Source organism: Podarcis melisellensis, assembly GCF_964234715.1.
Source record: "Podarcis melisellensis genome assembly, chromosome: 3".
NCBI lineage: Eukaryota > Metazoa > Chordata > Lepidosauria > Squamata > Lacertidae > Podarcis > Podarcis melisellensis.
The window spans coordinates 39431699-39573999 of record NC_138530.1 but is presented as its reverse complement, the minus strand read 5'-3'; the positions used below and the strand labels follow the sequence as shown (position 1 = coordinate 39573999).

The following is a 142301-nucleotide window of genomic DNA, read 5'->3' as shown; positions in this document are numbered from 1 at the left end:
CCAGGGAACCACCTCAACCAGAATCAGCCAAAACCTAGGCAGAATCCTTCTACCTACTCTTAGAATAGTCATTTAAGCGTTGCCCAAAAAGAGGAAATACATCCTGAAAAAGAGGACGAAGGAGGACACCGATTTGCATACCAGTTGCAAATGCTGCTTTCTACAACAGTGGGGAAGATGGTGGTCAGGTGACCTGTGTGTCTTGCTCTGTCAGCTAACCAGGTGTTAACTGTTGCTGAACAGTTTTGAGGTCTCTGCTCTGCCCTCATAGGATTCTGTATTGTTCAGTCCAGAGCATTTGCATCTGGCAGGCCTTCAAGGAGAGAATGCCTTCAAATACAGAACGGCCCTTTGCTTACTTTTAGCAACCTTTAGAGGTTGGGAACCTGAGGCCTTTGGGGGCTGAATGCAGGCTTCTCTGCACATCTCTTGGGACTCTGCCCAGGCCATGCCCATAGGTCATACCTCTCACTGTGCCTTCCTCACATGCTTTTGCATAGCTAGAATGTATCCTTGAACTGTGATGATACCCAGATGGAGTGATGTGTGTCTGGTCATCCCCACCATTGGTATGCAGCTGCGCTAGAAGGTGACCTAAAATGGAATGTGGCCCCCAGGCTGCAAAGAGTTCCCCACTCCACCCTGGCTGTCATGGAGGCTTCCTAAGCTTGGTCAGACAAGCTTAGGCATTATGCCACTCCCTTCCTCTTTGGGTGTGGGTGTTTTTCCTTGTGTCTCTAGCCCAGAGACTGTAGTGCCTTAAATTCTGTGGGTTTTTCTGTACCTGTGTCTTGAGCTGGGGATGGAGAAGAAATTCTCTGTGAGGGTTTTGGTTGGTTGGTTGGTTGGTTGGTTGGTTGTAAGTTGCTTTGGGGTGTCCTGGGCAAGATAAAGCGACTAACAAATTTAAATAGATAGATAGATAGATAGATAGATAGATAGATAGATAGATAGATGATAGATAGATAGATAGATAGATAGATAGATAGATAGATAGATAGATAGATAGATAGAGATAGATAGATAAGGAACTGGAAACAGGATTACACAGGATCTCTTATTTCATAAGTTCCTCAGTGGAGAAACAGGCATTGTTTCTCACTTTCATTGGGAAAGTGTGGAGCGGAATGTCCCGCTTCGAAACACACACCAGAAAAGGCAGCACAAGTTTAATGTGCCATGTTGTGAAGTCCTTACCCTCCTAAAGGTGGGGAACACACAGCAAAGTCCTTCTGAAGTTTGGCTACCACCCAACCAATGATGCAAGAATGCTTTAGTACCAGATGGAAAAACAAAACACACAGGTCAAACTACAGTAGAATGTTTAACTTTCCATCCTAACTGGTCCTGCCCTCTGATGAGGGTTATCAGTTTTATTTTATTTTTTCTAATGGGTGATTTAATATCCTAATTGTGGAACTTGGCCCACGTTCCACTCAAATGTTTTAGCAAAGTCTGATGTCAAGAAAAGAATTGTGTTTTGGTGGTGTTGTTGTTTTTTAATGCGGGGTGGCAGGGAGGGGGGAATAATGATCTTCAGAGAGTCTGACCTCTTGGCACAACAGAGAGATTTATCAGAGGGGGCATGTGACTAGTTAAGACACACAACCCCAGCTTGAAGGAAACAGCTGCTCATTTATGCTTTAACACTTGGCAGCTGGACAAAGAAGGGAGATGTTTGTGTTGAATACCTCCGCAGAACGAAGTACAGTAAGTACGGTAATTTTCCTTGTTGTCGTTAGGCTGGGCGTGTGTTTGCATTTTTATAAAGCCAGGACTGCTTCCTACTTTCTCTTCAAGCGTCTTGCAAAATCCCCGTGCAGCTGAGATGCAGCTTGTCACCACTTCACTGATCCAGTTCCAAAAACAGCAGTCTTTTCCAGGACCCATTATTAGCAAGACTCTCCTTTGTGTTATAAAATGGGGACCTGCCTTGCTGTGTTTTGCTTTAAGGAGGAAAAGGTAAAGTTGAATAAAGTAGTTGACGGTTTGGCTTGCCAGGTTCAGGAGAGGACAGCGGTGGTGTTGCAGTGATGGAGAAGCTGCTCCTGGGAAAGTTCTCCCTTCTGCAAAACAATTACAGGTGTAAAAACCTGTCTTAGTTCGGAAGGGTGTGTGTCCCCTATTAATGGTCTGATGATTTTGTTTCCCTGTCACGTTACGAAGTGGGTCACAATGTAATGTCGTCTTTGTATTTCACTTTAGCTGTCCCGCTGCTGTTTACAAAGGAATTCATTCAAAGCAGCACAGTTTCGGGAGCTGTGGTGTGAGGGGGGTGGGGAGGCAGTTGGAAGGGCACTGACTTTTGGTTAATAAAAATGAAATGAGCAGAAATGCCCTATTTCATCAACTGTGCTTGAGAGCACTTCAGGAAACATTTGCATAACTAGTATACAGAGAAGGGAAAACTGGCTTGCAACAGGCACCAGGCTTACTGCCATTTAATATTTGCTCATATTTTGGGTGGGTGCGTGGTGCTACCATCATGCTCCTAGCGGGGGGCTGGCAGATAGCATGGGAGGGCGATTGCCTGTGTGCCCTGCTTGAGAACTTCCTGGAAATGACCCATTGGTCACGTTCCTTTAATTAGTCTTATCTAAAGACTGTTCCCAAAGTACTAGCATCATAACAGTGTAAAAACCAGTGACTTTTCCATTCAGTTTGTTCCAAAATTACATTGAAGTGTTAAATGATTGGCAGAAAATTATAGACCTTTCGGTTCATTAATATAGTGTCACGGTCATGGGAAGTGAAACCAGACAGTGATGAAAATGGGCCCTAAGTGTATCTTCTTAGAGTCTGGTTCTGAATAGGGCAGATCTCCCTTCTACGATTTTAATGTGTGTGTTTTTTACAGCTGTTCCAAATTTTGGAATGTTTATGTCGTATTAATTTAGCGTGAAGTGCCTTTGGAGGGTATATACTAGGCGTAGGGAACCTGTGGCCCTCCAGATGTTTATTGAGCTCCAGATCCCATCAGCCCAAACCTGCACAGCCAATGGTCAGGGATGATGGGACTTCAACACATCTGGAGGGCTGCAAGTTCCCCCACCCTGGTATGCGCCCTAAAAGACAGAATAGAAATCTGTGTAGCGGTGTTAGTAGTAATACATAATAATCCCTTTCCTAGAACATTTTCACACTATGTCTTTTTCCCAGAAGTAACAAAAAATGGTAACAGACCTTTTGCACAATCCAGGCAAAGTTGCCCCAGATTATTGCCAAGTGACGGTTTGGCTCAAAAAGCATTGTTGCCCATGACAAAGGACAAAGTGGTGTTTTTTTCCTTTCCTGCCCTGTATAACATACAGAATCTTTGCCTTCTGGTGGTTCCCTCACTGTAAGAAGCGAAGTTACAGGGAACCAGGCAGAGGGCCTTCTTGGTAGTGGTGCCCGTCCTGTAGAATGCCCTCCCATCAAATGTCAAAGAAATAAACAACTATCTGAATTTTAGAAGACATCTGAAGCTTAGGGAAGCTTTTAATATTTGATGAATTATTGTATTTCCATATTTTGCTGGAAGCTGCCCAGAGTGGCTGGGGAAACCCAGCCAGATGGGCGGGGTATAAATTATTATAATTAATTAATTAATTAATTAATTAATTAATTAATTAATCAATCTCAGACTGTAAGCTGAATTGTACCTCAGCGCTGGTAGTGGAGCAGTCTTCTCTATCACACTTGAGGAAAATAGGCTAGCTAAGAAAGGATAGGGTAGGGTGGGTGGCACAATGGCAGCTCTGCCCTCTAGCACCTCGCCAGCACCTGATACAAAAGGCAGCTGCCCTACTCTGTCTGACAGTAGGGCTGGCCCTGGAGAGCTCCCATTTCTGTCAGTAGTGTTGATTACATTATGAGGAGCTATTGCCTGGTGCTCTGTTCCCTCCACATGTCTGCATCACTTCGAAAACATTTTTAAAAGTTTTTTTTAAATAAAAATAAAAAAGTTGCTGCTTAAACTTGGGCTACGTTTTCCTTATTTTTAGCAGCTGAGCATTTCTCACCATTCCATTGCAGCTGGAGTACTTATGTACCCTCCTAACAATCTGAAGAACATCAAAAATCTATTGCATACGAGCTGCAAACAAATGATTTTCACTAATTTATTGTAGTTGAGTATTCTGGATTGAGACCTTGATGTGTGTGTTTGCGTGAACTATTCCTTTTGCTCCATTTTAATGAAAATCTCCTCTCCTCCACACAGCTTCCAGTAGCCCAGATAGGAAAAATATATTTGCATACTTTGGGAAAATATATCATAGCAAACAACAGCTTTGGGGGGCAGTTTTCATTGGGGAAAGCGTCAACGAGGAAAGGGTCAATTCCCCTACCCTGTGCCACAGTCCCAATCCAGATCAACCCATCCCACCAACAGCTGCTCTTTGTAAACTTTTGTGAGTGGAGATGTAGTCATATATCTCTTTTGTAATGTCTAGTTTGGCCCTCAGATCCTTTGAGCTGATGATGCTCAGGATTCAACCTGGGACCATCTACAACCAAAGCATGCCCTCTGCCACTCTTCTGAGAATGGACATTCCTTAGTGGTAGAACATCTCCTTCATATGTAGAAGGTCCCAGGTTCAATCCCAAGCATTGCTGGATAGGATTGGGAGAGACCCTTGCCTTGAAACCCTGGAGAGCTGCTGCCAGTCAGTGTAACTGATACTCAGCTAGATGGGCCATTGTAGGGTTGCCATATGTCCTCTTTTTGCAGGACAAGTCCTCTTTTCCATGGGCATGTAAAATGAAAGTCGTCATAGGAGATCCATAGTTAAAAGCTGGCAAATGCGTCCTCTTTTTTGCTCTTCAAAATATGGCAACCCTAGCACCAATAAAGATGACATTGTATACTGTATATACAGTGGTACCTCAGGTTACAGATGCTTCAGGTTACAGATGCTTCAGGTTACAGACTCCACTAACCCAGAAATAGTACCTTCGGTTAAGAACTTTGCTTCAGGATGAGAACAGAAATCGTGCGGCAGTGGGAGGCCCCATTAGCTAAAGTGGTGTCTCAGGTTAAGAACAGTTTCAGGTTAAGAACGGACCTCCGGAATGAATTAAGTTCTTAACCCGAGGTACCACTGTATAAGGCAGCTTGCTACATTGAGCTGTCCTTCATCTTTAACTGTTGTGAAACAGAGGACCTGATTTTGTACAACATTTCTGACCCTAGCTTCCAAAGCAACACTTAGCAAAGAATAAATGAAGGGAAAGGAGCCGGGCTTGGTTGATTTTGCCCCAAACAGAGGCTTACATTTACATGTTCAGGGGGAGTGCTCTAACCACTAGCATCTCCTTCCCCAGTTACTAAGAGGTTAGATCTAAGATTTCAGTCCTTAGCAAGGGCATATTAAAACGTGTTATCTCCCCATCAATACTTATTTTTCTGTGGTTTTTGGCCTTTGCCTCTATTCGATGCTGCCTCTACAGTGTATGAGGTCCTCTGTGATTTGTACATGTTTTTGTTTTGTTTTTTTACCGAGTAAGTGGAATTCCATGAGAGAGGGAGAATGGACAACCCGTCAGCAGCAGCAGGCCAGGAATGTGTGAAGTGGCAGCTCCCACTTAGGAGTTGCTAGAAACAACACATGGATTTTCCATTCAGCTGGAGGCTGATAATGTCTTTGCTGCAATTGGGGAGATGAATGGGCAGTAGAAAGAAAACACTCCTGAGCACCAGGAACAAAACACTATAGACAGACATCAAGACATAAAGCAAAATAACAAAGTCCTGCTAGGTTGCTGGAAAAGGTGCCGTGCAAAGTAGGCCTTCCGGGCCCAAGAACTAAGCCAGTCCCAAAGCCAGGAACAATCTTACAGGTGGAAATTCCTGGCTGTCCTTTTGGTACTCACAGCCTGTACTTTTATGTGTGTCAGACAGAACGAACTGAAGGCTGCCAAATTTTCTCCTGCCTGGGGTCCCACAACTTTTAACAGCTGCTTAACGAGCAAAAATATAGCAGGCAAAGCTTCTCCTGTCTGTTATGCTATCAGAAGTTTTGCTTACTAAATTTCTGGTTCTCCCATCACACTGCTGTTAAAGTCACAGTCCTGCCAGGGTGGGGGAAGCTGGCAATCCTACCTGAATGGTATAGCTCAGGTGTGGGGAACCTCTGTCCCATGGACCTGTAGCCCTCAGGGTTCTCCTCAGGCCATGGCCACTCTCCCCAAGCCCCAGACGGGCATCTGCATGGACTCTTGGGGGAGGGCAAACTAAAACACTGAAAGGAGGAGCAGTCTAGTTTCTTGCAAATGAAATAGTGCCTGCACGTTTTGCCTGATATGTCAGGTTCTACAAATGCTAGCAACTGAAAGAAAGAAAGAAAGAAAGAAAGAAAGAAAGAAAGAAAGAAAGAAAGAAAGAGCTTTTTTAAAATACTGAGATTAAGATTCGTTGGGGAAGGGCATCACTTCCCCTGGCCCTCCCCGCAGCCACTGTGTTCTCCATCCCCACTCTGCAAGTACTTTTGCCCAACTGGAATATGTTCACGAACTGTGATAAAGCCTCTTGCTTACTTAGATGGAGAGGGAGATTTGAAGCCATAATGGAGGCTACTTTCAAAAGGTACAAGTCATATCTGTTGCCACACTGACTTTTCGTTCTGTCCTTGCCTGTGATTGGCATCTGGAAAGTTGCCTATGAGAGAATACAGCCCTCAGTCTGAAAAGGGTTCCTCGCTCCTGGTGTAGATATTTAAACAAGAAGAGCTGGTTCTGCTGAGAAGTTGCATTTCACTTCTTGTATGGGCATATTATTATTATTATTATTTATCTATCTATCATCTATCTATCTATCTATCTATCTATCATCTATCTATCTATCTATTAATCACCATCATCTTTAAAAAGATGAGCTGAACCGTAAACATTCGGCCCACATATGAAACTGCAGTCTGGTTGTCTCTCCTCCCCACCTTATTTCTTTTTCCAGTTTTCTGGTGAAGTGGTACAGATAATGCAACTGACAGACATCTAATGGAGCCTCTGTTGCCGCTGCCGCTGCTGCCCTTCTCTGATGTGGTGGAAGTGTATTCGTTCTTTTAACAGTTAAAGGACGATGGGGTCCAATACACTCGGGAAAGCCGCAACATTGGATGAACTTTTAAGCACCTGCATTAAAATGTTCGGTATGAGTCTTCCTTTCCTCCCAAGTCCATCATAAGCTTTTGTGAACTCACTTTGTCAGATCTGACAAAATGGCCTTGAGTCCATGAAAGCTGATGCCATAAAAAAGTGCTTAGTCTTTTCAGGTGCCAGAAGAAAATGTACTTCATCCTATTAGAGATTTTGGTCTCTTGAGTAGGTGGGTTCCCCCCCCCCCTAAAATAATGCTGCAAGTGTGCTATTGCCACATGCATAATCATAATAATCTGGATGTGGTTTTTTTGGGGGGGGCAGGGAAGAAAAAAGATGGGAAATCCTGAGATGAACTCTGAAGTTGCTGAGCCTATGCAAAGTCAACCCATTGCCAAACAAGAGAAGCGGGAAAGAAATTAACAAGATGCTGCTTGGGGCTGGATGTGAATGTTTTGAATGCTGCAAAGTCAGCTGAGTTAGTTAGTTAGTTAGTTAGTTAGTTAGTTTGTCTAAAGAAAAAGGTTAGGATAAGAAAATGTTGGTTTGGACAATGGATTGGAAGAGAGACGTTATAAAATATTTAGCAAGACTAATCGAGGGTTTGTAGAACTGTTATTATCTTGATCCTTTTCACACATTTCATTCTTCCTGCATAAAGGAAACTTCTGTGTATTGTTTGTAGTGTTTTCTTTGTTGCATGTTTGCTGAGAGGGATAGTGGCATGATCAACTGCTGTGGTAAAAAGGATACTCTCACCTCAGTTGAAATGTTGCAGAACATGCTGTTTCTTACACAAATATTACCACTGTGTAGGGAAAATGTAATGTGTGAAGCAACCTTCAAGACATGAAGGCACAAATTGCTCCCGAGGTTAAAATCGTGTCACCTTGGAAAAACAGCTGGTGTACACACATCCTTATACTGATATCACGGGTGAGTTATTCTTTCTTTATAAATGTGCTCATCTCACTGCTAATGATAGTAAGCTATTATTTTTTTACCTTTGCTAATATCACCTTAGAAAGTGTGTGTGTATGAGAGAGATGTCCAGTTGACTTTTTAATGTGCCTACTTTTACATGGTACCGTTAATTAATGCACATTATCCACCTTGGAATAATATATCTGTTTTTGCAGATCACAGAGGGGAACTGAGCAACAGTCACCTGCCACGAACCTTCCTTTTAATGCACCGATGGTATCTACCATCCACAGAACTGGCAGGAAAACTTCTCTCCCTATATCCTTTCAGATACTCTATTTATTGAATAGTAGTTACTTGTATGATTTCAGTGTAGATAGCTTTTTAGCAATGAACTTGAATAATCTTGGATTTTCTCCTTTGACTTCAAAGTGGTCATCACTGGAAGGAATGGTGTATACACCATTGTGTACATTCTATACATTATAGAATGGCTATTTTGGAAAGAGTTGCTGTATTGCTGGAGACTAATGGCCACTGTTAGCAGTGGGTCAAATTAATTGGCCTTCTGTATTCTAGACATTTTCTTGGTGACTTTTTCATTATTCTGTTTGGTTTATCTTATTTAAAATACTCCTGTCCACACTTCCATCACAATATGGCACCAAGACAGGGTATAATAAAAATATAATATACTTGCAAAACCAAGTACTGTGTTGAACATAGTGTTTATCATTTTATCAACTGCTTAATTGAACAAGAAAATGGAACCTTAGAAAACCACTGAAACCAAAAGACATGGCTTTTTCTTTAACTAAGCTACATATAGAGATGCTAGTTGGGAAAACTGCAGTGAAATTCGCTTAAAAATCTGCTACTTTATGAGGTAAATGCAATTTTCCTCCGCTTGGAAGTTTGTATGTTTTCTGAATAATTTAAAAAACACTTTGTGTCCTCTTTTGAAAACCTGCTTTTGCTCCCACGCCTTTGTGGTGGTTAATTTCAGTAGATACATTTTATTAGAACTTTGCATATTATTAAAATCAGTAGAATTTAGAGGAGAACAACTCAGAATTCTGATGATTTTAATATGGATGTGCTCCCCCCCCCCCCATTTGTTTACACCACCCCAAGATTTCTGTGCTAGGTGGTATAGAAATGTTTTGAGAGACTACAAATGTTTGCATGGCAGGGAAAGCTTTAATGGTTGGGGATCATCCCATCATTACACCAGTGTGTGATGGATGAACCCACACCCAAAGGACTACTGACGCCAGTGCAATTCAAGGCCCAAAGTTCTCTCCAACCGAGCTATCAATTCATTTGATTTAAGGGAGGCTCATTTCCCAAAAGGTGAAGTAAGTTAGGCTTTTAGCACAAAGTTGCTCCATGGCTTGATATCTAAATAACTCTGCTGTCATGATTTCAGATACTGGATTTTGGAATTTCCTGCAGAATTCAATCTGGACCTTGGTTTGGTTCGTCTGACTGAGGAGTTTCAAGAACTAGCCAGCCACCTAGGTTACGAAGAGCACATCCATCTTATTGATATCTCTAGCATGTAAGGATTACCATCTGTGAGGACTGATTATTCAGCCAGGACTTCCTAGTAAGATTGAATATTGATATTGACAGCTGTGGCAAAACAGCAAAAAGGGTAAAGGAGGTGGGAGAGAACAATAATTAGGTAACTTGTCATCCCAGTACTGATCATTGTAACATTTTTAAAAATTCTTCTCCTTGTTCTTTGTGGTGTTATTTTTTTATTAGAAAAAAACCCACTAGTTAAAATAAATATAAAATTTGGAATGTGTCTCTCTGATGTGTAATGAAGTAGAACTCTGTGTTTGCTACCTCAGGTGACTGCTATTAGCAATGATAACTAAATTGACTCACCAGGTTCAGAAGTAATATATGTCTGAATGCCATTTGCTGGGGACAAACAAGAAAGAAAGAGAGCTGTTGCCTTCATGCCCTGGATTTGTGCACCACCTGGAGGAAGGACCAGGCCAGCCAGCAGCAGCTGTTGAGGTGGCATAGGAGAGACACCATTGCTCTCCTGTCTTCCCAACACAATGAGCCACTGGCGCTTACCAAGAGGGAAGAGGGAGTTGTGGGGAACTTGGCCCACTGCAGCAAATTGTAAAGGAGCCAGTCTGACACTTGCTGCCATTGATGGCACGGGACAAAGCTCCTCACCCCTTCACTCTCTCACTATGCATTCACCCATGTCTGCTGTGTTGGAAGGACAGGAGAGCAATGGTGCCCCCCATACACACACTGCCTCACTGGCTGCTACTGACTTCGACTACCATTAGAAACTGAGGTGCTGCATGTAATGGGCCCTTGTTCTGATCCAACAGAGCTATTCTTACAGACTCATCTTCAGAAAGTTTCAAAACAGCTCTCTGTTTAGGTAAGATATAGCTAAATTGGTTTTCATTTCCTTTTTTTTGTGGAACATCTAAATTGAAGGAGATATCACTGTTTGACTTCACACAAACAAAATGCAGGGGTCCTTGGCAGCGCCATCACTTGGTTCTAGTTCCATGTTTGTATTATTTTGGTGTCAGATCCTGAAAGTGGCTTCATCGTTCTCTCTTGCAGTCCCTCTTATGACTGGATGAGGAGAGTCACACAAAGGAAAAAACCTTCCAAGAAGGGAAAAGCTTGCCTGCTGTTTGATCACCTGGAACCCATTGAGCTTGCCGAGCACCTCACTTTTCTGGAGCATAAATCTTTCAGAAGGATCTCTGTAAGAAACCTACAATTTCTTACGGCACTTGGGCTTTACGGCTCCTATTGCCCATTTCTGTGAATCTGGAAATACATTACATCAAATCTCAAGCCATGTAACACCATGCATTTAAAGTGCATTACTTCCCCCAACGAATTCTGGCAACTGTAGCTGTAGAGCCACAATTCCCAGCACCTTACATTCCCTGGGATTCTTTGGGTGAAGTCAAGATCTTTAAATGTGCTTTAAATGAATGGTGTGTATGCAGCCTCAGTGCTGGCTGATCCGTGTCTACTCATTGCTTGTTGGCTGTAGCATTCTGGGGTCATCAGTGCAGTACCCGTAGGCAGCGTGGTGTAGTGGTTAAGAGCAGTAGTCTTGTAATCTGGGGAACTGGGTTCGCGTCTCCGCTCCTCCACATGCAGCTGCTGAGTGACCTTGGGCCAGTCACACTTCTTTGAAGTCTCTCAGCCCCACTCACCTCACAGAGTGTTTGTTGTGGGGGAGGAAGGGAAAGGAGAATGTTAGCCGCTTTGAGACTCCTGAAGGGGAGTGAAAGGCGGGATATCAAATCCAAACTCTTCTTCTTCTTCTTCTTCCTTCCACCCACAAAACCTGTTACACCTTCCCTGCCCCCATGCTTACTTCTCCCTTCATCATGATGTGGAAAGAGTGGTTGTCTTACCATTACCTTCACCTTGAAAAGCACCTAAAGGTGAAACAGGAAGTAAGAACAGCAGTGGTTTTTTCTACTTCTTCTTTCAGCTTGATGCACTTTTCAAGGTTTAGTTTGGCACCTGATGCACTGAACAGAAACGGGAATGACTGAAAGTGTAAGATGGAAAAGAGAGTGATGTAGGAGACATGGGGAGGAAAAACAAAATGATTGTGGAACAGCTGCCAGAAATGGGGGTGCTACAGGAGTTGGGGGATATTGTGTCTATGAGAGAGGAGGTGTGCATATGCAAACACACAAACTGGATCCAGTAAAGTAGATCCTGTTGAAATTGCTTATTTTTTAATGAGTTTCCCCCTCCAAATCACCTACAAATCACAGGTCACATGTGTCCCATTAACTGAGCCATGAAAATAATGGATCGGATGCTTTCCAGCACTACTGTGATAAAAAAAAATGGATCCAAAACACAGATCCTTAAAGATCCGCATCGTTTTGACAAGGGAACTGCTTAGAACCACCATCAAATCATCAGGCACTTTTGTGTCCACAGACGTTTTCTGTATTTCATTGGTGGTTTTGTTGGCATCCTTTGTAAACAAATGGGGAAGTTCCATGAGGATCTAATGTCTTGGATCAAGGTGATTGTGCTGCTTGCTGCTGGCAAGCTGCAGATCTGTGGGTGGGATTCAGCTAATGAGTCCCATAAGTGTAAGCCCTGCGCAAGGACTTCTGCTTATGCTCAGGTTTCATTTTTGAAAAGAAATATTGCAAAGATACCACAAGGCTCCACTGTGTTTCCTCATCCAAACAGAAATTAAAGCTAGTAGTGCTCCCTGTCCTTCAAGGATGTGCAGTGTTCATCAAACAATGATTAAATTATGCGCACTGAGGAGTTCTTTTTTTAAAGGTCAGATTTCCTAAGTTACAGGTCTTATCAGGGAATGTTGGTCTACTGCAGTATATGTTCTTTTTGTGGTTTAGAAAAGCCATATAACAATGAATTTGTCTAGTTTACAGATTATCAGAGCTATGTGATCCATGGTTGCCTGGAGAACAACCCAACTTTGGAAAGATCAATTGCTTTATTTAATGGCATCTCCAAGTGGGTCCAGTTGATGGTCCTTAGCAAACCAACCCCTCAGCAAAGGGCAGAAGTAATCACAAAATTCATCAATGTTGCACAGGTAATAATGACCTTGGAATGAAATACTGTGGTATGGAGGTCCAAAATAAGAAGGTATGTAGGAAGCCCAGATACTAGTGTTCATAGTAAGGATTATGTTTACATTCTGTTTATCCCAGTGTTACTCCAGGTATCTTGATATTGTTCCTAATATAAGTGGCTAGTTGGGAAGGGGTGGGGAAGGCAACAAACAGTGCTGGTGGCAAAGGACATCCTTTTCTTGTACCTCTGTAAATTATTGAGTGTAAAAGGGATTTGCTGTTGTAAATTCTTGCTGTAGATTTGTTGTATATCAAAGATATTGTTCGCCTGCATTAAAATTTTCCAGTGCAAAACCTTCCACTCTAGCCAATCAAATGTTTTCTCTGCATAGAGAAAATAAGTGCTGCCTATATTTGATTATTATCAACTTGTTAAGCCTTTCTGCTATGATAGCTGTCCAGTTTTGGATGCTTTGAACCTTAGAGTAAGAGATCTGTACCTAAATGGGCTATAATTACCATTTCAGCTTCTGCTCATGCCTTTTGTAACAACTTAATTGTAGCTATGGCATTATTATGCATATTAATTGTTGAACGATGCATTCTTCAAGTTTCTTATAAAATACAGTGGTGAATCCTACTGTCATGGGTGATTTATTGTTCATAAGGTTTATATTAGTTTTGTTTGCTTCTTGATAGGAACTTCTAAAATATTTGATTCAAGATTAGAGGATTTTGGTAATATTATTCCAGCTAAGAATTCATCACATTTTTTACACATTTAGGTGGGTTTGGGGATGTCCCAGTAAAGTTCATTTATTAATATCTCTACTAGGATAGTTTGAAGAGAGAAAAAGGAAATTCAGTTTGGCAAACAATTTTTTGCCTTTCATTTTTAACATAATTAGGCACCATGCCAACAGTCAAGAGCTATTATTCTAGGCCTTGCATATTGGAACAAATAACTATAAGGTAAAAGGTAAAAGGGTAAAGGGCTCCTGGATGGTTAAGTCCAGTCAAAGGTGACTATGGGGTTGTGGTGCTCATCTTGCTTTCCGGCCAAGGGAGCTGGCATTTGTCCACAGACAGCTTTCTGGGTCATGTGGCCAGTAGGACCAAACCACTATTGGTGCACGGAGGACTGTGACAAGTGCCAGAGCGCACGGAAATGCCGTTTACCTTCCCGCTGCAACAGTACCTATTTTTTTACTTGCACTGGCGTGCTTCCGAACTGCTAGGTTGGCAGGACTTTTGCTTGTTATTATCAATTGGAATATCTAGTAAGTGTGTGTATGATTGCAGATAGAGCCATACATTTGGCTTGTTAGAATAATGAAACAGGTAACATTTCATCAACAAGTAAGCACTGTGTCTAATTTCTCTACAGAAACTTCTTCATCTTCAAAATTTCAATACCCTGATGGCTGTTGTGGGAGGACTAAGCCATAGCTCTATTTCACGTCTCAAAGAAACTCATTCTCACCTTTCCTCAGAAGTTTCAAAGGTATGAGAGCACCTCTCTTGTAATGGACTCAACGTCTGTGTAAATATTATATAGAGGAACATGAGCAAACTCAAATGTAATCTGTCAAAAAGATGTCCTTTCTTACTGGAATAAGGGAGACTGAGAGCAAGTGAAGGTGCCTCATACTGAGTCAGGCCTTTGGCCCATCTAGCCCAGTCTCTTCATTAGCAGCATCTCACCAACATCTTGGGCAGGATTCTTTCCAACCCCACTATCTATTTTTTAACTGGAGGTTCTGGTGATTGACTTCCTGCACGCAAACTATGTCAACTCCTTCTGAGCTATGATCTTTCCTCAAAAATGTGCTGGAAGAAATTGTGTGAGTTGCTTCTGTTATTGGATCAAGCCCCTCACCACCATCCCCCCCCCGAAAAGGTTTCCAGTCCTCCCAGTATGATTTCCCTAAGCTCTGCCTCTTTAAGCTAAATCAAAGCAATGTTAAGGATGCTTTTGCGGAGTTTTGCTTCTTCTATACCTTGTTTGCAGGACTGGAACGAAATGACCGAGCTAGTCTCTTCCAATGGGAACTACTGCAACTACCGCAAAGCTTTTGCTGATTGTGTTGGCTTCAAAATCCCAATCTTAGGAGTCCACCTGAAGGACCTGATAGCCGTTCATGTCGTCTTTCCAGACTGGATCAATGAGAACAAAGTCAACATAGTAAAAATGCAGCAGCTTTCAGTCACCTTGAGTGAGCTGGTTTCCCTGCAGACTGCTTCTCACCATCTTGAGCCAAACATGGATTTAATTAACCTGCTAACAGTAAGTTCTGTTAAATTTGAATTTGAAAACATTCCTTTTCTTTCCATCACTGTCTCCTTTGAGGGCAAGGAGGAGATGTAAAAGGCAGGGGTGAATTTGGTAGACTTACTAATAGAACAGATTGCACATTTTCTGGGGGGAAATCCAAATAAATTAGAGAGATAAAAATGATAAAGACGTGAAAATATTAAGATACCAGCTAGGTGGGAATTAACCAGCAAGGAGCCTTACTTCATTTCTTCAAATACTTCATTTTACGTTGTAGATTATTCATTTCACAACTTTGATGAACAATTTGCACAAATCATTTATCCTTGTTGTATGATAAAATAAATTCACACCCTCTGCTGAATGTGCATTGATATTGGCCTGGTTTGTACAACATGGTAAACCAAACTATGGCTTTCAGTTCATGGTTAGTAAGGAGAGAACTGGACCACAAGCCTGGGTTTGGACAATGCACTAAGCCAAAGCTTAATGGCCCCTCAGTATTTTATTCAAGTTGGCATCCCTGTATATGCCCCTCCACACACATGCACACAAGTAGTAGCATTGCTGCATAGCCTGCTTATTAAAATTCTTTCAGCCTTTTTTAAAGTCTTAATTTGTGTGTCACAGAGGTAGGGAAGGGCAGGGAATGAATATTGAAAGCTGCATAACAGAACAATAAACAAATTTGGGTGTACTCTCTCTGTTTTCCTTCACTTACAATTATTTTTGCGGGCACACATTTTCCCTTCTGAACCACAATGTTAGCTGAAGCTCCTTTAATACAACTCATGGTTTGGCACATCTCCATGCCAAGGCTGATTTGCAGGGCAGCGAAGCAGCCTCCATGGCCAGGAGAGGGTCTGATCCTCCCTGGGATCTTGTGGGAGCTCACATGGCCCTTTAAAGGGTCTGGCTATCATGTTCTTTCTCCATCTTGTCCTGTGACTCAGCGTTCACATTCTCAGCATTCTTTCTGCAGCAATGGCTGACCAGAAAGATTCATAAGCCTGAAGATACAATTGTGATATCCACCCCATGCAGTTAGTTCTCATAGTTGGGTAGCCAGAGAGATCCAGCTTTAATAGGGAGGGTGTCCATGTGGCTGTTGTAGCTGGAAGCCAAGAGAGCACTTTGCATATTAAAAAATATTTTATGTTCAGCATCTGAATGTCAGTTGCCAGCAAAGGAACAGATTATCATCTTTGTAACATTTCCACCTCTGCTCTCACACTGTAAGGTAAAAGGTAAAGGGACCCCTGACTGTTAGGTCCAGTCATGGCTGACTCTGGGGTTGTGGTGCTCATCTCACTTTATTGGCTGAGGGAGCCGGTGTACAGCTTCTGGGTCATGTGGCCAGCATGACTAAGCCACTTCTGGCGAACAAGAGCAGTGCACGGAAACGCCGTTTACCTTCCCGCTGGAGCGGTACCTATTTATCTACTTGCACTTTGATATTCTTTCATACTGCTAGGTTGGCAGGACTCTCACACTGTAGTACAGTATAAATAACAGTTCAGAAGTAGCCTTCTACAGCTTGCCCAAATGGGGTCAATTCAGATTATGAGGAGCGCTGTATTTTACACTCTTGTTTCCACTGGAATCCTTGATCAAGTTTTATATCTGGATATTTGGTATTCTTCCATTCTCTCTATTCTTTGCTCAGATAAATACATTGAAACTTTCCCCACTCTGATAGATACGGCTGCAGCAAAATAACAAGAAGACTGAAGGGGAAAGTGGGCTGCAGGAAGATTGCATGCAGTTCACGTCACTGCAGCAGTCTGAACATTGGCAGCAGCTGTTGGTGTTGTCGTGCGCTTTGCTGAATTTTATATAATTCAATCTGTATAAGGAGCTGAAGTGCAAAATGGGCTTCTTTCAGCTTTGCTAAAGCATTAGTGAGAACGAACCTCCTGTCTCCTATAGGAAAATACAGAGAAGCTTCCCTGGAGGATTCTTGCCCTGATAATTTGTTGCAGTTATTGTTTACATTTTCAGGACTGCAATAATAATAATAATAATAATAATAATAATAATAATAATAATAATAAATTAATAATAATAATTAATAATAATTAATAATAAAAATAAAAATAATATTTTAAGCCACTCAAGGCCATTCTTTTAAAGAATCATTACAAAACTGCTGCCTTCTTTCCTATAATCAAAACTAATCAGTTTTAGCATTGAGGCGGCATTGCAGAATTAATGTCCACTGCAGCTGGTACAACATGCAGGCCTCCATCCCTGTGTCTAGTGGGGCTGTGGGTTCGGATCAACACGAGCTACTTCAAAACTTAGTGTTTAAAGACATAGACTGGGATTCAAAGAAACACTTCAGGGAATAAGGGTTGTGCAGTGGGGTCTTTATTCAACCACCTTTGAAATGGAAGCGCCCTGAAATGGATGTGACTTGGGACTTTTGGATTAGCATATTTCCCTTTTCTACCTTCGTGACCCATATTTCGAGGCCCATTAGCATACCAGGAAGCTAGCCTGGCTATTCCAGGAATTCAAATCCTTGCTTAGATTCTGCCGTATCCAGAGATTAGAAGGGTCTTGGCTTGCTGCCTACTCCCCACCCCAAATTCAGAACAGTATTATTTAGAATAAGTGACTTTAAGACTGTTGTCCTTGGGCCCTAAATCAGAAACAAAGGATGTAAATGTGTTTTCTTTCTCACATTCATCTCTTGTTCTCCTTGCACTTTCTACCCTTCCCCTTCGCTTGTTCCATTGCAGCTGTCAAACGTCTGATTGAAGGCAGTTTGAGGCAGGGCTCCATGTTGTTTTGCTTAGGTGGTGCACTATACAACCAATAAATGAATTAACAGTTATAATTAGTGTGGAAAGTGGAGGTACACTGAAGCACAGAACAATAGTTTGTATGCTGTGGTCTGTACCAACTCTGAAACTATGCAAATATCTGGAAAGCCCCAGGTGCTTTTACAGTCTGTGAAAACTGTGGTGAATACGTTCTTTTTAATCAGACTGAAACTAACTCAGAGAAGTCACTTTTAAATATAAAATCTGTACAAAGGACAAAGCAGGGCATGTTGGAGCTGCTGCTGCTCTGTATGAGAGTGAGGCACATAGATTCCTATCAACTAGAAAAGGGACACACTTCTCCACAGAATGACTCTAGGTGGAAATATGAGACCCGCAAAATCATGTAGTACTCAGGCCATACTGTTCCTCAGGGTCAAGGGGCTCGTGTGTTCAGCTTCCCTATTGCAAAATGCAGTGACCTGTCCCTTCTTCCTGTCAATTTTATGATTAGTGGTACCTTTTTGTGTGGAAGCCTTGCTAGAACAGTGCTCAGAGAGGCTGCTCTGGAAGCTGGAAAGCCAGCCTCCCTCTCCTTTTCCAACAGGGGCAGCTTTGAAGATTGGCTCAATTATTTATTTTTACCTAATGTGAAGAAAAACCAAGGTGAGCAAAAGAGGGGGAAATGCAATTTATGCAGCACAGCAATAGCCCTAAAAGTCACATGATCAGCTTTAGGACTGATCCAAGATACTCAGCTGAAGACAGAAAAGATAAGTGGTGCTTTATTTCCTTGCTGGTTGGGGCTGAAGAGACCTTGTAGCTCAAAACATCTAGAGGACACCAGACTGGTGAAGGCGGATAATTATTTTTATAGATACCTCCCCCTTTTCAACATCTAGGACTCGTTCGCAGCTTACAATGATGAAAATATAAATGAAAACCTCAAAAATTTAATACCTCAGGGGTTTAAACAAAGAACGTAGAACTTTTTAAAACATCAGAAAAGCATTCATGATGCAAAGTTCTCCTGAAATAAAACAATGTTAACCAGGCATCTGGAACTCAGGAAAAAGGGTTTGACAGAGTTGGGATCACAGAACTGAAAGCATAACTTCAAGTTCTCATTGATATAAGTCACGCATCTGTTCCTTGGTGGACCACTAATAGTGTTCCCCCAGATGATCTCAGTGATTGACTTGGTGTGTACAGAGTAAGACAGTCTTTGGGGTGTCTTGACCTGTTATTCAGGGCTTTGTACAAGAACCTTGAACCTGACCTAGTAGCAGGTGGGTGTCATGTGTTGCTGTTAGTCTTTCCCCATCGCTAGTCTAGCTGCAGCATTCTGCATTAGCTGGAGCTTCTGGATCAGACCCAAAGGCAGTGCCATGTTGTGATCCAGCCTACGCAGCTCTCGTGTTCTTATTGCACAATGCATTTTGGGGAATGGCCCTGTGGTCAGTGAAAGGGAGACCCAAATCTTCTGACTTTTAACAGTTGCGTGGAAAGGGGAATTTCTGCAGGTGCAGCCCTTTGCACCCCTTGTCAATCTGTCCCACCAAAATTCCTTCTGCTGCACAACTGTCAAAGATAGCAGATCACCACCCTCTTTTCAATATGATCGTCGTGATTTTATGCTTTGAATATTACCTGATGCTGAAGCAGATGTGTGGGTCAATTTCTGTTCTGTGCCGTGATTTATGTTTATGAACAGTGCTTTTTTCTGGGGGAACGCAGGGGTACGCATACCCCTAAACATTTTCTGAATCTAAGTTTGGCCTCATTGAATTTCAATATGAGTGGGAAAATGAGAGTACCCCTTTAAAAAAATTGAGAAAATAAGCACTGTTTATGAGTATTGAGATTTGTTTGCAAATGTAAGGTTTTGCGCTGGGGCAAAAAGCAAGCAGGAAGAAAAGTAGCCCGACTTGGACTATGTTCAGGAGGTAGCAACCTTGGTGTTATCTCCACCAAAAACTGTGGCATTCAGTGCAGTTTCTGTACAAAACAGCCTCTGTTTCTTCTCATGTTTGCAGTTGCAGACAAACACTATCTGGAACTGCACAGAGGCCTTGCAGCAGAAAGATCACGGGTGGGGAAAGGATCAAGCACCCCAGACCCAGGGGCATAAGAAGGGGGGTGCGGGGGTTGCAGTCCACCCCAAGTGTCACCCTGAGGGGGGTGACAAAATGGCGGGCGGCACTCACTGCGGGTCCTGCAGCACACCTGAGCCATACATCTCGGGTGTCTGCAGGCTCCGCGCTGTCTGCCTGCTGCCTCTCCCCCAGCTGTAGGGCAGCCGAGGGCGCGCGTGCGCAGATGGGTCATTAGCCCCACCCCTGTGGGTGATTCGCCCCGGCCCTTGGCACCCCACCCCGAGTGCTGAAGTGGTTTCCTACACCACTACCCAGACTCTCCCTCCACAACTGTGTCTGTTGAAAAATTGTGATCTTCTGAAGCCGTTGGAGTTATGTTTCTCTTATTTTGTTACACTTCTTTAGTTCCGCCCCAGTAATTAAAATAATGCTTTATTATTATTATTTTGGTTTGACTCTTAGCTTTCCCTGGATCTCTACCACACAGAAGATGATATTTATAAGCTCTCACTGGTGCTCGAGCCAAGGACTTCAAAATCAGTATGTAACACTTTATGGTTTAGGAGTGTTATAACTTTGTAATATACTTGGGGGTTTTTTAGTAGTATTTACTTTCTTATTTATTTAAGAAATGCTTCTCTGTCAGGAAGATCCAGCACTACTCCCCTCCCCCCCTTATTAATATTCACAGCAGGATGGGAGGGAATGCAAGATGGTCCAAATCCTTAGCTTATTTTTGTATGAGAAATTGGGGAAGGGGAAATGTTGGAAGTAAAATTGCATTGCTGCATACGCAATTGAAAAACGAAATGTGCTTCCTGTTTCAGAAGTTTTTCCATTTTTGATTGTCGATACTTTTTGTTTTTTTATTGCATATTCAACTGTGCCCAGCACTCTAGAGTAGAATGTCACTGATTATTCATTGATTACCAGGCACCCGGGACAGTGACGGCATTGTTGACGGTCACTGCCTTTCATTGTTGCCGTTTCATTCTTCCATTGTAGTAATATGCAAAGGAATTGGAGAGAGAAGGAAACAGAGTCACTGTTAAAAAACAAACAGACACAGGGCGGGATTCAACCAAGCGGTTTCTGTAGTGCAGCAGAGGCTTTCCCGCCTCTCCTCCCCCCTGCCCCCATTGCCAGTTGGAGGGGGGACCCAGGAGAGCACTTGGGGTGGGGGAGTGGAGATCATTCTGTCAGGCAAGCAGAAACGCTTGTGCCGATGGAACAATCATATTAGTGTGATGTTGTATCTTCACTGCAGCCATTCCTTCTGGTGCAATGTTATTTTCACTTGTGATCTATTTCTTAGACTAGAGCTTTAGTATTGCACTACTATAAAGGGTAATGACATAGCCTATATCTCATGTGAAAGTTGAAACGCAACTTTGGACTCACTCTGCAGCAAGCTGTGCATCCTTTAAGAAGTCACCCTTAACTTCATTCACAGTGAGTCCTAAAAATGCTTTTTTATTTTGTTTTTTAGCAGCCTACCTCTCCAACAACCCCTAACAAGACAGTGGTGCCACTTGAATGGGCGTCTGGAGTCATACCGAAACCTGACCCAAACCTTATTAACAAACACATCCAAAAACTAGTTGATGTAAGTATTTGAGAGAGTGCTCAGAATGACGTATGTATAGTATGTTCATGGTATGTATGTATAGTATGTATAGTATGTATAGTATGTATGTATGTATGTATGTATGTATGTATGCTCAAGGTATACATGGGTGTCAGTCAGGTGCAGGAAACCTTTGGCCCTCTAGATGTTGTTGAACTATAACTCCTGTCATCTTAGGCCAGGATTACCAGGGCTGATGAGAGTTGTAGTTGAGCAGCACTTAGAGGGCCAAAGGTTCCCCACTCCTGGCGTCAGTGAAGGATTAGGGATGCAGTTCCTCAACATGCATAGGATTGTATAGCATAGTATGTGAATGTGTTGGTGCATCCCTATGATATAGACATATCAGTTTTTGATATGAATCAGTTGTTAGAAGCTGGTTTTTGCTTTAAGATATTGGGCAAATAGTACCTGCCCTTCAGTATTGTTCTTCATTTAATGGTTGCTATCATTATACTTGGCTTTGATTTTAAGGGAAATTGTGTTGTCATAATCTATTGCTCTTTACTTTCCACTGTATAATTTTCTTGCATTTTTCAGTCTGTTTTTAGGAACTATGACCACGACCATGATGGCTACATCTCTCAAGAAGACTTTGAAAGCATTGCAGCTAATTTCCCTTTCCTAGATTCGTTCTGTGTATTGGACAAAGATCAGTAAGTGGTCTTGCTCCTGTTATGGTTTTGCAGTGCAACCTTCTGCAAGTTTACTCAGAGGTAGCTCCCTACTGTGTTCAGTGGAGATTGCTAACAAATAAGTGAGCATAGAATTGAAGCCTTAATTTAGAAGTGGCAAGAAATTACTTTAATTTGTTTTAATTTATACCCAGCCATATCCAGAATGACCAGGTGGGTGTTGGCGTTTCCTTCTCTCACTCATAATCTAAACAGCCCATGGAACGAGTGATTAATATTCCCATTTTACATGTGAGAGTGACCACACAGTGTAAGCTGTTTAGTTCAGGGTCCAAACTCAGGTTCTGATGCACATAGGTGAATCAGAAGTGTTTAAGGGATTGTGGCCACATAGGTAGAACTTATTATAAATAGAAAGGAAAAAGGATGAGCAATACTCGCAGAATGCCTGTTATTAAACCTGAGCTGTGTCCTACCCTACCATTCCAAGTGGAACAGATTTCCATTCATACAAGTGGACTTTCCCTTCCTTTTTCACCGCTGGCAAGAATTTAGGAACCCTGTGGAGTAGACTGAGGGACCGCAGGAGGGGAGAGAAAGTCCCGTTGTGCTCGTAAAAGTCTATTTGCGCAGCATTGTATATAACCCACTGATTATTTCATGAAACTCTGCATCATACATAAGCTACATGGAACTGATCACTCATTGGTCAGTCGCTATGAGGATTGCAGGTGAAAAGTGCTGTTGTTCAGTATCGTTTTCTAAAACAAGAGAGGCTATGCCCATGGAGAAAGGACAGGGTGCTCTGTTTTATCTGTTGCAGGGGCTGCCAATGAGGTCCCCTCCAGACATCGTTGGACTCCAACTCCCATAAGCCCTGGCTAACCTGGCCAGTAGTCAGGGATAATGGGAGTTGGAGTCGACCCGATCTGTGGTTTAGAACTAACAGATCTCTCCACCTCCCCTCCCGCCCCCCTTTCTTTTTCTTTTGAAACAGGGACGGCCGTATCAGCAAAGGAGAAATGATGGCGTATTTTCTGAGGGCCAAATCACAGCTGCAGTGTAAAATGGGACCAGGTTTTATACATAACTTTCAGGAGATGACCTATCTTAAGCCAACGTTCTGTGAGCATTGTGCTGGATTTGTAAGTATGGATTAGTGCAGTTCTAATGTACTTGTGGGCTAAGACGTATTTGTTTCTTCATTTTTTATATAACACTTTTTATCCTGCTCTGTTTCAACGGCTTGAATAAATGTAAAAAACACCAACCATATGAGAATGGTATCAAAAGCGATGGAAAGGGGTTAAATATACCAGTTTGGGGGAGGGGGGGTCGTGACTCGGCAGAGTCAAAGGGAATGTATGGTGTTGTTACAATTTGTTGGAAAAGAATATGTAAGGAAAACAATAAAAAATTACTTGGGGAAAAAGAGAGAATGGTATCAAAAGCAAGGATGTCTGTAACTGAAGGCACTGGAGTCTGAAATTGAGCCCTACAGTGCAGTCCTAGGAACATAGGAACATGAGCCTATCTAGCTCAGGGCAGGAATATTTCCTGGTCCTCCCTGGAGATAGCAGGGATTGAAATTGGGGCACTTTGCAGGCATTTGTGCACTCTGACCTACAGTACAGCGCTTCATCTGTCTGTCTCATACATGCCTACTCAGAAATAAGTCCCACTGAGCTCATGGGACTTGGTCCCCAGGCAAATGTGGATAGTAGAAGTGGGGAATCAAATACAGTCATTGTATGAAATGGGTCAAATTTGTCAGGTGGGCAGAACCACCCACCTGCTACTTACCTGACCTTACAGTGACATCAGGTGATAAGGTGCTTTCAAGTCCCCTGGTGCTTTGAGGTACCAATCAGCTGACTGGGTCTATTTGCAGTTGGCTCCTGCATCATAGCAGGGCTTGAACTGAGCACCCATCAGGTAATAGGGCACTCAGTTCAAGCTCCACTTTTCTGCAGGGGTCAACTGCAAATGGCACAGCGGATCCCAGTGAGCTTGAATCAAATGCCTGTCTGCTGGTAGGCACTCAGTTCAAGCCCTGCTTTTCTGCAGGGGGCGGCTGTACTATGGAGTTCCTATGAGAAACTCAGTAGTGCAGCTGATTCCTGCTGGCTTGCTGTCTCTGTCAATCAGCCGATTGGTTGTGACAGGAAGTCTCCATTGTCAGTGCCCTTTAAGGCTCCCAGTTATGCATTGGCAGTAGCAACTCTACCTGCCCCTCACCTGATGTCACATAAGATGCCAGGTGCAGGGCAGGTGGGTATGGTTTGAAGAAACTGGCCTCATGGGACAAATTGGGATGCTTGTGAGGCCTAATTTGGACTGTGGGCTGGAAATTCCTCAATTTTAGTGCACAAAATTGCAACTTAACTGCTGTTTTTTAAAAAAATCTAAATGTTTTTAATCCCAATACAGTGGTACCTCCAGTTGCGGACGGGATCTTTTTCAGAGGTCCAGTTGGATCCTGAGGTTTCCGCAACCTGAGGACCGCTTCTGCGCATGCACAGGTGGCAAAACCCGGTAAAATACTTCCGGGTTTGCCGCCCGTGCATCCCGAAGTTTACGCAACCAGAGGGTTACATAAACGGAGGTTCGACTGTATGCCAAAATAGAATGAATTAAAAATGTAGAAATAAACTGTGTCTATATGTTAACAGCTTAAAATGTAGCTAGGTTATTCTTTTTCTCAATTCAAATCGAAAATGGTTTGGTGGGGAAACCACACCAAAATGCAGTATTTTATAAGATATGAATTGTAGCAACTGTTGTGTGTACAGCACTTTCCAGACTACAGTGAGAGCTTGCAGGATTGTGTATCCAGCCCAGAGTCCTTATGGTAATATGTTGAGTCAGTTCTCCTGTGCTGCCTCACTTGTTGGTCCTGGAAGTGGCGAGGGCCAGTGTGCTGCCTTGAGCCTCACAGATGAATGGAGAGCTCTTTCTAACAGGAAGGGTGTTGAGAGCAGCAATTTCCTGTTTGCACTTTTGTAGCCTTTTGTTCCTGCCTTCATAATGAGGTTGTTTTCTTTCTGGCTTTCTTTTTTATACCTTTTTATACCTTTTGTCTTTTAATTGCAGCTGTGGGGTATAATCAAGCAAGGATACAAATGCAAAGGTACTGTAAATAATGTGTGGCTGCCAATTGCAAGTCATAGTCCCTCCAGTTTGTAACATAATGAATCTCTTAATTGCTGGCAAATGAGCAATGCCACATACAGTGGTACCTCGGGTTACATACACTTCAAGTTACATATGCTTCAAGTTACAGACTCCGCTAACCCAGAAATAGTGTTTCAGGTTAAGAACTTTGCTTCAGGATGAGAACAGAAATTGTGGTCTGGCGGCGTGGCGGCAGCGGGAGGCCACATTAGCTAATGTGGTGCTTCAGGTTAAGAACAGTTTCAGGTTAAGAATAAACCTCTGGAACGAATTAAGTACTTAACCCGAGGTACCACTGTACAATGCACTTTCGACCTCAGATGGATCAAGAACAGTGGTTCTCAACCTGTGGGTCCCCCTTTGTTGTTGAACTACAACTCCCATCATCCCTGAGCTCTGGCCTTGCTAGCTAGAGGTGATGGGAGTTGTAGTTCAACAACATCTGGGGACCCACAGGTTGAGAAAGGCTGAGAGAGTTAGGCTGAGAGAGTTAGGTGCAGTGCAGTCCTATGCATATTTACAGAGTCCCAATGTGGTCAGTGGTGCTTACTCCAAGGTAAGTAGACATCAGGGCCGTCTTAAGCATATCCGGCGCCGTGGTGCAAAGATCCCTCAGGCTCCTGCTCCCCCCCCCCCGTTTACCAGGGTTGTGGACCTTTTCCCAAGCCTCTGCGGGGATCCCTCCCCTCCCGTGGAGGCTTGGGAAGGAAGCTGTACAGCTGTCAGCCATATGGTTAACGGGGCACAGCTGGCGGGTGTGCAGGGAAAGGGGAGGCCGTCGGCAAAGCCGTGCAGCTCCCCCACTCGCTGGGGCGCCCCTGAGAGGCCAGCGCCCTGGCGCAACGTGCCTGTAAGCCCAATAGGAAAGACGGCTCTGGTAGGCATAGCACTGCAGCCTTAATCACTCGCAGGCTGAAAAACTATTTTCGTTCTTCAGCTCTTCAATTCATTTTAACCCTCGGCTATGGGGCAACTGAGAAAGAGGGAAGCATGTTTGGGGAGTTGTGAAGTTTGCAAATGTACAAAATAAGCCTTCAAAAACAACAAGCCTTTGGGGAGAAAAACCTACCTGAAACAGCCCAGTGGGGACAGGGCATGTGCTGTAGCCACAAGCTGATAAATATCAGTTGGAAGAAAGAAGGTTGGAATAGTGTATACCTGTGAAGGGCATGTACGGCTGGCCCACACCATAAAACGTGCACTGCAACATTTTGTTGCAGCTCTTGTTTGTTTGTAATTAATGGCATGTTCCAGCTGAAATTAAGCTGCAGTGCTTAGACCTTGTACCCTGCTTAACATCTCCCGTCATGGTGTGTGCATTGAAAAGCCACTAATTCTAGCACATTGGAAGGACGCTTGGTTACTAATGCTCTGGGTTGGCCTTTTGTGACCTTATTAAGTAATCACTAACTCCAAGACTGGAACTGCATGTTACAAAAAGCCTGACAAATAGGTTTTCTTAGGAAACACCACTTTTGGAGTGGAGAAACAGTGAAGGAAGGGGGGGGGGAGTTTCTCTTCCGCCTGCAACCTTCCAGTTTCAAATTAGAAGCATATCAGCTGCTTTCCCCCCTCTGAAGTTCCAGACTCTTTGGAAAGGGTTCCCCAACAACTTTCCCCTTCATTTTATGTCTGTCATGTTTGTACCTGTCAGTGCTGATCATAGTTAATAATGATAAAGAGCATTCTCATTGCTTCACAGAAATAATAATTTGTATGCAGCCCTAGATTCTATTCTAGTGTGACATTTCATGCTTGGCTTCCACTCACATCATGCCACTTACGTGGAAATTCCTCAGACAGACTTTGGAAGCTTTTACAGAGTTGAATTTTTTTTGTCGTTGTTTGCATCTCTTTGGAAACTGTAGTTTGCCAGATCCAATTTTTCTTTTCTCTGGCAATTTATTCCAGATTGCGGTGCTAACTGTCATAAGCAATGCAGAGATCTGCTAGTTCTAGCCTGCAGGAAGTTTGCCAGAGGGATGTCACTGGGTAGCAGTCACGGGTCTTTGCCTAATAGTCCATCATTGCCAGCAGGTAAGAGAGGACAACAATGGGTTGTTGAACAGGTTTCCTTTGTTGCGCAACAATGCATCACATGAGTTTCCAAGGATGCAGTAGCCATTGCTTTGATAAAGCAAGGAGCTTCTTTTATTCCCAAGGATATCCTCAATAACCTCTCTCCCACAATAAATAGCCCTGAAGTGAAATAGATGGAGTATCCTCTCCAGTGAGATGCATGTGGCCCAGTTTGCACAGCTGATCCCAAAACCTCACTTCCATGTGTTTGCATGTTAGGCTCCATACCAGGGTAGTGATCGTTGCCTGTGAAACCACACAGCTTGCTCAAATCACATGATCAGCACTGCCCTAATCATTTAAGTGAAATTGTGAATATTTGAAACACCGTTGAGACAGCCTGCAGACACCCCGTTCTGCCTATTTGGGGACGTTTTCAGGTCAGGTCACTTCTGAGTTTGGTACGATTCGCTTGTGTGCGGACATGCACATATCAAACACGCCTAAAATGGTCTCAGCCTGTACTTCTTTAGGCAGCACAAAGCTAATCTGTGGAACTCCCTCCCACAAGAAGCAGCAGTGGCCACCAACTGGATGGCTTTAAAAGAGGATTAGACAAATTCATGGAGGAGTGGGCCATCAATGGCTACTAGACATGATGACTGTTCTCTGCCTCCACAGTTGGAGGCAGCAGGGCTTCTGAAAATCAGTTGCTAGAAGCCACAGGAAGAGAGAGTGCTCCTTACCATCAGAAAGTGCTTCTGAATGTTTAGTTGGAATCTCCGTTCTTGTAATTTGAATGCATTGGCTTGAGTCCTATGCTCTGGAGCAGGAGAAAACAAGCTTGCTGCATCTTCCATGTCACGGCCCTTTCGATATTTTAAGATGGCTAGCATATCTCCTTTCAGTCTCCTCTTTATCAGGCTAAACATACCTAGCTCCCTCAACTGTTCCTCATAAGGCCTCCTTTCCAGACCTTTGATAATATTGGTTGCCATCTTCTGCACATGTTTAATATCCTTCTTAAAGGACTGCCCTTGATCAGGACCCTATACTTCTGTTGATGCAGCCTAGAATAGCATGAGGGGTTTTTTTGCTGCTGCATCACACTGTTGACTCATGTTAACCTTGTGGTCTACATGGAATCATTCGCCATTCTGGCTGGGACTGGTGGAGAACAGCTGGAAGGTCATGGGTTCCCCACCCCTGGTAGAAAAAGGTGATTGGTTTGAAGGAGACAATGTTATTAGTAAAATTAATCTCTACTTCTTTCTTCCCCTTTGTAGTGCAAGGTGAAGTATTTAACTTTCCTAGTGTAACTCCACAAAATCAGGATCTAGATAGCAGAGCAATCACACTTGTCACAGGCAATTCTCGAAAGATTTCGGTCCATCTACAGCGGGTAACCACCAGCCAAGCAACCCAGACAGAGCCGCTGTGGCATGAGTCTGGTTGGGGAGATTCAGGACCACACACCTTCCCCAAAATGAAGTCCAAACTCCATGGGAAATTGGGAAAGAATAAAGGCTTTGCAAAGTGGGAGAATGAAAAATCGAACATTGAAGCCAATATGGACACTGCAGTAAGAACTACAGCACATGTGTTGGACCAGAACGGAACAGAAACGCTCCTAGAAAGACAGGAAATGGAGGTGGGTTATAGGATGTCATTAAACGTTTACTGTAAGGGCTTCTGTGTTTTCTCTGAAGTGCTACAATTCAAATTGTGCCTAAGAATTTTCTTAGATGGGGCAGGACAAATGCTCACCATTCAAGACCATGAGCATTAACTTAATTTATCTGTGGATTTTTTTGCCACTGTGGCAGTTGTGCATCCTGTTATATGTAAATACACATATGGTTCATGTTCTGACCAAAATATTTAAATAGAATAAATCAAATTAAAGCATGGCAATTGGAATACTAGCTTGAGAGTTAATTTGTATAACCTAATGTCACATGTATCTGAAGAAGTGTGCATGCACACGAAAGCTCATACCAAGAACTAACTTAGTTGGTCTTTAAGGTGCTACTGGAAGGAAATTTTTTTGTTTTGACTATGGCAGACCAACACGGCTACCTATCTGTAACAGGAACTAATGTCACATGGTGCAGCTTTTGCTGGTTCAGACTGCCTGCTCACTTTATATGTAAAAAAACCTTTCTGCTCATAGCATTGTATGAGCCTAGATTATTTTGCTCCCCAGAGTTGGGGATGGATTTTTGTTACTGATTTTTAACGTCTGGTAGCATGATTAATTTGTAATCCAGCATATGCCACCTTGGGCACAGCTCATTGGGAGGAAATGTCATACAAACTAAATCCATTAATCACCTGCAGAAACGTAGGGTTAAAATATTGACCTCTTTGCACCACATATAGATATGGAATTGACTACCATAAGATGAAGTGAGGCCCATCACCATGGATGGCTTTAAACAGGGTTTAGACAAATTCATGTGTGAAATGACTATTATGTGCTGTGTCTGATATTGGAGGCCATCTGCTTCTGAATGCTAGATGGGGGTTTCAAGTGGGAGGTGCTGTTGCACATCCCATAGGTGTCTGGTTGGACACTGTGAGAATAGGATGCTGGACTAGATGGGCCTTTGGCCTGATCCATCTCTTCTTACATTAAGCAGTATGGTCCAGCTACGTAACCCTGCTGGTTATATAACTTGGTCCTTAGAATATCTAGAATAGCTAACCAGAATACCTCGGGTTGAAGTTGCTTCAGGTTGAGCGTAACTGGTTGAGAAGTAACGGGACGTGTTACTTCCGGGTTTCACCGCTCACACATGCGCAGACACTCAAAATGACATCACACGCATGCACAGAAGTGGCAAATCGTGACCCGTGCACACGCAAGCGGGGTTGTGTTTGCTTCAGGATGCGAACGGGGCTCCGGAACAGATCCCGTTCACATCCAGAGGTACCATTGTATTAAGATCTAATATATATTATGTCATTTTTTGTTTGTTACAGGCTAGTTGAGTGGCTGCTGCTGCTGCAAAGCTGGAAGATAGTTCAAGGAAGCACAATGTGATATTCCATAAATTGCCAGATTTGGTTGAACATCATTCCATTGTCAAATTCAGCAGTTTGGTTTTTTCCAAAATCACCTGTGAAAGAAATTTAATGAGAGCGTTACCGTATTTATTTTTGTTCACATAGGTTAAGTAGTTTGATCAGTCTTGCACAGACAGAAAACAAAGGAGTGTTATAGCTCCAGCGTGTCATTATTTGTTTCTATTTCTCGGGCAGCTGTGGTTCCAGACTATTTCACCAGCAAGGACACCTTGGCATCTGCAGCAATCACAGTTGTGGAAACCTGCCTGGCACGTGTTAATATTTTGGTATATGTTAATGTCACACGCTCCGATATGGACAATGTGCTTTCCCCAGTTCTTTTGTTTGAGACTGCATTCTTTGTCTGGCACTGACAGCTACGTCATAAATGGGTGGCACTTGAAGACTTGCACAGCCTTGAGATTCTCTCATCACAAAGAATACCTCTGCACAGTCATTTCATTTTCAGCTTTCGCCAGAATGTTTTGTTTTTTGTCCCCACCCCAACGAAGTTTGGAAGAGGTTTACATTTTTCTCCATTAAATTTGTAACAAGCTACTGCTGTGTGTGCTACAAAGTCTCCCAGCAATAGTTCACTGGAAGATGTCACCTTCAACATATACCAGATGTGGAAAGGCTTATGGAATACAGTACAGGTGCTATGATGAGTCATTGAAGGAACTGGAGAGAGACAGAGAAAAGACTTTTCAAGTGCTATGCCTTATGCTGAAGGATCAGGTAGTACACGTTTTAGTTTAATGGTTACTGGTGTTTTGTTTTTACTCTTTTCAGCACACTAGAAGTTACCTAAATAAAACACTTGATTTCCTAAAATGCAGTACAGAATGTTTAATGCAACTCAAGAATATACCGAAGCAGTGTGTCCTTCTGCAGAGATCGTTTATGAAACCAAATTACACGGGTAAGCTTTTGCGCGCCTGAGCTAAGCTTTCCTGGCTAGAAAATGAGAAAAATCCCTGTCCCCATAACAGTGTGTCAGAATGTTTTATTCTACAATTTACCGACCATCTATCTTGCACCCAGATACTTGGGTTAGAGGTCTCTTCTGTGTTACTACACTACTAAAAGCCAGAGAAAGCATATAAAAATGAATTCTGTAGTATTTATATTTATGCTATGCTAGAGAATAGGCATCCCCTCTAGTTAATTTACCTAAATGGTTAAACAGTTCCTGACTGATCTTTGGAACTCTCCAGGAATGCACCAGCAACAATAATGTTTGATAAATGATGCATACAGGACCTCGTTCTGAGGGTTTCCCTGAACTATTGAGACTACAAAAATAACTGGCAGTATTACACAAATTCTGCCAGAACCAAAACCCCTGAAAACCTGAAGAAGCACTGCCAATCAGCATGGAGAATGCTGAACTAGATGGGTCAATGCTGTGATTCAGTACAAGGCAGCTTCCTGTGTGTAACTTAGATGTATCCTGGAACCATACGATGACAGCCACTCACATACTGTAAATCTCTTTCCATCTGCTGGTCAGCCTCTTTCTCTTGTACAATCATTTCCTAGCTCAAAAAGACTCATGGTATCCTATAGCCAGCACCATGCAAACAGGGCTAGCCACAGATTTTTTTTAATAGCCGTATCACCAGGAAGGAGAATGGCCAGCATAATTGGCCTTGCCCACATAGTTCCAGTCTGCGACTGTTGACAACAAAGCAAGTTGTTGAAAAGGAGCCAGAGGTAACTTGAGAAAGGCCCCATTTGATTCTGGTATCTGCACATCCATCCCAATTCCATAGCCACTTCAGACGGTCTCTAACACAATTTTGTGACAGATCGAATCTAAGGAGCAAGCAGCATTTTATTCAAGCACAATTATGTTCACTAGTGTTAACTCATTGTTCAATTAACATGGTAGATTAAACGGCACTACTGCACGTTTCACCCGTGCAAGCAGAATGCCTTCATGTTCAATAACAACGTTCTTTTGCATTTTCTTGGGTATGTGTAACTTATTCAAAGATCTCTGAAAACTAGTCTCACAGCCTATCCTAAGCACTGCTGGTTCCCAGCAAACCGTAACAAGGCATTCAGAGATACCAAGCTACTTGAAAATCTCACCCTAGTTCCTTGCACTGAATCAGCAATATTTATACTCAAACTCAGCCCTTTTATTACTTTCAGTATCTTTTGTGGTATGGCATAGAAAGATTGCATTAAAAACCCAATGCTTTCTGAGACCAAAACCCATCTGCAGAGATGCAGTAATTTAACGTCATGTGGAGACAAGGATGCATCATTTTCTAGGACATGGAACACAGAAGCCGCTTCAGTCTATCAGTAGGAATCGAGAACAACCTTTCTTTGTTGCTGCTTTTTTTTTTTTACTTGTGGATCAGGAGCAACACCTAGTGGTCATAAAAACCTTGACAACTTGATTGACCATTGTGATGCCAGTATGTTATACTGTGACATTTTTTGGTACAGTGGGCTCCAGAATTCTGTGCCCACAATCTTATTCTGTGTTAAGTCTGTTGATTTCCAAGCTATACATACCTAATGCTAATGGGTTACGGTTTGCAAGTAATCTATACCTTAGACATAAATAAGAATTAATGTACTTCTAATAAGCTATGCAAAGCAATTAAATGCAATTGACCTTCTAATCAAAGTACTGTATAAAATACACATCCCGAGTTAAATTGCATGCATTTACTTGCTTTCCGTATCTTAGTATGTTTACAAAATTCAGGTCTATGGTGAATTTAGGGTGTCCTCCTTGGTTAAAGACTTTGGTGGCAAAAGGCAAAGGAGAATACCATATAAGGAAACTGAAACTGAGTCCCAAGGTCAGGGAAGAGGAGCAAGTACAAAGCTATAACCTGATTTGTAGGCATGCAATAGAATGATAGTCCACTATACTTTTTTTAAAGCAGTTTAAAAACACTTGCCAACACTTGATCAAGACGTTTTCTACATTCATGAGAATTAGCAACTTGGCTATGAATATGTTCTATGCAGGGAAACATAACGTTTATACTCCTTGACCTATAATAGCATCTAGGATCAAAAATTGCTTGTGAACAATACACCTGAAGGGGCAGAACCACCGCCTTCCATTTCCCTGCCACTACTAGCTGTTCTACTTGCTACGACCAAGAAACAGGCAGACAGGTGAGAAGCCCCATTCCTATTTGCAAGGTGCTTTTTGACCTCTGATGGAAGCCATTAAATGTCCCCCATTCTTAAAATCTAGGAGGCAAAATATATAGGTGAGACAGCCTGTTTCACCTGTCTAGTGTTTAACTATTCCTGCCACCCCCCCTTGTACACGCAAGAGGGAAATGTGCACTTGGGAGAGAAGTACATGTGGTCTGTGCGTGTGGGTCAGATGCACGGATGTGTGGCCTCTGTGAGAGAGAAGTAGGTGAGGAAGGAAAGGCAGTATGAATATTGTGTTATCTCTCCAAGAGGGAGAAATGTGGTGTACACCTGAGTGGCAGATGCATGTGTTTGTGGTTTGTGTGTGTGCAGTGTGCATGGCCACGTTGTGTATTTTTGGGGGAACTGGGGAATGCTTCCTGTTCTTATCAGCCAACAACCATGTAATAACTGTGGTGTGACGTCGACACTCAGGACAAAAGCTTACTTCCCATGGTAAGCCTGAGACTCTGGCAGCAGCACTGTCTACTGTCTCCAAACTTGGTCTATGCCCAGTGGCAGCATTTTGTGGCTAGCTTCCACAGCATTTTCTCTAAAGTCAAGCTGTGCCTGCTAGCTCAAAAATATTGGTAACCCATGCACCAACTGAAAGTTAAAGAGAAACAAACCAATAGGAGAACAGATACTTTTATTGCTCACCTTTTATACAATAGCACACCTTCAGCCATTTTTCTTTCACAGCTTGACAATGTTTCTGTACACACACGCACACTCACACTCATACACAAAAAAACCCCAGGCAAGGCGCACTGATGTAACTTTTAGTAAGGAAAACTGTAACAATCCCACCTGAAGGGCATTTTGTCTTCAGTTAGATGCCAAAAATTGAAACCATCCTATAATTGCTGATCAGTGGTATTAACTCGTGCACAAAACAAGTTTCAGCTTGCCATTACTGCTAGCTAATTTCAAGTAAAAATTAGGCTGGTCAGGGGATCAACTGTTTTCTGGTGTGTGAAATGAATCTGAATTATGCTGAAGCACAAGGCTACATATACTATCTGTTCACAACTTAGCTCGGTTTGTTATATGACCTTTGCGTGGCATGACAGTGGTTGGGTCTCTGATGGGGACATGAGTGTGGTTTTGATCAATGAGAGATAAGGCTATTGAACAAGTCATCAGCAGTAGAGCTCATATAATAGACATGGACCCCGTGAAGTAGGCTGCAATTCTGTGCAGTTACAAATGCAGAAATCCAACCCACTTCAAAGGGCCTTGCACACAACTAACTACACACACCTGCAGCTTTACAATACAGGTTTGAAGTCAGCTTGTTGTCTACAGAAAATCAGGGTGAAGAGCAATATTCAAAGTGGCTTGAAGAGCGGAAGATTCTTAAAGGAAGAATGAGCTTATGTAAAAACCGACAGACATACTAGTTTGCATATTAAAGGTGTGACAGACATGTACTCAATTTTCCTTTAGTGAACAGAACCAGGGCTGCTGTCTTAAAGTTCTGAGCTTCCTGGAGTTGAAATGCTGCATTTTAGGCAGCATCAGACTTATGCGCACCTTTCGCAGGTGCTCAAAAGCAAAGATCGTTTTCCAGAAGCAGCCTGACATGGCCTGGTACTAATTCAGAAAGAAAACCATAGAAAATCTATTACATGAGCTCTGCCCAAATGTAAGCTTTTGCAGCCTCAGCTTGTGAAGTGTCTTCCTTGTCCAAATCCAGACTGATTGTACTGATATCCCCCATGTTGGAAGTGCTGCTCAAATTGCCCCCCTTGATTAAAGTTCTGTGCACCTCTTGCTCCCCCCCAGCCACCTCCTTGCCCGCCACGGCCGCCACGACCACGGCCCCGACCTCCTCCGCGGCCTCCACCTCGATCATTGGAGTGCCCATCTTGATATCTGTTGTCTTGCTGGTAGCTGCCGCCACCACCTTGATATCCGCTTCCTGAATATGAAGATTGATAACCACCATAGCCACCTCCTTGATAGCCGCCACCACCGTGATAACCCCCAGTTTGAAAGCTTGCGTCTCTGTAGTTACTATCCCTATAGTTGACATCTTGATAGCCACTTCCTCCTCCATCAGTCCAGCCTCCTTGGGGTTTGCCTCCTCTGCCTCCCCCTCTGGCTCCATAGTCATAGCCACCACGTCCTCGCCCTCCTCGCTCGTGACCCCCGTGTTCATGGCCTCCACGGCCTCCGTAGGATGAGTCGTACCCTCCGCGGCTGCCACGGTCGTAGCCTCCTTGGTCATATCCTCCGCGGCCTCCTCGGTCATGGCCCCCTTGCTCATAGCCTCCACGACCTCCGTAGGACGACTCATAGCCACCTCTGCCACCCCTGCCTCCACCACTTTGCTGCTGAGGACCATCTTGCCTTTTTTGCCACGGTGGCATTTCGGGAGGAGGAGGTTCAATTTCATTGGGTCTGCCACCTCTGTCAGGCACTCGGCCCATTAATACCTAAAAGCAAAAGAAGGCAATGTGTTGGAAGAATTAACACAAGGGAAGAACTGCACTACTTACAGTGTTAAAAACTCTTATATCTAAGCTAATCGCCAAATGGCACCTTAAACCTAGGTTATGGGTGCCACAATGGAATGTTTAGGTGCTTTTTTGCAATTGATATTATTCACTTCATTTCTATACCATTTTATATTTTAAAGAACAAATCTAAAAGTGGTTTACATGAAATAAATAAAACAAATTCAAACTTGAAAGAAAATATTTCAGATCCTTCTCTAAGGACTTGAATAAGTGACATTTTGCTTTTCCCAGTCGCCAACCTGGCATCCAGAGATCTCCATGTGATTGCAACTGGACCCACTCCAGTCACAAAGCATGCCTGGTACCTGAATACACTATTTAATATATAAAATATAACACTATTTAATAATCTGAAAACACTGTACTTTAAAAAAAAAAAGAGTTGAAACGGAAGTACTGAAGAAGCGGGGTGGGAAGGATCTTTCAGCAGATCAAGATATAATCCTTTATTATAGCAGTGCTTAGGGCTGGAGATGGTCCACATTTGGTATGCAGAAAAAATGGGCTTCCTTGCCCATTATGTTTCATTTTTAAATTTTCTGTTAGATATTTTCTCTTACTGACATAAGACATCTTCCAGATAGATTTTACATTTGGGACTCAGCAATATATTGCTCTTTTGTTTTAAATAAATCTAAGGAAGCGTTGACTGTATTTTTTTCATTTCTGAAAATAATTAGTCTTGAAGAGGTAGTGGTGGTCCTTGTATAGTGGGGGCTTTGTTTGGGATACCTAAATGACTACACAGTGACAGCAAGAGATATAGGGGAGTGGCAGTGCATTAGAAAACAGGCACAGCATCAACACTTCACATGGGTATTTTGGGGCTAGCATGCACTGTCACCACCTAAAAAAAACAACTTTAAAAAGTGTTCTGCTGGGTGCACTGCTCTGGCAAGCGCTGGCAATGGACACTAGATAATCGCTATTTCCCCAGAGGGGCCAGGGTGTGTGTGGGAGAGAAAGTGGGGAGAGCAGCCAGTGTAGCGCAGGGGACCTCCTCAAGCCCTAATTATGGAATAGGGCAAGAGTATGACTCTCAAATATAATTGAGAAAATTCATGGCTGACATAGAATTTGCATCCATATCCATCCAGTCCCACATGGCTTCCACTAGGTTTTGCTAAATTTGTTGAAAGTCAAAATATGCTTCCACAGATAAGCACAGCTACAATAGAGGATTTTCTTGCTACATGACTACCTTGTAATACTGCAAACCAGTATGACACTTACTGTACCTTGTGCAACACCGATTTATTACTAGCATGTACCTAGTCTATTGCCAATAACCTTTAGCAAAATAATATCTAAAAGTAGTCTTAAGTAAACAAGGAACTCATTCTGAAATATAGGGCTGTTTTTAACTCAAAAAGGCTGATCCTCTCTGCCAGAGCTCTTCAACCTTAGGTCCCTGGTGTTGTTGGACTACAACTCCCACCATCCCCGCCACCTTAAACAATGGTCAGGGAGGACGGGAGGTGCAGTCCAACAAAATTGGGGCCCCATGGTTGAAGAACCCTGCTCTGTGCTATATCAACATGTGACACAGAACAGTTAACAACTCCTGTGCAATGTAGCAATGTAGCAGTTGGCATTGAAACCAGCCCCCCCCCATGCCATTTTGTACACCTGGTAAAAGGAACCGTGGGAAGGGAGTGGCAAAACAGAGTGTGTATTGTATGTGCTGAAAGCATACAAAAATTTCCCCATCAAGTTATTTAATATCCACAGCACAGTAGGAACTAAATTATATCAATGTGACAAAGGTACCTTATTAATAGCACATGCAGTCTTTTCTCTGATGGACCCGCTGCTCGTCCTCATAATCTTTGACAAGTCTTGCCGAGCTGCCAAGAGGTGAGCGACAGATATAGCGCATTTGGTAGTAAGGGTGGCACGCTTCGGCTGGTAGACTTTAGCCAATTTCTCTGTTTGGCTCTGTGATCCAAAAAAAGAAGAGAGTCAACAGATGTAAACAAACATTCAGCTAAAAATTAATTATTTACCAATTTAAACAACAACAGCTCCAAGGACAGATCAAGGCCCACATGGCAGGCAACTAACAATTCCTGAAAAATGCTGTATGAGCTGATGGGAAAGTGCCTAATGGGACAATATACCAGCTTATATAAATAAAGTGTAAATCCAGCTTCGAAGTTCTCTCAAATGTTATTTTGTTCTTCCTCTACCTATTTTGCCAACCATTTTCCAAGTCTGTATCTCATGCTGCATTTCTGAAACTTGTTCAGACTGCATTTTAAAACTGCAGTTTCCCCCATTTACAGCTCTCCTGAGAAAAAATGGTTCAAAATAAATATTTATGAGGCACCGTAATATAGTGATTTGGGTACATTTTGTGAAGCAAATGATTAGCAATGCTATGGGGTAACTGTTCAATTATAAGCGGAAAAGTGCAAAGTGGTAATAATCCTTTCCCGATGACATTCTTATACTGGCAACGCATGTGAAAAGCAGATACGCAGTGAGCTACACTAAAGTTTTCACTTGCCCCTAGCGCAAGTACACAGCTGATGATTAAATTTACTCCTAAGGGTCAACAAAAGAGCTACCAAATGAAATATAAGCTTTAAACAAAAGTGCTTAGTACATTCAGAGACAAGTCAATTAAATTATGGTATACTTCTACCATCAGAGAGCCATCAGAGAGTTTTTTTGGCAGACAGCAAAAAAGAAAAGAAAAGCTCTTTGCAAGGCCAAAGCAAGTTGCATAATGCAAACTGTACCTTTGCTCGATCTGACCAGCCAAACGACTGGACAGTCACATCCAGACGTTTCACTAACAATTTCCTCCGGACTTCATATTCATTGGCTATGGCTTGATTAATAGCTTCAATTTTTTCCTGAAATAAAAATGCATATCACATATTACACTGCTTCTCAGCCAGGGCATTCCTAGTGTGCAATGTACTAGCGTACTAAGCCAAGAAACAGCATCTCAGGCCCATGTGCTCCCCATCATGTGCTAATCTGGGGGTTTCAATCCCAGTCTCTTAACACCATAGTTCCCTGGTTCCACTGTAATGGGGACTTGCAGATTAATGTTAGTTTACTAGCTACAATTTTAAAGCACGGTCTGATTCCTGGCAAGTAAACCAACATCAAATGACTGCTCCCCATTTTGGATGTAACAGAAAACCATACTTTAAAGAGGTCAGGACCGAATGGTCCTTCATCTTGACAACAATCAAGAACACGACAGTTCCATAAAGACTCAAAAGTTTTAAATCCAAATTGATAAAACTAACACTGATTCCTAGAAGAACTATAATATCAGTGTTCCTATTAGTGCTGTGACTGTAATGGAAGGCCAAGGTTTACATTTTCTTATCTATAAAATAAACACAACTATACATATTAAGAACAAATGCCAGGAAGAGAAGCATCAGATTAAATGTTCCAAGTAATTAGCTGCAGAATAAGAAAAAGGACCTCTGCAGCTCCTGCTTAAAAATGCTAAGACTAATTTTAGGATGGGCTATAGTTCCTGCCAAACAATGGCTCAGCATCACTGAAGACTTGGAGAGTAAAACCTTCCCCATATCAGGATGTCTAAAGACCCAGATCCTCTGTAACGTTCTACCATATTTTTCGCCCCATAGGACACACCTAGTTCTTTTTTTGGGGGGGGGGGGATAAAGAAAAAAAAATATTTTCCCCCCCCAGGCACGGGGCTGGCGCGGGGGAAGCCTGAGCTTCCCCTGACCCCAGCCCCATGAACAGCCTGCTATCCACAAGCCTAGGGAGCCCGGCGGGAAGTCGCGCCGGTCTCCCCAGGCTTGTGGAGAGCTGTGCGTAGCCCGGGCGTGCTCTTCAGCGCGCCCCAGGCTTCAAAATGCAGGCAGCTCTGCGCAACCCTCGGGAGACCGGCGCGACTTCCCGCCGGGCTCCCTAGGGCTGCGCAGCCCTCCGTGAAGCCCAGGACTGCAGGCAGCTCCGAGCAGCTCTCGGGAGCCCGGCACGAAGTCGCGCCGGTCTCCTGAGGGTTGCGTAGAGCTTCCTGAAGCCTGGAGAGCGAGAGGGGTCGGTGCGCACCGACCCCTCTCACTCTCCAGGCTTCAGCGAAAGCCTGCATTCGCCCCATAGGACGCACACGCATTTCCTCTTCATTTTTGGAGGGGGAAAAGTGCGTCCTATAGGGTGAAAAATACGGTATTTATAGGTGTATAAATATCACGCACTGCTGAACTGTCCCTGCCCCAAGTTGCATCGCTGCTTTAATTATGGTTTAAGGTCATCCTTAAATATGGGGTTCCTCATCCTGCATTCCTGAGGGATGTCAAGATATAACAATCAATTGTGAATTTGGATGTGTTGAACTTGGGACAATCAAGAATCTATTTTCTCAAATGCATTTTGCTTCACTCTAAGTAAAACTGAGAACTTGATCAGAATTGGCTAGGCCTTGAGAAAAATCACACAGTTTTGCTTAATGTACATGAAAGAAAATATATAAAACAAAAAGAGTCAAGGATAGAACAAAAAGTGTTTTACAGACATATGACTTACCCAATGAACTGGACCCAGTGGTTTTGACAGTAAAGGTTTTCCTACATGATTTGCAGGAACCTTTGCTAATGTTTCTTTTAACTGTAATAAAAAATATACTATGTTAGAATAGCACAGTATCATATAGTGAATGCTTGCTCTCTTCCCCACCAAACATATGGATTTGAAAGGGAATTTGAATGCTTCATACATAATAGAAGCTACACAAAAGAATACATTCCTAAAATTTTCAGATAATTGTGTTGGTTTAAAATAAGAATCTTCTGCAATTCTTTAATAACATCGTTATGACATCAGTAAAGTAAACCACCTCTTATTAATGTGGGAAGGAAAGACAACTTTAAAAAAATTCTCAGTTCAAGAATGAAAGCCTTTTAACCATATGTCTCGGTAAAAATAAGTTGCAGTGAGTTCTTCTGCTCAGGGTTCAAGGTGCTGCATTCCATTCCCACCAGTGAACATTCTTTGCCCACTGAGCATGCTTAATTCTCACTGGCCGGTTGTTTGTTTTGCAGTGGGGATGTTCTTGTGCCCAACCCTAGCTACATTAAAATTTCTGATCACTCGATTAATATCTATGGGAAGGCCTCACTTCCACATCCCTGGAGACAATTTAAAATAGCTTCTCAGTGTGAATTAGGAAGTGACCTATTCACATCATGAGATAGTGCTTTATAAACTTTCATTTCTAGCCATCCTATTCCGACAGTTTTCCCCCGCCCTCTCTTAGTCTCTCAATATTCCATGCCACTTAGAGGATTTGTTCCCCTGGCCACCCCCCCAAAAAAACTGAATTTCCCCTCTAAAGAAAGTGAGTATCTGCAAACCTTAGCCTAACCCTAAATCTGCTGATACCGTTTTGTGTGCATGGATGGTACATTTTTGGCCACAAGCACAGGAAAACTTGCATTGCTATTAGAAATAATGATACTGAAGGACAGGCTTCCATCCAGTGGGTAGTGCCATAACACACACACACAATCTTTTCACTCTCAAAGGTGAGTTATAAATGCTGGAGGTTGTCCTTAAGAATGAGCCTACCCTGTATACTAAGATAATCTTTGGAAGCCCTTCTCCAAGAGTCCCCACTAAATGCAGCAAGGTGGGGGAGATGGAAGAAAAGGCCCCTCTCAGTGGTGGTGCTACATTAGTGGAAAGCTCTCTCCAAGGTGGCTTGCCTGGTGCCTATTCCAATGTCTTTTCAGCCCCTTTCCTTTCCTGGTCTTTTCACTCCCTAATTTTACCCATTGTACGTTTTATACTACTTTATCTGCAGTATTTAAAATTCATTGCTTTAAACTATGCATTTTCCTTTGTATCTTATTGTTTTATTTGTAAGCAGCCCTGAAATATGTTTACTGAAGAGCAGCATATAAATTTATTCAGTAAACATAACAACAAAAGCCTAATGAATAAGAGAGCTTGGATCCCAGGGCTTGCTTACGGTGCTCTATATACACATTCAAGCTTTCCCACCTATCTATTCTTGCCATAGTCCAACATGCTCCCAGAAGTCACTTGCTTTCTTCAGAATGCCATTCCACTGCAGTAGGATTACAGCTGTAAATCATGGATTCAAGTCTATGTACCTCAAAACCCTCAGTTCTTACCTTTTTTTCTATTCCACTGAAGAACTGGAACATAGTTATGTTGGCAGGAGGCTTGGACATGCCCAAAGCAATACATATGCCTTTCAGCTCCTGAAAGACTTCACTACCACCTCCCTCCTGGGCTTTTTTGGGAGGAGCATTCACACAGAGCATTCTGGCAGCTTCCAGTTCTGAGATGAGGTATGCTGAAGGAAGAAAAGCTACAATTTAGCACCTTTTAACAAATATCTGCCTTGGTTAGCTGTGAACATAAAGGAAACTATTATGGATTCCATAACATATTTATATTAACCGAATGAGAGGTGAGGTTTAGATAAGACAAGGATCTAAAAAACAGACTACCAAGTGGCAGGTCTGCTAAGGGTAACAGTGCTCAAGCAAGCATGGCATGCCTTTGCAGAATGTGATTTATTAATTTAGATATTTAGACATTGCTTTTAAAGCAAACCTCACAAAGTAGTTTACATAAGAATATGGTAGAGCATGAGACTTTTAATCTCAGGGTTATGGGTTCAAGCTCAATGCTGGGCAAAAGATTCCTGCATTGCAGGGGGTTGGACTAGATGACTCTTGTGGTCCTTTCCAATTTTATGATTCTATTAACATAAATATCAATTAAAACTCTGTACTAAGACAGCACAGACAAAGCACAAATAGGGGTGGGGGGAAGCTAGATCTCTCCCAAGAGCAGGATGGTTCTTAAGTAGCTAGGGTGAGCTAGCTACTTTACTACATCACTTCTGAATGAGATGTCTTTTCACTTTGAAATGCTGATAAAGTTTGTTCATAACAAGCAAAGAGAAAAAATGCTTGGTGGTTGTTGTTTTTACTTGGACAGTTTCCAATACAATACAGACGAATGAATCCAAAGCTTCAACAGATCAGACTATATTCTTTTTCTAAATATCGTAGTATCATAAGTTCTCAAGAATCATCAGCAAAAGGACAAATGTCCTAGTTATCTCCACAGTGGCACAAAAAGGAACAAAAAGATTTTGATATTTTCAACTTACTGAGCAGCAGCAGGCAGTTCTTCTGATTGAGAAGGCGCTTGGTGACGTCTCCTGATATTAGCGTTGTATATGGGCAGTTCATTTCACCCAGTAACCCACTCATTTCAAGCTGGAACTCATCTGCTTCGGTGGGACCTTAAGACACAGAACATTTTCATTTAAGAGGTTCAACTATTAACTCTTTGCCACGAGTTAGGACAAAGTTACATTATGAACAGACTGCTTCCATACATGTTATCAACATTCACGGTTGAAGATTAAAATAGCCTATTTTCTTTTTTTAAAAAACCCAAAAATATGATTAACATTTCAAACAAAAGAACTCAGGTGATACAGAATGGCAAAAATAGTGTATTCAAATGAACACTTTAAAAAAGCTCACTTGTACGAAATATAGCGGAAGACAATTAGTAAAATTGATTCCATGGGTATGTAGGCAAAAACAGAATGTGGCATTGGGCACAGTATTCAGCTTCCTGAGAAGTTCAACTTGCATATGAAAAAGCTTTTACATCAGTTTTGGAAGCATCTATACCAGCACATGTTTTCAGAGCTAATATGAAAGAAACAAATAAATCAATGGCGTCAGACTCATGATTACTCACTGTTAGTCGCTTGCACATTTTCTTCTAGTTTGCAAAATAGCCTTAACTCTGACACCAGCCAAGCACAGAGTTTAGTATATTCAGGGGAACTGGCCCCCCCAGAAGCTGCCTGGGTCAGAGCACCGTCTTCTAACAATGGGCCTTTGTAACTGACAAACAAACAAAAATAAGAACATGTTATTAAAAGCCACTGTACAATTTCTGAGGTATGCAATCCATGCATATTTGGTGATAACACCACTAACACTTCAATATATTTATCTGGAACACCAATGATTTCAAAGGTACTTCCTTCAAGTTAGCATGCTTTGAATTGAAGTCTATATCCTCATCAGAATCTTTAATTTTTTTTGCTCACAATCTTCCCTTGTTATAATTATCTCTCTCATTCTTTCTTCTCCCTAATGTTTGATGCCCTTGCCTCTTTCTCCCTTTGGTCCTTCCTCTGCTGATCCTTGCCCTTGCAAAGTTTAGATTATAAGCTCCTTGGAGCAAGGAACTGTCCTCTTTTTGTCAGCTGCTGGATTGCATTTAGACTGGAGATGTAAGATACATCTAAACAACAATAAAAGTATAGTAGTGAAGGTAAGGGGGAAATATACATTCATTTTTGGCTACACTAGCATGCTACTTCTCCCCACCGCCACGTCCCTGAACAACAGAATCAAGGAGAGAATTCAAAGAACTGGTGCAGATGTTTTGGGACAACTGCCCAGCCAGCCATAACAATGCCAAAGAGATAAGCCCCTGTTCTGCTTTAAAAGCAGCTTTTCTCTTTCAAACTGGGAACCACTGTACTCACAGTACTACCCCATGCATGCACTTTCAGCACTTCTTTGGATCCCAATCCAGTTCTTTACTGAATAATGCAAACAAATTTGTTTTTGAGAACACATATGATAAAATTCCTTACCGTTCATAGTGTATTATCTATTACTACTATTTACAGAAAACTCAGAAGATTTGCAACAGTGGTGGGGGGAGTCAACATTGTAGAAATTTCTTTGTGGAGGCTGTTAAAATGATGCTGGACTGCCAGATAGATTTTTTTTTAAGCCTGCTGAATGGATGTGGCCCTGCCTTCATGCACAGCACAGGGCAGAAACACCAAATACTCTGTGATCTTGTAATGCCTTGAAAGGTGGTGGAGGCAGATGGTTGATTTGTATTTTCAACCATTTTTAGTGCTATTAGACAACACTGTGAGATTCACAAAGCAGTTCATAATTCAGTTGAACATAAGTTAGTTTCATTTGCAGATAATATACTTTTGTTCATTTCAGAACCTCAGACTAGTATACCTATCTTGATGCAAATGATAAGACGCTTTTGGTAAAATATCAAGTTATTCTGTTAATTGGTCCAAATCAAAACCCTCCTCCAAAATAAAGCTCATAGTGTATTCCAATCCAGTTCATCTACACAGCTGCTTTATTTCAGAACTGAATCATATGGTTCGAGACTGTTTACTAGGCCAAAGAGAACGGATCTTTCAATGAGCAGAATGTTATCTCGTTAAGAAACCGCTATAGATATTGTCTTTTACTAACACTGAGCACTAACGTCCCCTCCCCACCTCCAAGCAACTCCCCCCCCCCCACAACACTTCAAGAATTTAGTGATGATTACAAAACTAAAGTGATTGCCCCACAAAACACGGAGCAAGGCGGTGAGGACACATAACAACCCCCCCAAAAAAACTTTTTTTTAAAAAAACCCCGAAGTTAAAGTTATTTACACATATTTGCTCTCATACATACCCGAGGTCTTCCAGAGACTCTAGGATGTCATTCTCCATGAGCTCAAACTCCATTTCCGGGGCTTCAGAATGAGCACAAAAGAAAAAGGGGGCTGGAAAAACCTAGAACCTGCAATTAACAAACCCAGACTCGGTTAGCAACGCCTGAGAGAATGCAGCGGTCACCATCATGACTGGCGCAAAGTGGCTAGAATGCCCTGCTCGCCTCACGCTTCGCCTGTAGAGGGGGAGATCGAGCTCGCCCCACACAGACCTGCCCCCCACACCAGGAACAGCCCCACTGAATGCCCGACCACCGACCCCCCCTTCCCAGGCGACACTGTCCTAGCGGTGGGCAGGCGTTCAGGGGCTCCTGCTTCCGTTAAGAACTGGCTCTGGCCTGCCTGGCCCCCACCTCCCCGCCCTACTGAGGGGCGCCGTTACATCCCGCCCAGCAGCGCCCCAAACCCCCTACCCCGCAACCTACCTTTCGCGCAGCTGCTCCGCCGCCGACTGCTGGGTTGGCATGTCAGGAGGTGGGGGAAGGGCGAGGAGAGGGGGAAGGCCCCCTTTGCCTGACCTTTCACCTCACGGGGGGGCGCCGCCAATCTCGCCTGATTGAAAAAAATGCTCCGCTCTACGCCTTGAAAACCCTCCTATTCCCTCACACTCTGCCTCTAACGGTTCATATTGGTCTAAGAAAGCCTCTCTTTTTATCCCTTAACGCAGGAAGTTATATTTCAGAGCGTCAATAAATATTTTCTTCAGGCACAACTGTAGGACAGCCCTAAGAGGACTTTCTCGCTTTCCCTTTCCTATCTCTAAAGGAACCACGTTGGGGGAGAAAAAAACCCCTGGGCCTGAAAGGAGGAGGAGTTGGACGGTGTGGGGGAAGGGACAAACTACTTCAAGAGGCGGGCGTTTCCGCTTTGTGAAACTACACGAACCAGCATGCAATGGTTCACCTTTCGCTACTCTCCTAGCCGTTGAGCGTTTATGGAAGCTGCGCTGAAGGAGCAAATACTGGCGCCCTCGTGAGAAATGGAATCTTTTCTAGTTATTGAGGATTGCTGAAGCATGATGAAAATAGTATAGAGTGGCGGCCAACAATAGCTATTGCAAATTACCACTTTCAGCCCCGAAAACTGGTAATTTTGCAGTAGCTATTACCACTTTTGCAAACTGAGGAATAAAAGTATGACACAGGGTCTTCTGAGGAGCACAAAAAGTAGATGAACAGGTTAAACTGTTCCAGGACTGTACCACTTCAGATTGCAGGTGTGATAATCAGGAAAGAGAGGAAGACCTTGCCCACTGACCTCCTAGCGCAGTGCTGCTGACATTGCAATGTGTCCACTCAGAAATAAGCCACGCTGCCTTCTAGCAGTCTTATTCCCAGGTAAGCAAGCAGAGGATTCCAGCCTGCCTAAGCCTTCCATTTATAGCCAGCCAGTCTGTAGGATGGTGAAAGAAGAGACGCAAGGCCCGTTTCCATCCACTGTATTTTATTTTCCTTTTGCTAGTCACACATCTTATGAAAACAGGATCGCAATAGAGATCAAGGTTAAGGAGAACAGATAGCCATTTCTTTAACATGCAAACAGGGAACCTGTGACTTTTCAGATGTTGGACTCCCATCAGCCCCAGCCAGCTAAGGCAAAGGTCAGGGATGATGGGAGTCCAACAACCAGTCTTTGCTCCATGTTAGATTCTATGTGTGAATCCCACCCCCAAATTAATTCAACCTACCTCAAAGGGTTGTGAGGATAGGTGAAGAACCATGTACACCACCATGAACTCCTTGGAGCAAAGTCAGGCTATAACTGTAAAATATATCTGCCTTGCATAATCCAGTAGCAATTTTAGTGCTTTATTTCTTTGCACTATTACTCCCTGCCCCCACCATTGATGACCACTTTCTCTCATTCTGCCAGCTTCGCCCATCTTCCTCCTGTCATGGTTTATATAAAGTGAGAACTGTCAAATGAGAATTGTTTTATGTGAGTTTGCTAAATAACATAGGTGGTGTATGAATACTTCATTTTGTTTATGGCAAGAAAACTGTCTCTGCAAGGAAAAATGGGGTTTGCCCAGCAGTGCTTCTTAGCCGATCAAAGGGTTGATCCCAGGTAAGAAAGCAGCTACAGCAGAAATGAGACAACTCAAAGCTCTCAATGCTACTGTTCTTTAGGGTGTTCTTTAGGAAAGGGCAAATGCTATCTAGTTGAGCCCTGAGAGACTAGCTGAAAAGGTGCTTCATGGTGTATGTTTGAAAAGGAACCAGTAAGTTCACAAATGTTCTAAGATAAACTGTAAAATGCCACTTTGAGCTCAAACAAAATGTGCCACAAACATGCTTTAGACACAGCTTGGGTGAAAAGATATAGTGGGCAAAGAGGAATTTGTAGCCCCGAAGAACTGGCCTGCTCCAAAGGCTTTACGCAAAATACAAAACTGAGGGGTGGGGGTGGGCAGGGCAGCAAGTATTCTGGACAATACAGTAAATCTACCACATGGGTAGGATGAGGCTGGACTCACACCAGAGAGACCTAAACAACCAAGTGATCTAGATATGATTTGGCATTGAACCATTAGACCTCAGGTTTATATGGCTGCAGTTGGCCATCCCAAACTGCAGAATGATGCCACTTGCAGAGGTACTGCCTTGTCACATTTTCAGATTTAGATTGTGGAAGATAACTTTATCAAAGATCTGTTAAATCAGCTAGCAGAATCCGAACCTCTCTTCTTTGGCATGATGTCATTTTGGAGCAATCAAAGTGCTGGTGAGAGGCTGTTGGAAGGTAACTTTCCCAGCTCTCCAAGAAGCTTCTCTGAGTGAAACTCCTGAATAGGAAACAGAATCACCAAAAAAATAGGCATCCTTCTCACAGGAGGTGCTTCTGTCTGCTTTTTAGACATCCACAACTTTGCATCAACCATTCTTCACCCATTCAGGAGTGTTTCCCAACCCTCAGAATGTTTTTGAGGAACTTGGAAAACTGCTGAGAGCAAGAGAAGTTGGGGAAGTAATAATCTAAGAAAAAGGAGATTCATAAGATATACTGCCCCACTACCCTGGCTGGATCACACCAAAGGCCTATCCAGCATTCTGTTTTGTAGCCAGCCTATGGGAAGCTCACAAGCAAGGAATGAGCACAACAGCATGCACCCTTCTCTCCTACTCATGCTTCCCGGCGATTCATTTTCAGAAGCATCAGACTAGATACAGTGGCAGTCAATTCCATTGTTAAACTGAATGCTGTTTGAAGTACAGTGGTACCTCAGGTTAAGTACTTAATTCGTTCTGGAGGTCCGTTCTTAACCTGAAGCACCACTTTAGCTAATGGGGCCTCCTGCGGCTGCCACGCCGCCGGAGCACGATTTCTGTTTTCATCCGTAAGCAAAGTTCTTAACCCAAGGTACTATTTCTGGGTTAGCGGAGTCTGTAACCTGAAGTGTATGTAACCCGAGGTACCACTGTACTTCCTTTTGTCTGTCCTGAATCTCTCACCATTCAACTTTAATGGTTGATCCCAGAGTCTAGTATTATGGGAGACCTATCCACCTTTTCTACAGCACCATGCATGGCATGCTTTGGCAACCCCATGCTTCCCTGAATCCAAGCATCATTTTTAAAACAATTGCTAGACAGGCTTCATGAAATAGTGACTGGAAGCACTGTATCAATCAGGTCCTGGTTTAACATTTGGAATTGTAATCAGTTTTCACATTGAGATAAGGACACTTGGTGCTTTGCACTGAAATAAAGTTACTTATGTAGTTCAGGGCTGAGGGTGGGGGGGAATTGCTCTCCAGAAGTTGTTGAACTACCACTCCCATAATCTCTTACAAACTTTGGCCATGTTGGCCAGGGCTGATATAAGTTGCAGTCCAACATTTGGGGCTGCAGGTACCCCGCACTGATGTAGGTACTAAAAAAAGTTACTGAAATAATGTCATGGTGCAAAAAGAAAACCCAGAGACCAGAGTAATTTTACAATAAGCATTTTAATGTATTTGTTTAAAATACAGTGATTTGACACACATTTCAGTGATGATACCAGAAATTTTATAGTAACAGGTAACTACGGATAATTACCTTCATTTTTGTTATCTACCTCTTTTTCTTTTACATTATGAAGCTCACCTGAAATATTCCACTCCAGTATACCTTCAGGATAGGAAGAACTGGGCAGGAAAACTCCCCCCAGCCAAAAAAAAGGAACACAGTTCATGCAAATAAATACCAACCTTGTTATTGTTAGATCTGTTCAAATATTCTCAGGAAGTATCAGAATTGCTCAAATAAACTAGAAATAAAGGGTGGTCATCAAGAGTGAACACTTTACATATTTATCAAATCATTGCTTTTTGCCCTGTCATTACCCTTGTTTTATTTTGTCTATGCTAGAGGCTTCTGCTGTGCAACCCTCCCCAAGGCTTCTCTAGAATGGAATGCCAGGGTCTCTTGCAAAAGTACTGGCTGGTCACAACATAAAAATTACTCTGCTCCCGAGGCCTGAAATGCATACAGGATTGCCCTGTTGCCATACTTTTAAAAACAGCATCTTGGAAGTTACTTAAAATACTTTTCCCCCACCCCCCCCCCCATTCTAATATTGCCAGGTATTTTGGCAACCAGTCTTATTTCTGTTCCACTAGCCTATGTTCAGCTGCTGACTTTTCAACTAAATGTTAAAAAAGATTCAGAGGACTTCCTCCCAGTGTTAAAGCTAAAAACTTGAGAATTAGCATTGTGCTTTGCTGGTTCTGATGGTGTTGGATTTTTTGTGTGCTGGAGTGGAGGGAAAAGATAACTTTAATGCATGGAAACTGCCAGTAGCTTCTCCGGGTATATTATTTTTTAAAAGCTGGAGTGAGGGTGGAGATGCAAAATCCCTATCCATAGAAGAATGCAAGCCCCGCCCCTAACTTTTAAAAATTGTAAATGTCAGACACCAGAAGGAGGAAGAATGTGTTGTTCTTTAAGTGCTCTCAAGAGACACTAATCAGGGGGTAGTCAATGCAGTGCCCTCCAAATGTTGTTTACAGCTACCATCACTCCTAAGTACAGGCCATGCTGGCTGAGAGCTACAGTTCAAAACACCTGGAAAGCACTACATTGGACCTCCATGCAGTAACCAACAGGCTCCCCTGCAATTAGGGCAGTGAGGGAGGGGAAGGCACACTAATTCAGCAGCTAACGGGCAAGATCCCAGGAATGATTCAACAAGTTGCGAAACATCATCAGGATCTGACGCAAATCACTATGACTGCATATGCACCATACATTTAAAGCACACACCTGAAGAATCGTAAGAACAGTAGTTTGAGAAGAGTGCTGGGAATTGTAGCTCCATGAGGTGCAAACTACAGTTCCAAGGGTGGGTGGGTGTGCTTGAAATGGTTTGTGTACACAAGTCTAAATCACTCTAATGTGATAAACAACCCCATGTCTAGGAAAAATTAGAATGATATCCAACGTTAGTCATACTCAAGACTCACTGGAAAAAATGAATTAACATAGCTTGTTTGCTCTTTAACTACCTGTACTTTTTAATCTAAGGACTCAGCTATACAGCTGCAAATAAAACACATTGTGTTTTAAGTGCAATATACAATGTTACACTAGATAGCGATAGTGAGCCTTATACTAAATTCAATGTATTTTTAAAAAATAAAAAAGCATTTTCAGAACGATTTTTATTTGTGTAGATTCCACCTAAGTGCCCTGAAATGTATCCATACAAATATTTATTTGCCCCCAAGTATTTAAAATTTAATTCTCACATCTAAGCAAATGCTTGGTGTTAGTAAAGTGGCCGATGACCACTTAAATCAAATGTAGCAACACACTAATGCACATGTATTATGCAATCACATTCCATGAGAATCATCTTATTCAGATGAGAATAAAAAATGTGCCAGAGAACAATACCCACAATATTCAAGAGGCTACTTATATCCCTCAATGCAACTATGCCATTGTCTCCCCAACTAACAGGAAGAATCCCAGATCCGTAACAAAAAAGACAACACTGTAGATGCATGTGTATGTTAATAACCTGAAACAATTTATTCTAAATCCCTAGAACTTAATTCAGCTTGCATAAATTTAAACATTAACCTTCACTGAAGTTGCAGAAAACTACCTCAATGATCTTTGTTTACTAAGGTAGCTGGTGACCACAGATATATTTTCTAGTGCTTACAAGAAAATTAAATTGTATTTGACAAGAGAAGTTAACATGTGTCACTACACCTGTACACAACCAGCTGCCTGTATACCACACAATTTCTACCCTTTTCTAGGACCAGAAAAAGTTTGCCCTGAAACTTCCAGCATTTGGCTTCATTGGATGGTCAAAATTATAGAATGGAGTTTTTCTTCCTACCATACATGATTTTCTACATCCTTATCATCACTTCAAGTGTACTCACCTCTTTTCTAAAATAAAGAGCCCTGGATGTTGTTAACCTTTCCTTATGCAGTTGTTCCAGTCCCTTGATCCAATTTGGTTGCCTTTTTCTGAACCTTTTCCAACTTGAGGTGACCAAAACTGCACACAATATTTCAAGTGTGGTCTCACCCAGATATGTATAACATTATATTGGCAGTTTTAAAGATCCCGAACGTGGACATCACTTTTGCCATTTGGTTCACGCTTATCCTCTATGTGTCTCATTCCTGGCCAGTCACTGAAAATTCAGGTCCCATTAGCATATATATAGTACTTAAAAGTATGATCTCTCTGCACCTTACTTTGAATTGCATTTGCCATCTTATTGCCCATTCACCCAGATTTGGAACTGCCTGCAATTCTTTTTAGCCACATTGAACAATTTGCTATCAGCAGCAAACTTGGCTACCTCCCTGATCAACCCAAACTCTAGATAATTATTGAATACATTAAGAAGTACAGGTCCCATACTGATCCTTTGGAGTCCCCCATTGGGAGAACTGTCCATTTATTCTTACTCTGTGCTTCTTGCTACTTAACCAATTCCTGATCCATAAGAGGACCTCTCATTTCATGTCTGTTACGCTTACTCAGGAGTCTTTGGTCTATCAAAAGCTTTTTAGAAGTTTAAGTACACAGTATCAACCGGGTCACCTCAACCAATATGCTTGTTGACACACTCAGAGAACTCTAGAATGTTGAGACAGGACTTACCCTTGCAGAAGTCATGCTGGTTTTGTTTCAACAACTCTTGTACTTTTATATACCTCACAATTCTATCTTTAATAATGCTTTCCACCAATTTTTCTGGAACAGATGTTAAGTTAACTAGCCTGTTATTTCCCACATTCCTCCCACCCACCCCCCAAAAAAAGTTACCCGTTACATTTTTAAACTATAATTCTATCAGTAAAATGAAGGCATTTAGAACTTTTAAAAAAGGTTCTTCCCTTTTCCTTTTGGAGAATTCTTATACATGAAGTAGGAGTTTCAATCCAAGTTTGTGAGGGGAAAAGCATAGTCATGGTAGGTAATATGGATAAGAAAATAACAAAGAGATTGTGGTGTAATGCAGGGATGGCCAATGTGGTACACCTTCCAGATACTGTTGGACTAAAACTCCCATCAGCCCCAGAAAGCATGGCTTTTGGCCAGGGATTATGGGAACTGTAACCCAACATCTGGAAGACATTGGAAAACACCAGTGTGGAAGAGATACCTCCTCAGCTCTGAAGCTCATTGGGTAGCTTTAATCTAGTCACCATTTCTTAGCTCAATATACCTCATAGAACTGTTGATTATTATAAAATGGACAGAAGAGAGAGCCTGTAACTCCTTGAAGGAAGGATAAAATTGGAAGAAATATCAGATGAAACCAGTGTTTATTGGATTTCACTTGGAATAAGTTATGAGAGGCAGAAAATGTTTACTAAACTTACTTCTTTGATCAAAACCACGAATCCACAGATGTGTGGAGCTGCAACAGCAGTGTGACCTCTACTGCACCTGTTGATATTCCAAGCAAAGTAAGAAGCATGTCTTTGCTGCCCCACCACCTGAAATCCTGTTCATATATACTATCAAGCAGAGTACAGAACTGTAGCAGCAGAGTTGGCTTCCGAGCTGTCAGTAACCTATGGATACAGACAAGCAAAGCAACCACAATCCCACCTCTTCCTTTATGCTACCTTGCTTCTGATATTGGTAATGGTGGTTGCTAGCAGCAATTCCTACTTTTGTACCTCTGTAATGTTCTGGGTCAGCACAGAAGTGCGAGTGCAACAGTGTAGGCTGAACAACTGATAGTACAAGTTAATTGTATTTCCACCATAAATATTTATTTACTTAATTCAACTACATTTTAAATTAGCATAAACCCTTTTTCTGTTTTTTAACAGTTCATTCATATCCCACTTTACAAACACTAACTTTACTTGTGGACATCTTTTAAAACATAATGGGGGGGGGGGGGACCAGAAGTTTTCAAAGCATTTTTACCATACTGTTTTCTTTTAAAATTGAAAGAACGTTAAGTTACACACCATGTTTAACCTGCTGAATATTTAAGCAAAGTTTTCTCATAATGCTGCATAATTCATGGCTTGATTTAATTTCCAGTGTGGTGAAAATGGGAAATTAACTGAAGAACCAGTTGTCTGAATGTTCACAAAAAAAAAAACCACAACTTGTAGAACCACTTATTTAAAGAACAAAGGGGAAAATTGCAATATCTTTGATATACTGGGTTTATTTTAGATTTACAGATAAACCTTTTATATAGATCCATGCAAACGTTTACTTCATATCTTGACAAGCTGAATAAGTGAAAAACCTTCACAAAACAGTATTTTGCGGCTCAGGGGTTCATTCAGGCATGTAATGTCTGGGTATGTGAAGTGAATCCAATCCTGAGAGCAAAGTTGAGATCTTCTATTTCTTCTGAGCTGGGCAGCTGCTAAACAATTCAACACAAACAGTTACTGCATTACAATACAATGAAATGAAATGTGATTTCAAATCATGTAAGTGACCTCAATATGCAGAGTCCAGTTGTTGGGCCACAGCCTTACCAAATAGTTTCCGTCTCCAAAAGTGAGTTGGTAGATTTTTCTTCTTTGCTCAGCGAGATGATATCCACACACACAGTAACATGGCATTACAGTCTGGATTACAGATGCAATTCAACAACGTAATTACAAGTCAAAAATGCAGAACAATCTTTATGCATTTTACATTTTGTGCAACAAAACATGCATAACATTTCAAATAAACTTTCTGCTCAAATGTTTCAGCAAGAGCCTTCTTTTTTCTTCAAGTTCAGAACAGGTGTTCTTGCGCTTGTCACTGTTGCACTTGGAATGTTACTTACAAAAGCTGTGTAAATCAGAAACCAATAAAATAGTCAAAGAAAAATGCAAAAAAACCACAAAACCCATATATGCCCCAACAGCAATAAACCCTCCAAAGGTCCACATACACACTGGCTGCATTCCCACAAAATGCCAAACTATTGTTTAAGCATTACAAGGAAAATCTGCAGCAAGCCGTGAGCTCACTTGCTACCACCTTTTTCCTCCAGTACAGTCATGACATTTGGAAACTTTCACTTCCATTTTAGACCAACTGTTGCTTAGCTTGTCTTGCTGTCCATATCCAGAGAAAATGGAGCTAGTCCTATGGTTGGTGGAAACAAGCCAACTTCATATCATAGTTTATGAAGCTTAAGATTAACCACAGTTTGTGTTTCAGACATAATGTGAAACTGTGATTAATGCAACGTTCAATTTCCTCACAGTCACACCAGGAGAGGTAAAATGAAGTGTGCAAGCTAAAGGTTCACTGTTACGCATTCTGATAATGCTAAACCATGGTTCTGTATTATATGTGAAGGTTAGTTATAGATGAGTAATTGCATTTTAACTGCAAGAAATAGAAATGAAATGTTCTAAGTTCAACAAAATTGTTTATACAATCCAATATGTACAATGGTGTATATTTTTCAGGGCAAATGAAGTTCAGGCTTTAGCAAATATCTACTTCAAAAATATCTAACATATCAAACTCAAACAGAATATTTACAAAATCTACACAACAGCTACTCAAACATCAGTATTATCTGAACTTACCAGGTACTCTGCAGAGCTTTCAGTTACTTCTGAAGTCAACTTACTGTTAATCTCATATCTACTATCATTATTTTCCACTTCATCTGTCTTGTTTAACTCCCTTGCAGATGCCTGCATCTCATTCTTGACAATGTACAATTCGTTGTCACCTGAGCCCCCCACTTCTACAGATGTTTTCTGTAGATCTAGAAGGAAGGATTCCTTGCACTCAGTTGCTTGGCATTGTACGTTTTTTTCATCGCTACTCAATGGTGGCATATCAGAAGTGCTGTCTCTGCTAACATCTGATTGCAATACCATGGAAACTGGAGACATGTCCTGCATTTCGATGAGTGACATGCTTGGTCCAGCAGTGCTACCATTTGATGCAGGAGACACTATGTCTGGGACAATTACATCAGAAACCAAGGAGCAAAATTTATCCTCTTCCTCACCAGATGCTAACTCAACAAAAGCAATCATTTCTGGTTCAATTGTAGGTTGCTCAATGCCCAATTCTCTAGTTTTGTTGGACCCTAAAGAAATGGATGAAATGGTTTCTAACTTTGGACTCCCTACAATATCCTCATTCAGAATTTCAGATGGTAGGATGCCCAGATGTTCACGTTCTACCTCAATATCTCCCAGACTAAAATTAATGGTTTCTATTTCCAGGCTTGGTTTCAATCTAGGAGAATCATTAGGCTTTATTTCTCCAGACTTTGGAGAAGGGGTTGTAGAATGATCAAAGTTAAGTTCTGAATAAGTGCTATTCAAGTCCAAGTCACCAGCTGCTGAGGTATCCAAGATCCCAGTGTTCATGTCTGTAAATGTAAAGGCTACCTCTCCAAGATGCTCAACACTGATTTCTGTTGGAAGAGCACCTAGTGGTTCTTGAACCATCTCTGGCTGAACACTGGAAAAGTGAGTGCTATATGTTTCTACAGAACCTCTCTCTGCATTGTCATTTAAACTGAGATCAGAGTCAGAAGGCCCACACCCATTATTTTTTATAAACATTAATTCTGCACTGGAATGAAGTTCATCATTTGCAGAAGACATACTGCCCAAAGTTTCAGCTTCCTTAGCTTGGGAATCCTTGGTTTCACAGCTTAATGGATGCTGACTAATTTCTTCATGTTTCCCTAGTGTACTGCTTATCATTGTTACGTTAACAAGGCACTCATTTGACATCTCTTCTGATACTGGAACACCAACTACATTACAATTTTCATCATCGTTTGGTTGAGAACTAGTCAACAATTTTTGTTCATTATTTGTACAGGAATTATTAAATTCATCTGTATTTAAAGGCTTCAACCCAGGATCTATGTTCTGGACCTCTGAAGTCTGTGGCCTTTCATCATTGATTGCTGATTCAAGCCTATCAAGGCCCACATTGCCCCATTTTAGATCCAATAATGGTTCTTTATTGGAACTCTGATCTATCATTGCTATTTGAGGATTTTTCTTATTCACTTTTGAAGATGAGGTTGGCTCCCATGCCAGTGGACTCTGAACACGCACCTCTGAAACCCACATAGAAATTGTTGATTCAGAGCTGTCATCAAGTTGCTTATCTTCTGTTATAGTATGGCCTTCTCCCTTAGGGGTATCAATTTGTGTTTCAAATAACCGAGACTCCTGCTCCTGACTAACAACAAACTGATGTCCTGCAAATTCTGAATGTTCTCCTCCTACATCTCTCTCACCTAAACTTGTCAAATATGCTTTCATCTCCAAACTTTTACTGATCTTGTTTAATTTGGATTTATCATTTTTCTGCTGGTTTTGTGACTCGTCGCTGATGTCTGTGCCACTTGCCACACCAACATCTTCAGCAGTAAAGTCAGTCTCATTTTCTGCCATTTGCATTATTAACTCTTTCTTACCAGGAAATTTAAACTCTGCCATCTCATGCCCCAGAGGTTTATTGCTAACATCTTTTAGAAGAGCCTCTTGGTCTTCTGACAATTGCAGTGCTAATTCTTTATCATCAGGAGATTTATGCTCTGCTGCCCTGCACTCCAATGAATTCTGGCAAAATTCTTCCAAAGAAGTATTGCTTTCTGGCAACTGCATGGCTAATCCTGCTGTCTTAAATTCAGATCGTTTCTTGCTAACATCGTGCTCTTTTAAAAGAGCAACATGGTCTTCTGACATATGTAAGTCTAATTTCTTATCATCTGGAAATTTAAAGTCTGTTGTCTCAAAGTCTGCAGGTTTGTTGCAAAAATCATCCAAAGGAAAAACACTGCTTTCTGACAACTGCACTGTTAGTTCTTTATCGTCAGGAGATTTAACGCCTGTTGTCTTAAGGCCTGTGGGCTTGTTGGTAACATCATCCAAAGGAGGAACACTGCTCTCTGGCAACCGCATAGCAAATTCTGCTGTCTCCAGTTCCGATGACTTCTTATTATCATGTTCCTGTGACAACTGCATTGCTGATTCTTTATCATCAAGAGATTTAAACACTGCTTCCTCACACACAGATGGATTCTTACAAAGTTCTTCCAAAGGAGAAGCATTGCTTTCTGGCAACTGCATGGCTAATTCTGCAGTCTCCAGCTCTGATGGCTTCTTGCTAACATCTTCTAAGAGATCAACATGGTTTTCTGACAATTTCATTTCCAATTCTTTATCATCATCAGATTTAAAATCTGTTGTCACAAGATCAGCGGGTTTGTTGCTAAAGTCATCCAAAGAAGGAACACTGCTTTCTGGCAACTGCAGCACAAATTCTGCTGTCCCCAGCTCCGATGGCTTCTTAGTACCAGGTTCCAGGGACAACTGCATTGTTAATTCATCATCATCAGGAGATTTAACCTCTGCTGCCTCACATACTGAGGAATTCTTGTAGAGTTCTTCCAAAGGAGAAGCATTGCTTTCTGGCAACTGCATAGCTAACTCTATTGTTTCAAGTTCAGATGGTTTCTTGCTAACATCTTCTAAAAGAGCAACACGATCTACTGACAACTGCACTGCTAATTCTTTATCATCATCAGATTTAAAATCTGTTGTCTCAGGGGCATTTACTGAAAAATCATTGGATTCATATTTTAATACTGACTGTGCATCTGAAAGAGAGATTTTCTTTGATTCCCTCTCAACACCAGTTTTAAAGTTTTCTTCATAGGCTGCCAAAAGTTTCTCAACTTCAGCATCATCTGTTTCTGGGGTCTTGTCATTTAAAGGGATTTTGTTAACATCTGAGGTACTGTGTATGTTTTGTAGAGTTTCTTGTGTGACAGGCTTGCTGTTTGGTTTGGGATCTGCCAGCTGGTCTGTTTTCTTCTGTCTCTCAACAGGATTTGATTTAATTTTATCTGAAGTTGCAGAGTTCACAGACTTGCTATCAGCTGGACTCCTCCCACTGCGGTTGTAGAAAATATCGTATAGATCTTTGGCATTACCTGCTGCCAGGCAAGAGTTCTTTTTCTCCAGTTTTTTAACATGGTCTCCGAAAATAGTTGGTGGTGGCAAAGGATGGGGACACATGGGCACTGCCAGTATGTTTTTATCATCCTCCGACACACCAGGAGCCATGTCATCTGCAAGGATGGTTGCTTGTTTTGGTGGCACTGCGGGTGGAGGTGGGAATGCCATTGCTGGTGGTACTGGCAGTGCTACTGACAGCGGTGGTCCTGATGGCGGTGGAAGCAGAGGACGAGACCGATTAGGTCTCTCAAAAATACCCAATCTTGTAACTTGCTCCTTTATCACAGCAGCAAGTTCCCGTGCCTTTGCTTGTGCTTTTGCCACAACATTTGCTTGCTCCTGTGCCTTTGCTGCTTGTTCCTGTGCTATTGCTGCGGTCGCCTTTGCATGTTCCGCAGCTTTTGCAAGTTCTACAGCCCGGGACACAGCTTCATGATCAGGTTCCTCTGTTTGTTCTGGTACCGTTGCATTCTCCTGTGAACCCTTTAAAACTACTACTTCTCCCCCAAATGCTTTCGAAATAATATCAGGAGGTAGAACAAGTTCTGGATTACCCTCTTTTACAACAGGAAGTGGCTTGGTGCTAGCACCAGAGGATTTTATGGATAAGAAAGTATTCAAAGGTGCAGGCTTGCTTACTGTTGCTGTTGCTGACTTTCTGAGAACCATCATGGGGGCTGGTAAATTGGGCCTGATTTTTGCTTGTGATGATGTTGAAACAACTGGTGTCCAGGGACTAGTGTGCGGGATAACAGTTTTCCCAGACAATTTAATTGCAATTGGCTTTGAATTTGTTTTTCCAGATTGTGACTTGCTTTCTTTATCTTTACTTTCCTCAAAGCTCTCCTCCTTAGGGGCAGTTACATCTTTGCCTTGATTTTTTTCATCTCTCTCAGTCTTCCTCCAGCTGAACTTTCCAAAAGATGTCATTCTTGTCTCCTTTGGTGGTTCTTCTTTTTTCCCTTCCTTCTTTTCAACCTCTTTGTCATCTTTTTTCAATTTAAGCTTAATCCCACATTTCTCGCCATTAGAAACTCCTTTCCTTTTATTAGACTCATTTTCATTATCCCCATCTCCTAGTTCTTTGGAATTCTTTGGTTCCTCTTTACTTTTTCGTTCCTCTTTCCTTGCCACTTTTACTGCTTTTTCGTCTCTCTCTTCTTTTTGCTTTTCACACAGCTTCCGTTTCAATCGGCGTTCTGTTTCTTGAATCACAGACAATCCTGCCTGACGGTCAATGTTCCTTCTCTCTTCATAGAGTGGATTTTCATCCACATATTTCTGTGAAGACAAGGAAAAGTTTCAGCACTGTTACTTAATGTGAAATTTCAGTAGTGGTACAGGTTTGTCTTCCTCAATATTTTATCTTCCTCATCACCACCCCACTACTAATTGTACTTGCTGAGAAATGCAAGAGGGAGGAGAAAGAGTGGTTTTCCTAGACAATTATTATTCAGAATATCTACATTAGCAAAGCTCAGTCGGTATAGCATGAGACACTCTCAGGTTCATAGGTTCATACAGTGACTCAAAAAGATTGAAAGTCCTTTCCAGCTCTACCTGGAGATGCCAGGGACAGAATTCAGAACCTTTTGCATATTAAGTATATGTCATGCCACTTAGCTATAGCTTCTCCTCCCTTTTGCAACAGAAAAAGACTTTAAGACTTCAATAAGATGACTTTTAAACATTTTTATTCAAAACAAATACTCCAGGTACCTTATATTTCTCATTATGTGGATTATTTTTCACATGTTGTTCTGCTGATATCTGATCTCCAAAAAATTCTTGGCACAGCTGACAGTAATATCCAGTGACTGGGATTAGAAATTCAGAACCTGAAATGCCGCCCAAAACAATCAATTACAGAAATAAGATAATAAGACATGCTACAGCTTTGAACAACAAAAAATCCAAACAAAACACAAAAAGTACACACAAAAAAGCCCTACAATTGAAATGAGCCAGTTAACCATGGATTCCACTTGAAACAAACTGATCTGAAGAATGGAAACTACACTTGTTCAACAATTCTTATCACTGTATACTTTGTTTATCATTTAAATACAAATTTATGTTGCATTTCAATCCCCAACTAATTCAGTAACAGAGCAATTCATGCAAACAAAATAGCTGTCAGACGTTTACTTGGAAGTGACAGTCTTTTGTTGACACTAATAAGACAAAACATTTCTTGGCAGTAAGGTGAACAATCTTGCCCTCCTAAATACCACTTAAACTATAAAAAGCAACTTACCTTTGGCAGGAACTGGTATCTTGTCAATGCGTTTTGTAAGGTCTTGCTTTGTTTCAGTTTGAGCCTTCAAATCCCAAGGTCTGTTATATGGATCCAAGGTCTATTTACAATGACAAAAGAAATATTAAAATGAGGTCTGCTTTCCTGCCAAATGCTAAAAGCACTGAGGAAAAACAGAACTATACATACCAAGTGGGCATGTACTGAACTGTCTCACATACTGACACTCAAAATGAAGCTGGGATTCAAATAGTTACCCTCAGACATTGAATATGTAAGAAAATATAAAAGTTGTTCTGTTTGATGTTTAACATATTGGTATCTTAATTTTGGGTTCAAAAAAACAGAGGGCGTTCCACATATAAATGTGGAAAAATAGAGTAAGTGACAAACCATACCAAAAAGATTAGGAATAAGAACTTATTCCAGACTGTATTTTCTAAAAGGAAAGTTGATTGGCATGTAGTTATTTGCTTTCTACAAAACATTATTTTACAACTTGGAAGAGCAAAATTAAAACTACTTAATGAAAACCCGATAGCACACACCTGTCTGTGCTTCTTATTATGCATATGTGTGAAGAAATCAAACATGGTCCCACAGATGGTATTGCAGTCCTTGCACCAGTGGTTTCCCGTGTCATAATAGTCATAAATATTCGTTTCCTGGGAATGCTGTTTGGATGGCTGAAAATGAGATTCTGTAGACTTGGGGCTCCTGCACCCAGGTTTGTCGTTAGTTTTTAAATCCTAAATTGAAAAAAAATGAAATATTACTAACTGTGGAATGACAGCCAGTGCCTCAAAACTAGCCTTTAGTAGAAACCACACAAAATATACATATATGTAACTATATATCACCTGCTTGTCAATGCCCAGGATAATTCCACCATTTCAGTGAGCTGGCACTGCTGACTCAGATGTTGTTCAGTCAACAGGAAAGAACTTCCAACGAGACTCAAGCATGTTGCCAAGGTTGCAGGTACTAAGCAATCAAGGGATGACATCCCATGGAGTACACGGTGCATGTGTGCGGTATGCATACTTAAGTACAAAATACTTAAGTACCAAATACCCAGCAACTCCCAATGAATTTGTAACTTCTCAAAAACACTTAAAAGTCTTTGAAAAAGCCAGTCACTTTGCATACTCTCTCTATATGAAACAAAATAAAATAAACACACACCTCTTCAGATACACGAAAGCTCATACCAATAACCAACCTAGGTGGTCTCTAAGATGCTACTGGAAGGAATTTTTTTATTTTTATTTTGTTTTGTTTCGACTACGGCAGACCAACACGGCTACCTACCTGTAACTACTTTATATGATACACTCTATATTGTGGCAAAACGCAAGTGCTCAGGTTCTAAGGTGTCACTGAAGAAAGCTTGCAGCAGAAGAATCTGGTCTGTCTCAAATCTTGAATTACTGACTCTGCTATTGCATTTAACATACATGAGAAATAGGGTCTATTATGTAATGCTGTTTGACTCTTTGATCCCCTAGAAGTATAATATATGTGATAAAACTCTTTAAAAATCCACATCCCTAGGAAAGCCTCCCTAAACGAGTTGTAAAGAGTTGCAGGGGAAACATAAATTGCTCTTCCAACCTATTGTTAAGAACTGACTGGATCAGGAGACCAGAGTACCAACATAAGACCCTTGTATTCTAGTCAAGATACTGTAGTTTTTTCTTCCAAAAATGTTTAGGTCAGTCAGTGAAGAAAAGCATTATGTTTAATGTTGTGTGCTCATATCCTCTAGCTCCCTTCTTTGAGAATTATAAAGAATGTTTTGGCATTATATAGACATCCCCCTCCTCTTTCACTGATCTGCTTGCTCCCACAAATAATGGGCTGTGAGCTCTAGAAACTGATTAGTTTTTACATGATTGTAAGAGCAGATATGCTGTGATCAAGCCAATGGCCCATCTAGTCTAGCATCCTGTCTATGGGAAGCATACAAACAGGGTCTGGTCGGCAAAGCAGATCACATATCCAGTGTTTTCCATAGTGTTTCACTTTCAGAAGAACTGGGAAATTTCTCTTATAGTTTCCAAGTTAATGAGTAGCAGAAGGGAAAATCCATCCTGATGCAAGCAGGCTGTTTTGGAAGGCAACCCAAATTAGAATTGCATTCCCACTAAATTTTCTTGGGGTTTTTTCTGTCATTTTTGCAAAGACTGTGTCACTCCACACTTGTGATCGACAAGAAAAAACATGCATGTTGTCTCCTTCCAGAATAATTATCAGATTCTTTACATCAAACCAGAAAATGCCACAATGATTTCTTCCCTTTTTAAAATGTTTATTAAAGAAAATGAAGGCTATTGCAGGAGCATGAAAAATCTGCCTGAGGTAGATTTCAAGTCAAAAGGTAATCATAGCAAGTCAAAAGATAATCATAGCATTATTTAAGACAGAAAAAAACAGGAATGAATCATATTCAGCACCACATAGACTTCTCTCTTTATGCACTTCCTCAGGCTGAAGGGGAGAAAAAAAATCAACATTATATTATGGGTGTTGTGTTTTTAGCAATTTCTATTAATTCAATTTATGTACGTTTTTCAAAACTGGACAACACAGAAAGCTATTTGAAATTAAAATTACAAGCTCCATGAAATAATCAACATTCATGGTCCTTCAGAAACTACTTGATAACTGTTGTGCATAAACATTCTGTTTTTTTCCTACTCTGCAGAATGTCATCAGATTATTCTAACACCAGCCTCCTCTTAAAATCATTCCCTCCACTCCTGGACCAGTGGAAAGGATTCAGGAAAGACTACTACCTCACTGTCTTAGGCCTTTCTATCACCAACTTCCCTGTGGGAAGGATCTTGATTATTATTATTTTGGTTGATATTGTTTATTGTATTTTTTACTTTTAAGTCACATGGTAAGAATGTGTGACCCCCAAAGTCAGGATACTAATAATAAATAAAAATTATGTCAAACACAAGTGACAGCTTAACAAAGTTTGAACTTAATATGTAAGAAGCGGGTGGCAAGAAATTCTTCCAAACACCCTGTTTTTACCAAAAGTGAGAACATCAGTTAGAATCAGCACTTAGAATTTTACCTTGACTGAGTTGGAAGTTCTCTCCTGACCTTTTGCATTTTCTGACTTGTTTTTTTCTGATGAGTCTTTATTTTCTGAAGATTGCTTCCGGGACTTCTCAAATATATTAATACCCAGGATCTGAGCTACTTTGTCAAGCTCAGATTGTTTCTTCTCTGCAGCCTCTGCATGTAACTTCAGCTGAGAAATCTCATTCATGATGTTCTCCTGTAGTTTGTTCACTTCTATTAGCAAAGGGTCTTTGTGTCCATCCTTCTCCCTACGTTTCTTCCGCAGCATCTCCCCTGAGTCGGTCAAAGTAGTGGAGTAGGAAGCATAAGAAAATCATGTTAACACATGCAAAATTATTTTGTGTACTTAAATGTGACCCACACCATTCTGTTAGGCCCAAATGCCAGAAAGTTATGTCCACATTACTGAATGAAGAACTGGCAATAATCAATACAGGATCCACAATAATTAATTCCTGTTTAGGATAATATTTAGGGGTGCCTAAATTAGTAGAAGTAAAAATAATCCTACACTTGGTATCACCACTATAGAGCATCACAGGGGAAAATGAGGCATAAAATGAGAGAAAACAGTACCTTGCTGTTTTAAAAGTCGTTCTAATTCAGTCCTGAGATAGTGCAGTTTCTTTTGTCGTGCTTCCTGTTCAGACCTCAACTTCTCTCTTTCCTCCATTACCTAGAAAGTTAATGAAGGAAACAAAGATATAAAAATACCCTCTTTCATCGACCAGTTAAAGAAACACTGGGATGACTCCCACTGCTTTTTCTTAAATTTGTGAAATTCCAATAATCATGTTAAAGTATCCTTGAGGATTAGTATCTGATGCAAATGCATCTCTGCTCAGAGGTTGCAGCTCATTTATTCTATGCTGTATCTATGTTGATTTTTCAATCAAAATAAAAGTTTAATAATTAAGTAACTTTTGCTTTTCTCTCAACTACAGAGGAAGTTCTTTGAAATGAGTGAAGGGGCTGCAGATGGAAAATGTCATTAAAAAAAATCATACACACCCCTTCCTGCTCACAGAAGCCTCCAATCTGAAAGAATGTTCTGTCAAAGGAGGGACACAACTGGATGTTTAATTAAAATTAAGCATGCTTAAGCCCACTGAAATCAATGGGCTGCAGCACATACTAACTCTGTTGGAACGTAGCCATAATCTACTGCAATGTAATAATATTTAAGCATCCATTTTTGGAAATATTTGCCTGTTTTCCTGGTGAATTTAGTCTTGTACTAGTTACTATCCTAGAATCTTATTAGTTAGTAGATGTTTCTCTTCACTCCTAAATGAAGACAGCAAATGCACAAATGCAACTGAATATAAAAAGAAAACCTAAAAGAGATTTTTATGAGAACCTTGCTAATTTGGGATATTTCACAGGACTGTAATCTGTTTCACTTTGTTTCAAGAATTTTAAATGCTACTTGAAACACACTAAGAAACTCAACTCAGTAATAAGATGTGTCCTTGTTTCAAGTGTTTATAAGGCATCTCCTGCCACAGATTAATTGAACAGTCAAATATTTTTAAACACTGGAGGCACATTCTATTCCAAAAACAGCAATCAAGATTGAAAAATAAACACAGATACTCAGCATTCTTATGCCTTTAGATTGTGTGTTATAAGAAACAAAATTATCAAGATCATTAAAAATACTCACCTTTAGCTTCTGAGAAGCCCGATTTCTTTCATCGGATATTCTTTCTTTAACACTTTTAAGAAAAGGCTGAGAAAGCTGAGGGGATAATTTTGAGTAAGTCGTAGCACTAGGGATTTGTACAAGCACAGAGTCATCTCTCTTGGTATCGGGAGTCCCTTTGCCTGTGGAAACCGTCTCAATAACTCGGAGGTTGGGTCGCGTGGGATTTGATGGTACTGTCAGTGTGACAAGCCCATGTACATCTGAAAGTGTGGGGTCAGCCTGCTGAGGAGCAGCATACATGGGCCAGCCAGATGCTGCATATGCCATATAGTGTCCATATGCATCATAACCAGGAGGGGGCATTGTGGGAGATGGATAGTTTTGTGGCAGTTGAGTTGCAGTGAATGGTGAAAAGCGAGAAACTCTATACCGGGAAACCGAAGTGGATGTAGAAGACAAATTAGGAAGAGGTGGAGCCGATGGAATTAGAGATATTGGGGAAACAGACTGTTCTGGTATGGGAGTGGGATTATTTTGCCCTACAGTTATGCTTTCTGTGTGCTCAGAATTTGAAATAGAGGGTATATCTTTAGATGGCGGGAAAGAACCAGAGGGAGAGAGAGAGTGATGCTGCCTTGATTCTGGAGAATGAGTGTCACTACGACTGCGACGCCTCTCCCTAGATTCCAATTTATGAGACGTTATTGAATGACGATCAGGAGAACGAGATGCTTTCTTCCCATGGAGTCGTTCCTGAGTGCGGGCAGCAAGCTTACCAATTTCAGCTACCCCAATGTCAAGACCAATAGTTTTGAGCAAGTCATGAATTTTCTCATACTCTGGTCTGGATTTTCCAGGTTTTACAGAGGGATTCGCAGGAGGTGGAGAACTTTCTTTCAGGCTTTCAGGTTCTTTAACAACATTAAGTGTTGGCTTTAGAGTAGCAGGGGAATTAATGCTAGAGTCATCTTCATCATCGCCATAAAGAAACTTCTCTTCATCCTCAATGTCAGGAAAGCCACGCCTTCTCTTTTCCTGAGCACTGGTAGAATCTGCCATCATACCAAGAATGCGTGAAAAGCCACTCCCATCCTGGCTGGCTCTTTCATGAGGAAGTAAGAAGTCACTGTGCCGGTCTTCAGGCTCCGATATGGACTCATGATAGTCTTCCTGTTTCAAAAAACTGCCGAAATTCTGTTCGAAGGGGGAAGTGTTTTGCTGTTGGCCAGAATTTAGTTTCCAATTATGCACACTCCCTTGAGACTCTTTATTTGTAGATTCTGCAACTGCACTTTTGTTGAACTGTTTAAGGAAATTCTCCACCTCAGATGAAAAAGGAGCAATGCTGCTACGCTTCTGCGAAGGAGGATGATCTGTAATAAGGGGAGGCTCTTTGAGAGAGGCAGAACTGCTGGAAAAGACTTCAGGCTAAAAGAAAAAAGAAATAATTGTCATTTGTGAATACATTCAGTGATAACCAATAAAACAGACAAAACTTTGATGCACCAGGATTGTAGCCAGTGGTTTAGAACAGTAACAGTCAACCATAGGAAGGTGTGAAAGAGACACAGCAGTTCCTAAATATGCTGTTATTTTGGCATTTAAGATTCCACAACAGCAATGGTGACCTGGGTATTGTTCTGAGGGTATCTACTCCAAAGATTAAGTAAAATAAATTTACTAAAAAGCAGCAAAGTGTAACGGACAGTTTAGTAAGGAGAGAAAAGAATGTAGGCCAAACCTGCACAGAAGAATCCTCCACGCGTTTCTTCAAAATGGACTTTTTGGGCATTGCTGGTGCTTCATCCGGGCTATAGAGATACCGAGGTTCAGAAGACTGCAGTGGGTTGCTTCTGTCAGGGATCATATAACCATGTCCAGGCAATTCTCGACTCAAATTTCTGCTCAGCTCCTCTTCTCTTTTTCTCCTAGCACTTTCAAGCTCGCGGAAATCCAGATATGGTGGGCTTGGGCTCCTACTAGGACTTCGCTTACGATAGTTTCGTGTCCCTGGCAGGAAACCCTGAGGCTCTATGCTCATATCAATTAGTCTGTTGTCTCTGTCATATCGAGGACGTTTGGGCTCTCGCCCTCTATCCTCTGATGAATACGAGGACTTCCTAAGTAGTACACCATCCCTATCAGTTTCCCTTGGGAGAGCCTGTAGATGGTCATAGTTCATGCTATAGTCTGATTGGTGGAGGAAAACATCCCTACTGTGAGAGTCCTCATTATGTCTCATACTGAAAGGACTAGAAGCATTTTCCTCACAGGAGGGATATCGCTCAAGGCTTCGAGGACGTGAAAGGCCTCTGCTAAATATTGGACCATCGGCCAAGTCATCCCTGATAAGAGAGGCACATAAGTTACAACAAAGTCAGCAACTTGGAACTGCATCCCCTAAACTCAGAGAGGCGTAAAATGCATGATTCATGCTTTGAAGCTAAGATGGCTGGTTCTGGAGATGCTGCATATTAAGCAATACCTTCACCACTCATTTTAGAGGTCTTGATATTTATGACCATGAGACATGCAACATAAACAGAGTGGGAGAGCCAAGACCTGAGAGCACCTTGTTCCATGAGTGAAATTTTGCCCACAGAACTCTGGATCCAACCAAGTATCTTTATTTTATACAGCTTTTAAGCATTAGCCTAGCAGCCACAGGCAACAACAGGCTGCATGCAGGTGAGTGAGTAGGTTGGCAGAGGAGAGACAGAGCGTTCTGCTACTTCTGAGCCCAACAGAGAAACCCAGAGGCTGCCAGAGGAGGAAAGCCTCCTCCTCTTGGCCCAGCACAGAAACACAGTGCTTTGTTCCTCCTTTGCCCTGCAGGCTAGTAATTTTTGTAAGATTATTTCCAAAATACATATACCCCTTAATTGTTTTATTTTAGTTTGGACTACATACATTAAAGTTCATTCATTCTTATGTCTGACTGACCATCCAGGGAAGCAATAACTTCATCAGGATGGAAATAGGAGAAGTGAGCAACCTAACATTACTTAGAAGTATTTTTACACCATGGCTATTATGATTCCTCCATCATCAGCAACAATATTATAGAAGAAAACATAAGCATTTCCCCTGCTTGTATTTTCAAAACCTGCTTTCTGAGATGCCCCCCCCCAATGCACCCAGCATTTAGAAGACAAAATATCACTGGCCTTAACAGTTCAAAGATTTCTCAAAGAAAACCAGTGAAGTTTATATAATATATGCATGTAATGTAATTTGTGAATGAACAGTGAAATGTGGTTTTGCTGATTTCTTGTGGTCTGACATTATGAGCAGCTCATCACACAAACTGCTCAAATAATCAGACCAAAGTGTCCCAACCTCAAATATGAACTGCAATACAGGACAGCAATGCCACTTTGCCAGGAGCAAATAATACAGAATTACATTCTAAGGTTTTTCACAATCTATTGTGTATATCTGCAACCAAAAGGTAGTTGGTTTCCAGGAGAATAAGGTAGATAATGGCAAATGGGACTCAACTGATGAACTCAGTTATCAAACACAGTGCTCTGGTTTAGCTGTAGCACTTAAGCCACTTAAGACCCAATTACACCTAAAATAAGTCCATAGGATCAGGATATCAATTGGAAGAGAGATTCAATCAAAATTATGTTTGTTACAAGATTAAGTTGTCACTCTGAACTAGCTACAAACAATGGACAGTGCAAGTATCCTATATACAAATGGTAAATTCAGTTCTCCAGCATAGAAATTTACTTAGTCAAAAGAGCAGCACTGATGCACACGAGACAATTGTCAGCAGGCTCAGGAAGACCCCAAGATTTGTAGAAATACACAAAAGACTTAAGGCAAAATAATCCAAATGACAATTGTGTATATCCAGTAGACCAGGGATGTCCAACTGGTCGACCGTGATCGACTGGTCGATCCCCGGGAGACTTGACTCGATCATGGTCGATTTTTCCTTTGTGGGGGGAAAATAAATAATAATAATAATAATAATAATAATAATAATAATAATAATAATAATAATAATAAAAAATTTTATTTATATCCCGCCCTCCCCAGCCGAAGCCAGGCTCAGGGCGGCTAACAACAATAAAACAGTACAACAGTACAACACAACATAACACTCTAAAATCATTCATTATAAAAATAGAACCTGACCCTGGCCCCTTGCCCTGGCTTTTTGTTTCCTGATCAACAACTTCGACTTTCCTCCATAAAAATAAAAAAATGACCTGAACACCCCAAAATGGGGGTAGATCACTACCATATTTTTTTTCTGTGAGTAGATCGCAGTCTCTTGGGAGTTGGTTGTCCCTGCTGTAGACAACAAATACTGACTCACTGTTGAGGAGCATGGACAGAAGGAAAATCCTGAAAACAAGTACAGACAACTAGCACCCGAAGCATGGGCACTCAACTACAGGCCCAACTTGCGCCATCCTTGTTTTATGACTTTGCTGTTGCTTTTTATGTCTCAAAAACTCCTCTGTTTCACAAGAAATATCAGAAAAATAAAGAAAATGAAAGCAGTTTCATCCTAGAAATAGTAATTCCCACAAGAAGCACTAATTAGTAAATTTACTAAATGGGTGCTTAATTCTCTCTTAAACTTCAATTCATTTTCAGAAAGTAAATATTTCAGTTCTGTATTTGCTGTTATTGCTAACCTCTTAGATTAGAGTCCACTAAAGATAAAATGAGCAGAAAAAAATAAGTAGTACTGCCGATTGAACAATTAAAAAACTCATGATTTCAATTAAGGAAAAATGATTAAAAACTAGCTTTGTACTTTTTTGCCCATCTCCCACCATTCTTCTTCAGAAAAGGTTGTGTGAAATTATCTGCATGCACCACACTCCTCAGATGCAGACATACCATATTTTCCGCTCCATAAGACACACTTTTCCCCTCCTAAAAAGTAAGGGGAAATACCGTATTTTTCCCTCTATAACACACAGATTTTTTCTCCTAAAAAGGAAGGGGAAATGTCTGTGCGTGTTATAGAGCGAATGTGTGGTCCCTGGAGCCGAAAAAGCAGGCAAAAATCAAATCACGCGTCTCCTAGAAGGGAAACCTGAAAAGAGGAAGTGGCTGCTTTCCTGCATTCTGCCTCAGGGTCTTACTGCCCACCCTCCTCTGTTTCGTTGCTGTGTTTGCTCAAACGGAACAAAGAGCAGGGAAAGCCCCTCCCCTCCAGGCAAGCAGAGGGGAATTCCTCTCTGTGCTCCGGTGCTGCTGGGGGAGAGGGAGAGAGAGGGGGGAGGGGGAGGGAGAGAGAGAGGGGGGAGGGAGAGAGGGGGGAGGGAGGGAGAGAGAGAGAGATGGCTGGCTTGGGTGGGGGGAAACTTTTGCCTTTCTTTCCTCCCTCCGTTAAATCCCTCTCCTGCATTCTTAGCCAGCTGCTTCTCTGCACACCCCTCTCATGTCCCTTCTTTGTTTTTCCTTCGCTCCCCACTTAAAATGTGATTACAAAGCATAGATCCACATGGATCCTCAGGATCTTTGCATTGGGTCACCCCAAATTCACCATCAGATCACATAGCATGTCCATGGCTACAGCCTGCCCCCCCAAAATCACGCACCCACTGTTGCCTGGGGCTGCAATGGTGCAAAAACGTGGTTAAAAAGCATGGATCCTCAGGATCTTTGCATTGGGTCACCCCAAATTCACCATCAAATCACATAGCATGTCCATGGCTACAGCCTGCACCAAAAAAATCACACACCCACTGTTGCCTGGGGCTGCAATGTTGCAAAAATGTGGTTACAAAGCATGGATCCACAGGGATTCTCAGGATCTTTGCATTGGGTCACCCCAAATTCACCATCAGATCACATAGCATGTCCATGGCTACAGCCTGCACCAAAAAAATCACGCACCCACTGTTGCCTGGGGCTGCAATGGTGCAAAAACATGGTTACAAAGCACGGATCCACAGGAATTCTCAGGATCTTTGCATTGGGTCACCCCAAATTCACCATCAGATCACATAGCATGTCCATGGCTACAGCCTGCACCAAAAAAATCACGCACCCACTGTTGCCTGGGGCTGCAATGGTGCAAAAACGTGGTTACAAAGCACGGATCCACAGGAATTCTCAGGATTTTTGCATTGGGTCACCCCAAATTCACCATCAGATCACATGTCTGTGGCCACAGCATGAAGCCCAAAAATGATACATCCACTGCTTCATTCAGAATGTTTTTCCCCTTGTTTTCCTCCTCTTAAAACGATGTGCGTGTTATGGTCAGGTGCGTGTTATAGAGCGAAAAATACGGTATGTGTGTCTTATGGAGTGAATGCAGGCAGGAAAAGCCCCCAAGAGCTGCACACACGCTCTGCGCGCTCTTTAAAGGGAGTGCAGCTCTTGGGGGCTTTTCTACGAGGTGGGAGAAGGACAGCTTGCAAGCGCCACACACACACTCCACGTGGCTCGTGAAACGGAGCTCTGAACAGAGCCTGGGATGCATACAGGCTCTGCTCAGCACTCCCTTTAAAGAATATTTTTTTTCTTGCATTCCCCCTCTAAGAACTAGGTGTGTCTTATGGAGGCGAAAAAATACGGTACTTTCAAAACCTCTTGTAATACTACTATTGATGCTAGCAGAGGAACACTGTTTTAAATCTATTGTTTTTCACTGTGGGCAATATTGTTTACATTCTGCAAGAGTGGTATTCTGGAAGCTTGTCCTGGGTGTTTACTAAATATTCATACCAACTAGGCCCTGCTAAAGTGATGTTTTCATGTGAAGAGTGCAGACTGAATGAAACACACTTGTTACAAACATACACCAACAGGCCACAATTCACACTACGTGTCCTACATATAGAAGAGGCGCATAAATAAATGACCCACCCATCCTATATAGCACTACATGTGAACAAGCACTCAGCAATTTCTTATGATTACAATCTCACTAAACTATAAATGGTCCACTCCTTCTCCAAAGCTTATTTACAACTCCTGGATCAAAGCAACTTTATTTCCTGTCACTGCAGTCAACGTTGTTGTGAACTTCTCTGAAGGATGACATTATATGTTAACTGTCTCTAAATGATTCCTCCCTTATATCCAAGTAAAATAATTAGTCATTTTCCACTGCCTTCACAAAAGCCAGCATGCCTTCCGTCTGCCTTCACAAAAGCCAGCATGACAAGAAGGAGAAAAAGTATTCATCAGATTTCATAAAAGACACTCTCTTATTTATTTATATATACTGGGAATAAAGTACCCAGAAAAACTTTACCAGCACTGCTACTACCATACAGCAGGGAAGAACAAAATTTAAATGTACCCCTCCAGTCAAATGAGCTAATTAAAAAATAAAAATAAATTATGCTTCACAAGATTCTAACAAGAGAACACAAACTGCAAAAAGGATTGTTTGGGACTAAATGCAAGCTGTAAATTGACACCTATTCACTTAATTTTAAGCCTAGTTTATACTTCATAATTTGCTTTTAAGATGATATAGGTTAAACAGTAGCTGGAACCTGAGACAGTTACCTAGAAGTAAGCCCAGTGAACTCAATGGGATTTACTTCTAATAGGCTTGCAGTATACGTTTACCAAATTTGACTACAAAATACAAGCCTGTACAAAATGGATCACTGCAATCATAGTATCACAGAACTGATATAGATATGGCACGCTAACTGAAGTAAGATCAGCAGCAATGGTACATAGGACAAATGTGTTAATTTCAGAATCTCACCAATTTAAGCAATGGTTAAATAGTCTATCAAAATATTTTTTGAGACTGTTAGCAATTCAGCTATAAAGGACAGTCCGCTGTTACCAGCAACTGAGACACATAAAAACTTTATCCACAGTAGTTCACCACTGAAATAAATTCTCATAAAAACTCAAGAGTGTTGATCTAATGAGAATCTTACGTTGCCTTCAGCCAACTAGCTGTTTAACTTCCTAATTTATGCTTTTTTTATCTTCAACTTTCTCCCTTTCTAATTTATGGGCATTTATAATATATTCCATCACCATCAACAACATGGTTAACATTACAGCAACAACAATCATACATTCATATTATTCCTGTACTTGTATGCATTTAGTTCTTCAGAATCTAATCTTACTGCACAATTTTAGTTTAAGAGCTACCACCGGGTTTTGGAAACTACTTGGGAATACCAATACGATGTAAAAGTGAAGAAAGCAAAACATCTCTGCGAGATTCTTGATATATTCCATCCAATACAATTTCCATACCATCTCACAGCAAGTTGGTGATCATTTACATCACCTATGACACGAGAACTAAAAGGTGTAATTCTGAAAGGCTATTCTTCAGAGGCATACCTGTCCAAATCACTCAGACTATCAACTGGTGAGCCTAGTCTATCAGATATTCTCTTTCTCTCAGGTGTGTCAATGCCGTAACGGTCATTGCCAACTGTGATCCGTAAATTCTGTTCCACTGAAGACTCAGAATGTCGACTTGGAGAATGCCGGCCTGGGGAACGTGAGCGCCGGCCCGGGGAACGTGAGCGCCGGCCCGGGGAATATGAGCGCCGGCCTGTGGAACGTCTCTGCAATTGGAGAAAAATACAGTTCCATCATGCTAATTATTAGGATAGATTATGTTATTGTTTTAAGCTGCTTTGACATCACCTTTGTTGCTTTGAAATGAAAACTAATCAAATTAAATTTAAGGAATAAGCCAAAACCACTGTGAAATTAAGCAATTTAAAGTGTCAACGCCAACTTAAATCAGACAATGCACGTCAAACTTGCACTCATCTGCACTGAAGGCATCTGTGAACACATGTGTAGGCAATGGAACTAGATTGACAACTTTACCATTAAGAAAAATTGCAGCCAGTGATTTAGGGCAGAAAATATCCCCAGAGATGTTTGTTTCCACAGAATATTCTCACTTTATTGGAATATTTTGTTTCATAAAATTAATTAGTAATAAAATGGATGGAAAGAATAGAGTTAAATTTGGAGCATTTCAAAGTTTCAACTTTTTTTAGTTAGATGACTGTCTCTGGAAAGCATCTTCTCTCTCACATGAGAACTACTGATTTGTAGATTTGTGTGCTCAAGCATGCATGTATAAACAAGGCTTAATTAAAATCCAAAAACCAAATACAGTGGTACCTCTGGATACATACACCTCTGGTTGTGTATCCTTCGGGTTACGCACGTGGCAAACCCGGAAGTATTTTTCCGGGTTTTGCCACATGCATGCGCAGAAGTGCTCTACCGCACCGTGTGCAGAACAGGCACCTCCAGCTGCAAATTTCTCAGGATCTGACCAGAACTCCGGAACGGATCCCATGCACAACCGGAGGTACCACTGTAATTCAAATAAACTAAATCCAATCCCAATCAATTTAAGGCACTGAAAAAGTCTGATTCAAAATTATCCAGAAAACTCATGTAACTGCTTTGCCGCAGTACATGACTACCGGTGAATTCATGTTTATAAATATGCAATTTTATATGGGTAGTTTTATAAACTCCACCCATGTATCACTTATGCCATGAGCAGAAATAAAACCATAATTGCAGTTTGGGGCTCCTTTATCTAACCTGGAAGTGACTTATGCCCCTCTCAAGTAGGCTACTGTTCACTTCTAAGTTGGGTTTCAACTCCCCAGCTATCACAAGTTTTCAACCTTTCCTTTTCACAACACTGGGCAGCAAGTCAGCAGTCTGGATTTTCAGGAAAATCTTTTATACAGTACTATTAATTTCCAGGACTCTTGCCTGAGTATTGTACTTTATAAATGGTCTGAGTCAATTTCACTATTCTTTAATGCCACTGAATATTTCACGAAAGCTCCTGTTCACTTGGTTGGGCTGATCACAAGCAGCTCTGCTCATTCTAAGCCAGAAGATCAAAAAGGACCAGTAGCAGGTTCTTACTCATAATCTAGGAGCTTTAATGAAAGGTCCCCACAATTCTGTTCAGTTTTCTTGATCTACATATTACATCAGTGCTGTGCCCCCCAGCACTATTTTCCTTAGAGCACAGGTAGCTAACCCCTGGCCTGAAGCCTCCCAAACCATTTCCCTGGCCCTCTAAAGAACCTACCAATTTTGGGAGCAAATAAGAGAGACATAACATTGGGGTGAGTGAAGTAAACAAAAAAACCACACACAGTCTAGTGCCCTGATGGCAATCCAATCAGTCCCTGCCCAGCCATCAGTCTGATAACTTGATGAACAGGGAGGTCCCTGCTGGGCTGGGGAATGTGAGGGCCCACAGCTAAGGGGAACAGCTAAGGGTCAAGGGCCTATGTGCCCTTTGTGCACATGTGAGTTTGGGCATGGAAGCGTGGGGGGGCACATCCACCACTGGCATGAGGTCCCTGGAGTTCTGGTTAAATGTGTATGTGGCCCATGGGTTAAAAAAAAAAAAGCGCTACCCTACCATTAAATGCTTTTTATCTGTAATGATGGGAAAGGATTTGGCCCCACACTGCTTACAGCAGTTTTCCCTCAAACCTGAGTACCCAGCTGTTGTTGGACTACAACTCCCATCACCTTAAGTTAGCAGGACCAGTGGTCAGGAATGATGGGAGTCGTAGTTCAACAACAGCTGGGGATCCAAGTTTGAAAAACACTGGAGACTGCCACCTCTAATTTCCAAGAAATTGCGTGCTAGGCTTAAAAAAAAAATCACTCTTGATGTCTGCCCACATAACTGATTTATTTCCCTCAGTAAGGGCATAAGTATTTTCTAGTACTGCTTTAAGAGATGGGGTATTAAAAGTTTTTATTATATAAACTTAATTTGTCTAACAGCAATCCTAAACACAGTTATCAGAAATCAAATCCAATTGAATATAAAGAGACTTATTTTTGAGTCAATATGCTTAGGATTGTGTTATATTCTGCTATCCCCAACAAGCATAGGAAAATTATAAATCAAAACAAATATACTAAAACTCTTCTAAGGTTACAACTGCAAAGCAGTCGAGCAGAAATTAAAAGATCATGAATTGTGAGGTAAGCCAAAGGCTAATAGACATAAGTATTTAAAATTTATTTGGGTTTCATACCTATAAACAATCAGAACATTAACAATCAATTATGAAATATTTATACTTCCTAAATAATCTATTTAATTTCAATATCCCCATCTAAGAAACTGTTCCTCAGATGCTTAGCTGAAATGATTTTCAAACTAGCAGAATTTCTGAAAATCAAAGGCCAAAAGAGAAGTGAAGTACTTTGGGAACCAAAACAATTACAATTGCAACCAGTGTCATTATGTGCGTATTTACTCAGAATGACTCCACTATGTGTAGTGGGACTTATTTCCTAGTTAGGTAAGTTATGTTGCAGCCTCGTATATGGACAACTGTTTAACTACTTTTCATTCCTGTATAAATATTGCTCCTTTTATTTTATTTTTGTTTATCTTACCTATTCCCATATACACCTGTGAAATTGGACACAATTATTATTTTCCAAAGGACAGGTTACTTTAGCAATTTGCTGTATGACCTAGCCTGTTTATTAACCCTACTGATTTCTCCCGAAATATATTTCAAGTACCTATACTATGTTTAGTTTCAAACTTAGCATGGTCCTACCTTCCTATTCAATCCACAAAGAACTAAGCTCCCACAACCCACAAGCATTCTCTGCTTTTCTAAGAAAGAATAATGACCAAAGAACCTGAAGATAAATTCCCAAAAACATGTTGGGCAACTCTATTAGGAAATGAAGAGTGCGCCTTAGGCAACTGCTTTTAAGGGTAATGGAAGGGCCGCGAATTTGTAGTAGTCTGTTATTGTTATTATCTTCCTACTGCCAGCAAGGGGGGTGGAAGAGGTTTTTCTGGATTTTCTGTCTCATGTTCCAAAATCACTGAACCAGCCTTGGATACCAAAATCACTGAACCAGCCTTATGAACCATAAACGGAGGACAGGTGTACCACTTGCTCCTCCAACTTAGGCAACCTCTTAGGCCAGCTCTAAACTTACTGAGACGTCTCACTAAATTAAATTACTCCCAAGTAAGTGTGCATAGGCTTGCGTCCTCCGTGACTTTTTTGTGGGGGGGGGGGAGCCCGCCAACTTTGGCTTAACAACTATGCCTTTGTGTTAGTCCTCCCCTAACCAAAACTGTGCTTGCAGGTACAACTGTTGGGGGGATGCAAGAGGTTGCTAAGGCCCTGGCCCAGCGATGTGCGAGGTCTTTGTGCACTTCGGGAGCGCGAAAGGAAGGGTCGCCTTTCCTGAAACCTGCAGGAAAGGTGACGACAGGAAGAGACCAAAGGGGATATATCCTCCGTTTGTCACCACTTCGGTGTGTGGCTCAGGCGAGCAAGCGAGCGGGCAGGCAGGGAGCCGTTGCCATGGCCGTGAGGAGGGGGGATAAAGGGGAGGGCGGACTAATATTCCCAAGGCCCGGTCCTTAGGTCGCTATGCCGGGCAAGCCTGCTCTGAGCCGGCTCGGCTCCGGCTCCCCACGGACGGAGACCGTACCCGACTACTGCGGCGCGGGGACGGCGAGCGGCGAGAAGAGCGGCTGCTGGACGGCGAACGGTACCGGCGGCCTCGCGGGGAAGGCGAGCGCGAGCGTGAGCGGCGCGAGCTCCGGCCCCGCGTCGAACCGGAGGCACCGGAGCGGGAACTGCGCGAGCCCGAGCTACTGCTCTCTTTGGACCGGCTGGAGGAAGACACGCTACTGGTACGGTACATGGCGCTGCCGGCGGTGGTGGCGGCGGCGACGGCTCAAGGAGCCCCGAAGGCCAGCCGCCCTCACTCCTCGCCAAGGCTGCTCCTCCTTGCTCCTCCTGTTAACCATCCTCCCTCAGCACACTCCATGCGTGCATGCGCGCGCGCACCGGACGCAAACGCAAGAGCCCGAGGTTACAAAAAGCTTCCTCGGGCCGCCCCGACAAAATGGCGGATAGGGAAATAGAGGTCACGTGTCGCGTGCGAGGCCGAGGGAAGAGGCGGGGTTGGGGGGGAGATGCGTCGCGAGACCACCAGCGAGCCCTACGGACGGACGAAATGGCGGGGGGCGGGCCTTGAGTCACGTGATAGGGAGGAAGGTAAGCGCAACGAGAGGCGGTCCACAGTGTAAACTGCGGTGTGCGCTGCTGCTTAGCGCGGCCCGCCTTATTAGGTCCAATCTCCGCCTCCCATGTGTGCGCTAGCTCTCCCCCTGCCAACGTCCTCTGAGCTTAATATGTCCGCTGAAAAAAGTTTAGTAAACCAAGGAGGTTTACCTGTTAGCAACGTGCGGAGGGGAAGCGTCATCTGTTGAATGCATGATATGAATTTAGATGCATGGATTCAATTCTAGTGAATGATTTTCGATCAGTTTTTAACTGTTGTTCATGGTGATGCTGTTCTCATTGCTGATTTTAGTTTTGTGTTTTCTTGAATTGTTTTAATATCGTATGCAAGCTGCTTTGGGTACCATTCACGGGCAGTTAAGGGCATAGGTGTTTTTGAGTAAATAAACAAAATATTTCTGAATAAACATTCTTAAGAATGCCATTGGTCACAGAGAAAGTTTGATCATAAAATTTATCCTTATCTTCAGTAATATCGCGAAAACAAGATAAGGTAGAACAAAGTCGAATGTGAAGGGAGTTACCATAATTCAAAGGCTGAGGACACTTACATAGGAAATCATTGGTAAATGGCGAATCTCTAGTAGTGTTTAACCACCTGTTTGGAGGTTACTATATATCATTAAAATGCAGTGAAGATTTTAGGTAAGTGTCAATTACTTTTTGTGTTGAATTTTCAGTTGAGAGGTCTTCTGACCTTTTTATCAGGAATTAGAAGGCAGTGAGGAATGACAGGCAAGTTTCACCAGTCAACTGATTGGTTGTCTACTCTACTGCATCACCTTTAGCCTCTGGGATGGCAGGCAGATAATACCCACCAACTAAGCAAATTTGGCCCATGGGCCGCCAGAGCTGTAGCGTTTTGCACGCAATCCTGGGAATCTTGAGGTTGAGCTGGGAAGGTGTTCTGTCTGAAATTCTGGAAAGTCATTGCCTGTCAGTGTTGATAGTACATACTAAGTTATCTGGACCAATGGTCTGAATCGATATCAGGCAGCTTCCTTTGGGTCTCTGAACCCTGCTTGACATTTTGCCTTTGGGGATTTTTGAAACAGAAGCCAAGTCAGTTATTATAAAAGAGATCCGTATGGATCATCATAGTACCCCCTCAAAACCACCATCCAATCATAGACTACCTCACACATATGTTCTGTGATTTCTTGGTGGCTTTGTTGTCTATAGATGTAAAAATCATGAGGATTCTTGCCTTGGATCAATATATTTTTTTTGTGGTGCTGCCGAACACTAGAGCTGTCATTTATGTTCTGCTCTATTTCAATAATTTTGTGTACACTCTAACTCTCATGAGCCACTGCCCTGGAGGGGTGGGTGAGATGGTTGGTGGACTCCCTCTGTCCAGCCCAGAAGGTTGTAAAGTCAAACTAAGGGAAAGGATCTCAACATTACATAACCAGCAACGCGATAAGTTCACCCGCTGCCAGCTTCTGCTCGCCCTGCCAACATGCCGGGACACCCTCCCATCCTCTAGAGGACGCCAGAGGGGAAAGTAAGTTGGTTGCAGCAGGGGAACGAAATGCCCATAGACGAAAAAAGGTATAGAGCAACATATCCTGTTTTTGGAGGGGGCGGGGCTTTCATTTTACAATGAAAACAGCGTCCTCATTCAGGGAAGCGCAGGTCAAACTGGGCTGGGGTTTGATGGGGGCGATGTAAGTGACCACTCAACTGACATTTGCTTTAAGGCGAGGTATGTTTTGAATGGGTTGTCTTTTTTCTGTTCTGCATTCTGTTTTCCATACAATTGTGTGGAGCATTGCAGCTGACATAGAACACCGGCGCGGGCGAGTTCACATGAAATACCTGTAACGTGTATTGTGATGCCGTTGCTCTCCTATCTCTCTGCTCGGCGGACGATTGCATCCCTGACGTTGCATTTTGCCAAAAGGCTGAGAAACAGGTGATAAGTTCTCAAAGCTGTCTATGAAACACGAGGAACCTCAGCCCCGTGTGCAACGTGGGGATCAAAATACCTCCCGAGTCCGAGGATAACAAACGTTGCATCCAACGTTAGTCACACTCAGACTAGACCCGTTGAAATGAGCAGGCATGGCAAAGGACAGGCGCATTAATTTCAGTGGGTTTCCTCTGAGCAAAACGTATAAAGTTGGATACAGCTTTGGTCTACATAACGGGTGTGCTGTAAGCCACACTCTGCCCGTTTCACCACGTGCAACAATGAGACAATAAGGTACTGTATTGCAAAACTGCTATAGATCACTCTCGGCCACTCGACCTTGCACTAGGATTTAACAGCAGGCAACCCGCACTACGAGCAGAATAAATCCCAGCCTCCCCGCTCTTGCTTAAATTTTAAAACCAACCAAACACAACACGTACACGTGTTGGTGTCGTTGCAGATCCCACTTGGGTTATTTCTTGCTTTCGCTTCTACTTTAGTTTGCTCAGTTGGCGAGGGGAGAGACGGGAAAGCACAGCTGTGATACAATCCCGGATTCCCCTATCGTTTCCTATTTAGCAACTCTCACTTTCACGTTTCCGAAGTATGAAAAGGCAAAGCAAAACACAGTGGCAAAAATAACCAGGAAGCGCAGCGTTGTATTTATTTATTTATTTGCTCATACGAAAGAAGCCGGCTTTGGAGTTCCGGTTCTGCCGCTGAGTCAAGGTACTTCCTGGGAAAGAAAGGGCTTCGGTGGGTTGAACTATCCCGTCTCTAGGTAGGTCGACCGAAGCCTCCGTGAGGCTGGGGACCGACTGGAGGAGAGCGCCGGAGAGGAGGCTGAGCGGAGCCACTCGGCTTCTCCCACCCGCTCGCTCCGCTTCGTAGAGTAGGCTTCCGCCTCTCCTATGTGCACCCACAGCTCCCTGGAGGCTCTTTTGCATTGCTCCGTTGCTCCTACGGAGGAAAGGGAATTTGCAACGTGCAACGGAAATTTTATGGTCACGTTTCAGAACAGACGGAAACGATAAACTCCAAGCCTTCATGTCATTATCCATCTGTCCATAAAAGGGTTTTATTCTTCATTGCAAGAATGTTCAGGTTGTGGCATAAATTACTTCTTCTTTATGCTTCATTCATTGTTTTCCTGTCTTTTCCTTTAGGAACTCTTGACCGTTGTACTTGCTGCTGACAGAGGATGGAGGAGATCCTAGCCAATCTGTGTGGGACCAGTCCCGTAAATCCACTCCCTGTCTGGGTCCACAACAATGTTGGGCACTGTTTTAACCAGCTGATTTTGAACACTATACCTCACATGGTCCTTGCTGTAATAAGTGCCTGCTACATAGGAACACCAAGGTATAGTAACAGGTGTGAGCGACATCTGGCTTATTCACACAAATATGTATATTGTGCGCCTAAGCTCTGTGGATTTTTTTTGGGGGGGGGACTGTTAAAATTAAAGTGATGGGACATTCCTGAGCCATGATATATATAGTGAAATTATCACCCTCCTTGGCACCCTCTTTATGTAGTCAGAAACTTACTTGGTTTTCTGACTAATGAGGCAATTAAAGTTACAACCGGAGAGTTAGTCCCACTGAAGCATACAGAAGATAGACCACACAGAGCCAGTTTAATGTTGCAAGAGGTCACAGGAATAATTGTAAATGTGAATGTTCAGAGGGTTGAATCTTTTTTTCTTCTAATGAAAAAATAATCACAAATAATGTATCGGACAGCACAATTATTTTGCCTGAATCTTGTGGTGCTTGAGAAGCCAGGCAAGGAGGCATGCAGACTTCCAAGAATGATGAACAAATAGTGAGAGGGCATCAGAAAAAGGGATAAGATCATTTCATAATACTTTCTCCTCTATCTTTACTAGGTCTTTAGGTTCTCGGACTGTGTACAGAACTGGGTGGAAATGCAGAATTGCTGCGTCCTTTATCTTTGCTGGTTTGTCCATCCTTGACATAATTCCAGCAGCCATTTGGCGACAGAAATTGGACTCCTTGTACTTGGAAGTATTAGCAAGTGGCACAGGCACATTGGCATGGCTTACTCACAGCCTGGCACTACTTGCTCTCTACAAGTCTCCATACAGCTTCAATCGTGGCCCTACCATCCTACTAATCCTTGCCTTATTTCCAGTCCCATCACTTATTATAACCTTGGTGTGGCGCTGCCAGACTGAGATGGGTGGTCAGCAGCTTCAACCTGACACTGTTTTCCGACTGTCTATCCTCTGCCTGCAGTTAGCTTCTCTGCTTCTCTATGTTGTTGGGTATATCATTCCTACAGCCAGCAGGCTAGACTATTGCTCTCTCAATGATTCCTGGCAGCAAGAGCCCCTGGTCACAGACTCAGGGATCCCCGCACCTTCCTGGCAGGGAGTGGCAGAGGATGGAGAGAGCTGGCTCTCGTGTTTCTCCTATGCTTGGATGAACCCTCTGATGGAGCGTGGCTACCTGTGGATGCTGAATCGGCCACAGGATGTCTTTCAGCTCCCTCGACAGCTCCAGGCCAATGCGGTCTGTGAACACTTCTACTCCTGCTGGCGGAAAAAAGCAGCTCTTAGCCAAGAGGATAAAGAGACTGCATCTTCAACGGACAGATCATTTGCCAAAAGTAACGTGAGAACTGACGAATTCTCATCTCCAGCACATCCTTGTGATACCCAGGAGCCTGTACATCTCCTATCAGTGTTGCATGCTGCCTTCGGGCTACGCTATTACTCTCTGGGCCTGCTCAAACTGGCTGGCAGTCTTTTGGCATTCTCTGGGCCCCTGCTTCTGAACCTGCTGGTCAGTTTCATGGAGTCACGCCAAGAACCTCTCAGCAATGGGATCATGTATGCACTGGGACTTTTTGCTGGTACCTTACTGGGCGCCCTATTGCGTAACCAGTTCAGTTACCAGATAAACAAGATGATGCTTATGGTGCGCACTGCAGTTATCTCTGCCATCTACCAGAAAGCCCTCCGGGTGAGTGGCAGCAGCCTGGCTGGCTTCACTACTGGCGAGATTGTCAACTTCATGAGCACCGACACTGACCGCTTGATCAATTTCTGCCTCAGTTTCCACGAGCTGTGGAGTCTTCCCTTCCAATTTGCCATCACCCTCTACCTCTTGTACCAGCAAGTAGGCATAGCTTTCCTGGGAGGCCTGGCTCTGGCTCTGCTTCTTGTGCCCATCAATAAAGTGGTTGCTAATCGCATCATGGAAAACAACAAGCAAATGCTGAAGCACAAAGATGACCGTGTCAAGGTGGGACGGGGATATGTGGTATTTGAAGGCTTGCCGTACTGCTTGCTACTTGATCTTGTGATTTAGGCTCAAAGTTGTTGACTTATTTAGGTAGTCATGTTAAAAATGTTGAGTAGGAGAAATAATAACTGGATGTTGCAATGATTTATCAGGAAATAAATAACCAGCAGTGTAGGTTAACCAGCAAACACACACACAAATCCAAGAGGCGATATGTCACCAAGTTCCAGAAACTGACCTACCATGAAATGAGAGTATTGAAGGCCACCTAGTCCTGCTTGATGCAGGAAATACAGAGCAAGCACATTTCCACTGCACATTGTAATGGACAGTGGTACGTCCACATCTTGGGCAGTGATCTTACCCAGCTCTGGTGTCGGAGGTCCTTTAACAAGATACAAGGAGTTGAAGCTGTGACCTCTTGCATGTGCTCTAGCCCTCCTCAGGGGAAGTTTCCCTTTGTATACTGTTTCACTGAAGGAATTGGGTTTCTGGCTACAGTACTTTAAATGAATCATCCCAGTATTTGTGTTGCACTTTATTTCCCTGATACATCACCAAGCAAGGAGAGAACATGACTTTGATTCTGTGCTGTGTCTCATATAGCTAACTTAGGCCCTAGCTGAAATAGAAGGCATTGTGTTTGTGACAGAGATGCCAGTGATTGTTGCACCTCCCTTTACCTGCAGCTGATGACGGAGTTCTTGTGTGGCATGCGAGTGATCAAGTTCTACACCTGGGAGCAGCATTTTGCCAGTAGAGTGTATACTTGCAGAGCCAAGGAGTTGAAGAGCCTTCGAGCAATAAAATACCTGGATGCTGTGTGTGTCTACCTCTGGGCAGCATTGCCTGTGGTTGTCTCCATTGTCATCTTCATCACTTATGTTCTACTTGGACACCAGCTCTCTGCTACCAAGGTAAGAGCTGTGCCCATTCCTTGACGATCCCTCCACCTGGGATACGCAGTTGACTCCTTTTGTTATTCCAGCTTCATTGGCTACCCATTCGTTTCCAGGTTCAATTCAAAGTACTGGTCATTTACCTTTAAATTGTTACACTGTTTGGGGCCAGGATACTTAAACAACAGTCATCCTATATGATCTTGTCCGCCCAATGACATCAACTGGGGAGGTCCTTTTGTATGTCCTGCCACTGTCGGAGAAGAAGTTGGTTGGGATGCACAGAAGGGCATTTTCCATTGCAAGAAAATGGAGATTTGTATCTCTTTCCTAACAATTAGCTCGTTGAAGGCAACTTTGTTCCAGCATGCTTTCTGTATTTCCTCCTCCACTGCTATTTGTTTGTTTTAAGTTATTTTGGTTTTATTGTTCATTTTACATTTATTAGGTTTCTTTTTGTTTTTTAGTGATGAATGTTCACTGTCATGGGATAGAAAGGTTTCTTTTATATAAATCAATTAACAGATGAATAAACTGTCATGGTGTACAATAAGGCTTCAGAAGGTATCACTGCTCAGGCAAACTTCCAGCAATTTTCAACATTGCTGTTATTGAAGAGCAATAAAAAGGGCGAAATAAAATTGCTTTTAGTGTCAGAAGTAAGGACCTCCTACCTGAGTGATAGCTTTCCCTGGAATGTGAGAAGTAAGTGGCTTCACAAGTGAGACAGAAACTTCACAGGGCACTGCCTAGACAAAACAAGGTTCATTGTCTTTCAAATTTACTCTTTTATTACAAATATCAATATATAAAAGCAGAATTGGTTAGAAGACAAGTTGAATAAAGAAGCAATTGTCCACTATTATAAAAATATAAAAATCCTCTCCAGTAAAGTCATAATATGAAAGCAGACAATATTAAAGTATTAAATATTAAATCAACAGAGTGATGGTTTCTTCCTTCCCATCTCAGACTCTCTACCCTCCTCTTAGGCTTTTGTAGCCTTGGCTCCTATCACAGTTCAGGAATTAAAGCTTGCTCAGCAAGGTTAAATCTGAGCTGATGTTTCTCAGACATAGACTCCAAGATAATGCTCCCTAATGGAAGTCCACTTCAAACACACCCTTGAACATTTGAGCACACATCACACTGTTCACAACTAATAAAATGGCTTTTCTCTGGCTCTCTTTGGATACTTCAGTTCTTTGCTTAAATGGCTAGATACATGGTGGGCAACCCTCTGAGCTTTTTCATCCCATGAAATCTTCTCTCTCCCCCATAGGTTTTTACAGCTTTGGCACTTGTTGGGATGCTCATTCTACCTCTCAATAATTTCCCCTGGGTGCTGAATGGGATTTTAGAAGCCAAAGTATCTCTGGATCGAGTCCAGCACTTCCTTGAGCTCACAGACCAGGATCTGGATGCTTACTATAGCAGAGGTATGGTGACTGGGGAAACTGGAGGACAGGTGGTGTTGTGAAAAGTGCAGGGTGGATGCTTGTTCCTTTGGGTATTCTGCTTGGCTACAGACTCAACCAAAAAATTTGGTGTTCAAGTGTATCCTGATAGTAGTGCTCTTTTTCCGGATGCCAGTTTCCTCTCATTTGCTAATCCAGAGTTCCCATCTTGTTGCTTCCACCAGGGAGCTCCAGTGGTAACACTCTAGGTTTCTCTCAATGCCCAAGGTTGTGAAAACCCATGGGCAGGTGAAGGAATAAGCAAGTTTTATTGAAAGATGGATACCTTTATTTTGGATCATCTGCATAGCCCTCTTAAGGAGGCAAATGATGATCCAAGACAGTTTCCTGCAAAAGTTCTTAATTCCCAAATGTACCTTTTGAAAATGGGTGGAAGTCACCACAGCACTGAGTGTGGTGTGCATGTGAGGAACTAGGTCCACTCACACAGTAGGACTCCCCCCCCCTCCTCCAATCGCATACCTGCTAAACCTGTTCTGGATTTCTCCCCAACTCTCCAGAGCAGATTTAGGGGCCGCACGGGGGGGGAGGAGTACCATTGTGTGAGTAGATCTCATTCCACGCATGTAACAACGTTGTTAAATCCTGTCCTATTTACCTATAGCTGTGCTGCTGCTTTTCCATTGCAGACGGCCCCTCTGACCCATCTTCTGTCCTGGAAATGCGCCACACCACCTTTTCATGGTCACCAGCAAGCAAAGAAAATGCTGAATCCCACATGCCCAGAGGAAGTTTGCAGCTCTTTATTCAAGATCTGGTGGTGGCAAAGGTGAGCAACAAGGAGCAACAGTCCAGGCCGCTGGGTCAGCCGTGTGATATGGGAGTCTTTGTACTTCCATTCTGCAGAGAGAACAAGAATGTGTCCTGAATGAATGTTTGTTTGTGAAGTGCTACAGCAAGGTTGCAGAACAAACTCCGAAACAGCTGGTGCCTCTTTCCCTCTGCAGGGCACACTGGTGGGAGTCGTTGGGAAAGTTGGGTGTGGAAAAAGCTCTTTGTTGGCAGCCATCACTGGAGAGCTCAGTAGGTAAATAATTGATACTGCTTTGCTTCTTGTGTCTTAAGAACCCATGATTTCACCTGCAAGACTTAAGGCTTAATTTGAATCTGGTCTCACCAGAGCTTCAGCAATACTTGCAATATCAGGTTCTCCAACACTATTCACTGGGCCTATTCAAAGTGTTTCCTCCTCACTATTAGGTAACCACAAGCCTAATCATGACAAGGATTAGAAAACTCCTAAGCACACAAAGGTCCAGCATCAAACTTCATAGAAATTAATGACTGGAAAGGCCTGTTTTCCATAACCACTCTCATGGCAACTTTAAATTTCTCCTCTTTTTTCTTTTCTTTTTTCTTTTGTCTGTTTCTCCTGCCCATCTCTGGGATGCATACAGTCGAGGTGAGCAAGTTTACGTCTGGGATCTAGAAAAAGGATTTGGCTTGGCCACGCAAGAGCCCTGGATCCAGTTTACCAGCATCCGTGAAAACATCCTCTTTGGGAAGGAATATGATGCCAGGTTTTACCAGGAAGTCATTGAGGCCTGTGCTCTCTCTGATGACTTGAATGTGAGTGTCCTATGAGAAAAAAATAGGTTGGCTCCCTAGGGACCATTGGTGCTCTATGTGCATTCAACAATCGGATGTATGGCTGCCCCTGGGAATTCCCAGTGCACAATGCAAGAGCTTTTAATAGGCTGGATATGGAACCATGTTGACTCAAAATGAATATATTGAGAAGAAGACCACCTAAAGCTTAGCAATGCGAGTCTTAGTAATGTGGACTCCCAGAGCTGTTTCCTAGCTTCTTATTTCAATGGTAAACAGAACCGAGTCAAATTGACAACATTACCAAGAGCCCTCCTTTTTGAATTTTGTGTTGCATTTTCTTAATACGATTTTTTGTACACAGTTGTCCCTATGTAGAAAAAGTTAGCCATGCTTACTTTCCACTAAAATTGGTGAAAGCCCCATTTAAAATGATTAACCTAGCCCATTGTTTCAAATGACTGACTTCCCTAGGATTAGGGTCAAAGTACTGTTATTAATTATATGTTTCTTTTGGGAGTCATCGATACTGAGGGGTAAGCTTCTGTTTTCGGTGTATTCTTATATTCACTCTGCCTTTGGACTGAAAAGAACTGGAATAGCATTTTTCTACTTCAGGTTTGTCATATTCTCTTGTCAACAATTGCCACTTCGTGCTCACACTAATGATATACTGTAACCATGTCCCAAGCACAATGTATTAGGAAGGTTCTGCTTTCATTCCTTTCAATGGATTCAGATCAACATTAACGGAACCAACAGGTGGTCTGATTTTGGCCGTGGCTGCCAACTGCCATTTAATCTCCTTGGTTTCTGTGCAGACATTTTGGCACCTGGTTGCTTGTCCAGAAGGACTTTGCAGTAGAGCTGTGAACCAAATTCAGGGGTCCTGGATGTTGCTATAGCTCAGCGCATCTGTTTAACACTTCTTAAAATTACTTATCATCTCTCTGTTTAACTTTTAGATTTTGCCAGCAGGCGATCAGACAGAGGTGGGCGAGAATGGAGTTACACTCAGCGGGGGACAGAAAGCTCGAGTTGCGCTTGCAAGAGCTGTTTACCAGGTAGATAAAGGGCTGGGTAAGCAGCCTCAGATGGCACTAACTTGAAATAGAAGTGGTGATGCTTCCCCATCGTTCTACCCGGACACTGAGGTCCAGCGCTGAGGGCCTTCTGGCGGTTACCTCACGGCGAGAAGCCAAGTTACAGGGAACCAGACAGAGGGCCTTCTCGGTAGTGGCGCCCTCCCTGTGGAACGCCCTCCCACCAGATGTCAAAGAGAACAACAACTACCAGACTGACATCTGAAGGCAGCCGCGTTTAGGGAAGCTTTTAATGTTTGATGTATTGTGGTATTTTAATATTTTGTTGGAAGCCGCCCAGAGTGGCTGGGGTATAAATAATTTATTATTATTATTATTATTATTATTATTATTATTATTATTATTATTAAACAAATGAAGCTCATTTTCAGATGTTTTTCTTCTTTTTTACCATCCTTAGTATTTCAAAGTCAGAAAGCCTTAATATTTATATTGCTGTTTTCCTTAGGATAAAGACTTGTACCTTCTCGATGACCCACTGGCAGCTGTTGATGCAGATGTAGCCAAACACCTTATGCAGAAGTGCATTCTGGGAATTCTCAAACGTAAGACCAGGATTCTTTGCACCCACAGAACAGAGTTTTTGGAGAAGGCTGACATCTTATTGCTAATGGACAACGGCAGAATACTCAAGACAGGTATAGCCTGGTGTTTTCTACTACTTTTGTTTCTCTATGCCTAGGTTCTGAGCTGCCCTCCTCAGAGTGGGAATTCGGAGGGTGAGTCACACGGTCTTTTTGAAGTTGTTATCCCTGTGCAGTATCTTTGGGGCTTTTTTTGCACTTTTTAATATGTTTTAATTATTGATTCAATTGTTTCGTTTCATTTATTGTTGTTTTATGATTTTTTAAAAGTGGTTTTGTTAATTTGGTATCTTATAAGCTACCCTGAAGGTTTATTGGACCATAAATACGCTAAATCAAATAATAAAATAGAAACTTCCACAATATGGGTAAACAACTGAATTTGCAAGGAATATGTTGTGTTACTAAAATATCCAAAATAGGGTAAAGCACAACAACAATGCAGGTGAGCAGATGAGATTTTAGGGAGAAGGGCATTGTTAAGGGGTGCAAATGAGGTTTCCAAATAGATTACAGAGCTAGAGTGAGCAGAAATCTTTCTAGGCATGCTGCTCTATGTGGAGTGACAGAACTCCACTCACAGGATGTTCCTACATGCAGAAAAAGAGGGAAGGCCATTTTTGCCAATTCCCCCTTCAGTGCTCCTGAGGATCTGCTGTGGACAATTGGTAGACCCTCCAGAATAGAGTGGAAGGTGGTGCTGGGGATTGCAGAAAGAAAGGCCAACTGGTGAAACTCCCCCAAAACACACACACCTTTAGCCAACAGGAGACCATGCTGGATTAGAGAATATTCCATGCAGGACCTCTTTCTTATGCAGAAAGGCAACTCAGGACCAAAGAGAGGAGCCTCAGGCAGATGATATCGCACTGTAACAGATACAGAGTTAAGTTTCTGCCCAATGCAACCCTATCGGTATTTTTTTCTAGGAACTCCAAATGAGATCCTGCCACTAGTGCAAGCTGCCCCTCAGCTCAGGGAGATGGACAAGACAAAGAAGGATAAAAGTAAGTTCTGGGTGTTTTCAGGAGGATTTTAGTATGCTTCTGCCGGATACATGGTAACTGAACAAAAACATTTATGAATCTTTTTGTTTGTGACCTTTTAGACCTCGCATCAGGATTAGTTGGCCAGGTTGAGGAGTGAACTAGTTTGGAAATCTAAGGCAAAGAAGGAACATTACTTACTCCCCAGTTAAGCATGTAGGCCTCCTTGTTTCATTTTGAGTGAAGAGTTATAAGCTTCTGGTTTTATTTAATCCATGGTTATCCTTCATTATCTTGTGAATTGTCCTGGAATCCTAATCTGATGTAAGGTGGTCTATAAATGAATCAAATCAAGTTAAAATAATTGCCTAAACCTACTACAGACAGTAAAATAGACACCAGAGGCCAGAGATTCTTAGTATAAGGACCACACACACACACTGCATTTTAGGCTTAGCATGAGGTTTCTTCAGAAGCTTTATTTTGTTTGTATGTAAGGGCAGGGGGGAACAGACGCAGTAGGAGATCTCATCCTCTGCTTTAAGCAAATTTGAGAGTGACATATGTCTGCCCTGAAAAGGAAAAGAGCAATAGCTCCCAGTTATAAACAGCCAGGTCTACAGACCAAAGTAGGATGCAGCTGATGGAAGTGTGGTTTTGCCAGGTATTTTAATTTAACTGAAAATATATCACAAAATGGGGAGTCTTTAAACTCAAGGGTACCTGGTTGCCCAACAAGGAACCCTTCCTGCATGCCATGACCTGTAGTTATTTTCTGCCTCCTAAGTACCCACTGAATATAGCCAAGAAGAAGAGGTACAGCCTGAGGAAGACGAGCCAAATGAAGCAAATTGTCTCCTCAAGCGAGAGGAAGAGAAGAAAGAAGGGGCTGTGGCTTTCCAGATCTACCAAGCATATTGGCTGGCTGTAGGCAGCTGCCTAGCATTGTCCATCCTTCTCTCACTGCTGCTGATGCAAGGTAAGGATTTCACTTTCTTCCTCCTCTGGTCTTGGTTTCTTGCTGTCTCCCATAAATTCTGCGTCCTCTTCAGATGGAGCTTTCCTCCCCCCCCCCATGTGCTGTTCTGTGGGGTTCTCCCAACCAATTTCAGGGACCAAGGGGCGGGGAAGGAGGGGAGAAGCCCCATTCTGCAAGCCAAAGCCCTTCCACAGGGCTTGCTTTGACAGGACCCATGAGGTGAATAACACCCTAACAGTTTGGACAGTTAAAATGAACAGATAAATTCACCTTGTGGCAACTTTTACAACTCAAAACTCACATGAAAGGCCTCTTAACTAGCTGCCAACTTTTGAATTGGTAAAGTTAAATCTCACTCATTGATATTTGTGCATTCTTACAGCTTCTAGGAATGTCTCTGATTGGTGGTTGTCACACTGGATTTCCAGCCTACCCTGTCCAGAAAACGCCTCTGTCAGCAACCTGCCAGCTTTGCCTTCCTCACAGTTGCTGCTCTTCTCCCATGGGGGACTCGTGTATGTTGGTATAAGCTATGAACTGAGTCTGAGGACTAAGTGTGTCAGTGAATATGCAGAAACACGTGGGCTTTGTTTTGGCAGCCCCTTTGTGAAGGTTTGCCTTGGCATGAGTGGAAAACCGAACACTACTGATAGAGCCACCAAAACGTATAGAAACAAAAGAGAAGCTTGGCAGAAAGATCTAAAAAAACCTACCAGATGGGTTGCTGAGAGGAAATGGGCACCTGGGTGTAGGGAAGGATTGGGGAACTTCTGGCCCATGCCCAGGTTCCCCTGGCAAGCTTATCAAGCATGGAGGTGGGGTGATAATCCCACCCAGGCCGGCACAACTTTTTTTTATGTTTCAAGGGTTTGGCCATGATGGGAGGACTACCACGCAAGTCGGCTGGCTGGCAGGCTGCTTCAGCCCCCCCCCCATCTGCTACTGCCTGACATTTCCCCCATACTCACTGGGGTGTTGTCAGGGAGACACTGGGTTGCCTCTTTGCCTCAGATGCTGCACCAGGCCTGAGCATAATGGGAGGGACCAGCGTGGAGCCCTCTTCCCCTCACTTTGAGAGCGGTCCTATTGACTTTGCCCAAGACCTGGAAAGGAGCTGGACATCAGGTGAGCTGCCATTCCTGACTGATCTTGTCTGTCTCCTCAGCTCTCCAGTCTTTGCCTCCATTCCTTCCAATGGCACTTTGGATGTGAACTTTTACCTGACTGTGTACGGCTGCATTGCTGGGGCCAATTCTGTCTTCACGATGCTGAGAGCCTTCCTCTTTGCCTATGGCACCATTCACGCTGCAATTGTCATTCACGACAGGCTGCTTAAAAGAGTGATGAAGGTAAAGTCTGTCAGACAGAACAGCTCTGGGTCCTGGAAGCTCTGCTTGGGGACAGGGACAGGCAGGAGAAGAAGGGGAGCTGCTCTTAAAGCCCACCTCCCTACTTTGCTCTTCTTTGGGGTTCATATGTCCAGACCCCATTTAATTTCAGTTGACTGTTGTAGAAGGTATTAATCCTTTGCTGAAGTGCTGACTACGAACCCCAGAGGTCCCTTAAGAGAAATGGCTGGAGAAAATAATCTTCACTATGGCTTGGAAACACAGTATTTCCTCGTTGTTTAGAACGGGTTGTACATTTCTTATATTTGTCTTAAAAATAATCACCCAAACCAAGGTTAGGATAAGATAGTCACTTGTTTAGGATACTCCTCTTCCCCACAGCAAGTCTCATGGCTGGATCATGAAGGTGAATTTGTACTGGGATGAGACGTCTTTGTTAAGAACTTGTACAGGAGGAGGGAAAAGAAAAGAGATGGCATATTATTCTGTTGGGCAAGCTCAAACTAGCATTATTCCCTGTTCCCCCTCCACAGTTTATGCAGCAAGAAAATCTGATTAGCCTCTGTGATGGGATAATGAGCTGCTTGTGCGTAAAAGCTTCATCCCTCTGGTGTTTGGCAGTTCAGCCAAACCGAGGCACTAACGGAGCCTCCCAAGGCATGACTCCGTTAGTCGCTGGTAGAATCTGACAGTGGGCGTCTACGAAATTTACGCCAACATAAAAGTTGTTTCACGGACATGCGCCTTCGTGACTCTCTACGTGACAGCTTCCGGCGAAGGGTGGGAGTTGCCAACGGGGGTCTTGTTACCTCTGCACTATTCTCACTAGAAGTATCCCAGAGCCCTCCCTCCTCCGACTCCCCTTTTGCCGGAGCTTCTGCTCTCCCCCTACTGGTTCCCTCCTCCGCTGCAGAATCTCTCCGAGTCTGCTGGAGCCTCTGCACCAACTCTCTTTCCGATGACAGTTCCCTGACATCCACCTCCCCCTCAGGGCCCCCTTCACCCCCCGCGTCCTCTCCCACTGGCGGTGAGGGCGGAAAGCCCCTAAAGGAACTCTCCTCGTCGTCCGAGGATTCAAACACTTCTAACCATGGCGTACCGTCTCTCTCCCCGTCTTCCTCTTCTTCGTCGGAGTCGGCTTCCTCACCCACCCCTGACTCTGGGAACCCTCCAAACTCTCCTTCCTCATCAGTGGTCCCAAAGTGTTCCCTTCTAAATCGTGCCACGGGTTGCGGTTTTTTTGGGAAACGCCGATGAAATGTTTCTATTAAAACCTCGTCATTGACTACCTCAGCGGGTACCCAAGTGTTTTCCGACTCTACTTCCCCCTCCCATTCTACCAGATATTCCACCTGATCCCCCTTCCACCTGGAATCAATGATTCCTGCCACGTTCATGTCGCGTTCTCTCTCTTCTATCACGGGCGTTCGGGAGACCTCTCTCTCACGCTCCCCCCCCCCATTCACGTCCCTCTCGGTACGGCGACAGTAATGACCTGTGAAATACTGGGTGCAATTTCATGTGACTGGGCAGTGTGAGTTTGAATGCTACTGGGTTCACCTGCTGTATGACCTCAAAGGGTCCCAATCTTTTGGGTTTCAGTTTCTTACAACCCCCCTTGAAAGGTAGTCCCTGGGTGGATAGCCACACCCGGTCTCCCACCCTTATAGTTTCACCTTCCCTCCTATTTTTGTCTGCTTGCTTTTTATATTCTTCCTTGGCTCTCTCTAAGTTAAGTTGTAGCTGACGGTGGATGGCTTCCATCTCTTCAACAAAATGTTCCGCCGCCGGCACACTCCACCTCTCCCCTCCTTCCCCTGGAAATGCCCTGGGATGACACCCATAATTTGCCAGAAAGGGACTCAGCCCTGTGGACACGTTCTCAGCGTTGTTGTAGGCAAATTCTGCCAGAGGTAACTTATCTACCCAATCATTTTCTCGGTCCTTTACATAACACCTCAGGTATTGTTGTAAAATCCCGTTTGCCCTTTCCGCTTGCCCATTTGTTTCCGGGTGCCGGGCAGTGGAGAAATTGATTTCCACGTGCAGTAAGCTCATAAGTTTCCTCCAGAACCTGGAAGTAAACTGTTTCCCTCTGTCGCTGACCACCCTCAAGGGGGCGCCATGCAACCGGAAAATATGCTCTATGAACAACTTGGCGGTTTCCTCCGCTGTGACCGCATGAGAACAGGCTATAAAATGACACATCTTAGTTAATAGATCTACCACTACCATGACCGCCGTTTTCCCCTTGGATTTTGGCAGGTCCGTCATAAAATCTATGGAGACTGCCTCCCATGGCCTTTCTGGTGTGGGTAAGGGTTGTAAGAGCCCCGCTGGCGCCACCCTCTCCCCTTTCGCTCGCTGGCACCTGTCGCAACCCCTGACATATTCCCGTACATCCTCCCTCACCTTGGGCCACCAAAATTCCCTGGTAACCAACCACATGGTTTTGTGCTGTCCAAAATGCCCCGCTGTGGGGCTATCATGCAACTGCTTGAGTACTCTGCCCCTCAGTTCCCCATCGGGTATGTACAGTGCCCCTTTGTAATACAACGCCCCACTCTTTTCTTCAAACCCCCCTGTGTTCTCCGCTGTCCTCCTGAGTTCTCTGAGTTTCTCTTGGGCGTATTCGTCGTTCTCCGTACCCTCTAACAGTTCTTTCTGCCCCACCAAAGCCGCCCCACACACCCAGCGGTCTTCAGGGATTACGTGCCTTGCTTCCGGCGCCCCCTCCCCCTCTAAGTACTCAGGCTTTCTGGAAAGAGCGTCCGCCCTTACGTTCTCGGACCCTGGCACGTAACGAATCTCAAAATTGAATTTGGAGAACTCCTGGGCCCATCTCACTTGTCTCTGGTTCAGCACTCGGGCTGTTCTCCAGTACTCCAGATTTTTGTGGTCAGTCCGGACTTGAACCTTGTGCTGCGCCCCAATCAGCAAGTGCCGCCATCTCCGGAATGCTTCATGAATGGCGAGCAGTTCTCGGTCGTATACTGTGTAGTTCCTCTCGGATTTGTTCAACTTCCGCGAGAAGAATGCACACGGTCTCCATTCAGACGCATCTTTCCCCGGCTGGAGAAGCACGGCCCCTACCGCTCGGTCTGACGCGTCCGTCTCCACTCGCATTGGTTGCCGTAGATCCACGTGCAAAAGTTGCTCCTCCGACGCAAACGCTGCCTTTAAGCGTTCGAATGCCCCTTGCGCTTCTTCCGTCCAAGCAAATTTTTTCTTGCTGCTAAGACAATCCGTGATGGGCGCTGTTAAATGGGCAAAGTTCTTGATGAACTTCCTATAGAAGTTTCCGAAGCCCAGGAACCTTTGCACGTCCTTCTTGGTCTTTGGTGTTTTCCATTCCAGTACCGCTTGAACCTTGCCGGGATCCATAGCCAACCCCTTGTCAGACAACCGGTACCCCAGGAATTCCACCTCCCTGCTATGAAACTGGCATTTCTCCAGTTTCACCCACAGCCGATTTTCTCGCAGTTTGCTCAGTACTTCTCTAACATCTCGCACATGCTGCTCCTCATTCTCTGAGTACACCAGGACGTCATCTAAGAACGCCACGCAGTTCTTGTAGAGCAATGGCCCCAGGACGTGATTCATAAATGATTGAAAGCAGGCGGAGCCCGCTTGTAATCCAAAAGGCATAACTAAGTACTCAAACGCCCCCAAGGGGGTGAACATAGTGGTTTTCCACTCATCCCCCTTCCTCACACGTATCAAGTTATATGCCCCCCTAAGGTCCAGCTTGGTAAAAATCTTCCCTTTTCTCACCCGTGTCAGAATGTCATCAATTCTGGGCATAGGGAAAGTCACTGGTTCTGACACAGCATTTAGGGCCCTGAAATCACACACAAGCCTGGGTTTGCCCGTGTTTTTTTTGTCCACAAAGAACACTGGGCTGCCCCCCACCGCTCGTGACTCTCTGATGAAACCTCGCTTGAGGTTCTTGTCAATGAACTCCCTTAACTCCTGCATCTCACGGTCTGACATAGCATACAGCTTGCCCACTGGCAATTGTGCTCCTGGGAGTAAGGTGATTTGACAGTCAAAGGGTCTGTGCGGGGGCAGTTTATCTGCTTCCTTTTCACTGAAGACGTCAACCAAATCAGCGTATTGTGGTGGCACCTTCCCCTTGTCAGTCACTTCCATCCCTGCTAGAGTGGCTCTGGCCCCTGCCTGACCCTCTCCCTCCTTGCAGTGTTCTAGGCAATGTGCTGAACCAAAGGAAACAACCCTCTGATGCCAGCCTACTAGCGGATCGTGTAGTGCCAGCCAGCTCATTCCCAGAATGATGGGAGCTCCTCCCAAGGTGGCTACATTAAACGCTATCAGTTCTGTGTGTCTTGCCACCCTCATAATCATTGGTACAGTCTGTTGGCTCACTTCTCCCCCCAACAGTTCCCTCCCATCAATCGTGGTTACTTGCAAAGGCTTACTTAATGGGAGAGTTTGTATCTGGTGTTCAGCAGCAAACTCCTTACTCATGAAATTACAGGAGCTGCCTGAATCCAATAGCGCTTTTATCTTTAGTGGGTGTCCGTTTGGCAGTTCCAGCAACCCCTCTATCACAAGCGCTGGTCTTGGAGGTTCCGGCGTGGGCACATTCACTACTCCCTGGCCTGGCTGCTGTGCCCTGATGTTGGCAACCAGGCGTTGGCTTTTACTTGCTCCTCTATTTCTCCTTCCTCCTTTCCCCCAACAGTTCCCGCCATGCCCTGCCATTCCTTCCTTTGCGGACAAACTCTGGCAAAGTGCCCTGGCTGTTGGCAGAGATAACATCTCTTGGCACTCTTTCCCTCCTTCTTCCGCCCTTCACTGGTGTTTGAAACTGCGCGCGCGCGCGCTGTTCCCAGTTCCATCGGCTCTGCGGGCGGGAAAGACTGCTCCGGAATCTCTGGAATGCGGAAGTCCTTCCAACGTTCCCCCTTTCCTTCCCGCTTTTCCAAAGCTCTTGCTTCTAGGCGCGCTCCTATGGACAGTGCAGATTTAGTCAGCTGGTCCATAGACTCCGCCCTGGGCGCCCGGGAAAGTTCATCTTTCACGGTCGGAGAGAGCCCTTCTTCAAATAACATTTGAATAGGTTCACTTGCTAGATCCCACCCCAGTCTATGAATAAGCATAGTGAACTCAGTCCAGTACTCACGTACAGATCGGCTCCCCTGTTTGCACCCCATCAACTGCCTCCGCACCACCCCCTGCTCAATCTCGCTGGAAAACATCAAGTCCATGGCGCGAAAAAACTTCCTCGTGTCCTTTAAGATATCATTATTGGCTGCCATCAGGGGTCGAACCCAGTCCCTCGCCCCTCCCTCTAGATGGCTAATTACGTACGCCACTCTAGAGTTCTCATCGGTGAAGTCATCAAACAGTAGATTGAGAGCATATTGCATCTCCGTTCTAAAGGCTTGATAGTTCCTGGGATCCCCCCCAAATCTCTGCACCAATCCAGGCACCTTTCTGGCAAGTGGGGCGGTTTTCCCCTTATCCGCATCTTGAGCCCTCCTCTCCTCAAGCCTCGCCGTTTGCAGCGCGAGCTGGACCTCCATCGCTCTGTACCTTTCCTCCAGGCTTGGACCTGCGCCCGCTCCAGCTCCTGCGGTTCCGGCTGGTTCGCTCATGATGCCCTCTGCTTGCACAAGCAGCTTACAAAGACTGTCAGATTGCTGTGATGGGATAATGAGCTGCTTGTGCGTAAAAGCTTGATCCCTCTGGTGTTTGGCAGTTCAGCCAAACCGAGGCACTAACGGAGCCTCCCAAGGCATGACTCCGTTAGTCGCTGGTAGAATCTGACAGTGGGCGTCTACGAAATTTACGCCAACATAAAAGTTGTTTCACGGACATGCGCCTTCGTGACTCTCTACGTGACAGCTTCCGGCGAAGGGTGGGAGTTGCCAACGGGGGTCTTGTTACCTCTGCACTATTCTCACTAGAAGTATCCCAGAGCCCTCCCTCCTCCGACTCCCCTTTTGCCGGAGCTTCTGCTCTCCCCCTGCTGGTTCCCTCCTCCGCTGCAGAATCTCTCCGAGTCTGCTGGAGCCTCTGCACCAACTCTCTTTCCGATGACAGTTCCCTGACAGCCTCCTTCCCTCTTGGGCTTTGGTTTGAGGGCACTCTACTTACATGGGTGCAGGTCCTTGCAATGGCCCATCAAAATGCTTATGACAGGGTTTGTCCCAGAGATAGAAAAAAAATTAGGCTTAAAGGCTTTATATTTCATCAAACAAACTGGTTCTAATCCTTTAAAACAAACCCTTTGTTTTGTCTAGTGATTCAAAACTGATTCATGTGATAGGTTTTATATCATGGGATATAATTTGGCTGCTCCTGGTTCACTGGAACAGCATTCCTTGTTGAGATATGCCCACTATCTGTAATTTCCTGAAACAACTGATGACATTTTTTTTCCTACAAGCTTTTCCAACTGGAAAAAATAGGTCTCTGCCGCTATTTTTTTTTTAATTTAAAAAAATCTACCTTTTTTGGGGGGGGGTTATGCCATGTCTGTAAATTTGCTTGAGATGTATGTAGTAGTAGTAATAAATAATAATAATAATAATAATAATAATAATAATACTCACATTTGGGAGAAGCATGTATTGTATGATAAGTGTTTTGTCTTGAGTACAAGAATTAAGCAGCTGATGTGTGCCATAATCTCTAAATTACTTAGCCTCTGGACACAGCTTCTTTTTTGGACACAGATGAATCTCTAAAAGTGTGAAACAGCACACAATGGTTCGCTACAATCTCTTTCTTCCATTGCCAGGCCACAGTGACTTTCTTTGACACCACGCCAACAGGCCGCATCCTTAATCGCTTCTCCTCGGATCTGTACTGTGTGGATGACACCCTGCCATTCATTCTCAACATCTTCCTGGCCAACATATTTGGGCTGCTGGGCATGCTTGTGATGATCACCTATGGCCTGCCTTGGATCGGCCTTGTTCTGCTGCCCCTGGCTGCCATCTACTACTCAATTCAGCGCTATTATCGGCGCACCTCCCGCGAACTCAAACGCCTCTACAGTCTCACCCTGTCCCCCATCTACACTCACTTCTCAGAGACCCTGACAGGCCTCAGCACAATTCGAGCAACCAGGGCCACAAGCAGGTGAGTTTTGCTCTTCAGGCAGGGAAGGGCTAAATATGCACAGAAAGGGCTGACTTGGGGAGCTGGTCCTGTGACCGCTGAGAAAAAGAGGTACTGAGAACTGCAATAGATCTCTTCCTGATATTAACCTCTGGGTTGTATCCAGTCTAGGTTTGAGACAGAGAACCAACTTCGACTTGAACTGAATCAGCGCTGCCGTTTTGCCAGTAACACAGCAATGCAGTGGTTGGACATTCGGCTGCAGATGATTGGAGTTGCTGTAGTCACTGCTATTGCAGGAATCGCCATCATCCAGCACCAGAAAAAAATGGGAAACCCTGGTGAGCCACCTGATTATGACCTCTGAAGGAGGCATCTTCATCTGTAGTCATCTTTTACCATTGACATCTCAGAATGCTTCTTTCCACCACTCTCTGACATGGATCCTGGATTTCTGCTCCTGGGAGGGCTAGAAAGCAACTAAAGAGTAGTTTGATCCACCCAGGACCTACCTTTATACCAGCATGTACTACGGGACTCATTTGTCATTTTTTATACTGTATTTTCATTTTTTATTGATTTTCCAAGTTATTACAAATCAAATCAAGTTAATTTAATACAATTTCTTCAAATCAGGTTTCCCACTCCTTTTTCAATCATATGTCCAAGATTTCCCCCATAGCTGCTTCATTTCTTATTTAGTCTCCAGCTGAAATCCTTCACTTGCCATTTAACCATTCTTCCAGCTGCCTGCTTTTTCACCTTCACCTCAATTTCATCTTGTAGATATACCATCCATTTCATGTGTGTAGCCCTTCCAGACCTGGAGTGTTGAAAGAGTTTAGTTCTTTCTCTCGTCGTTCAGTTCTTTGCAGTGTTTATCTGAGTGGTACAAGGTCATGTTCTCTTCCATTCTGCTGTTATCAAGCTGACATGCGAACCACAGCCATCAATATCTTACAGAGTGAACTTTCCAGACATCTGCCATTAAATTCCCCTCTGGAGTTATTTCTCGGCACACAATACACAGCAAAATCTTTTCTAAGATTCAGCCTCTCTTCAGCAACTATCTAGCTGCAGGTCATTTTTCTTTCCCCCCACTGCATACACTCTATTTTCATATCTCTCTCTCCCATCTTTCTCTTTTAAAAAAGAAAGAAGGGGGTGGGGATACTGTAGCCTGCCTAAGTTTACAACCCAGCCCACTTGAAAGCCAATGATCCAGCTGAACTCTCCTATAATCTGACAGGGTTCTCTGTTCCCAAATGTGTTAGGCCATGAAAGGCAGACAGAAGCACACTGAAGGAAGGAGAAGCAATGCTCACCTTGCCCAGTGTACGTATGGGATAATTAGATAGATCCAAGTGAGCTGGTGCAGACATCAAGGGGCAGAGAAAAGAATTGAAAGCCAGTCTTACATACCCTAAAAATAATTTAGGACACCAGTTAGATTTTGAATGTGCAAGAATAATCAATTCTTTTCCAAGGGACCATGCTGACCTCTCCCTTTCTCCTCTACTTACCCATATTGGAACTGGGCCACTGTTGTTTTCCTTGCTTCAGAGTTGGTGTGCTTTTTGACAACACCCTTTTTGTCCCCACAGGTCTTGTGGGCCTGGCCCTTTCCTATGCCCTTTCGGTCACAAACTTGTTATCTGGACTCATCAACAGCTTCACCCAGACAGAGACCATGATGGTGAGTGTGGAGCGTACCGAGGAATATGCAACAGAGATTCCCGTGGAGCCTCAAGAGGAGCTGCTCCAGGTAAGCGTTCCTTGCTGGGGCTCCTGTGAATGATTGGAGGTGCTCTTGCAGAACATCTGATTTCACACAGTCCATATGCACAGGCTCTTTGGTCTGCATTAGTTCTCCATCCGTTGAGCATTTTTCAGAGGAGGAGGTAGGCATCCTGGAGTGGGTAACTACTGTCAACAAACTTCCTGCCCCTTTTGGTGAGAGTTCCCCTCCCATATTTATCCTGCTTCACCTGAACAGCAAGGGTTTTGGGAGCTATGTGGCCTTCAATGAATTTCCCTCTTCACTTCTCATTCAGCTTGTCAACAGGGATTAAGGTAGAGGAGGAGGAGATATTTTTAAAAGTCCAGCAAAAAAAGACCAGAAGGGGACAGACCTTCAGCTAATCTGATGCAATGGCAGCTTGTTTTATTGATTTGGATTGGTAAACCTCCCCTAGTTTCTCTGTGGCCAATGGTATACACAGTAGAGTCCTATTCATGGAATGAAGCCTCTTCCACCATCACTGAAGTCAACAGCAAGCACAAAAGCTCATCAGACAAGGGTACAGGGAAGCTCGGTCATCTTTCATCTCACTTCTAAACCTGGACCCCAATAGATTCAAAATGACAGCCACTGTCACCTTTGCAACTGAGACAACAGTAAGCATTGTCACATTGGGGCCCTTGGACCTTCTCTGCTCCCACTGCTGATCATGGTGATGGCAAATCAAAAAGGACTTAGGATAAGGAAGTACAGTGGTGCCTCGCAAGACGAAATTAATTCGTTCCGCAAGTTTTTTCGTCTTGCGAGTTTTTCGTCTTGCGAAGCTCGGTTTCCCATAGGAATGCATTAAAAATCAATTAATGCGTTCCTATGGAGACCGCTTGCCAGGCTGGCGGTGCGGAGAAGGGCTTTTCTCCCCACCGCAAGCCTTCAGCACAGGTACGGGAACAGAGGGGAAGACGCGCAGCGCTTCTCCTCTGTTCCCGGGGCTTGCGGTGGGAGGAGGGTTTTTCCTCCCCACCGCCAACATTCAGAACAGCATTCTGAATGTTGGCGGTGGGGAGGAAAGCCCTCCTCCCACCGCAAGCCTTCAGGACAGGTCCGGGAACAGAGGGGAAGGCACGCAGCGCTTCTCCTCTGTTCCCGGGACTTGCGGTGGGAGGAGGGTTTTTCCTCCCCACCGCCAACATTCAGAACAGCATTCTGAATGTTGGCGGTGGGGAGGAAAGCCCTCCTCCCACCGCAAGCCTTCAGGACAGGTCCGGGAACAGAGGGGAAGGCGCGCAGCGCTTCTCCTCTGTTCCCGGGACTTGCGGTGGGAGGAGGGTTTTTCCTCCCCACCGCCAACATTCAGAACAGCATTCTGAATGTTGGCGGTGGGGAGGAAAGCCCTCCTCCCACCGCAAGCCTTCAGGACAGGTCCGGGAACAGAGGGGAAGGCGCGCAGCGCTTCTCCTCTGTTCCCGGGACTTGCGGTGGGAGGAGGGTTTTTCCTCCCCACCACCAACATTCAGAACAGCATTCTGAATGTTGGCGGTGGGGAGGAAAGCCCTCCTCCCACCGCAAGCCTTCGGAGGAGGCTGGCGATGGGGTGGAGAGCCCTCCTCCCCCCGCCAGGCTTCGGAGGGCTTCTCCGAAGCCTGGCGGGGGGAGGAGGGCTCTCCGCCCCATCGCCAGCCTTCGGAAGAGCCCTCCGAAGCCTGGCGGGGGGAAGAGGGCTCTCCACCCCATCGCCAGGCTTCGGAGAAGCCCTCCGAAGCCTGGCGGGGGGAGGAGGGCTCTCCGCCCCATCGCCAGCCTTCGGAAGAGCCCTCCGAAGCCTGGCGGGGGGAGGAGGGCTCTCCGCCCCATCGCCAGGCTTCGGAAGAGCCCTCCGAAGCCTGGCGGGGGGAGGAGGGCTCTCCGCCCCATCGCCAGGCTTCGGAGAAGCCCTCCGAAGCCTGGCGGGGGGAGGAGGGCTCTCCGCCCCATCGCCAGGCTTCGGAGAAGCCCTCCGAAGCCTGGCGGGGGGAGGGGGGCTCTCCGCCCCATCACCAGGCTTCGGAGGAGGTCCGAGGACAGTGGGGAAGACGCGCTGCACTTCCCCGCTGTCCCTGGAGATTTCCCTATGGGCTTTCGTCTTGCGAAGGAAGCCCATAGGGAAATTCGTTTTGCGAAGCGCCTCCAAAACGGAAAACCCTTTCGTCTAGCGGGTTTTTCGTCTTGCGAGGCGTTCGTCTTGCGGGGCACCACTGTATTGCTGCTGCATTATTGCTTACACCTTTTCTCTTCTTTCAAGGTTTCACCTGATTGGCCAAGTCAGGGTCACATAGAGTTCCAGCAAGTAGTGCTGGCCTATCGGCCTGACCTACCCAATGCCTTGGATGGGGTGACTTTCACAATCTACTCTGGGGAGAAAGTGGGGATAGTTGGGCGGACTGGATCCGGCAAGTCCACCCTCTTTCTGGCCCTTTTCCGTATGGTGGAGCTGAAAGCTGGCCGGATCCTCCTGGACAACATTGACAGCCATTCTGTAGGCTTGAAAGCACTGAGGTAGGTCAAGGAGTAAGCCACAATGGCAGCAGTGTCGCTGTTGCAGCAGCTTGAAAAGTCAATTTAATGCGATGCGGAGGGGCTGTCTCAGAATGTCAGGTTCCCATTGGCCCTGTTCGCCTCTAAGCTGTGCAGTCCAGTGAGCCTTCCTCTGTCCTTCCTCTTAGGTCTAAGTTGGCCATAATCCCCCAGGATCCCTTTTTGTTCAGTGGGACAATCCGTGAGAACTTGGACCCTCGGGGGCAACACACAGATGCCGACTTGCTGCAAGTCCTAGAGCAATGCCATCTGCAGGCAGTGATTACAGAGATGGGTGAGTACATTGTTTGGAGAACAGAAATGAACTGTTTGTTATGTTTGTTGGGAGGGAGATATAATAATAATAATAATAATAATAATAATAATAATAATAATAATAATAAAATTTATTATTTATACCCCACCCATCTGGGCAGCTTCCAACAAAATATTAAAATACAGTAATGCATAAAACATTAAAAGCTTCCCTAAACAGGGCTGCCTTCAGATGTATTCTAAAAGTCTGGTAGTTGTTGTTCTCTTTGACATCTTGTGGGAGGGTGTTCCACAGGGCCGGTGCCACTACCGAGAAGGCTCTCTGCCTGGTTCCCTGTAACTTGGCTTCTCGCAGTGAGGGAACCGCCAGAAGGCCCTCGGTGCTGGACCTCAGGGTCTGGGTAGAACAATGGGGAAAATATTAAGAACCTAGAAAAGAATCTGCCAAAACCTATTGGTCTTCGATACTGGTCAGAGTAGTAAGCTGAAGGAAAATTCACTAAACAACTATGGGGTGGAGGTTGCTAGGAACCAGTGGAAGCTGTTGTGATTTTTTAAAAAAATAAATAAAAATTGCCTCAGTAAAACCCTTAAAAGCAGTTTCCCTCATCTTTTGGTCACCAGATGTCATTAGACTACAACTCCCATCATTTGAGCCAGCACGGCCAATGGCCAGGGGCGAAAGGGTTTATAAGGCAACTAAGTCGGTCCCCAGGTGTTGTTGGACTACAACTCCCATCATCCCTGAGCTCTGGCCTTGCTAGCGAGGGGTGATGGGAGTTGTAGTTCAACAACATCTGGGGACCCACAGGTTGAGAAAGGCTGGCCCAGAGGGTTTGTGATCTTTGTTTCTTGTTCCAATCTCAGCCCTTCTTGCCTACATTCAGGCCTTTCTCATTCATCTGAACTAGTGTTAAGTAGAGACAAAGTTTTGAACCTTACATTAACTCCTCCACTCTCTTGCTCCATGCAGGTGGGTTGGATTGTGAGCTGGGGGAGAGAGGAAAGAGTCTCTCCGTAGGACAGAGGCAGCTGGTTTGTTTAGCAAGGGCTCTCTTGACCCAGGCCAAGGTGAGTGATGTCTTCTCAAAGTGGGTTCCACAAAGGTGCCTGATATTTTTTGTTTGTTTGGGACAACTGTGGGGAAGGATCATACTGCAAGACTTGGATGGTGTGAGGATGTATCAGCTCAATAACAAAAAGGGGGAAAGCTGGATAAAAAAATGGAGCATTCTCCCTGTGAGGAAAGGTGACAATGTTCGGGTCTTCTGAACCGAGAAAAAAAGTGACTAAGGGGGGCCATAAAAGTATTTAAGGTGGTACCTTGGTTCCCAAACGGCTTAGTTGTCAAACAAATTGGCTCCCAAACGCCGCAAACCTGGAAGTAAGTGTTCAGGTTTGCAAATGTTTTCCGTTTGTGTGCAGGAAGCTCCTGCATCCAATCAGAAGCCACGCCTTGCTTTTCGAACTGTTTCGGGAGTCGAACAGACTCCCGGAAAGTATTAAGTTCGAGAACCAAGGTACCACTGTATGGTTTGGGGAAGTGGATAGAGAGAAAGGTTAGGCTTTTTCCTAAAACTCTAGAACTCAGAGTCACCTATTGAGATAGACAGACAAAAGACCATATTTCTCCACACTGTACAGAATTAGTTTATGGAATTTGCTACCACAATATGTGGTGGTGGCCCCCAGGATAGCTGGCTACAAAACTCGTTCCCCAAATGTTTATTGAAGCAGTGAGAGGGTGCTCACACTGTGCTGAAAAAAAGCAATTTTATTCAGTTTAGACAAATCAATGTAGGACAGGACAGTTAGTGGCTAACAATTTATTAACGAAATCGCACCTCCTGGTTCAGAGGCAGTGCTTTATTTCTTTAATTAAAAGCATTTCTAAATTGCTTAATATTTTTAGAAACTAAAGAAGCACTGTCATACTTCTAGGAGTACAAAGGTACAAAACCAGAGCAATATAATGACGCAGAGCTAAAAATGCTATACAAACATACCAATGGTATAGCATTCAGCCTTATGGATCAGAGAAATCTTGTGCAAAAAGATACAGCATTACAGAGTCTAGGGGCAACAGTGGACAATGTCCTTTTTCAGTCTAACACTGAATACCAGTTGCTAGGGGCCAAGAAACACTGGAAATGCCTCTTGCTTTCATGCCCTGTTTGTGGGCTTCATGGCTCTCGAGTTCTTACAAGGGTTAGATTCCACAGTGCCTGATTAAATTAAATGTGTTGTATTAATTAGCAGGACCAAGAGTTGTGTTCACCAGCGACATTTTGTCTCATTGACAGGTTCTGTGCATTGATGAAGCCACAGCAAGTGTGGATCAGAAGACAGACAGATTACTCCAACAGACCATCCGCCAGCGATTCGCAGACAAAACTGTACTGACTATAGCTCACAGGTGCCTTTTTGTTTCTCGTTTAGCCTCTGTTCTCCAGCTTTCAAGCAGCAACGCTCAGGGATCACAGAATCACCTTGCCTCAACTTTATTTACCTAATGCACTTTTGCTTGCACACCCAGCTCTCTGAACAGATGATAACTATCCACAGTGGGTGGCCGATGCAGGGATGTCACAACCACATGCCTTTTGATTTACAAATCTGAAGTGCTTCAGGAAGTATTAATTAGTATCAGTGCTTGGATTATGGGAGGAAAGAGAGCTTTAATGAAATCCACAAGTCTTGCTCCTAGCTTTCCTTAATTTTAGTCAAATTACAGTATTTTTCGCTCTATAGGACGCACCCGACCATAAGACGCACCTAGTTTTAGAGGGGGAGAACAAGAAAAAAAGCATTCTCTCCCTCTCTGCGCAGCGCCCCCTTCAGCGAAGCAGCAGGAGAAGCGGAGCCCCTTCCATTTCTTCTCCCGCTTTGCTGAAGGGGCGCTGCACAGAGAGGGAAAGCTGCGCAGCACCTCTCCAGCGAAGCAAAGCCAGGAGAGCAAGAGTGATCAGTGCGCACTGACCCCTCTCGCTCTCCAGGCTTTGCATTGCTGAAGCCATGGAGCCTGCATTTGCTCCATAAGACGCACACACATTTCCCCTTAATTTTTGGAGGGGGAAAAGTGTGTCTTATAGAGCGAAAAATACGGTATGTCCCACTGTTAGGTAGCTTGAATCCCATTTCATGCAGCAACTGACTTCATAGTAGTCAAAGATAATTATCACTTAACATGGCTATCGATGTATTATTCACCTGAAGCGTTTTCCTGTTATTTAGCTGACAGGGCTCCCAAAGTGACTTACAGCAATCACTTGTAAGACAGCAAACGGTGGTGTGTATACAACCTGACCTCTTCTGTACGAATGTTGCAAAATACCCAGTAGAGCAGCTCTGCTTTTCATCTTAGTAAGAGGCTGCACAGGGTTGCAGGCTATATCTTGCAGGCCTTCAATTATATTATCAGTGAGTAACAAATAAGGAATGTGAGGCTTAGGTCTAGTTCTTACACACAACAAACAAGCTAGCAAAGCTGTTTCAAAATTGCTTTGTTATTCACATGCTTGAAGGCTTCTGCATCCAAAAAAAATAAATAAACTCGTTGACACCTGAGAGATGCACAGAGCCACACAGTTGCAAGGGACCTCAACAGTCAGAAAGTCAAGGCAGAGAATATCACTTCTACAGCATCCCTCATAGGAAGAGGCTGGATGGCCACCTAACAGTTGTTAGGTGCCTATAGATTTACAGCAGTAGCTGAAAGGGAGTACTCTTTTGCCCACTTTGAGGTACTGTGATAAAAGAGAGGGCAGCACTTTTCAGTTCTCTGCTCTTTCCAAAATAAGAGCTTACCCTGCTGCTGTGTTTATTTCAGGTTGAACACTATCCTGGACTCAGACCGAGTGCTGGTGATGCATGCTGGGAAGGTGGCGGAGCTTGATTCCCCTGCTGTTCTCAGCCAGAAGCCAGACTCCCTGTTTCAGCATCTTCTGCACAGTGGGCAGCAGTGACCTCCCTGCAGAGACACAAACACTGGACAATTGGTACCTCACGACTGGGAATGTTCCCCTCTGCAATGTGGGACCCTTTCCTGATATCTGCAGCTTAACAAAAGATGCACTCCACACACGGCTGAGAGTCCAGCTTACGAATTGAGAGCAGGTGACAGAACATTCTCTGTCCAGGACTGCCAAGGGCTGCAGTTGGATTGCTCTGACACGTATCGGCGTCAAGGAAGAACCCTGTGTGAATGCTGGAGAGCTTGCTACAGGGCCATGTGGGCAGTATAAGGCAGCTGAGCATTTAACACTGTGTCCTTTCCCTGTCCTGACTTTATTCAAGATGTCCCCACCCTGTCCCAAGTGGCGTGGCCTACCTTGGTCATAGAACCTGCTTGGCCAGCCACTTCAGCAACTGAATTGCCAGGGTTAGCAGCAAGTCCCATGGCTACAGTCTGACATCCTCACACATTGTTTGCAGTATTCCTCTTCCCAGCCTGTGTCACACCTACAAAAAGAATACAGGAGGGTCAGAAGAAGAAAACAACAATATCACAAGTAGCAAAAATAGGAAAAGGGGTGGGCAGTGCCACAGGGCATTAGCTTTGCACTAACAGTCACAGTCTCAATTCTTGACAATGCTGGGAGCGAAGGGAGTTTCTCTTGCATAATGTAGACAAGCGCCTCTCATAAGAATGCTAGAGTTCTTGCAGAAAGCAACAGCAGGCAGGTGAGAAGCGTTTAAGTGGGTGGAGCCAAGCAGGGGGCAAAAGGGAGCTTTGGGGAAGAGGGAGAATTTGGGGTGGGGCTTTTGCGCATCAATCAACCAGGAATGCCTGTCTAATTCTTGCCTGGAGACAGTGAGAAAGGCATCTCCATTGAATAGATATGTGGATAGAAGCACAGCAGGGTTTTTTTTTGGGGGGGGTACAGGGAAGCACAGCCCTGTTGTTTTTAAATAAAAATAATAATTTTGAATGAACCTCTTCAAAGGAAGTACAAACTCAATAAACAATATTCAAAACTTGGGTTACAATTTCCACGTCTCTCCTTAATGCAGCAGTACATAAAGTCAACCATACCAAATTCTACTGCAGTCTGTTCCTGTTGTCATCAGGTGTGGAAATCTCTAAAGAGAAGGAAAAAACAGCCCTTATCCTCCAAATCTGCAATCTCTGTTAGTGTTCATGTATGAAACAAAGGGAGACCATTTCCCTAGGAAGGTGTCCTCTTGTGTTTTATTCTTAGCCAACCTAAACTTGGTACATAAGCATTTCAGAGCTCTGGTACTTTTTTCAGTATGGAAGCAATGATGTCATTTGACAGAAACTCCTTGTTCCAACAAGTGAATGACGTGATAACAAGATTTTCTGGGGGGTTTTTTATATAAAAAAAGTTAGATCAGCATAGAAGCCACAAAGAGGAAAACAATCAAAAGAGGCTGGGTACTCTCTCCCCTCCTTTTTATGGGGTTCCTATTTCCCATTAACAATTGAAATTAAACTGTGATTGATGCAAATGATGTCTTTCTCCACTTTCCCAGATGAAAAGAGGCATGCTGTCTTCCACCAGCTGCAGAATGGCTGTATATACCACTAAAACACCTGCTAACTGCTTTGTTTGACCCTGACACACACCTCAGAAACCCCTGCCCTTTGAGTAAACTGGTGGGTTCTGAACAATATCCTAAGGCAATAGTAGGCATATGTCAAACCCCAAACACAGCAACCAGCACTGGCATGTGGTGGTGTTGGAATGCTGTACATGCAATATTATGCCATATTATTTGGCTGATTTTTGACACGTAATCAGCCACGCAAACATGATCTTGGTAACTCATTTGAAATCGAAATATGTCAGTGTCTTATCAAACTGTATTCCTGTCCTTTGGAACTTGTCAGAGGGATAGTATAACTGGCTAAGGGCACTATCTAACACAATAATGGAAGGAAAGGGCTTTTGGAAGTTTGTGCCCAATAATCAGTTGGCCTACTGCCCAGTCAGAAGTTCAGCAAAACGATTAAAATTCCTGCAGCAGACAAACTCTATCGGAGGTTGTTTTAATTAGTAAGCACAAATGCACACACTCAATATAGTTGCTTCAAGAAGGGTTCTCTCTCTGAGCCTTGAGAGGGTTTTCAGTCTTTGCTTAAAGTTCTCAGCAGGTCAAAAGTCCAAAGTTGCCAAAATCCTGCAACTTCAGTCTTCTGTTTCTTCTTTGCAAGTCTTTACAACTCTCCCCAACAATCCTTCACCATTCTCCGCCACCACCACGAAATTCTGTAATGACAACTTCTGATATAGACCAGAACTGCATGCCAGTATGCACAGCGACAGAGATCAGACAATTACGAGTAATCTGGGGGGGGGGGGGAATCCTTTTCTACCAACTCATGGAGAATTAACTCATGACTTAAAAAGGTCCACCTGACCCACCATCATACAAAGGACAAAATACATGACTTGGCTAGCAACTTGAGGTGGTGACCTTCTGTAAGCGCAATAAATATGCAAAGTTTTCAGATATACGGACTCCATATGAGGATCTATTTGCTTGAATGAAGCTGGGATTGATCTGGATGACCAGGTGTGACCCCCTCCATCAAAAAACTACACACAGAAAGTAGGGTTTTGTTTTATTATGGTTTATTACATCTTGTCTGATTGCATTCCCCATTTCCCTTAAAAATATAATATTTATACGACTACAAATAATTCTTGAGAACACAGACATTTTGGATTTAGAAGATTTTAACAATATTTTTGGGTGGCATGCATATTTGTGGTATGACAAGGTTAAAGCTCATAAAGCTTTTAAAAATCATATTGTCAGGAAAGCATTGTATAATATCTGGATTAAATATAAAGACTTGTTGGAAAACAAAACCCCAAGGTGGTTGTCGCCAATGGAGGCAAAGGCTGTGAAAAGACTCAATATGGAGTCCAAATGGCCAAAATATTGGGAAATTCTGGAACAAGAAGGGGATAAATTGAAATTGCAGAGTTTTGAGAAATTAAAAGATAAAGTGCGAGATTGGCTTCATTATTATCAAATAATGGAGGCTTATAAGTTGGACAGGAAGATTGGCTTCCAGGTGGAAAAATCAAAATTGAAAACAGAATTGTTAGAACCCAAAACTAAGAATTTGTCAAGAATGTATAACTTGCTGTTGAAATGGAATATGCAGGATGAAACGGTTAAATCAGCTATGATCAAGTGGGCACAAAATATTGGTCATAACATTATGTTTGCTGACTGGGAACAGTTGTGGACCACCGGTATGAAATTTACGGCATGTAATGCCTTAAAAGAAAATATTATGAAAATGATTTATAGGTGATACATGACCCCAGTCAAGCTTGCAAAAATTTACCACTTGCCTGATAATAAATGCTGGAAATGTAAAGAGACTGAAGGTACATTCTTTCACCTCTGGCGGACATGCCCAAAGATTAAGGCTTTCTGGGAAATGATATATAATGAAATGAAAAAGGTATTTAAATATACCTTCCTGAAGAAACCAGAGGCCTTTCTCCTGGGTATGGTCGGCCAATTGGTGCCAAAGAAGGATAGAACATTCTTTATGTATGCTACAACAGCAGCAAGAATACTCATCGCAAAGTATTGGAAGACACAAGATCTACCCACCTTGGAAGAATGGCAGATGAAGGTGTTAGACTATATGGGATTGGCAGAAATGACTGGCAGAATCCGAGACCAGGGAAGAGAGACGGCAGAAGAAGATTGGAAGAAATTTAAGGATTACCTTAGGAAACATTGCAAAATTAATGAATGATAGAATGACGTTGGTTTAGAAATTAAGTGGTTTTCAGCTGTAATGATTAAGTAAAAAGAAAAGAAAGGCTAAAAATCAAATGAAAAATAAGGGAGAGGATTTGCTGAATTAATAATTAGAAACTGGAATACAGATAGGGGAGGTATGAGGAGGTCGGGGAAGTAAGTTATAAGAAAATAAGGGATTGAAATTATACTTGTTTTTGTTTGCGTTTTGTTTGTATTATTTTGTTTTTATATAATTTTTGAAACTTTAATAAATATATTTTTAAAAATAGAGGTGACAGCAAATTAAGTGGTATATAAATTGTCAAAATAAAATACAGTTTTGTATTGATGAATGACAGATTGGGGGTAGAAACCTGCATAAAGCTTTCCACTGCTTTAGGGCAGGGGTTGGCAAGGTTTACCTCGCCTGGGCCGGTTCACTCCAGCGGAGATCCCTCCGCGCCCACGATTTCCAGTGTCTGCACAGGTGCAATTTCCAGCGTCTGCGTAGACACGATTTCCGGCGCCATGGAAGCGTGTCCCCATGCCACGCTGCTTTAGTGCAGCGCGCAGGGACTCGCCAAGTGGGCGGCTCAGTTCAGGGGTGGCTCATGGGCCAGTTAAACAACCCCTGTGGGCCACTTGTGGCCCATGGGCCTTAGGTTGCCAACCCCACAAACATTCCATCAGCTTATATTTGGACATATGCCGAAGACCATTGTATTACAAAGAGTTACATGTGATGCTCTGCAAATTTTCCCTTTGAATGTCCTCAGAGGTGCACAGGCCTGGACCTAGCACTTGCAAGAAGTTACACTAGCACAGCTTTGTAGAGATCCGAAAGAGTTAATCACTGCTTGCTAGAATCAGCACTTATTCTAGAAAGCCTATCTGACCAACAGCGTGGGAGATATGGGACCATGTGTCCTTTGGAGGGCTGGCAAGCAGGATCCCCACACATTAACTCAGTGCTGAATAGAGTAGCAGGTGAAGATCTTCTCCATCACATCCCTTTATAGTCCACCATTTGTTCTGATTGTTCTGACCTTGCAGACAAGGTCATGGGAAGATGACATCAAGCACAGGTGACCAAGCGTCACCGGCATTCCCAGATATTTTCCAACGTGCAAGCCCAGTTATGGGCAGTAGGAAGCTCAGTGCCGACCTATAAGGATTCAACCCATTGTTTGCCCAAAAAGGGAAAGTGATTCTCCAACCATAGATGGAGCTGTAAGATGTTTAAAGAGCGACTTTAGTAGTCATCATTGTCCATCTTTGGCAGAACACAGCACAAGCATTTCTGTTTGCCTGACAGAAAGAGCTGTTCTGTGTGCTGTTCTGGGAGTTTCCCTAACTCTCCCCACCTCCAAGTCAATTGGGGGGGGGGTAAAGGGAAGGCAGGTCAACTTATTGCACCAGCAGGAACCTTGCACTGTCTCCTGCTAGCTACATAGTTGAATTAGAACTACAGGGTTGAATGTCCTCCTCAAAGGAGTCCATTCTTCTGCCGTAGGACTATAGCTGTCAGTCTTCCTGGATCTCACAGTTCTTGCACGGATCGCTGCCCTCCAGAAAGACAATTAAGCCTGCTACAGAACTGAGCCAGACTTGGCTTGACCAGTTTGCTTCTATTCTGTTCCATGGCTCTCCTGTAGACCCTATGTTCACAGCAAAAATTATTCCCCCCAAATGTGAACTGAACAACTCAGCACCTTCCAAAACAAGTTAACACCATGGGTGGACAAACAACCATTGGTCAAGTGCAGAAACCTACCCAAGATTTTGGAGCTGAATTGCTACTAGATTGGCACTCCATTCCAGCCTCATAAAGATTCAGAAAGTGTGTATCAGACTCAAAGTCTACAGTAATTCTGCAACATCCTTCCATTATCGTTTGCATCTTGCCTCTGACTCTATTGATTAACTAAAAGTCAAACACCTCTGGCATATCTCCTTCCAAAGCTCACTCATCTAGCAAAAATTGGATTCAGCAGCATGTTAATGTGAAATCTCCTACCATATTTGATGCACCTCCTGAGTAAAACCATGCTTTTACTAAACACAGATTTACTCAATGACTCACACAGGTCTTTTCCAAGACAGAAATTATGTTTATTGAGCACACCAAAACAAAATATATACATCCATTACAGAAATGAGGAATAGCTCAGCAAATTATGTGCCTGCCAACATATTCATTATCAAGGAGAGGATCAAGAAACCAATGTCCCCTCCTTTGAGACTTCTTAAACGCATGTAACACTTTAACTAAATATCCAAGGACACAAAAGAAAGTGGCAACATGCTATTGTTGTTTTTTCATCGGTGTCCCCTCGCTTTTTGTGTAACATCCAGCCTGATCGAGAACTCAAAAGGTTGGCTACAAAGAGGACTGGACTGTAAAAGCAAGAGGAATTTTCCCCTTGCTGCGATACCTCTGGCTGCCTGCTTCTCTGGAGGTAGCTGAGCAATCCAGCTTTGCTCTTGCTCCACCACAGCCCAAGGAGGTGTGACTGAGTCAGGACCCAATTAGGGGGCAGCACACAAGAACTAGCGAAAGTTGAGGTTTCACAGCAAGTACAGGGTTGGTTGGGGGCATCAGTTAGAAGCACCTCTCTGCCATGCAAATGGCTGTGTCCTGATGACTTCTGACTGGCTAATGTTGCCAATCACAAGGAAACTCTGGGTGAGGGATGAATGTCCTCTCAGGCTATTTTCAATGGAAATTGCTAAAAGCTCATTCTCCAAGAGAAGGAATTGCTTGAAAAAACTGTGAGCTGCAGATCAAGGTGGGACCTAGCAGCACAGTGATTGCTGACTGGATGCATGCATATACACCTTGCAGCTGACTGGCCAGTAGAGCTAGAGACTGAAAATCGACTCCAGTGAGACTAATCATCATGGTCGATGCTGGGGACAGGGTAAAGAAGTAGGAAGTTCTGGGTTTATTTAAATGACTTGTTTCTTTTCCGTTTGAGCAACATAAGAAAAGATATAAAGACCCACACCCTCACCAGAGCACAGTCTCATTCCAAAGTAATTCAGTATCATGTAAATATTTCCCGTCAAATAAGTGTCCTTCCATAAATCTTCATGAGCTGTAGGTGGTCTGTAGTCATGTTCTGTTGTCAAAGCATACAAAAAACCAAAACCATGTTGTATATTTGATTTAGCATTGTTCCTCAGGTCTTGAAGTTGTTGTTGCCTTTTCTATTAAAATTAAGTCCCAAGCTTGCATAAACCACACTTCAAACAGGTCAGCATTTGAAGTTCTCCAGTGTGTAGCAATGGTAAGCTGTGCTGCCACAATAAGGCAGATAAGAAGATCCATTTGAGTAAGGTTCTGGGCATCCGCAGCAAAAATGGAGAGAAGAGCAATCTTGGGGTCCAAAATAATCACCTTTAGAAGTGCCTTCATCCTAGATCGCCAGAAAATAGAAGCCCTTCTTTTGGTTGTTTGAGAATATGGGCACTGACCTCTCTTACTTATTTGAGTATGGACTCTCAAAAAAACATTAGAACCTGAACTCCTCCTTTGAATTGCTAGTAGCTCTCTTCTCTCAATCACATTTCTCCAATCCATTCTGTCTCCTATACCTTCAAACACCTTCATGCACAACTGCTACCCCCCAAACTGAACATTTAGCCCTCCAGATGATGTTGAACTACAACTTTCATAATCTCTGATCATTGCCCATGCTGGCTGGGGCTGATGGCAAGGCTAACGTCATCTGGAAGACTACAAGGTTCACATCCATGGGTTACATCTCAATTACCAAGCACACCATATGTTTTGGTCTTCTATCTGTTCTACATATACTTGCTAGAATCATTTATGACTATGGTACTTTAAACTCTGCAGTTTCCATTTACACACTCTAATTATTAAACTGTTTCACTCTGTAATTACAAAACCCTTTCCCAGTACTTTTATCTAAACGTATAATGGCATCAGAGAAATGAGAGAATGCTGCAGGAGCCCAAAGCACATTTGGCAAGGGGTCAAGCAATCATTGCCTAACACCACCATCTGGAGTCAGTTCCAACTCAAGAGGGCCTAACCAGAAGGCTGCCATGGTTGAAAGCCCCTGAAACATCAATGGTGTTTTGAGACAAGACATTGTGCAATGTTTTCCTCTGTTTCCTGTGGTTTTTTCATGGCATCCACACCATCTTGTCATCCTTTTGCAAACATACCACGATGTTTCTTCCTTTCATCCATAACTTTATGTATGGATGCCTCTTTGCTCTTTTACCCTTTACAATTATTTGGCTATGGTTTTGATTTGGGTAAATGACAATTCCAGAAAGCTATCCTTTAATCACAGCTCTTCTCTTCTGCTCTCACCTGATCACACTATCCATGCAATTTTGTTTCTTTCCATTACTGCTAGGCATGTTACTACTTTTATAATGTTGCAGAGATCTCTTTACTAAAGACCTTTGCACAGTGTATATGGACAAATTTCTGCAGCTCTATTTATTTTTTGAAAAATTGCAATTTAAGGTTTCCAGCAATTCTGTTAGCACTTTATAATGAATGACCATAATAAATGTTCCAACTTTTAGTAAAAGGAGGTATTTGCCAGTTACATTGTGTGCATGTGTCATTGTACAGAAGACATAGGCTGTTTTTCAATCACACAATACAAATTATTGTGATTAGAAATGAAGTACAGTCGGAAAAGGAGAACTGACTGTGGCCAATCAGAATGTCAAAGTTCTGATATACCAGCATTCCAATTTTTAAATTTTTTTTAAGCACATGCAGGTCTATGAAATACATGAATTCGTGGTCAGGAAACACATGAGTGGAAACGGGAAGTGATAGATATGATGGATGTGGTGCAAAGTGTGAATTGTTTTGTTCCAAACACATCTTGGCATGATCCACTCTCTGGTATAGACTGGAAATAGAGTGATCAAATAAAATGAACACAAAAGTTTGACATGGTATGGATGGTAACTTTTAGTTCCACAGTCTCAAAAGGAAAAACAATGTCCTTGTTCACAAAAAGCCTTGCCCCTGGAAGCACATCAATATAATCAACAGGGTCACACTTCCTCATCTTTCAGCAAAACCAAGTTAAGAATTGGAGTATAAAACCAAATACTTTCAGTTCATAAAAGAAAAATCTCCATTCTACTGTATCAAATGCTCTTTCTCCACTTTTTCTATAAGTACTTTTTATTGGTTTTCATATACATATAACAAAATATAACTAGACAAATAAACATAATCATAACACCCCTCCCCGAAGTCTCTCCAGATATCTGGTAAGTATTCATGTCCCTATACTGTTTGTCCCTCTTTTCATTTTTCTGCAGGATTCTCTGATGTTATTCTTCCAGGGTTGCAGGGCAGCATCTGTCCGCAATGAGGTCATCTTCTCCAACTGAAGTATCCAACTATCAAGAAGTATACATGGTCACAACATCTAGATTTGTAATGATGAAGCAGATAACATATTTTGTAGACCCCTTTCACTATTACACACAGGTCCCACTATTGGAACACTTGTTATCAAAAATTTCAGTTATACCCAAACTGCTGATTAAGATATCTGAACAGCTGGAGCTTGCCCACTTCCTTACTTGTTCATGCTCTGCTTGTTGCCAGCAGCCATTTTAAGCAGAAACCATGGAGGCACGGAGAGAGATCAGACAAATCAGGGAGCAAGAGAGATTGAACAAATCAGCTTTTCTTTTGTTTGGTTTTGCTGATTGGCTGTGGCAGTTTCAGGCATAAACCAGGGAGGGATTGAGATTGGACAAATCACAAATTAAAAATGTTCCCATAGGAAGTAATGGAAATCACCAGCTTTGTCATATGAATGCTGACCTAACAAATTATTTTCTTGATCAGAGGAAGGCATTGGACCTGCGTGTATATGAAATGCATGGCCATCAGATGGCATAAAAGGCATCTGTTTTTTACTTTACTTTCAGTATAGGTTATTTTCTCAGCTATAGCTAATCTCCAAACATTTTTTTACTATAGGTCTACTCTCCACTGCTTCCATTGGCCTGGCAGGTAAGTAGAAGCAGAAGCTAAATGGATTTTTAAAAGCTTGTTCCTCAGCTGTTCCAGTTGCCTGCTCTCTTGTCTTCTGAGCTGCTCCTCTAGGCATGCTGAGCCTGGCAGCAGTACACCTGTTGCCAGAAGAAGCCAGTTTCCTTGGTGGACATTGACAGTATCCAACTGGCACGTTTCAAATAGTTACACATTGTATGCACAGGAAACCATGTGTTAAAGTCTTAATTGTGCTAGATAAAGTGGGAAACAGGTGCCTATAAGAGTAACTCACTGTCAAGATATGGATTTTTCTGTGGCCAGATTGTTACAGATCAGCAGAAAAACCAGAGTGTACACAAAATCCTCTATAAAATGAATCTTTTAAAAAACACAAATCTATACATAATTTTTAGGATTGCAAAAATCACTATGCACAATAATTTGTTTTAGAAAATTTCAGTTGTTGGCTAAGCAAGTGTTAAAATAGATCATTTTACAATTGTATCTTTCTGATTATATAATGTAGCAATCTGAGCAATCTATACATGTACTTCTAATTATACATTTAGAGTCCTAGAATGCACAATGGCAGAATCATTAACAGCTGAAATGATTATAAAAGGCTTTCTGTACCAAACATGTTGATATAATACAGATTTGCTGACTGCAAAATCCAATCCTTTTTGTTGGTATATTTATGATGCTTGTTTATATTTTAAGCATTTTTACCCCGATATTCAGCCATAAAAAGCTTCTAGAATGTTTATTTTTACTAACAGCACAATAGGACTGCAGCCCCAAACACCTTAATGAGAATGGTAAGGTAAAGGACCCCTGGATAGTTAAGTCCAGTCAAAGGTGACTATGGGGTTGCAGCGCTCATCTCACTTCAAGCCGAGGGAGTCGGCATTTGTTCACAGACAGCTTTCCAGGTCATGTGGCCAGCATGATTAAACTACTTCTGGCGCAACAGAACACCATGATGGAAGCCAGAGCGCATGGAACCACTATTTACCTTCCCGTCGCAGCAGTACCTATTTATCTACTAGTACTGGTGTGCTTTCAAACTGCTATGTTGGCAGAAGCTGGGACAGAGCAATGGGAGCTCATTCTGTCAGGCGGATTCAAACCGCTGACCTTCCGATCAGCAAGCCCAAAAGGATCAGTGGTTTAGACCACAGCGCCACTCATAATTAACAATTGTATGAATACTTGGAATGGCTGCAACAGTCACATTTTATTGCTTTTGTCTCCTATGATGCGAATTCCTCGCAACAATGTGAATGATGTCTCACTGTCACTTGGCTCTCATAACACTTGTAAAACTGGGCTTTGCAATAAGACTTCTCTTAATATGCCTTTTGCATTCTGTTAATGTTAAATGATCAGTTTGTTATTAGTCAGTTCTTGAATATCCAAAGGGCAACTGAAACACAAACCAATGGAGTTTCAATGTTTTTCTTTTAAAGAATCCCTTTCCCAACTTCTTTATTGATATATGAGAATGGTCTAAATGTTCTAGTACTGCTATGTACAATTTTATATCATTACCATTTATATTATAGTAACTATTGTACTTGAAACTGTTATGATAGTTTCCATCCTACCCATAATCCTGCTGGTCGATTCTCTCCTCGTCCCCTGGATCAGCCCCCCCCCTCCATGCACACAGAAACAGAGAGAAAATGTGTGCACACATATACATTGCTAATTTGAGTAAAAGTCCAATTTAGTAGAATTAATATGAGCCTTAAGCACTGAAGAGGTCAAAGAGGAAATGGGAAAGAAGGTGACAGAATTACATCTGGGTTGACAAGTCTTTCTGAGATCTTTCAGTGGTGGGGACATAATTGGATAAAGGTTTACAGCAGAGGGCTTTTTCTATTTAAAGTATTTGCTGATATAGCAAAGCCAGAGCAAAGCAAAGCAGTGCTGGTACTCTGAATTCTCTATGGGGCTATACCACCCTACATTTAAGTTACAACTTAGAATCCTTCTAAGTGCACTGGAGGGAAGGGTGAAGTACGGAGCCATGTTTTCTCCTCACAATGTTTACTGAAGGATGCTACATCATAACATAACATCCTTTCTGAGATGCATATAAGGCGATAGAGTTGGGATGGAAGGATCTATCAATTTTGGTTCTCTGTTCCCATTTTTCTAATCTGAAATGCAGTTTCTACAAAGATTTGCTGTAATAATAATAATAATAATACATCAGCACTTTAGTGTGCATTTCTTCTAATTAAGAGATTTTTGTATGCAGTTCTGACTAATGGACACATTTTTGCAATTTCCTCTAATATCACGTGTGCGCTATTTTTACTAATATCTTAATTTTTATGCACTTTCCCCCAACAGAGGCATTTTTTAAATATATGCATTTGGTTGTTTGGATGGAGAACTGCATTGCAAAATTTGGGTATGGGTGAAATTTAAAGGATGGTTGTGTTTCAGTTTTCATATTGTTTTGGAAAGTGAGAATTTGATAGATTCGGCATTCAATGAGAACTGATCAAATTTCTCTCCTATCCCCTAGTCAAGTTTTTTATGTTGTGAACAACACTGAGATCTATAGATTTAGGGCAATATGCAAATTTAATGAACAAAACAAAACAAAACGCCACTATTGATTTGCTACAACAGTAAAAGCTATTTATAAAAAGGGGTGGTGCGGGGGAGAGAACTCTCTGCTGCTACCTTTTACATGTGAAAGTCTCCTACCTCTGAAAGGCTTCTGAGTTTTGACAGCCTAGTGCTGGGAGTGAAAAAATTTCTCCCATCATTGCAGTCTGACAACAGAGCTGTGAAGGAGGGGGGGAACTGTAGATAATGATTTAGGATTAACCTTGAGCGGCTTAGAAAATTTAGAGATATCTTACCTTCTATTTCCGTGAATTTGGTAGAGTTGTTATATTGCATCAGCATTTAATTTATACCAAAGCCCAAGAGACAAAACTTCTTAACAACTATTTTACTTTCCTTTAGACATAAAACAGTAATTCACAACATAGGACTCATAAAATAGGAAGTTAATTGAAGACTTCCTGGTTTGTTTATTGGCTTATACAAAGGGAGAAGCAAAGGGGATACATGCATGGGCAAAAGACTAATTTATATCCAGACTAATTAAATAATTATTATCTGAACTCCCTTGGTGAGTGCACCTGTTATTTTACCTGGATTGAGTTGCAAGTTATCTCCTCATTTTTTTCCATTTTCTGACTTGTCTTTTTCTGATGAGTCTTTATTTTCAGAAGGCTGCTTCCAGGCTTTCTTAAAAATGTTAATCCCCAAGATCAGAGCTACCTTATCAAGCTCAGATTGCTTTTTCTCTGCCGCATCATAATGCATCTGCAGCTGAGCAACTTCCTTTGCTATCTTCTCTCGTAGTTGGTTCACTTCCACCAGCAAGGGATCTTTTGCCTTACGCATCTTGCGCATCATCTCCCCTAAGCCAGTCAAAGTGGTAGAGTGGAAAGCATAAGAAAATCATTAATACATGCAAAATTATTTTGGGTAATCAATTATAAGGTACCATTTTGGTATACCCAAAAGACAGGAGCAGGGTTTGCATTACTGTATGAAGAACAGACAGTTACTTGCAATGATTTGGGTTGCACCCTAATTAATTCCCAGTTTAGGATAATACCCTGAGATAAAAACAAATTATGCAATGTCCAGCATACCACTTTAGAGGATAGTAGGGGAAAAGGAAGAATAAAATGAGTGCAGTACCTTCCTGTTTTGTAAGTCTGTTTAACTCAACTGTCAGATAATGCAGTTTCTTCTGTCGTGCTTCTTGTTCAGCCTTCAATTTCCCTCTTTCCTCCAATACCTAGAAAGGTTTGTGAAGGGAAGGAAGGTATTAAAAATCCCCTTTCCATGGATTACAACACAACTAAAACTACAACAATCACTGAAAGTAAATATTTTCATCTTATGCTTGCTAACTCAGCCTGTGATTCATTGCACCCAGCTCCTAACATACTAAATGCCACTAAACATGAAACATACTAAAACTTACTAAAGCTTAAAAGCATGCAGGTCCTGCTTTCTGAACAAAATGCGTTCCCAGGAAATCATTTGTTAGGCGTATGTTCACATAATGAGCTTATGATTTCCATTATTTCCTATGGGAACACTTCTATTTCGTAATTTGTTTGATCTCTCCCCCTCCCTCCCTGGTTTCTGCCCAAAAGGGCTGCTGCTGACCAGCAAAACATGAAGTAGGCAAACTCCATCTGTTTGGGTATCTGAATTTGCTGCTTGTGTAGTGAGGTTTGGGTATAATTCTTCGTGTTTGGCTGAGATTTCAGTTACCAAGTGTTCCAATAGCAGGACCTGCATGTAGATTGTATCCTTAAAGAGAGACTGTTTAAGACCTTAAATCCAAGAATGTAATCTTAAATAAGGACTCAATTCTGCACTTGGTTTCATATTTCATTATGTGTTAGGAAATGATGTGCAGTAGAAAAAGTATTACAGTGGTACCTTGGGTTAAGAACTTAATTCGTTCCGGAGGTCCGTTCTTAACCTGAAACTGCTCTTAACCTGAGGTACCACTTTAGCTAATGGGGCCTCCCGCTGCTGCACAATTTATGTTCTCATCCTGAAGCAAAGTTCTTAACCCGAGGTACTATTTCTGGGTTAGCGGAGTCTGTAACCTGAAGTCTGTAACCTGAAGTGTCTGTAACCCGAGGTATCACTGTATATATTTTTAAACTACAGTATAAGGCATTCAGAAGTAAGTCTATAAGGATACTATCCACTTCCCAATAGCAGCAACTACATTGCTGCTATGTGGAAAAGGAAATGTGGTAGAAGGGGGGAGGAAGATACATCTGCTTGTAAGATAAACATTCTCACCTTTTGTTTCTGAACAGCTCGATTTCTATCATCAGGTATTTTTTCCTTAGCGCCTTTGGGGGTAGGCTGAGGGAGCAATTTGGAATGAGGAGCAGAGAAAGGGGTTTGAACAATCATAGATGTCTTTCTTTTGATATCACAAGTCCTTCGTGTTGTGGAAATTGTCTGAATAACTCTGACGTTGGAAACTGAATGATTTGGTGGCACTGTTGGAGTACCATACTCAGGTGCATTTGGAAATTCAGGAGCAGCCTGCTGGGGAGGAGCATACGGGGCCCAGCCAGAAGCTGCATAAGAGAAATACTGTCCATATGGATTATAGCCAGGAGGGGGCATTGTGGGAGGTGGATAGTTTTGTGGCAGTTGAGTTGCACCGAATGGTAAATAGAATGGAACACTATACTGGGGATATATGGGAGCAGGAAACATATGAGGAAGACAAGGTGGGGCAGATGGAATTGGAGATGCCATGGGAACAGCTTGCTCTTGTGGGAAATGATAATCTTGCCTTACAATTTTGCTTTCAGTGTGCTTAGAATGTGAAGCAGGAGACATCTCTTTAGATGGTGGGAAATAATCAGGAGAGGGAGAGTGGTTCCACCTTGACTCTGGAGAATGAGTGTCACTTTTACTGCAGTGCCTTTCCTTAGACTCCCTAGATTCTTTCCTAGGTTTATGAGAAGCCACTGAACGACGATCAGGAGAACGAGGTGCTTTCTTCCCATGGAGGCGTTCCTGAGTGCGGGCAGCAAGCTTACCAATTTCAGCCACCCCAATGTCAAGACCAATAGTTTTGAGCAAGTCATAAATTTTCTCATGCTCTGGTCTGGATTCTTCTAAAGTGTCTGATTTTACAGACAGACTAGCAGGAGGAGAGTTCATTTTCTTCCTTCCATGTTCTTTATCACCACTCAATGTTATCCTTTGAATAAAAATTGAGTCATCCCCATTATCACCATAAAGAAACTTCTCTTCAGCCTCAACATCATCAACGAGGCTGTTCCTTCTCTTTTCTTGAGTGCTGGTAGAATCTGCTTTCATACTCAGAATGTGTGAAAAGCCATTCCCTTCCTGGCTGGCTCTTTCATGGGGAAGCAAGAAGTAACTGTGCTGGTCTTCATGCTCTGATGTGGACTCATGACACTCTCTCTGATTCAAAAAGCTCCCAAAATTCTGTTTATAATGGGAAATGTTTTGTTTTTGGCCAGAATGCAGCTTCCAATTATGCACATTGCCTTCAGATGTTGTATTTGCAGGTTCTACATCTGCATTTTTATTGAACTGTTTGAGGAATTTCACCTCCTCAGTTGAAAAAGGAGCAATGCTGTTGGTTCTCTGGGGAAAAGGAAGATCATCTGAAAGAAGAGGGGGCTCTTTGAGAGAGGCAGAACTGCTAGAAAAGACTTCAGGCTAAAAAGAAAGAAATTGCCATTTGTTACTACATTTTGCAAGGAGGCTAATCACTTTCCCAATCTATTAAGACAGACATAACTTTAATATAAAGGGTTTATAGTCAGTAGTTCATAACACTAACAAAAACTGTAAGACAAAGATAAAAATGGAATTGAAAGAGACAAAATAGTTCCTAAATACCACACTGTTACATCTGCATAAGATGGCCATTTTGATTAGGGATGGGCCATACTTTAAGAATGTGAGAACAGTCTGCTGGATCCAGCCAGTGGCCCACCTAGCCCAGAATCCTGTTCTCATAGTGGCCAACTAGAAGCCCAAGGGAAGCCCACAAGCAAGAGCTGAGAGCAACAGCCCTCTCCCCACCTACAGTTTCCAGCAACTGGTATTCTGAAGCATACCACCTTCAACACAACAGTGAAGGCAGAGCATATCCATCAGGGTTAGCAGCCACTGATAGCCATAACCTCTGTGAATTTGCCAGGCTCTTTTAAAGCCACCCAAGTTAGTGGCTATTACTGCCTCTTGCGGACAGGAATTCCACAGTTAAACTATGTGCAGTGTGAAGAAGTACTTCCTTTTGTCTGTCTTGAATCTTCCAACATTCAGCTTCCTTGGATGTCCATAAGTTCTAGTATTATGAGAAAGAGAAAACTTTTCTCTAGCTCCTTTCTCCATGCTGTGCATAATTTTATACACTTTTGTCATGTCACTTTCACTGCCGACAATCAACACTCCTGCCTGATCGTCTTTAATAGGGCACTGGAAGAGAAAGTGACCAATTATCCCCCACTAAAGGCCAACCCTGGCTTGCAACACTGATCTAATGAGCTATAAAACTGCCAGTACAGCGAGGTAAGATTTGTCAGCTTGATACCTTGGTAATAGCTGTGCAATTCTTGCCCCTACTCAAGCCAACCCTCGTTCACAGTGAGGGCAACGAGAGGGCTTTGTTTGCCCTGAATAACACTGTCATTTAGACAAAGCTGAGGGGCTATGCAGTACCCTGAGAATCATTCTGCGATGCCTGATTTACTGAGATTACACAGCAATAATAGAGGAGAAGAAAAACCATGTCAAATGAGTAACTGAGGAGCAACACAGTGGCTGTGGACAGGGACAAACATATGTAAAACAATACCTTTGGAGATTTGAAATCAATATTTTCCACCAAACCCAAAGTGTTTTTGCACCAAAACATTCACAAGCAAGCATTATGTGCAGCTTTGGTTATGGCAGCTACAAAAAGATAATTCCCACAGGCATATTGTTACTATTATGAGAAACGAACTGATTTTTTCATATGATGAAACCCTGAGATAGAGAGAGCAGGATGCCAAAAAGGTACTTGCCACATCATAGTTGGCACGGTTTTGAAAAGCATTATTTATTTACAGTATTTAGTATTGGAACCACCTGCCAAGGTGCTCTCTCTCCACAGCTACACAACAGAAAAACAATCCAGTCATGATAGTATGAAATGTCACCTGTTCAGAGCATTCCATACCAGTTTGAGAGAATGTTTGCAGTCCAATCCAACTAGGTAATTCTAGTATTAAGATTCTTGTATTAGGTTCAAGCAGGTTAAAAAAATGCACAACATGGTAAATGTACTGCATAAATTGCCAACTCTTCAATTTCAGCCTACACACAGATGTTAATAATAGTACCCTTATTTTGTTTGCATTCAACCCATTGCAAGTGCCATTAAATGGTTCAAAACAAATCCCAGATGTACCATTCCAAAAACCACCTTAATTTGGTGGTCTTGGCTATTCTGATTTTTCTACTGTAGAGGTAAAAAAACCCCATCATGTCCAGATTAATAATAACAACAATAACAATAATAATTTATTATTTGTATCTCAGCCACTCTGGGCATCTTCCAGCATATATATATAAACATAGTAAAAAATTAAACCTTAAAAAGCTTTCCTATACAGGGCTGCCTTCAGATGTCAAGGTGTTAAAATATTTCTGGCACCTTGCCGCAGGTTCTATCTATAGGAGAAAAACATTACACATATACAAGTGGGAGGCTCTTCTGTGTGATAGCATCACAGCTACAGAAGGTACTACCAAGGATAGTGAATCTGGTGCTCGAACCAGGTAAAAATGTTTTTGTCACCCAGCCACTGCAAATTGTTATATTATCTAGCTGAATAGTTCTGCCATTCTCAACTTTATTGTATTCTTGGTTGTTTTAGATTGTAGTACAGGGGGCACCTTGCACCTGTCTACCTGACATGTGACCACCAAGACATGCGCTGCTTTCAGCTTTGGAAGGGAGCAAAATGGGCTTAAGCACAATTGCTGACATGCACAATTACCTGGAAAGCAACCCCCACACTAACAGGGAATTGCCTGTATTTAAATTCCTATGTATACTACCTGGAAATCTGTTTCTGGAAAGCTTAGGGTTTTTTTAAATAAGTAAGGATTTTGATTGTGTGTGAATTTTAAAGCTATATGAATAAGCTGAATGAAAACTTTTGAAAGGTAGAATTGCGCATGAAGTGGGATGCTCTAAATACCAAAACTAGTAAAATGTCCTCATTCCAAGAAAAATGGGATCCAATATGCTGATTATTCTACAAGTTATACCAAACAAACTCCACAACTGTGAGGGAAGCCTGGATATTATTCTGAGGGTATTTGTTCCAGAATTAACAGAGATTAAGTTAAATAATAAAATGTAAGATTCAATAAAAGAGCAGTAAAAAGTGTAAAGGACAGTTTAACCAGAGAGAGAAATACATGCCAAACCTGCACCGAAGGATCATCCCTGTGTTTCTTCAGAATAGATTTTTTGGGCATTGCTGTTATTTCATTAGGTCTATAAATATATTTATGTTCAGGGTCTTGACCGCAATTTCTGCTCAGCTCCTCCTCTTTGCTTTTTCTCCCAGCATATTCAAGTACACGTAAATCCACATCGTGAAATGGCAGGCTTGGGCTCTTACTAGGATCTTGTTTGCTGAAGTTCCACGTCCCAGATAAGAAATCCTCAGGCTCTATGTCTATCTTAAGCAGTCTGTCATCTCTGTCATGTTTAGGAAGTTCTAGGTCTTGCCCTGTATCCTCTGATGGCTTCCCAAGTAGCATTCTATACCTTTCCGTTTCCCTTGGGAGATATTGTAGATGGTTATAGCTGGTGCTATAGTCTGATTGATGGAGGAAATCGTCTCTAAAGCGATAATCCTCATCTTGTCCTGTATTGAAAGGTGAAGAAGGAGTTTCCTTGCTCAAGGAATACCGCTCAATGCTTTGAGGGCGTGGAAGGCCACTGCTAAATATTGGACCATCAGCCAAGTCATCCCTAATAAGAGAGGTACAGAACAAAATCAGCAACTTGGAATAACCCCCCCTGAACTCCAGCTGGCATAAAGTGCCCTTTGTATGACAACTCAATACTTCTTGCCTTAAACCCAAGATGGCTGGTTCTGAAGATTTTATATACTCAGCATTAACTTCATCCCTTGACAGTCCAAACTATGCTGCAGTGAGCGAAATAATTCATTTCAGAAGTCTTGTTATTTATGAGCATAGGAGACATGCAACAGGAACAGAAGGAACAGAAGCCCAAACTTGAGAGCACTCAGGTTCTGGTTTGTCTATTTATCTTATACAGAAGGCCTGCATACTTCAATTATTTTATGGTGGATTTGAACAACACACATTTAGGGTTGTGTTTAGCTTTTTTAGATGGTCTCATAAAAAAAAAGAACACAAATGTCTTGCTGGCTATCTTGGGGGAAAGTAAGCAACAGAACATTTTGGTATGTTTTACAGTAGTAGAATTCCCCCTTTCATCAGCAACAATATTATAGTTCCAAATTCAGCAATGTTTCTCACCCTCCACTCCTCAAATAATTTCCTTCACATACTGTTTTCTGCATGTTACTTTAGCAAAAAAACAAAAAAACCCCTCAGAATTACTACTGAAAATAACTCCCATGCATGTTTTTAAATGAGGATTGCTGAAAGCATTGAACCTAAATACATGTGTTCATCACACTCAGCCTGCTGAACACTTTCCCAACAATAATTGTGAAGAGATCTTCATGCACCTAACATGTCAAAAACAGTATGAAGCAAAATATCAAAATATGGAAGACAACTTCCTTATCAGTTCAAAGCAGTGTTCAAAATTAGCCAGGCACCAGGCGCATTTTGCCCCTGGCTTTTGACCACTTGCAACCAAGTGAAGATGCCTGGGCACCAGGATGGCACCCGACATCACCATCTGGGGATCACTGGATCTGGACTGTTTTCACACACTAATATCCCACTAATACCCTGTAAAATTTTATCAGTTACATTTTATCTGCACAATCGGAATGAATTTCTGGAACCAAATTGCTTTTTCTGTGCAGCCTGAGCAGGAACAGTCACCATTAAGAAAAAGAGTTAAATTTAGGTCAATATATATGTATGTGGACTATCCCTGGATCAAGTGACTTTTCTTCTTCCAGTTCTCAAAGCTCTTAACCTAGCTCAAGGTAGTCAGAAGTTTAACTCAGAATCAATCATGGACAGTCCATCATTTGAAAACTAAGACTGGAGCTGTCCTGCCCCAAAATGGAAACTAGGCATTCCATTTTGACGACAGCAACCTTGGTTTAAGGAACCATTTGGGAACCTAGCATATATATCTAATTTTCTAATACTGCAGGAGAATAAAATCTATAATGGGAAACTGGATTCAACTGAAAAAAATTGTCCATCAAGACACAAACCTATACCAGCTCAAGCTAGTATAAACCCTTAAAAAAGGGGGGCGGGGGGCGGTTCATAGGATCAAGCTATCAGTTGAAAAAAAGTTATACCGTATTTTTCGCTCTATAGGATGCACTTTTTCCCCTTCAAAAATGAAGGGGAAATGTGTGTGCGTCCTATGGAGCGAAGAAGCCATAGCCCCGCGACCCTCTCCCAGCTGGTGAGGTGACACGTAGCTATGGCAGCAGCCTCTTTGCTGCACGCCTTTCCGCTGCTTCCCGACCTGCTCTTTGGGGCTGGTGGTGGGCTTCCCCCCGCCAGCCCCAAAGAGCAGGTCGAAAGGAACCTGAAGCCTGGAGAGTGAGAGGGGTCGGTGCGCACCGACCCCTCTCGCTCTCCAGGCTTCCGAGGTAGCCGCCTGAAGGCGAATGAATGCACCTTAAACGGCACCTTGTTTTAGAGGGGGGAAACAAGAGGGGGGAAATTCTCCCCCTCTCTGCGCAGCACCTCCTGCCGCTTCGCTGAAGGGGCACTGGGCAGAGAGGGGGAGAATTTTTTTTCCTTGTTCTCCCCCCTCTAAAACAAGGTGCGTCCTATAGTCCGGTGTGCGTCCTATAGTGCGAAAAATACGGTAATTTGCATTGTTCTTATCACCATGACAGAGTTAAAATCACTTTAGCAGTACCCTGTTAGAAGAGACACTGAGCAATGTGCCCAGCAATAAAATACTAGCCAAAGTTTATTGAACAAACCAAACTCCAGTACAGGGCTGTCTTAAGCATATGCGGCGCAGGGGTGCAAAGATCCGCCCGGCGCCCCCCCAAAGTTGCCCAGAGTTGTTAACCTTTTTTGGGGGGAACCCCAAAGTTGCTGACCTTTTTAAAGGAAAGGTTCCCCAGAGTTGTCAGGCACCTGGTTGGCAAAAAGAGGCGAAGCCGCTCACTCTCTTTCTCTTTCTCTCTCTCTCTCTCTCTCTCTCTCAGGGAGCTGCCGGCAGCGCACTTCGAGTCCCAAAGTCGGACCAAAGTGGAGAAACGCACAGGAAAGGTGAGCGGCGGCAACCCTTTGGCCCACCTGTCCCTTCTACCACCCAGGGCAGCATGAGGAGGGGCTGCTTGCCTGCTGCTGCTGCTTCCAGCGTCGGAAGAGCGAAGGGACACCGCTAAAGCCGAGGAGGGAAAGGCATGCTGAGGAGAATGCTGCTTGCCGCCTTTTCTGTCGCTGCTGTTGCCGCTGTCTCTTGTCCTCCTCCTCCTCCTCGCGTGTCTGTCTGCTTGCCCACCCACCTGCTTGCTTGCTCTCTGGCTCCCGGAAGAGCCCACTGCAGCGGTCCAACCGACGGGCGGGCTCTTCCTGGACTCAACTCTCGAGCCCCCGACTCTCAGCCTGGCGCCCCTGAGAGCCTGGCACCCGGGTGCCCTGCACCCCTAACGCCTATGGGTAAGACAGCCCTGCCCAGCTGAAAGAAAGAAGTTTTGCCTTTCGACAGGCCTTGTTGACAGAAGTCTTAGATTCAATGAAACAGCCACAAGAAAATTCACTCACAGCTGGACGGCTTACCAAAACAGCTACTACCCCCTCTTGTCTAGATGACTTATAGACAACATAATTAACCCTTAAATTGCACACTGAATTATCTCTGCTGTTATACTTCCATATTCTACATACTAACAGCAAATTAATAATGGATCTTCTGTAGCCAAAATGACCACCCAAACATTAAGAGGTGGCTATATTTTGGCTCAGGGAAATCCCAACATTTGCAGATGCACAAAAAATATTTTCAAAAACTCTAAGGAGAGACATAAGGAAATAACCAGCCCAAGGAAAACTGAGTAAGCTCTGTCAACATGGAATATTGGGTGAGTGTTGCGGGCAAAAGCACAGGACACTGGTGGGGGAGCGAAGAGGAATGGAATGGAATAACTGAGAGAACCCTGATCAGCAGCACTCTATGTGGCAACATTTTCTTGTGGGTCCAATTTGGGTTTTCCTTATTCTAGTGTTGATATAGCTTTAACACTTTCACACTGAACAATGAAACTTCCCCGTTGCTTCTACTTCTAGAAGTGGCTCTAGAAGTAAAAGCAACGGGGAAGTTTCATTATTCAGTGTGAAAGTGTTTTACAACTTCCGTCATTCATGCAATTATCTTTCCTAAATATACCCTTTTTCATGTACATGTCTGGGTATATAACCCTATTCTAAATAGAAACCTGCTGTTGGGGATCTGAAGAAATGTCACCCCTAAAAATGGATTAGGAAAACAGGATGTTTGGGCAGTGAAAGCAAATTATAATATAGGTCTTCACACAGTTTCTGTACCTGCAGGAACATGTGAGTTTAAAATAGCAGCTAAATTGTCATGAGGTAACAAGAAATTTACTAAAAGGGTGTTTCATCATTTTGTTTTTCAACTGGGGTTCATTTTTAGAAAAGAAGCTGTTTCAGTTCCACATCTACTTTCACGGCTTCCTCAGAATCCACTGAAGACAAAACTGTCAGAAAAATTCAAAGAAGTAGATGTAAAAACTAATGATTTCAATGAAACAAAAGGTTTTCAAAACTGAGCTATGTACTTTTTATCCATCTCCATCCTGCTCTTATTTATAAAAAGACTGTATGAAATTAAACGGAGACATGTTTTCAATACCTCTCTTTAATTCCTAATATTTTAAATCCATACCAAGGGAGGTATTAAAAATATGTCAATAAGAGAGCTAACTATGTCTGTCCTATATGTGAGATTCCCAACATGTCCTATACATTTCCCACAACGTCTTACAATCAGGTTGTGGGGTTTTATATTACCCATGGGACAAGTACCAAGAAAGATGACCAAGGTTAATTATGAGAGACTGGCCTTCAGAGAAGCCTTACCTGTTCCCATCACTCAAACTTGGAGAGCGTTTGTCTGGAGAGTGAGAGTGCTTGCCCGGAGAGTGAGAGCGCTTGCCTGGAGAGTGAGAGCGCTTGCCCGGAGAGTGAGAGCGCTTGCCCGGAGAGTGAGAGCGCTTGCCCGGAGAATGAGAGCGCTTGCCCGGAGAGTGAGAGCGCTTGCCCGGAGAATGAGAGCGCTTGCCCGGAGAGTGAGAGCGCTTGCCTGGAGAGCGTCTCTACAATTAAAATAACAAGACATCAGAATTCTTATGGCCAAGTAAGTTACTATGGGGCAGGGGGTTCATGATGCTATTTAAGAAATAAGCCAATATTAATGAAGTATGCAAATTTTACTACAATTGATGTGGATTTGAAAAACACTACATGCATCTAATGTTTATGTGCAGTGAAGACATCTGATAATATGTACACCAACAATGTAATGAGACAATGCAACTAAATTGACAATTGTACCATTTAGAAGAATAAGAAGCCTCCCAATTTATTGCCAGTGACATAAACCACCAAAAAACCACTGTCCACCCCCATTTTTCACAGAAAAGCGGTCAATTCTAGGAATGGGTTGTTTCTTAAAATTAATTAGTAATGGAACAGGGGGATAGCCCATCAGTCTAATAGGGCACTTCCAAGTTCTAATAGACATTTTTAGATAGGTGAACTTAGCTCTTGGAAGCATTTATCTCCTCACTCTGCTTCCTCCTGCTATCTAGATAATCAAATCTCAGTTTATTAAGCCAAGATATGTGCAGAGTCACAAATCCACATGCAGCTTGCTCAGCTCCCTGTTCCCAAAGCCAGGCATCAAAACTAACAGCAGTGTACTGTTACATCCAAACACTGGCTTCCAAACAAGACAGGAACTGGAAGCAAATTTTATTTCAATGGCTTCATTTTCTAGCCTCCTTGGAAGCCATTGACTAGCTTTCCAATTATTTGTTAACAGAATAACTATGGTTAACTGGTTTCCTGGCATGTTTCCCACTTGAACAAAGGGGGCAGGGGACCAAAGAGATTGCATACGGGTTCAGTAAATTGATGCATATCTCAGCTCATTAATCATCCAAATGAAGCCTCTTTTCTTCCTCATCTCTCCCCCAGCCTTTAAGATCTTTAAGTATTTGGTTATTGACAAATATGAAAAGTGAAGCACAATCACTTCCAAAGGCTAATCTTCTCTGAAATTCAGTTTGATCCTAACTATGACTATCCATTAGCTGTGTTGATTTTGGTTGAAATAATTTTCAAGTAATCCAACCAGGTTTTAGGCGCCCAATATACCTTAGCAGCCATCCTACTTTTCAAATTCATTCAACAATCCACAAACTTTTGGTAAAAATAAACCTAGGCTCCTCCCCACCACAAGCCAAGTCTACCTGTTAAGCGTATTTTGTGTGCGGGCAAAAATCACCGGCCACTTTCCTTCGTGTAGAAATGAAGGAACGAAAGGAGCGTGCAGCTCAACTTGAGACGGGCCTACTCAGAAGTCCTTTTAAATCCAAGGTGATTTCCTCTCAGATGTAGGATACACAGGGCTGTTGCACATTTTATGTTTCTCTACTTTGAGGCAAAGCTTCCCCTCCAGCTGTCATTAAGCCTTTTGACCTCCTTCACATCACCACAGAGCCAAGGCTGGGATCGCAGGTAAGATTGCTTAGGGATGCTCAAGGTTGCTGGGCGCATGCCCAGAAATGTGGGCCATGATGTTATATATAACTAAGTTGGGGGCAGGAAAATGGCTGGCTTTCCAGTAAGTGGCAGTTAGGTGCGAGAGATGGAGGATGCTCCTTGGGGAAGGTACAGTGGTACCTCGGGTTAAGTACTTAATTCGTTCCAGAGATCGGTTCTTAACCTGAAACTGTACTTAACCTGAAGCACCACTTTAGGTTGGGGCCTCCTGCTTCCGCTGCGCCGCCACAGCACGATTTCTGTTCTCATCCTGAAGCCAAGTTCTTAACCTGAAGCACTATTTCTGGGTTAGCGGAGTCTGTAACCTGAAGTGTATGTAACCTGAAGAGTATGTAACCCAAGGTACCACTGTACTGAGGCAAGCGGGCGGCCGTTACCCCTGGACGCTGGGGAGGCGGAAGAAGAAGAGTTTGGATTTGATATCCCGCTTTATCATTACCCTAAGGAGTCGCAAAGCGGCTAACATTCTCCTTTCCCTTCCTCCCCCACAACAAACACTCTGTGAAGTGAGTGGGGCTGAGAGACTTCAGAGAAGTGTGACTGGCCCAAGGTCACCCAGCAGCTGCATGTGGAGGAGTGGGGAAGTGAACCCGGTTCACCAGATTACAAGTCCACCGCTCTTAAGCACTACACCACACTGGCTCTCGGAGGCGTCTTAAATTCGCTGAGGCTGGGCCAATTCCCCAACCCGCAACCCCCTCAGCCTCCGCCGCCACGGGCAGAGCGTACCCGACTACTGCGGCGCGAAGGCGGCGACCGGCGCGAAGAGCGTCCGCTGGAGGGCGAGCGGTGCCGGCGGCGGCTCCGCGGAGACCGGGAGCGCGAGCGCGAGCGGTGCGAGCTGCGGCCTCGAGCCGAACTGGAGCTGGATCCGCTGGCTTTGGACCGGCTGGAAGACGGCTTGCTCGAACGGCTGCTGCTGGAGCGGTGCATCACGACAAGAGCAGCGCCTCCACCGCCGCCAAGGCCGCTCTCGCCAGCTCCCTTCCCAGCCCCCACCCCCCGCTCTGCGCACGCATCAACTGCCCCCACTCCTCGCGCGCGCACGTAGCACCGGACGCAAACGCTGCTTAATCGGGGGTGGGTGGGCGGGCTAGGAAGACGCTTCCTTCCGACGTCCTTACAAAATGGCGGCGGCGGAACTCGAGTCACGTGGCCTTTGCGCCTGCCCGGGGATGTAAGGCATCCTCCCAGACGCTAGAGGCCGCTGGGGGGGGGCAAAATTATATCAGTGGGCTCCGTCCGGCCTGGTAACTCAGAATTCGTAGAGAGAGAAAACTGTAGAGCAATATACCCTGAGTTTCCCGTTCTCCTTTTGATGTGTTCTGTATTGTGTATTCAACAGGGGTCTGCGAGAATTTCAGCTGATTCAGAACACGGACTTCCTCTGGCTCTCGTGTCATTTGAGCACTGATCTGTATATAGGCGGATTTCTGAGGAAACGCAGGGGGCTTGCAATGTTTAGTTGGCTGACCAAAAAAGGCTGTCCCCCAATTAATGAGTCCTCAGATGCAAAATAATAAAAATCGTAATGAAAACTAAATTGTTGTAAATATGCAAACGGAAAGTATCGTTTTAAAATGATAATAAGGGGGGGATGACTCTTCTAATCCGATTATAGGAAGGTGCCCTATTGCAGCTCAGAATATTTGTCCATTTAGTTCAGCGTTGTCTACTCTGTCAGCAGCTCCCAAGGTCTTGGACAGAGATATTTTACACTGACTGCTAGATTTCTGCTTGGGATCCTAGAAAGATGCTGCCCCACCAGCTCTGACTCATTGTCATTGTACGTTGATTAAAACCAAGGGAGACAGCTTTTTGTTCCCCTTGTTCTTATTCATATGCTGATTTGACTGATTAAAATTTATATTATTAACCAACTGTTGTTTTAAACTTTATCATTGTGCTGTTCTAATGGTCTTATTTTTATTACATATTTTAATTGTGAATGTTTATCTTAGTGCCTTAATTAACTTGTTTTATTATATATTTTAATTATGTATCATTGGTTTTATACTTATAAACCAGTAAGAGGCCATCTTGGAAATGAAGTAGTATATAACTTAATAATAATATTTATATAATCAGATTCATAAAATAGTATTCACGAAACAATGTTGGAAGCCTAATTCCTTAATGTGTTTGTGTTTATTTCAGACATGATTTCCAAGCTGAATCGGAGTCTTTTGTATCTGGCAGAAATTTTGCAGTTGCAATTTTTGTAAACCTGTTCTTGTTCTAAACTGTCAGGATGATGTCAATCATGCTCGCTTTCAAAACTGAATATGCATATCTGTTTTTTTCGCTGTGCGTTTGACTAGGTGCTCCTTACATAATTACACACTCTGAGATTATTCAATTCATTGTCCCAAACTTTCATCAAGGTGTCATCGGTCCGGTTCATAATGTGAAAAGATCGTTTGAGTTGTGCATACTTTTGTGAGCTTCTCTGAGAGCAAGAGTAAGCAAGAGAGGTAGGTACTAAATAAGAAATATAGTACACATTAGAAAGTTGCTAAGGGGCAGAAACTAATATGGAGGAGGGTCCATAGCTTGGTGGTAAGCACATGCTAGCAACCACTACTGCTCAAAGTAGATTAGCCTTTTCCAACCGGCCCTCCAGAGGTTTTGAACCTTAATTCCCATCAACCATAGTCAGCATGCACTGGCTGGGGCTGATGCAATTGTAGTCCGAAACCTCTTGAAGTCATTAGCTGGGGAAGTCTGGAGTAGACATTACTAGGCTCCATGGACAAATGCTGGGCTAAATGGTTCAGCAGCTTCCTATGTTCCTGTACAGTTTTAAACCCTATTTAACTGAATTTTGTCTGCAAGTAGTGCAAAAGCTCCTACTGTATAGAGAAGTAGGATGAGATAAGTGCAGTTTAATTGTTGCAATTGTTGGCTCAGGAGTTACCCACCTTGAGACGTTCTGATACGGCTAGATAAACAGAAAGGAATTTAAAACATTATGGTACTCGTTTGGTTTGAGTCTGCCATTGCCATATTAAACTTGAAATACGTTGAACGGTTGAACCTATTCTCTGGACCATCTGTCCAGAAGGAATGCAAAGTGCAATTGAGGACATGAATTATGCAGGGTGGTACCCCTGATCTATTAACTTAAGCTGCAGTGCTGTGCAGTTTGATAGATGGGATTCAAGCTGACTGGCTGTACACAGGAATGCACCCTTAAAGAGTACATTTTCCTGGAATAACTAACTTTATAGAAGCCAAATATTAATATGAATTAACATAACTATGAAGACATTTAGACCTACACAAAGTCAGAACAAAACGCATCAGAAGCAGGGCTTGCAGTGACATGCAAGTACAAGATTTATGCCTCTGACAAAGGGATAGCTACTCCAGTGAAATGATGTTTGGAAGTAGTAATGCAGGAAGTTGGCTGACAACTCTTCTGCTGCATTCAAGCACACCTTGGCAATATGTTCAAGTGTTTTTTTGGCAGATTCTCCCTCTGTTGATTCTTTGTAACTCGTTGGAAGGAAATGGAACCCAAGCATGAAAGTATGAAAGACACCAGTATTATAAACAGTGTAGTAGAGAAGTTTGAAATGGCCCTAGTTCAGTGGTAGAGCACATGTGTTGCATGCAAATGGTTTCAGATTCAATTTCTGCTCTTTCACATGCAGAAAGAAAGAACTAAAAGTGCACCACTCAACTAGCTGAGCACCAATGCAGCTTGCATGTACAAAGTTTCAACACATATGCAACATATTCTTAAGGGATAAAGCATGGATATATTGTGGAAAACAACAAGTTAATTTTACATATGGGAAACACTGGGAGAATTCACACTTGCGATAGGAAACATCATAGATAAGAAATACTTGGCCTTTCAGATGTTGTTGGACTCCAGCTCCCATTAGCACTAGCCAGCTTGGTTAATGGCCAGGAATAATGGGAACTGTAGTCCAACAACATTGGAGGGTCACATATTCCCTGTACTTGTTTTACATTGTTGTGTGTCTGTGTGTATGCACGCACACTTGTGATATCCACTCTGGATCCTATCTTCATTGCAATCTGCAGTGTAAATAGGCAGAGAGGCAGGAATCAGTAGGGGATGGAATTGTGTACAAACTGAAACCAATGGAGGTGCATTAGATCCGCTTGCAAAATCACCATCAGGAAGTACCCTTCAATGGAATGTTGGAAGTAATGTTTGGAATTCCACAATGTTTTTAAAGAGCAAGTAAGAGATTGTGTGTACGTAACCTGACATGTTGAGCAGTGGGTGTTGCAGAATAATCAGGGAAGTTGCTGTGCAGCTGGAATCTGGAAAGAGCTTGGCAGAAGTAGATTCATGCCATGCCTCATGTGGGACCTGTGAAGAGGGGTTTTCCTTTCTGGGTTGAGAATAGTATGTGTATGGAGAATGGTGGTGTTTGCATAAAGAAATAAAGAAATTAATATTTTCCTGTAACAAGATTATTATGCTTTTAAAAACATTACAATTTTGCCTTTCCCCCTTAAGAATCATCACTCTTCTGTCACCACTGTCTACTATTCCATGAACCCAGGACTCCTCTTTCCCCCCCACCTTCCAAATGGATTTCTGGAAACATTGGATATCCATTTTGTCTGCAAGCTGTGCATCTCATCAGTTAATTTGCACAAAATATGCATTCTACAGGTAAAAATGGCTAGGAACATAGGAAGACCTTTGATGCATCAGGCCAAAAGCCTATCAAGTCCAGCACCTTGTTCTCACAGATACATACAGGAAGCCCACCAGCAAGACCGGCATGCAACAGCTCTTCTTGCTTTGTGTGTTACTTATTCTCTGACGCTAGCAAACAATGAAGCCCTACAGCAAACTGGCATATTCAAAGGATGCTTTGCTTGTTTGCTTTGTTGCACCCTCCCCTCTGCTCTGCCCCATCTAACGTCAGCTGTTTTTCTTCCCTTCTTCAGTCTCACTTTCTTTTCTGCCACTTCCTATGCTTGGAACAATCTCCCTTTGTTTGCTCCTTAACTCTGTACATTGACCCTCAAATCCCAATTTCAGAAATACTTGTTCTCAGCCTCCATAGGAAAGCCACTTCTTACATGCTTTCAGAGCAAAAGTAAGAACAATGGTACTGGGTGCAGATTGTAGCACCTTTGCTCAGGACCTCAGCTAGGGGCGAGGATAGTGCTAAGTTGCTTTTTCGTAAAACCTGCAAGGATGAGCTTGAAAGCATGGAGGCAATAACTGGTGAAGTCTCAAAAAACCTGGGGAAGGGAGGTCAGGATTCCTAGGATGGATGACACTGCCTGATACAGCTTCTTTGCCTGTCCCCCATCTAGCAGAAGGAAAAGAAAGCATGCAAAAAGGTGGAGGCAATTTTGCAGGGTATGGACAGGTTACAGAAACCAGCTTTCTCTTGACGCAGTTTCAACTTCACCGTGTTACTTGATGCAATTCTCACTTGCGGCACTTCCAGGCTGTTGGTATTTCCAGGTGGGATTCAACCACATACTGGCAAATTCAGGTTGCACAGCTAGAGGTGATGTGGAGGTCTTGCACAACTATTTCCCTCAAAGGCTGGACTTTTTGCGATATGGAAAGTAACAGGGGAATAGACTAGAAAATGTGACACAACACCTGCTTTGATGCCATGTCTTCTGACCTCCTTACAAACAAATCAGAAGGAATGCTCAATAAGCCGGTTGCCTGGGAGTGCCTTTGGTCATTCCCAAGCTTTTACTTTTCCCAGTGTGTGCAGTGGGGTCCCTGTCTCCAGCATCTTAGCGCCACCCACTCAGAATGAAAGGGGGGCTTTTAAGCATATAGGAATACTGAAAACACAAGGTGTTTTGTTTTAAGAGAATGGCGTGCAAGTTTGGTTATGTACAATGGAACTTCCTGGTAAACACGACTCCAAATCATTTGCCCATATATGTGCATAGAACCCCCCCCCCGAAGATCTAGGTGTATAGATTGTTGCAATACATCCCTAATTATTACTATTCTATATTTATAAAATTGTGTAATCTTAGGTTGTATAATCTGAGAAGGGGCGTGGCTGTGACTACCATGAAGGGACCCCACCTTTCTGAATTTGCTGCTCATGAGTAGGCGGCTTGGTCCGCAGGGCCTGAATAGCTGCTCTCCCCTCTGAATGAACCAAGCCCAGGCAGCACCAGGCAGCTGTTCATTCCGTACCATTTGTAACTGGGATCTTTCCTCGCTGCTCTCTTTGCCATCTACACTGAGACATGAAAGCTGTGTTGCATTTGAGCAGTTAGGGGAGGAGGGGTAGACAGTTTCGCATTCTGCATTTAAGTTATGCTTCATACTGGATAGTTTGGGGTAGGTCACTCTATTTCCCTGCTTAAGCTACAGGACATGATGGAGATACAGTTGATTAAAAATAATAATTCTAAAGCAAGTTGTACATGGAAAAGTGTAGTGGAAATTACTCTGCTCTCCCAGATGCATATGGTTTTTAGTACTCTTATCTTCTTGGTTGGACCACCTCCTCCCTCCAGACCTTTTAGAGCAGTTCAAAATGGCAGTACTTTCTTGAAATCTGGACATGAGATTTTCAAGCACTTGTTACCCCTCTGTAGGGATTTTGGAATTCTTTTGCAAGGGAGGTCACCCTCTTTCTCTTAGGGCTGACAGTGAGCCAAAGACGATAGCAATTCTGGCAGGTCAGGACCTGTGGTTAGAGGGTAACCATTGTGGTTTGGAGATGGGCCCAGTGGTACGTGATGGGACAAGGCATGGAATGACATCATCCAAGAGAGGGGAAGTCTATGGAGGGGAGCAGGAAGGTACGGGTTCATATACTCAATTTCCTGAATTTATTTTATAAAGTTACAACCATTCATCAACTGTGTATTACAAAAATAATATTTAGGGTGAAATCCCCCCCCTTTTTTTGCTTTACTCAAGTTGCATTTCCAGACATGTAACCTATAGCTCCTTGACCATGAAACTAGGCTGCTCATGTATTCTTATTTTGGGGTCAGAGGGGAAAGAACAATGGAAGTCAATGAGGAAAACCTGATGGTGTACCTAAGCCACAGCCTCAGGGACGACCCTGACAGAGAGACCACTGTCTCTGACATACCTGAAGTGGAACTGGCCCTATTGAATGGGGTGCACTTTGCCACTGAAGATAAGGGAACTGTTTACCATACCTCCGTCTGACTCAGTTGTGTTACTTATTAAAACAGGAGATTTGAAGGCTGAGCTGAAAACAGGGGTGGGAATAAAAGTTCTATAATCATTTTTATGCCTCTCAAGGAGCAGCTGCCATTTTAAAAACAAACAAACTAGGGAGTGTTCCCTCAAAAGGGAGCAGAAACGTTTAAGGCAGCAGGAGGAACAGGTCCCTGTTGCCTTGGCAACCAGACTGGTATCTGTCGTGACTACGAAGCGGCATTACCCCCAGTCTGAAGCCCAACCCTGGGTCAAAATGTTATTCTGCTTACTGATCCCACCTGTGACCTCTGTTTGTTGGTATTCTGCGCAAGGGACTGCGTGCATACAGTTCGATGCAAATAGACTCTGAATGTGCAGTTTGTACCTTCCATTTTTGTAGGGCACAGATTCAAACATAAGGGGGCCTCGAGATGAGAGCAACAGTGTGCATAGACACCACCTGCATTTTGACGTGCACCAAGCAGATACACCCAAGTATAGACAGTGTCTATACAGACTATCTTGTCCTCCAGCAAATGGGTCTCTGAATGAGTTTTCCAACCCTTTTCCAAATGTGTGTACAGTGGTACCTTGGGTTACATACGCTTCAGGTTACGCACTCCGCTAACCAGAAATAGTGCTTCAGGTTAAGAACTTTGCTTCAGGATAAGAAGAGAAATCAGGCTCCGGCGGCGCGGCGGCAGCAGGAGGCCCATTAGCTAAAGTGGTGCTTCAGGTTAAGAACAGTTTCAGGTTAAGAACGGACCTCCGGAACGAATTAAGTACTTAACCCGAGGTACCACTGTACTGCCTTCATTGCTGTCACTATGTAGCCAAATATGAATTGTTTTATGAGATCACCCACCGCCTTTACTTCCACGTAGGGAAGGAGAATAACTGTTTGTAGTGACAGAACAGAACCTTTGCATGCAAAAGATCTCAGGCTCCATCCTCACCAACTTCAAGAAGGGCTGAGAAAGACCCCCAATTTGAAACCCTGAAGAGCTGTTGCCAG

The 142301-nt window shown here is 43.0% G+C and overlaps 5 protein-coding genes and 1 long non-coding RNA gene across 21 annotated transcripts; 3 read left to right on the top strand and 3 right to left on the bottom strand.

Moving 5' to 3' along the window:
- Positions 1-1570: 1570 nt before the first annotated feature.
- On the top strand, positions 1571-31078 carry RASGRP3 (RAS guanyl releasing protein 3). 3 transcript variants are annotated; one of them, XM_081905378.1, is made up of 17 exons: positions 1571-1710; positions 6935-7130; positions 8217-8325; positions 8831-8887; positions 9431-9562; positions 10609-10756; positions 12428-12601; positions 13969-14085; positions 14593-14868; positions 20183-20260; positions 21210-21326; positions 21888-22003; positions 22980-23127; positions 25076-25112; positions 27068-27193; positions 28462-28826; positions 30161-31078. In XM_081905378.1, exons 2-17 carry the CDS (start codon positions 7061-7063, stop codon positions 30167-30169), a joined length of 2079 nt encoding a protein of 692 aa, XP_081761504.1. In that variant the 5' UTR covers positions 1571-1710; positions 6935-7060; the 3' UTR covers positions 30170-31078. The 3 variants fall into 3 exon arrangements, with proteins under 3 accessions (XP_081761504.1, XP_081761503.1, XP_081761502.1); XM_081905377.1 differs by lacking the exons at positions 1571-1710; positions 6935-7130; positions 8217-8325 and having other exon boundaries at positions 8777-8887; positions 21213-21326; XM_081905376.1 differs by lacking the exons at positions 1571-1710; positions 6935-7130; positions 8217-8325 and having other exon boundaries at positions 8777-8887.
- Positions 31079-34053: 2975 nt separating this feature from the next.
- Positions 34054-46022, bottom strand: FAM98A (family with sequence similarity 98 member A). Its single transcript, XM_081905379.1, has 9 exons — positions 45927-46022; positions 45462-45569; positions 43702-43850; positions 43097-43231; positions 42084-42268; positions 40474-40554; positions 38691-38807; positions 37717-37884; positions 34054-35862 (listed from the first exon to the last, which is right to left on the bottom strand). The coding sequence occupies exons 2-9, from the start codon at positions 45512-45514 to the stop codon at positions 35086-35088; spliced, it is 1665 nt and encodes a 554-aa protein (XP_081761505.1). The 5' UTR covers positions 45515-45569; positions 45927-46022; the 3' UTR covers positions 34054-35085.
- Positions 46023-46171: 149 nt separating this feature from the next.
- LOC309366663 lies at positions 46172-52762 on the top strand. Its single transcript, XR_014166833.1, has 2 exons — positions 46172-46838; positions 49585-52762. It is a non-coding gene; the product is annotated as an uncharacterized lncRNA (long non-coding RNA).
- A 1373-nt stretch (positions 52763-54135) lies between these two features.
- On the bottom strand, positions 54136-78771 carry ZNF318 (zinc finger protein 318). 3 transcript variants are annotated; one of them, XR_014166822.1, is made up of 11 exons: positions 78410-78771; positions 74261-74490; positions 67692-68295; positions 65969-67378; positions 64879-64978; positions 64292-64575; positions 61752-61952; positions 61204-61303; positions 60666-60784; positions 54474-60227; positions 54136-54358 (listed from the first exon to the last, which is right to left on the bottom strand). XR_014166822.1 is itself a non-coding variant. In XM_081905336.1 (11 exons), exons 1-11 carry the CDS (start codon positions 78623-78625, stop codon positions 54769-54771), a joined length of 7971 nt encoding a protein of 2656 aa, XP_081761462.1. In that variant the 5' UTR covers positions 78626-78771; the 3' UTR covers positions 54136-54768. The 3 variants fall into 3 exon arrangements, 2 of the variants coding, with proteins under 2 accessions (XP_081761462.1, XP_081761461.1); XM_081905336.1 differs by having other exon boundaries at positions 54136-54777; positions 55530-60227; XM_081905335.1 differs by having other exon boundaries at positions 54136-60227.
- On the top strand, positions 78492-109764 carry ABCC10 (ATP binding cassette subfamily C member 10). 8 transcript variants are annotated; one of them, XM_081905354.1, is made up of 22 exons: positions 78492-78614; positions 82093-82300; positions 82818-84198; positions 84888-85115; positions 86380-86536; positions 87205-87344; positions 87523-87602; positions 87973-88144; positions 89089-89187; positions 89675-89864; positions 90740-90817; positions 91584-91775; positions 92158-92590; positions 92941-93124; positions 99894-100237; positions 100388-100557; positions 101821-101981; positions 104236-104489; positions 104657-104802; positions 105757-105854; positions 107087-107199; positions 108613-109764. In XM_081905354.1, the coding sequence occupies exons 2-22, from the start codon at positions 82128-82130 to the stop codon at positions 108746-108748; spliced, it is 4929 nt and encodes a 1642-aa protein (XP_081761480.1). In that variant the 5' UTR covers positions 78492-78614; positions 82093-82127; the 3' UTR covers positions 108749-109764. The 8 variants fall into 8 exon arrangements, with proteins under 8 accessions (XP_081761480.1, XP_081761479.1, XP_081761485.1 ...); XM_081905353.1 differs by lacking the exon at positions 78492-78614 and adding an exon at positions 78917-78981; XM_081905356.1 differs by lacking the exon at positions 78492-78614 and adding an exon at positions 80581-80716 and having other exon boundaries at positions 82093-82288.
- Positions 106537-135166, bottom strand: LOC309366639 (zinc finger protein 318-like). Of its 5 annotated transcripts, XR_014166823.1 has the most exons (10): positions 134854-135166; positions 132418-132653; positions 127585-128137; positions 123406-124815; positions 122275-122374; positions 121716-121988; positions 109819-109865; positions 109114-109244; positions 108591-108753; positions 106537-107008 (listed from the first exon to the last, which is right to left on the bottom strand). XR_014166823.1 is itself a non-coding variant. In XM_081905363.1 (7 exons), exons 1-6 carry the CDS (start codon positions 135055-135057, stop codon positions 121741-121743), a joined length of 2751 nt encoding a protein of 916 aa, XP_081761489.1. In that variant the 5' UTR covers positions 135058-135088; the 3' UTR covers positions 109813-109865; positions 121716-121740. The 5 variants fall into 5 exon arrangements, 4 of the variants coding, with proteins under 4 accessions (XP_081761489.1, XP_081761490.1, XP_081761488.1 ...); XM_081905363.1 differs by lacking the exons at positions 106537-107008; positions 108591-108753; positions 109114-109244 and having other exon boundaries at positions 109813-109865; positions 134854-135088; XM_081905364.1 differs by lacking the exons at positions 106537-107008; positions 108591-108753; positions 109114-109244; positions 109819-109865 and adding an exon at positions 114611-117958.
- Between the last annotated feature and the right edge of the window lie 7135 nt (positions 135167-142301).

Excerpts from the sequence above, each read along its gene's own strand:
- RASGRP3 (XM_081905378.1), top strand. The coding sequence starts at position 7,061 with ATGGGGTCCAATACACTCGGGAAAGCCGCAACATTGGATGAACTTTTA. Across the intron at positions 12,602-13,968 it reads AATTCATCAATGTTGCACAG|AAACTTCTTCATCTTCAAAA; the intron begins GTAATAATGACC and ends ATTTCTCTACAG. Across the intron at positions 22,004-22,979 it reads TGTGTATTGGACAAAGATCA|GGACGGCCGTATCAGCAAAG; the intron begins GTAAGTGGTCTT and ends CTTTTGAAACAG.
- FAM98A (XM_081905379.1), bottom strand. The coding sequence starts at position 45,514 with ATGGAGTTTGAGCTCATGGAGAATGACATCCTAGAGTCTCTGGAAGAC. Across the intron at positions 38,808-40,473 it reads CACTGGGTCCAGTTCATTGG|GAAAAAATTGAAGCTATTAA; the intron begins GTAAGTCATATG and ends TTTTTATTTCAG. Across the intron at positions 37,885-38,690 it reads GCTGGTCAGATCGAGCAAAG|AGCCAAACAGAGAAATTGGC; the intron begins GTACAGTTTGCA and ends TTTGGATCACAG.
- ZNF318 (XM_081905335.1), bottom strand. The coding sequence starts at position 78,625 with ATGTACCGTACCAGTAGCGTGTCTTCCTCCAGCCGGTCCAAAGAGAGC. Across the intron at positions 64,576-64,878 it reads ACGACTTTTAAAACAGCAAG|GGGAGATGCTGCGGAAGAAA; the intron begins GTACTGTTTTCT and ends TGACCGACTCAG. Across the intron at positions 61,953-64,291 it reads GAACTTCCAACTCAGTCAAG|GATTTAAAAACTAACGACAA; the intron begins GTAAAATTCTAA and ends TTTTCAATTTAG.
- ABCC10 (XM_081905354.1), top strand. The coding sequence starts at position 82,128 with ATGGAGGAGATCCTAGCCAATCTGTGTGGGACCAGTCCCGTAAATCCA. Across the intron at positions 87,603-87,972 it reads ATCACTGGAGAGCTCAGTAG|TCGAGGTGAGCAAGTTTACG; the intron begins GTAAATAATTGA and ends GGATGCATACAG. Across the intron at positions 105,855-107,086 it reads CTCTCTTGACCCAGGCCAAG|GTTCTGTGCATTGATGAAGC; the intron begins GTGAGTGATGTC and ends TCTCATTGACAG.
- LOC309366639 (XM_081905361.1), bottom strand. The coding sequence starts at position 135,057 with ATGCACCGCTCCAGCAGCAGCCGTTCGAGCAAGCCGTCTTCCAGCCGG. Across the intron at positions 122,375-123,405 it reads GAGCTGTTCAGAAACAAAAG|GTATTGGAGGAAAGAGGGAA; the intron begins GTGAGAATGTTT and ends AAACCTTTCTAG. Across the intron at positions 121,989-122,274 it reads CAGACTTACAAAACAGGAAG|GGGAGATGATGCGCAAGATG; the intron begins GTACTGCACTCA and ends TGACTGGCTTAG.